This window comes from Falco peregrinus, chromosome 6, assembly GCF_023634155.1.
Source record: "Falco peregrinus isolate bFalPer1 chromosome 6, bFalPer1.pri, whole genome shotgun sequence".
Classification (NCBI taxonomy): Eukaryota; Metazoa; Chordata; class Aves; order Falconiformes; family Falconidae; genus Falco; species Falco peregrinus.
In genome coordinates, this window is record NC_073726.1 from 16,081,793 (window position 1) to 16,196,506 (window position 114,714).

The window sequence follows — 114,714 nt, forward strand, 5'->3', positions numbered from 1 at the left end:
CAACCTCCGTGTCAAAGGCCTGCTCTGTCCTGCCCGCGCTCCTCGCAAGGGCAGAATGAAGCTGGCTGACTTCTCGCAATAAAGTGTTTCTGTCTGCACGGCTAACCACGCGCCAGTCCACTTCAGTCTCCTGTGCAAGGCAAGGACGTCCGCGCCCGGCACCTGCCGAAGGAGGCGGGCTGCCACGTCGGGCACAAAGGGTCACTGCAAAGGGCTGAAGCTCTGCCCGCTCTGAGAGAAGCATGAGGACAGAGTGGAAGAAGGGAAGGCAGGTCATTGCAGGGCTCGGGGCCTTGGGGGTGGCACCTGGAAGCAGAGAATGCCTTAGGCCGGCTCCTGGTGGGAACCCCGGGTGCTTCTGGACGAGGCGCAAGCAAACTTGAAAGTGGACTCTCACGGCCAGCTGGGGGTCAGGGCAGATCCACGAGCTTGGGCCTTTGCTTATGCCGCGGAGTTCCTGGGCTTCCCCAGGCTGCTCTGCTTTCACAGCTGCGCCATGTTGCCAAGCCCAAGCCTACAGCTGCCGTGGCTGGAGGGAGCGCCAGTAGCTTTGAGCGGGGAGCAAAGCAGCTGCTGCTGCTTGGCTGTCCCCCGCTCCCTGGTCACCTACTGGCTGTAGTATCGGGGCTCCCGTATGACTGCCTGCAGGCTCTGCCTGGTCCTGTGCCAGGCTCTTCTTCAGGTTTGTGGCTGCACGGGTGACCTTGGCCCTGCTGCTTCCCACAGCATGCCCTCTGGCCGCTCCATCCCCTTGGGTTTCTCCACACAGGACCCCTGTTGCGGAGCCAGCAGACCCCCTTCTGCCCACAACTGACCACGCTCAGCCTGAGAGCTCCGCGGCGCCTTCGGCTTGGTGACACCTCTGACTATGGCAGTGCTGGGGGAGCAAGCTGTGTGTAGGGGATGTTACCAAGCCTGCTAGGAGTGCAGGGGAGTGGACCTTGCGCTCTGTGGTACGAGGTACGCCTGAGGCCTCTTGACAGAAAGCCGGACTTGTGCCGGGAGGGAGCATGCTCCAGCATCATCCGCAGAGCCATAAGTGTTCCTTTCACTGCATGATCGAGAGGAAGCAAAGGGCATGCCCTTGTTTCCAGAGATCCCAGTTCAGCCGGAGGCGTGCCCTGCAGCCATGGGTGGGAACAGAGCTGGGAGCTGCAGCACCATGGCTTGCCGGGGACCAAGCGCAGAGCAAGAGGAGGACGGTCCTACACAGCTTCAGAGGCAGGCCCTTCTGCAGCTCCCGCAGGGGGGGCGTGCCTAGGTGAGGGCACATGTAGGGGTCTGCACATGAGCAAGTTGACTTTGAAGGCTTAGTCGTGTACCTTTAAGACAGCCACAAAAACGTCAAGCATGTGAACAGCATGTGAAAACCCGGAACATAAAACCGCAGCATACCGGCACATGCAGCAACAGCAAATAGCAAGGAAGAAAAAGAAGACAGAAAGCCTACCAGCATGTGACACATGTACTATCTAAGATATATAAGCAATACTTAAAAACAAGGAAGAGCCATTTTGCCTGAACCCAGCCACGCAGATAGGGAGTTTTGGAGTCCCTACCGACTTGCGTCACCACAGGCATGCATGCTCAAGCACCTGCAAGTCCTTCCTGCCTCCAGGAGGTGGAGAGGTGGCCAGTGGCTGGCAGGCCTGGTCCTCTTGCAAGGTGGAGATGCTGGGGATGAGCAAGCACGTTGGCTGCAGCCACAGGCCATCCACATGCCTGAAAGGCTCTCTCTCCCCTCTTGCTTGTCACCTCGTCCAGCTTCAGGTTCACTAGTGAGTTGCGCACACACACAGGGCTCCCAGCAGCAGCTGGCCCGAGACACTGTGGCTTTCCAAGCACTGGCTGCCTGTGGCGTGTCTTGCCGTCGGCCTTTGCTAGCAGCCAGGCCTGGGGACCCACCGCGCAGCAGGTGCAGAGTGGTCCCACACAGGAAGGGCTTTGGGGTGGCTCTCCAAAAGAGGCCAGCGGGTTCTGTGGTGATCAGGCACAGGGCTCAGGCAAGCGAAGCAGCCAGCACTTTGCTTCTGTGTGACAGTCTCCTCGATCCCCCCTGCTCTCCAATTGCCATCCTTATACGTGCCCCTCACCTTCCCTGGCTCCTCCCTTTCTCAGCCCTGCTCTCCTCCCAGAAACGGGGCCAACCCCGCTTCTTTTGCCCCGCCATGCTCCCAGGTTTGCCCCATCTGTCAACACACGCGGTCTTTGGGTGCTCTTAGCTAGGTCACCTCGGACTTGCGTGCCATTACTGGACGGGCTTGCCTGGCTACTGCTGTCCCTGCCAGAGTCCTCTCCTCCAAGTCACCCCAAGCTCTTCCTTCAAGCAGCTGTGAAGCGTGGCCACCTCTGACGGCATTCCCCGCTAGCCACCTGCCAAACATGGTGCTGGAAGAGCAGAGTTTCCCCAGCACACAAGTTGTCTTCTCCAAGGCCGCCTTCTGCCTGCTCTCAGCAGACCCATGGGAGCCGGCAGCAGGTCCCTTTTCAAAACACAAAGCAGCCTTGAGCCCGCTTGCTTGGAGGCCCGGTTCTGGGGCCTAGGAAGCCGGGCTGCGCCTCAAGCGCCTTGAGAGCAGCTCTTCCGCTTTCAGGCAGAGCCTGCGTGGTCCTCCTCCTCGGGACCCGGTTGCTCCCTCCGCTCTGTGCCTTACGCCTCGCCACACAAGCCAGGATGGCAGCAGGGAGCTGCCGCACCTCTCACAAGCTTTGGGGCTGCCATCCTTCAAGCCACTGCCCTCTACCCTCCAGGGACCTAGCCCTGCTGCGCAACCGTAATGCACGTGCCTGGCTCCTGCTTTTCTCCTGCACTCCAGCAGGTGAGCAAGGCTCCGCCAGACAGCGGCAGAAGGCAGACGCACGAGACAAGGCTGATGCAGGATTTACCAAAGCCATGGACAACAATGGCACGTACGGCTGAGAGCAGGAGCATCCTTCTCTCTCGAGAATTTCACCTTGCTTGTCCTTGCCACAAGTGCCCTGCTCGGTGTGCCCCCAGAACCGCAATCGAGCTCATAGGCAGCAAGGACACGAAGCCTGCCAGAGGGCGTTGCTGTGGCTGACATAGCCAGCCAGGACTGTGCTGCGCCTGCGTTTCACTGTGCTTTGTGCAGCAAGGTTGACAGTGCTGGGGTACGCGTGGCTTATTTGGCTTGCCCAGCACTGTTGCCGGCCGCAGCCGTAAGAGAGATTGGCTCTTGGACACCCAGGCATGCGCGTGCTGCCTGTAGTAGCCCCGCTCTCTGGTGTCTCTTTATTGGGAAGGAGACGGTGGCACAGGGCTGCAGAGAGCAGGGCGGCAGGGAACTTCGCAAAGAGGCTGCGAGGCCATGCTCGCTTTTGTCCTGTGAGCTGTTAACAGGCAGAGCTGGGAGCCAGGCGCCGCTGCCTGCCACGGGGCCTGCCCACCCTGATGGCGCAGCGCAAGCAGGGCATTGCACGGGGCTCTGTCGGGGTGTGCGATCCCAGCTTCTGCCTCCACTCCTGCTTGGAACCCCTCCTATTGCCTCCCCTCCCCCTCCACCCCCACCCCCCCGACACCACCACGCCCAGCACCCGGAACCGGGCACTCTGTGACATCAGCCCCACGTCCAAGGGAACCCCAGGCAACGGGAATCCTGCGGGCAGTACGACGGCAGCCGTACTGGTGGCGACAAGCCCTCGTCCTTACAACTGCCACATGTCGCTGGCAGCGATGGATTTTCTGCATGTCCTCATTGTCCTGCTGGCCGTGTGCTGTCCTGTGCGCGGCACGTGGGACAGCTGTGGGTAAGTGGCCCCAGGCTCTGGGAGGGAGCTTGGGCAACCCTTGTGGGCTTCACTGGAGGGGGCCTGCTTGTCCCCCATGGCCACCCCACAGGTTCTTGAAGGCCGTCTGGGAGGCTCAGCTCCTTGCCAGCTCCTGGGCTGCCGGCACAACTGGTCCACGGGCTGAAGCAGAAAGCGGGGCGAGGGGAGCGGGCGCACGCCCCACGGGTTTCCTCGGCCCTTCTGGCCATGCCGTGTGGGGAGGGAAGACAGCTGGCCTTCAGCCGCAACGGCGCAAGCCATCCAGCAGCACAGTAAGGAGTTTCTGGTTACAGAGGGAGCTGCGGCCTTCGGCCCATGGCTTTGCACTACGGCATGTCGCGCGTCGTGGGTGGCACAGATGCCCAGCCAGGGGCCTGGCCCTGGATCGTCAGCATCCAGGCTCTCTTGGAAGGAGGCACGGCGCACATCTGCGGGGGCTCCCTCATCAGCCCACAGTGGGTCCTCACAGCAGCCCACTGCTTCATCGAGGTCAGGTAAGGAGGACCAGGGGTCGGGGCTAGCCCCACAACACTAGCAGGTGCCCTGAGCGCAGGAGCACGTGCTACTGCCATCCCGTTGCCCTGCAGTATACGCCCAGTGCCTGGGCACTCCGGAGCCCCGCCGAGAGGCTTGCGCAGGAGAAGGCTGGGCTCGCGTGCCACTGCTTGCCAGCAGCCTCCAGCTGGACACTGCTTGAGCCCAAGGCACGCCAGGGCAGTCGCAGCCTCCCTAGCGCTGCTTGCCTCTCTCCCTTGCCAAGCAGAAGGCAGGGCAAGTGCCAGGCTGCTGCAGCATGTGGCTGCGCTCCCTCTGAGCCCTCTCTCCATCTGCCTTGCAGGTACATCACCGCCTTGCGCGTGGTGCTCGGTGTCACCCAGCTGACTCAGCTGGGCCCTGAGGCTCAGGTGCGCAACGTCAGGCAGCTGCTGGTTCACCAGCACTACAGGAATGTCACGCAGAGGAACGACATTGCCTTGCTGGAACTGGACCAGCCTGTCCAGTGCAACAGCTACGTACAGCTTGCCTGTGTGCCTGACGCCTCGCTGAGAGTCTCAGAGCTGACAGCCTGCTACGTCAGTGGCTGGGGTGCCAGGAATGCAAGAGGTGAGTTGCCAAAACCTAGTGGCGGCGCGAGTGCAAGCTTGGCCAGCTTGGGGAGGCAGGTTGCGCTTCCTGATGGCAGAGGCGAAAGCCAGAGTCAGGCTGTGGGGACGTATGCCTCTTAAGGAGATGGGCCTGAGCCATTCCCCCAGAGCAAGGCAGAAAGGAAAGAGCGGTCCAACGCCTCTCCGCATGCAAAGCCAAGCCCCGGGATAAGCCTTCAGCCCGCCAGACAGGGGGAGGAGAACTGGCAGTGAGCTGCTGGGTGTTCATTCCTTTCTGTGCTCTTCACAGCTGGAGCATCGGCATACGCGCTGCAGGAGGCCCAGGTCCACCTCATCGATGCCAGGGTCTGTAACAGCAGCGGGTGGTACAGAGGGGCCATCCACACCCACAACATCTGTGCTGGCTACCCGCAGGGCGGCATCGACACCTGCCAGGTAGGAGTATGCTACAAGCCAAGCCCCGGCAGCACAGGCAGCCCCGCCACAACCGCCCAAACGTGTGCCGTCACTCACGGCCTTTTGCTGGCCACTCACACTCCCATGGCTGGGTCCCCACCGATGAGGGCCTTCCCCCGCCCTTCCCCACGGGAAGGCCCTTGCCCAGGGCCTGCCCGCCTTGTCCCAGAGGCCTGACACTCTGCCTGGAAGGCCCACCCGGTGCCCTTGGCAGCCCAGAGCTCCACCATCCCAAGCCTGACACAGCCGTCTGCCTACACCTGCAGCATCACCGTGCCGCAGTGAGAGCGAGCCCTGCCTTGCAAGCCCACCGCCCCCTGCCAGGCAAGCTTCTACAGAGCTTGCCTGGCCACTCCATACAGCTCTGGCAGGTGCTGTGAGAGAGAAGGAGCCCGCCACCGGGCTGACGCTGGCCACCCAACAACCCCTTCATCCTCTCTCCTGCGCTGCAGGGGGACAGCGGTGGGCCTCTCGTGTGCCAAGACAAGCGCGCGGACTACTTCTGGCTTGTTGGTGTGACCAGCTGGGGGACGGGCTGTGCGAGAGCAAGGAAGCCCGGCGTCTACACCTCCACCCAGCACTTCTACGACTGGATCCTGGCGCAGATGGGCCTGCGCCCAGCAGTAACGACTACTGCAAGGCCACAGCCGGTCTTCACCTACACCCCCGTCCAGAGGCCAAGGCCAAGGCCAAGGCCAACAGAAGCGGGCAGGTTTACACCCTGCCCGTTTCCAGTCCAGAAGCTGCTGGACTTCTTTACTCGGCTGCAGGAGCTCCTGCAGTACCTAAGGGGGAAACAGCTTGGAGCAGCACGATGAAGAGGGTCCAGGGCAGGCTGCAGCGCACCACCACCGCTTCCCGCTGGGGCAATGCCTGCTGAAGCAAAGGCAACCTCCGTGTCAAAGGCCTGCTCTGTCCTGCCCGCGCTCCTCGCAAGGGCAGAATGAAGCTGGCTGACTTCTCGCAATAAAGTGTTTCTGTCTGCACGGCTAACCACGCGCCAGTCCACTTCAGTCTCCTGTGCAAGGCAAGGACGTCCGCGCCCGGCACCTGCCGAAGGAGGCGGGCTGCCACGTCGGGCACAAAGGGTCACTGCAAAGGGCTGAAGCTCTGCCCGCTCTGAGAGAAGCATGAGGACAGAGTGGAAGAAGGGAAGGCAGGTCATTGCAGGGCTCGGGGCCTTGGGGGTGGCACCTGGAAGCAGAGAATGCCTTAGGCCGGCTCCTGGTGGGAACCCCGGGTGCTTCTGGACGAGGCGCAAGCAAACTTGAAAGTGGACTCTCACGGCCAGCTGGGGGTCAGGGCAGATCCACGAGCTTGGGCCTTTGCTTATGCCGCGGAGTTCCTGGGCTTCCCCAGGCTGCTCTGCTTTCACAGCTGCGCCATGTTGCCAAGCCCAAGCCTACAGCTGCCGTGGCTGGAGGGAGCGCCAGTAGCTTTGAGCGGGGAGCAAAGCAGCTGCTGCTGCTTGGCTGTCCCCCGCTCCCTGGTCACCTACTGGCTGTAGTATCGGGGCTCCCGTATGACTGCCTGCAGGCTCTGCCTGGTCCTGTGCCAGGCTCTTCTTCAGGTTTGTGGCTGCACGGGTGACCTTGGCCCTGCTGCTTCCCACAGCATGCCCTCTGGCCGCTCCATCCCCTTGGGTTTCTCCACACAGGACCCCTGTTGCGGAGCCAGCAGACCCCCTTCTGCCCACAACTGACCACGCTCAGCCTGAGAGCTCCGCGGCGCCTTCGGCTTGGTGACACCTCTGACTATGGCAGTGCTGGGGGAGCAAGCTGTGTGTAGGGGATGTTACCAAGCCTGCTGGGAGTGCAGGGGAGTGGACCTTGCGCTCTGTGGTACGAGGTACGCCTGAGGCCTCTTGACAGAAAGCCGGACTTGTGCCGGGAGGGAGCATGCTCCAGCATCATCCGCAGAGCCATAAGTGTTCCTTTCACTGCATGATCGAGAGGAAGCAAAGGGCATGCCCTTGTTTCCAGAGATCCCAGTTCAGCCGGAGGCGTGCCCTGCAGCCATGGGTGGGAACAGAGCTGGGAGCTGCAGCACCATGGCTTGCCGGGGACCAAGCGCAGAGCAAGAGGAGGACGGTCCTACACAGCTTCAGAGGCAGGCCCTTCTGCAGCTCCCGCAGGGGGGGCGTGCCTAGGTGAGGGCACATGTAGGGGTCTGCACATGAGCAAGTTGACTTTGAAGGCTTAGTCGTGTACCTTTAAGACAGCCACAAAAACGTCAAGCATGTGAACAGCATGTGAAAACCCGGAACATAAAACCGCAGCATACCGGCACATGCAGCAACAGCAAATAGCAAGGAAGAAAAAGAAGACAGAAAGCCTACCAGCATGTGACACATGTACTATCTAAGATATATAAGCAATACTTAAAAACAAGGAAGAGCCATTTTGCCTGAACCCAGCCACGCAGATAGGGAGTTTTGGAGTCCCTACCGACTTGCGTCACCACAGGCATGCATGCTCAAGCACCTGCAAGTCCTTCCTGCCTCCAGGAGGTGGAGAGGTGGCCAGTGGCTGGCAGGCCTGGTCCTCTTGCAAGGTGGAGATGCTGGGGATGAGCAAGCACGTTGGCTGCAGCCACAGGCCATCCACATGCCTGAAAGGCTCTCTCTCCCCTCTTGCTTGTCACCTCGTCCAGCTTCAGGTTCACTAGTGAGTTGCGCACACACACAGGGCTCCCAGCAGCAGCTGGCCCGAGACACTGTGGCTTTCCAAGCGCTGGCTGCCTGTGGCGTGTCTTGCCGTCGGCCTTTGCTAGCAGCCAGGCCTGGGGACCCACCGCGCAGCAGGTGCAGAGTGGTCCCACACAGGAAGGGCTTTGGGGTGGCTCTCCAAAAGAGGCCAGCGGGTTCTGTGGTGATCAGGCACAGGGCTCAGGCAAGCGAAGCAGCCAGCACTTTGCTTCTGTGTGACAGTCTCCTCGATCCCCCCTGCTCTCCAATTGCCATCCTTATACGTGCCCCTCACCTTCCCTGGCTCCTCCCTTTCTCAGCCCTGCTCTCCTCCCAGAAACGGGGCCAACCCCGCTTCTTTTGCCCCGCCATGCTCCCAGGTTTGCCCCATCTGTCAACACACGCGGTCTTTGGGTGCTCTTAGCTAGGTCACCTCGGACTTGCGTGCCATTACTGGACGGGCTTGCCTGGCTACTGCTGTCCCTGCCAGAGTCCTCTCCTCCAAGTCACCCCAAGCTCTTCCTTCAAGCAGCTGTGAAGCGTGGCCACCTCTGACGGCATTCCCCGCTAGCCACCTGCCAAACATGGTGCTGGAAGAGCAGAGTTTCCCCAGCACACAAGTTGTCTTCTCCAAGGCCGCCTTCTGCCTGCTCTCAGCAGACCCATGGGAGCCGGGAGCAGGTCCCTTTTCAAAACACAAAGCAGCCTTGAGCCCGCTTGCTTGGAGGCCCGGTTCTGGGGCCTAGGAAGCCGGGCTGCGCCTCAAGCGCCTTGAGAGCAGCTCTTCCGCTTTCAGGCAGAGCCTGCGTGGTCCTCCTCCTCGGGACCCGGTTGCTCCCTCCGCTCTGTGCCTTACGCCTCGCCACACAAGCCAGGATGGCAGCAGGGAGCTGCCGCACCTCTCACAAGCTTTGGGGCTGCCATCCTTCAAGCCACTGCCCTCTACCCTCCAGGGACCTAGCCCTGCTGCGCAACCGTAATGCACGTGCCTGGCTCCTGCTTTTCTCCTGCACTCCAGCAGGTGAGCAAGGCTCCGCCAGACAGCGGCAGAAGGCAGACGCACGAGACAAGGCTGATGCAGGATTTACCAAAGCCATGGACAACAATGGCACGTACGGCTGAGAGCAGGAGCATCCTTCTCTCTCGAGAATTTCACCTTGCTTGTCCTTGCCACAAGTGCCCTGCTCGGTGTGCCCCCAGAACCGCAATCGAGCTCATAGGCAGCAAGGACACGAAGCCTGCCAGAGGGCGTTGCTGTGGCTGACATAGCCAGCCAGGACTGTGCTGCGCCTGCGTTTCACTGTGCTTTGTGCAGCAAGGTTGACAGTGCTGGGGTACGCGTGGCTTATTTGGCTTGCCCAGCACTGTTGCCGGCCGCAGCCGTAAGAGAGATTGGCTCTTGGACACCCAGGCATGCGCGTGCTGCCTGTAGTAGCCCCGCTCTCTGGTGTCTCTTTATTGGGAAGGAGACGGTGGCACAGGGCTGCAGAGAGCAGGGCGGCAGGGAACTTCGCAAAGAGGCTGCGAGGCCATGCTCGCTTTTGTCCTGTGAGCTGTTAACAGGCAGAGCTGGGAGCCAGGCGCCGCTGCCTGCCACGGGGCCTGCCCACCCTGATGGCGCAGCGCAAGCAGGGCATTGCACGGGGCTCTGTCGGGGTGTGCGATCCCAGCTTCTGCCTCCACTCCTGCTTGGAACCCCTCCTATTGCCTCCCCTCCCCCTCCACCCCCACCCCCCCGACACCACCACGCCCAGCACCCGGAACCGGGCACTCTGTGACATCAGCCCCACGTCCAAGGGAACCCCAGGCAACGGGAATCCTGCGGGCAGTACGACGGCAGCCGTACTGGTGGCGACAAGCCCTCGTCCTTACAACTGCCACATGTCGCTGGCAGCGATGGATTTTCTGCATGTCCTCATTGTCCTGCTGGCCGTGTGCTGTCCTGTGCGCGGCACGTGGGACAGCTGTGGGTAAGTGGCCCCAGGCTCTGGGAGGGAGCTTGGGCAACCCTTGTGGGCTTCACTGGAGGGGGCCTGCTTGTCCCCCATGGCCACCCCACAGGTTCTTGAAGGCCGTCTGGGAGGCTCAGCTCCTTGCCAGCTCCCGGGCTGCCGGCACAACTGGTCCACGGGCTGAAGCAGAAAGCGGGGCGAGGGGAGCGGGCGCACGCCCCACGGGTTTCCTCGGCCCTTCTGGCCATGCCGTGTGGGGAGGGAAGACAGCTGGCCTTCAGCCGCAACGGCGCAAGCCATCCAGCAGCACAGTAAGGAGTTTCTGGTTACAGAGGGAGCTGCGGCCTTCGGCCCATGGCTTTGCACTACGGCATGTCGCGCGTCGTGGGTGGCACAGATGCCCAGCCAGGGGCCTGGCCCTGGATCGTCAGCATCCAGGCTCTCTTGGAAGGAGGCACGGCGCACATCTGCGGGGGCTCCCTCATCAGCCCACAGTGGGTCCTCACAGCAGCCCACTGCTTCATCGAGGTCAGGTAAGGAGGACCAGGGGTCGGGGCTAGCCCCACAACACTAGCAGGTGCCCTGAGCGCAGGAGCACGTGCTACTGCCATCCCGTTGCCCTGCAGTATACGCCCAGTGCCTGGGCACTCCGGAGCCCCGCCGAGAGGCTTGCGCAGGAGAAGGCTGGGCTCGCGTGCCACTGCTTGCCAGCAGCCTCCAGCTGGACACTGCTTGAGCCCAAGGCACGCCAGGGCAGTCGCAGCCTCCCTAGCGCTGCTTGCCTCTCTCCCTTGCCAAGCAGAAGGCAGGGCAAGTGCCAGGCTGCTGCAGCATGTGGCTGCGCTCCCTCTGAGCCCTCTCTCCATCTGCCTTGCAGGTACATCACCGCCTTGCGCGTGGTGCTCGGTGTCACCCAGCTGACTCAGCTGGGCCCTGAGGCTCAGGTGCGCAACGTCAGGCAGCTGCTGGTTCACCAGCACTACAGGAATGTCACGCAGAGGAACGACATTGCCTTGCTGGAACTGGACCAGCCTGTCCAGTGCAACAGCTACGTACAGCTTGCCTGTGTGCCTGACGCCTCGCTGAGAGTCTCAGAGCTGACAGCCTGCTACGTCAGTGGCTGGGGTGCCAGGAATGCAAGAGGTGAGTTGCCAAAACCTAGTGGCGGCGCGAGTGCAAGCTTGGCCAGCTTGGGGAGGCAGGTTGCGCTTCCTGATGGCAGAGGCGAAAGCCAGAGTCAGGCTGTGGGGACGTATGCCTCTTAAGGAGATGGGCCTGAGCCATTCCCCCAGAGCAAGGCAGAAAGGAAAGAGCGGTCCAACGCCTCTCCGCATGCAAAGCCAAGCCCCGGGATAAGCCTTCAGCCCGCCAGACAGGGGGAGGAGAACTGGCAGTGAGCTGCTGGGTGTTCATTCCTTTCTGTGCTCTTCACAGCTGGAGCATCGGCATACGCGCTGCAGGAGGCCCAGGTCCACCTCATCGATGCCAGGGTCTGTAACAGCAGTGGGTGGTACAGAGGGGCCATCCACACCCACAACATCTGTGCTGGCTACCCGCAGGGCGGCATCGACACCTGCCAGGTAGGAGTGTGCTACGAGCCAAGCCCCGGCAGCACAGGCAGCCCCGCCACAACCGCCCAAACGTGTGCCGTCACTCACGGCCTTTTGCTGGCCACTCACACTCCCATGGCTGGGTCCCCACCGATGAGGGCCTTCCCCCGCCCTTCCCCACGGGAAGGCCCTTGCCCAGGGCCTGCCCGCCTTGTCCCAGAGGCCTGACACTCTGCCTGGAAGGCCCACCCGGTGCCCTTGGCAGCCCAGAGCTCCACCATCCCAAGCCTGACACAGCCGTCTGCCTACACCTGCAGCATCACCGTGCCGCAGTGAGAGCGAGCCCTGCCTTGCAAGCCCACCGCCCCCTGCCAGGCAAGCTTCTACAGAGCTTGCCTGGCCACTCCATACAGCTCTGGCAGGTGCTGTGAGAGAGAAGGAGCCCGCCACCGGGCTGACGCTGGCCACCCAACAACCCCTTCATCCTCTCTCCTGCGCTGCAGGGGGACAGCGGTGGGCCTCTCGTGTGCCAAGACAAGCGCGCGGACTACTTCTGGCTTGTTGGTGTGACCAGCTGGGGGACGGGCTGTGCGAGAGCAAGGAAGCCCGGCGTCTACACCTCCACCCAGCACTTCTACGACTGGATCCTGGCGCAGATGGGCCTGCGCCCAGCAGTAACGACTACTGCAAGGCCACAGCCGGTCTTCACCTACACCCCCGTCCAGAGGCCAAGGCCAAGGCCAAGGCCAACAGAAGCGGGCAGGTTTACACCCTGCCCGTTTCCAGTCCAGAAGCTGCTGGACTTCTTTACTCGGCTGCAGGAGCTCCTGCAGTACCTAAGGGGGAAACAGCTTGGAGCAGCACGATGAAGAGGGTCCAGGGCAGGCTGCAGCGCACCACCACCGCTTCCCGCTGGGGCAATGCCTGCTGAAGCAAAGGCAACCTCCGTGTCAAAGGCCTGCTCTGTCCTGCCCGCGCTCCTCGCAAGGGCAGAATGAAGCTGGCTGACTTCTCGCAATAAAGTGTTTCTGTCTGCACGGCTAACCACGCGCCAGTCCACTTCAGTCTCCTGTGCAAGGCAAGGACGTCCGCGCCCGGCACCTGCCGAAGGAGGCGGGCTGCCACGTCGGGCACAAAGGGTCACTGCAAAGGGCTGAAGCTCTGCCCGCTCTGAGAGAAGCATGAGGACAGAGTGGAAGAAGGGAAGGCAGGTCATTGCAGGGCTCGGGGCCTTGGGGGTGGCACCTGGAAGCAGAGAATGCCTTAGGCCGGCTCCTGGTGGGAACCCCGGGTGCTTCTGGACGAGGCGCAAGCAAACTTGAAAGTGGACTCTCACGGCCAGCTGGGGGTCAGGGCAGATCCACGAGCTTGGGCCTTTGCTTATGCTGCGGAGTTCCTGGGCTTCCCCAGGCTGCTCTGCTTTCACAGCTGCGCCATGTTGCCAAGCCCAAGCCTACAGCTGCCGTGGCTGGAGGGAGCGCCAGTAGCTTTGAGCGGGGAGCAAAGCAGCTGCTGCTGCTTGGCTGTCCCCCGCTCCCTGGTCACCTACTGGCTGTAGTATCGGGGCTCCCGTATGACTGCCTGCAGGCTCTGCCTGGTCCTGTGCCAGGCTCTTCTTCAGGTTTGTGGCTGCACGGGTGACCTTGGCCCTGCTGCTTCCCACAGCATGCCCTCTGGCCGCTCCATCCCCTTGGGTTTCTCCACACAGGACCCCTGTTGCGGAGCCAGCAGACCCCCTTCTGCCCACAACTGACCACGCTCAGCCTGAGAGCTCCGCGGCGCCTTCGGCTTGGTGACACCTCTGACTATGGCAGTGCTGGGGGAGCAAGCTGTGTGTAGGGGATGTTACCAAGCCTGCTGGGAGTGCAGGGGAGTGGACCTTGCGCTCTGTGGTACGAGGTACGCCTGAGGCCTCTTGACAGAAAGCCGGACTTGTGCCGGGAGGGAGCATGCTCCAGCATCATCCGCAGAGCCATAAGTGTTCCTTTCACTGCATGATCGAGAGGAAGCAAAGGGCATGCCCTTGTTTCCAGAGATCCCAGTTCAGCCGGAGGCGTGCCCTGCAGCCATGGGTGGGAACAGAGCTGGGAGCTGCAGCACCATGGCTTGCCGGGGACCAAGCGCAGAGCAAGAGGAGGACGGTCCTACACAGCTTCAGAGGCAGGCCCTTCTGCAGCTCCCGCAGGGGGGGCGTGCCTAGGTGAGGGCACATGTAGGGGTCTGCACATGAGCAAGTTGACTTTGAAGGCTTAGTCGTGTACCTTTAAGACAGCCACAAAAACGTCAAGCATGTGAACAGCATGTGAAAACCCGGAACATAAAACCGCAGCATACCGGCACATGCAGCAACAGCAAATAGCAAGGAAGAAAAAGAAGACAGAAAGCCTACCAGCATGTGACACATGTACTATCTAAGATATATAAGCAATACTTAAAAACAAGGAAGAGCCATTTTGCCTGAACCCAGCCACGCAGATAGGGAGTTTTGGAGTCCCTACCGACTTGCGTCACCACAGGCATGCATGCTCAAGCACCTGCAAGTCCTTCCTGCCTCCAGGAGGTGGAGAGGTGGCCAGTGGCTGGCAGGCCTGGTCCTCTTGCAAGGTGGAGATGCTGGGGATGAGCAAGCACGTTGGCTGCAGCCACAGGCCATCCACATGCCTGAAAGGCTCTCTCTCCCCTCTTGCTTGTCACCTCGTCCAGCTTCAGGTTCACTAGTGAGTTGCGCACACACACAGGGCTCCCAGCAGCAGCTGGCCCGAGACACTGTGGCTTTCCAAGCGCTGGCTGCCTGTGGCGTGTCTTGCCGTCGGCCTTTGCTAGCAGCCAGGCCTGGGGACCCACCGCGCAGCAGGTGCAGAGTGGTCCCACACAGGAAGGGCTTTGGGGTGGCTCTCCAAAAGAGGCCAGCGGGTTCTGTGGTGATCAGGCACAGGGCTCAGGCAAGCGAAGCAGCCAGCACTTTGCTTCTGTGTGACAGTCTCCTCGATCCCCCCTGCTCTCCAATTGCCATCCTTATACGTGCCCCTCACCTTCCCTGGCTCCTCCCTTTCTCAGCCCTGCTCTCCTCCCAGAAACGGGGCCAACCCCGCTTCTTTTGCCCCGCCATGCTCCCAGGTTTGCCCCATCTGTCAACACACGCGGTCTTTGGGTGCTCTTAGCTAGGTCACCTCGGACTTGCGTGCCATTACTGGACGGGCTTGCCTGGCTACTGCTGTCCCTGCCAGAGTCCTCTCCTCCAAGTCACCCCAAGCTCTTCCTTCAAGCAGCTGTGAAGCGTGGCCACCTCTGACGGCATTCCCCGCTAGCCACCTGCCAAACATGGTGCTGGAAGAGCAGAGTTTCCCCAGCACACAAGTTGTCTTCTCCAAGGCCGCCTTCTGCCTGCTCTCAGCAGACCCATGGGAGCCGGCAGCAGGTCCCTTTTCAAAGCACAAAGCAGCCTTGAGCCCGCTTGCTTGGAGGCCCGGTTCTGGGGCCTAGGAAGCCGGGCTGCGCCTCAAGCGCCTTGAGAGCAGCTCTTCCGCTTTCAGGCAGAGCCTGCGTGGTCCTCCTCCTCGGGACCCGGTTGCTCCCTCCGCTCTGTGCCTTACGCCTCGCCACACAAGCCAGGATGGCAGCAGGGAGCTGCCGCACCTCTCACAAGCTTTGGGGCTGCCATCCTTCAAGCCACTGCCCTCTACCCTCCAGGGACCTAGCCCTGCTGCGCAACCGTAATGCACGTGCCTGGCTCCTGCTTTTCTCCTGCACTCCAGCAGGTGAGCAAGGCTCCGCCAGACAGCGGCAGAAGGCAGACGCACGAGACAAGGCTGATGCAGGATTTACCAAAGCCATGGACAACAATGGCACGTACGGCTGAGAGCAGGAGCATCCTTCTCTCTCGAGAATTTCACCTTGCTTGTCCTTGCCACAAGTGCCCTGCTCGGTGTGCCCCCAGAACCGCAATCGAGCTCATAGGCAGCAAGGACACGAAGCCTGCCAGAGGGCGTTGCTGTGGCTGACATAGCCAGCCAGGACTGTGCTGCGCCTGCGTTTCACTGTGCTTTGTGCAGCAAGGTTGACAGTGCTGGGGTACGCGTGGCTTATTTGGCTTGCCCAGCACTGTTGCCGGCCGCAGCCGTAAGAGAGATTGGCTCTTGGACACCCAGGCATGCGCGTGCTGCCTGTAGTAGCCCCGCTCTCTGGTGTCTCTTTATTGGGAAGGAGACGGTGGCACAGGGCTGCAGAGAGCAGGGCGGCAGGGAACTTCGCAAAGAGGCTGCGAGGCCATGCTCGCTTTTGTCCTGTGAGCTGTTAACAGGCAGAGCTGGGAGCCAGGCGCCGCTGCCTGCCACGGGGCCTGCCCACCCTGATGGCGCAGCGCAAGCAGGGCATTGCACGGGGCTCTGTCGGGGTGTGCGATCCCAGCTTCTGCCTCCACTCCTGCTTGGAACCCCTCCTATTGCCTCCCCTCCCCCCCCCACCCCCACCCGCCCGACACCACCACGCCCAGCACCCGGAACCGGGCACTCTGTGACATCAGCCCCACGTCCAAGGGAACCCCAGGCAACGGGAATCCTGCGGGCAGTACGACGGCGGCTGTACTGGTGGCGACAAGCCCTCGTCCTTGCAACTGCCACATGTCGCTGGCAGCGATGGATTTTCTGCATGTCCTCATTTTCCTGCTGGCCGTGTGCTGTCCTGTGCGCGGCACGTGGGACAGCTGTGGGTAAGTGGCCCCAGGCTCTGGGAGGGAGCTTGGGCAACCCTTGTGGGCTTCACTGGAGGGGGCCTGCTTGTCCCCCATGGCCACCCCACAGGTTCTTGAAGGCCGTCTGGGAGGCTCAGCTCCTTGCCAGCTCCCGGGCTGCCGGCACAACTGGTCCACGGGCTGAAGCAGAAAGCGGGGCGAGGGGAGCGGGCGCACGCCCCACGGGTTTCCTCGGCCCTTCTGGCCATGCCGTGTGGGGAGGGAAGACAGCTGGCCTTCAGCCGCAACGGCGCAAGCCATCCAGCAGCACAGTAAGGAGTTTCTGGTTACAGAGGGAGCTGCGGCCTTCGGCCCATGGCTTTGCACTACGGCATGTCGCGCGTCGTGGGTGGCACAGATGCCCAGCCAGGGGCCTGGCCCTGGATCGTCAGCATCCAGGCTCTCTTGGAAGGAGGCACGGCGCACATCTGCGGGGGCTCCCTCATCAGCCCACAGTGGGTCCTCACAGCAGCCCACTGCTTCATCGAGGTCAGGTAAGGAGGACCAGGGGTCGGGGCTAGCCCCACAACACTAGCAGGTGCCCTGAGCGCAGGAGCACGTGCTACTGCCATCCCGTTGCCCTGCAGTATACGCCCAGTGCCTGGGCACTCCGGAGCCCCGCCGAGAGGCTTGCGCAGGAGAAGGCTGGGCTCGCGTGCCACTGCTTGCCAGCAGCCTCCAGCTGGACACTGCTTGAGCCCAAGGCACGCCAGGGCAGTCGCAGCCTCCCTAGCGCTGCTTGCCTCTCTCCCTTGCCAAGCAGAAGGCAGGGCAAGTGCCAGGCTGCTGCAGCATGTGGCTGCGCTCCCTCTGAGCCCTCTCTCCATCTGCCTTGCAGGTACATCACCGCCTTGCGCGTGGTGCTCGGTGTCACCCAGCTGACTCAGCTGGGCCCTGAGGCTCAGGTGCGCAACGTCAGGCAGCTGCTGGTTCACCAGCACTACAGGAATGTCACGCAGAGGAACGACATTGCCTTGCTGGAACTGGACCAGCCTGTCCAGTGCAACAGCTACATACAGCTTGCTTGTGTGCCTGACGCCTCGCTGAGAGTCTCAGAGCTGACAGCCTGCTACGTCAGTGGCTGGGGTGCCAGGAATGCAAGAGGTGAGTTGCCAAAACCTAGTGGCGGCGCGAGTGCAAGCTTGGCCAGCTTGGGGAGGCAGGTTGCGCTTCCTGATGGCAGAGGCGAAAGCCAGAGTCAGGCTGTGGGGACGTATGCCTCTTAAGGAGATGGGCCTGAGCCATTCCCCCAGAGCAAGGCAGAAAGGAAAGAGCGGTCCAACGCCTCTCCGCATGCAAAGCCAAGCCCCGGGATAAGCCTTCAGCCCGCCAGACAGGGGGAGGAGAACTGGCAGTGAGCTGCTGGGTGTTCATTCCTTTCTGTGCTCTTCACAGCTGGAGCATCGGCATACGCGCTGCAGGAGGCCCAGGTCCACCTCATCGATGCCAGGGTCTGTAACAGCAGCGGGTGGTACAGAGGGGCCATCCACACCCACAACATCTGTGCTGGCTACCCGCAGGGCGGCATCGACACCTGCCAGGTAGGAGTATGCTACAAGCCAAGCCCCGGCAGCACAGGCAGCCCCGCCACAACCGCCCAAACGTGTGCCGTCACTCACGGCCTTTTGCTGGCCACTCACACTCCCATGGCTGGGTCCCCACCGATGAGGGCCTTCCCCCGCCCTTCCCCACGGGAAGGCCCTTGCCCAGGGCCTGCCCGCCTTGTCCCAGAGGCCTGACACTCTGCCTGGAAGGCCCACCCGGTGCCCTTGGCAGCCCAGAGCTCCACCATCCCAAGCCTGACACAGCCGTCTGCCTACACCTGCAGCATCACCGTGCCGCAGTGAGAGCGAGCCCTGCCTTGCAAGCCCACCGCCCCCTGCCAGGCAAGCTTCTACAGAGCTTGCCTGGCCACTCCATACAGCTCTGGCAGGTGCTGTGAGAGAGAAGGAGCCCGCCACCGGGCTGACGCTGGCCACCCAACAACCCCTTCATCCTCTCTCCTGCGCTGCAGGGGGACAGCGGTGGGCCTCTCGTGTGCCAAGACAAGCGCGCGGACTACTTCTGGCTTGTTGGTGTGACCAGCTGGGGGACGGGCTGTGCGAGAGCAAGGAAGCCCGGCGTCTACACCTCCACCCAGCACTTCTACGACTGGATCCTGGCGCAGATGGGCCTGCGCCCAGCAGTAACGACTACTGCAAGGCCACAGCCGGTCTTCACCTACACCCCCGTCCAGAGGCCAAGGCCAAGGCCAAGGCCAACAGAAGCGGGCAGGTTTACACCCTGCCCGTTTCCAGTCCAGAAGCTGCTGGACTTCTTTACTCGGCTGCAGGAGCTCCTGCAGTACCTAAGGGGGAAACAGCTTGGAGCAGCACGATGAAGAGGGTCCAGGGCAGGCTGCAGCGCACCACCACCGCTTCCCGCTGGGGCAATGCCTGCTGAAGCAAAGGCAACCTCCGTGTCAAAGGCCTGCTCTGTCCTGCCCGCGCTCCTCGCAAGGGCAGAATGAAGCTGGCTGACTTCTCGCAATAAAGTGTTTCTGTCTGCACGGCTAACCACGCGCCAGTCCACTTCAGTCTCCTGTGCAAGGCAAGGACGTCCGCGCCCGGCACCTGCCGAAGGAGGCGGGCTGCCACGTCGGGCACAAAGGGTCACTGCAAAGGGCTGAAGCTCTGCCCGCTCTGAGAGAAGCATGAGGACAGAGTGGAAGAAGGGAAGGCAGGTCATTGCAGGGCTCGGGGCCTTGGGGGTGGCACCTGGAAGCAGAGAATGCCTTAGGCCGGCTCCTGGTGGGAACCCCGGGTGCTTCTGGACGAGGCGCAAGCAAACTTGAAAGTGGACTCTCACGGCCAGCTGGGGGTCAGGGCAGATCCACGAGCTTGGGCCTTTGCTTATGCCGCGGAGTTCCTGGGCTTCCCCAGGCTGCTCTGCTTTCACAGCTGCGCCATGTTGCCAAGCCCAAGCCTACAGCTGCCGTGGCTGGAGGGAGCGCCAGTAGCTTTGAGCGGGGAGCAAAGCAGCTGCTGCTGCTTGGCTGTCCCCCGCTCCCTGGTCACCTACTGGCTGTAGTATCGGGGCTCCCGTATGACTGCCTGCAGGCTCTGCCTGGTCCTGTGCCAGGCTCTTCTTCAGGTTTGTGGCTGCACGGGTGACCTTGGCCCTGCTGCTTCCCACAGCATGCCCTCTGGCCGCTCCATCCCCTTGGGTTTCTCCACACAGGACCCCTGTTGCGGAGCCAGCAGACCCCCTTCTGCCCACAACTGACCACGCTCAGCCTGAGAGCTCCGCGGCGCCTTCGGCTTGGTGACACCTCTGACTATGGCAGTGCTGGGGGAGCAAGCTGTGTGTAGGGGATGTTACCAAGCCTGCTAGGAGTGCAGGGGAGTGGACCTTGCACTCTGTGGTACGAGGTACGCCTGAGGCCTCTTGACAGAAAGCCGGACTTGTGCCGGGAGGGAGCATGCTCCAGCATCATCCGCAGAGCCATAAGTGTTCCTTTCACTGCATGATCGAGAGGAAGCAAAGGGCATGCCCTTGTTTCCAGAGATCCCAGTTCAGCCGGAGGCGTGCCCTGCAGCCATGGGTGGGAACAGAGCTGGGAGCTGCAGCACCATGGCTTGCCGGGGACCAAGCGCAGAGCAAGAGGAGGACGGTCCTACACAGCTTCAGAGGCAGGCCCTTCTGCAGCTCCCGCAGGGGGGGCGTGCCTAGGTGAGGGCACATGTAGGGGTCTGCACATGAGCAAGTTGACTTTGAAGGCTTAGTCGTGTACCTTTAAGACAGCCACAAAAACGTCAAGCATGTGAACAGCATGTGAAAACCCGGAACATAAAACCGCAGCATACCGGCACATGCAGCAACAGCAAATAGCAAGGAAGAAAAAGAAGACAGAAAGCCTACCAGCATGTGACACATGTACTATCTAAGATATATAAGCAATACTTAAAAACAAGGAAGAGCCATTTTGCCTGAACCCAGCCACGCAGATAGGGAGTTTTGGAGTCCCTACCGACTTGCGTCACCACAGGCATGCATGCTCAAGCACCTGCAAGTCCTTCCTGCCTCCAGGAGGTGGAGAGGTGGCCAGTGGCTGGCAGGCCTGGTCCTCTTGCAAGGTGGAGATGCTGGGGATGAGCAAGCACGTTGGCTGCAGCCACAGGCCATCCACATGCCTGAAAGGCTCTCTCTCCCCTCTTGCTTGTCACCTCGTCCAGCTTCAGGTTCACTAGTGAGTTGCGCACACACACAGGGCTCCCAGCAGCAGCTGGCCCGAGACACTGTGGCTTTCCAAGCGCTGGCTGCCTGTGGCGTGTCTTGCCGTCGGCCTTTGCTAGCAGCCAGGCCTGGGGACCCACCGCGCAGCAGGTGCAGAGTGGTCCCACACAGGAAGGGCTTTGGGGTGGCTCTCCAAAAGAGGCCAGCGGGTTCTGTGGTGATCAGGCACAGGGCTCAGGCAAGCGAAGCAGCCAGCACTTTGCTTCTGTGTGACAGTCTCCTCGATCCCCCCTGCTCTCCAATTGCCATCCTTATACGTGCCCCTCACCTTCCCTGGCTCCTCCCTTTCTCAGCCCTGCTCTCCTCCCAGAAACGGGGCCAACCCCGCTTCTTTTGCCCCGCCATGCTCCCAGGTTTGCCCCATCTGTCAACACACGCGGTCTTTGGGTGCTCTTAGCTAGGTCACCTCGGACTTGCGTGCCATTACTGGACGGGCTTGCCTGGCTACTGCTGTCCCTGCCAGAGTCCTCTCCTCCAAGTCACCCCAAGCTCTTCCTTCAAGCAGCTGTGAAGCGTGGCCACCTCTGACGGCATTCCCCGCTAGCCACCTGCCAAACATGGTGCTGGAAGAGCAGAGTTTCCCCAGCACACAAGTTGTCTTCTCCAAGGCCGCCTTCTGCCTGCTCTCAGCAGACCCATGGGAGCCGGCAGCAGGTCCCTTTTCAAAGCACAAAGCAGCCTTGAGCCCGCTTGCTTGGAGGCCCGGTTCTGGGGCCTAGGAAGCCGGGCTGCGCCTCAAGCGCCTTGAGAGCAGCTCTTCCGCTTTCAGGCAGAGCCTGCGTGGTCCTCCTCCTCGGGACCCGGTTGCTCCCTCCGCTCTGTGCCTTACGCCTCGCCACACAAGCCAGGATGGCAGCAGGGAGCTGCCGCACCTCTCACAAGCTTTGGGGCTGCCATCCTTCAAGCCACTGCCCTCTACCCTCCAGGGACCTAGCCCTGCTGCGCAACCGTAATGCACGTGCCTGGCTCCTGCTTTTCTCCTGCACTCCAGCAGGTGAGCAAGGCTCCGCCAGACAGCGGCAGAAGGCAGACGCACGAGACAAGGCTGATGCAGGATTTACCAAAGCCATGGACAACAATGGCACGTACGGCTGAGAGCAGGAGCATCCTTCTCTCTCGAGAATTTCACCTTGCTTGTCCTTGCCACAAGTGCCCTGCTCGGTGTGCCCCCAGAACCGCAATCGAGCTCATAGGCAGCAAGGACACGAAGCCTGCCAGAGGGCGTTGCTGTGGCTGACATAGCCAGCCAGGACTGTGCTGCGCCTGCGTTTCACTGTGCTTTGTGCAGCAAGGTTGACAGTGCTGGGGTACGCGTGGCTTATTTGGCTTGCCCAGCACTGTTGCCGGCCGCAGCCGTAAGAGAGATTGGCTCTTGGACACCCAGGCATGCGCGTGCTGCCTGTAGTAGCCCCGCTCTCTGGTGTCTCTTTATTGGGAAGGAGACGGTGGCACAGGGCTGCAGAGAGCAGGGCGGCAGGGAACTTCGCAAAGAGGCTGCGAGGCCATGCTCGCTTTTGTCCTGTGAGCTGTTAACAGGCAGAGCTGGGAGCCAGGCGCCGCTGCCTGCCACGGGGCCTGCCCACCCTGATGGCGCAGCGCAAGCAGGGCATTGCACGGGGCTCTGTCGGGGTGTGCGATCCCAGCTTCTGCCTCCACTCCTGCTTGGAACCCCTCCTATTGCCTCCCCTCCCCCTCCACCCCCACCCCCCCGACACCACCACGCCCAGCACCCGGAACCGGGCACTCTGTGACATCAGCCCCACGTCCAAGGGAACCCCAGGCAACGGGAATCCTGCGGGCAGTACGACGGCAGCCGTACTGGTGGCGACAAGCCCTCGTCCTTACAACTGCCACATGTCGCTGGCAGCGATGGATTTTCTGCATGTCCTCATTGTCCTGCTGGCCGTGTGCTGTCCTGTGCGCGGCACGTGGGACAGCTGTGGGTAAGTGGCCCCAGGCTCTGGGAGGGAGCTTGGGCAACCCTTGTGGGCTTCACTGGAGGGGGCCTGCTTGTCCCCCATGGCCACCCCACAGGTTCTTGAAGGCCGTCTGGGAGGCTCAGCTCCTTGCCAGCTCCTGGGCTGCCGGCACAACTGGTCCACGGGCTGAAGCAGAAAGCGGGGCGAGGGGAGCGGGCGCACGCCCCACGGGTTTCCTCGGCCCTTCTGGCCATGCCGTGTGGGGAGGGAAGACAGCTGGCCTTCAGCCGCAACGGCGCAAGCCATCCAGCAGCACAGTAAGGAGTTTCTGGTTACAGAGGGAGCTGCGGCCTTCGGCCCATGGCTTTGCACTACGGCATGTCGCGCGTCGTGGGTGGCACAGATGCCCAGCCAGGGGCCTGGCCCTGGATCGTCAGCATCCAGGCTCTCTTGGAAGGAGGCACGGCGCACATCTGCGGGGGCTCCCTCATCAGCCCACAGTGGGTCCTCACAGCAGCCCACTGCTTCATCGAGGTCAGGTAAGGAGGACCAGGGGTCGGGGCTAGCCCCACAACACTAGCAGGTGCCCTGAGCGCAGGAGCATGTGCTACTGCCATCCCGTTGCCCTGCAGTATACGCCCAGTGCCTGGGCACTCCGGAGCCCCGCCGAGAGGCTTGCGCAGGAGAAGGCTGGGCTCGCGTGCCACTGCTTGCCAGCAGCCTCCAGCTGGACACTGCTTGAGCCCAAGGCACGCCAGGGCAGTCGCAGCCTCCCTAGCGCTGCTTGCCTCTCTCCCTTGCCAAGCAGAAGGCAGGGCAAGTGCCAGGCTGCTGCAGCATGTGGCTGCGCTCCCTCTGAGCCCTCTCTCCATCTGCCTTGCAGGTACATCACCGCCTTGCGCGTGGTGCTCGGTGTCACCCAGCTGACTCAGCTGGGCCCTGAGGCTCAGGTGCGCAACGTCAGGCAGCTGCTGGTTCACCAGCACTACAGGAATGTCACGCAGAGGAACAACATTGCCTTGCTGGAACTGGACCAGCCTGTCCAGTGCAACAGCTACGTACAGCTTGCCTGTGTGCCTGACGCCTCGCTGAGAGTCTCAGAGCTGACAGCCTGCTACGTCAGTGGCTGGGGTGCCAGGAATGCAAGAGGTGAGTTGCCAAAACCTAGTGGCGGCGCGAGTGCAAGCTTGGCCAGCTTGGGGAGGCAGGTTGCGCTTCCTGATGGCAGAGGCGAAAGCCAGAGTCAGGCTGTGGGGACGTATGCCTCTTAAGGAGATGGGCCTGAGCCATTCCCCCAGAGCAAGGCAGAAAGGAAAGAGCGGTCCAACGCCTCTCCGCATGCAAAGCCAAGCCCCGGGATAAGCCTTCAGCCCGCCAGACAGGGGGAGGAGAACTGGCAGTGAGCTGCTGGGTGTTCATTCCTTTCTGTGCTCTTCACAGCTGGAGCATCGGCATACGCGCTGCAGGAGGCCCAGGTCCACCTCATCGATGCCAGGGTCTGTAACAGCAGTGGGTGGTACAGAGGGGCCATCCACACCCACAACATCTGTGCTGGCTACCCGCAGGGCGGCATCGACACCTGCCAGGTAGGAGTGTGCTACGAGCCAAGCCCCGGCAGCACAGGCAGCCCCGCCACAACCGCCCAAACGTGTGCCGTCACTCACGGCCTTTTGCTGGCCACTCACACTCCCATGGCTGGGTCCCCACCGATGAGGGCCTTCCCCCGCCCTTCCCCACGGGAAGGCCCTTGCCCAGGGCCTGCCCGCCTTGTCCCAGAGGCCTGACACTCTGCCTGGAAGGCCCACCCGGTGCCCTTGGCAGCCCAGAGCTCCACCATCCCAAGCCTGACACAGCCGTCTGCCTACACCTGCAGCATCACCGTGCCGCAGTGAGAGCGAGCCCTGCCTTGCAAGCCCACCGCCCCCTGCCAGGCAAGCTTCTACAGAGCTTGCCTGGCCACTCCATACAGCTCTGGCAGGTGCTGTGAGAGAGAAGGAGCCCGCCACCGGGCTGACGCTGGCCACCCAACAACCCCTTCATCCTCTCTCCTGCGCTGCAGGGGGACAGCGGTGGGCCTCTCGTGTGCCAAGACAAGCGCGCGGACTACTTCTGGCTTGTTGGTGTGACCAGCTGGGGGACGGGCTGTGCGAGAGCAAGGAAGCCCGGCGTCTACACCTCCACCCAGCACTTCTACGACTGGATCCTGGCGCAGATGGGCCTGCGCCCAGCAGTAACGACTACTGCAAGGCCACAGCCGGTCTTCACCTACACCCCCGTCCAGAGGCCAAGGCCAAGGCCAAGGCCAACAGAAGCGGGCAGGTTTACACCCTGCCCGTTTCCAGTCCAGAAGCTGCTGGACTTCTTTACTCGGCTGCAGGAGCTCCTGCAGTACCTAAGGGGGAAACAGCTTGGAGCAGCACGATGAAGAGGGTCCAGGGCAGGCTGCAGCGCACCACCACCGCTTCCCGCTGGGGCAATGCCTGCTGAAGCAAAGGCAACCTCCGTGTCAAAGGCCTGCTCTGTCCTGCCCGCGCTCCTCGCAAGGGCAGAATGAAGCTGGCTGACTTCTCGCAATAAAGTGTTTCTGTCTGCACGGCTAACCACGCGCCAGTCCACTTCAGTCTCCTGTGCAAGGCAAGGACGTCCGCGCCCGGCACCTGCCGAAGGAGGCGGGCTGCCACGTCGGGCACAAAGGGTCACTGCAAAGGGCTGAAGCTCTGCCCGCTCTGAGAGAAGCATGAGGACAGAGTGGAAGAAGGGAAGGCAGGTCATTGCAGGGCTCGGGGCCTTGGGGGTGGCACCTGGAAGCAGAGAATGCCTTAGGCCGGCTCCTGGTGGGAACCCCGGGTGCTTCTGGACGAGGCGCAAGCAAACTTGAAAGTGGACTCTCACGGCCAGCTGGGGGTCAGGGCAGATCCACGAGCTTGGGCCTTTGCTTATGCCGCGGAGTTCCTGGGCTTCCCCAGGCTGCTCTGCTTTCACAGCTGCGCCATGTTGCCAAGCCCAAGCCTACAGCTGCCGTGGCTGGAGGGAGCGCCAGTAGCTTTGAGCGGGGAGCAAAGCAGCTGCTGCTGCTTGGCTGTCCCCCGCTCCCTGGTCACCTACTGGCTGTAGTATCGGGGCTCCCGTATGACTGCCTGCAGGCTCTGCCTGGTCCTGTGCCAGGCTCTTCTTCAGGTTTGTGGCTGCACGGGTGACCTTGGCCCTGCTGCTTCCCACAGCATGCCCTCTGGCCGCTCCATCCCCTTGGGTTTCTCCACACAGGACCCCTGTTGCGGAGCCAGCAGACCCCCTTCTGCCCACAACTGACCACGCTCAGCCTGAGAGCTCCGCGGCGCCTTCGGCTTGGTGACACCTCTGACTATGGCAGTGCTGGGGGAGCAAGCTGTGTGTAGGGGATGTTACCAAGCCTGCTGGGAGTGCAGGGGAGTGGACCTTGCGCTCTGTGGTACGAGGTACGCCTGAGGCCTCTTGACAGAAAGCCGGACTTGTGCCGGGAGGGAGCATGCTCCAGCATCATCCGCAGAGCCATAAGTGTTCCTTTCACTGCATGATCGAGAGGAAGCAAAGGGCATGCCCTTGTTTCCAGAGATCCCAGTTCAGCCGGAGGCGTGCCCTGCAGCCATGGGTGGGAACAGAGCTGGGAGCTGCAGCACCATGGCTTGCCGGGGACCAAGCGCAGAGCAAGAGGAGGACGGTCCTACACAGCTTCAGAGGCAGGCCCTTCTGCAGCTCCCGCAGGGGGGGCGTGCCTAGGTGAGGGCACATGTAGGGGTCTGCACATGAGCAAGTTGACTTTGAAGGCTTAGTCGTGTACCTTTAAGACAGCCACAAAAACGTCAAGCATGTGAACAGCATGTGAAAACCCGGAACATAAAACCGCAGCATACCGGCACATGCAGCAACAGCAAATAGCAAGGAAGAAAAAGAAGACAGAAAGCCTACCAGCATGTGACACATGTACTATCTAAGATATATAAGCAATACTTAAAAACAAGGAAGAGCCATTTTGCCTGAACCCAGCCACGCAGATAGGGAGTTTTGGAGTCCCTACCGACTTGCGTCACCACAGGCATGCATGCTCAAGCACCTGCAAGTCCTTCCTGCCTCCAGGAGGTGGAGAGGTGGCCAGTGGCTGGCAGGCCTGGTCCTCTTGCAAGGTGGAGATGCTGGGGATGAGCAAGCACGTTGGCTGCAGCCACAGGCCATCCACATGCCTGAAAGGCTCTCTCTCCCCTCTTGCTTGTCACCTCGTCCAGCTTCAGGTTCACTAGTGAGTTGCGCACACACACAGGGCTCCCAGCAGCAGCTGGCCCGAGACACTGTGGCTTTCCAAGCGCTGGCTGCCTGTGGCGTGTCTTGCCGTCGGCCTTTGCTAGCAGCCAGGCCTGGGGACCCACCGCGCAGCAGGTGCAGAGTGGTCCCACACAGGAAGGGCTTTGGGGTGGCTCTCCAAAAGAGGCCAGCGGGTTCTGTGGTGATCAGGCACAGGGCTCAGGCAAGCGAAGCAGCCAGCACTTTGCTTCTGTGTGACAGTCTCCTCGATCCCCCCTGCTCTCCAATTGCCATCCTTATACGTGCCCCTCACCTTCCCTGGCTCCTCCCTTTCTCAGCCCTGCTCTCCTCCCAGAAACGGGGCCAACCCCGCTTCTTTTGCCCCGCCATGCTCCCAGGTTTGCCCCATCTGTCAACACACGCGGTCTTTGGGTGCTCTTAGCTAGGTCACCTCGGACTTGCGTGCCATTACTGGACGGGCTTGCCTGGCTACTGCTGTCCCTGCCAGAGTCCTCTCCTCCAAGTCACCCCAAGCTCTTCCTTCAAGCAGCTGTGAAGCGTGGCCACCTCTGACGGCATTCCCCGCTAGCCACCTGCCAAACATGGTGCTGGAAGAGCAGAGTTTCCCCAGCACACAAGTTGTCTTCTCCAAGGCCGCCTTCTGCCTGCTCTCAGCAGACCCATGGGAGCCGGCAGCAGGTCCCTTTTCAAAACACAAAGCAGCCTTGAGCCCGCTTGCTTGGAGGCCCGGTTCTGGGGCCTAGGAAGCCGGGCTGCGCCTCAAGCGCCTTGAGAGCAGCTCTTCCGCTTTCAGGCAGAGCCTGCGTGGTCCTCCTCCTCGGGACCCGGTTGCTCCCTCCGCTCTGTGCCTTACGCCTCGCCACACAAGCCAGGATGGCAGCAGGGAGCTGCCGCACCTCTCACAAGCTTTGGGGCTGCCATCCTTCAAGCCACTGCCCTCTACCCTCCAGGGACCTAGCCCTGCTGCGCAACCGTAATGCACGTGCCTGGCTCCTGCTTTTCTCCTGCACTCCAGCAGGTGAGCAAGGCTCCGCCAGACAGCGGCAGAAGGCAGACGCACGAGACAAGGCTGATGCAGGATTTACCAAAGCCATGGACAACAATGGCACGTACGGCTGAGAGCAGGAGCATCCTTCTCTCTCGAGAATTTCACCTTGCTTGTCCTTGCCACAAGTGCCCTGCTCGGTGTGCCCCCAGAACGGCAATCGAGCTCATAGGCAGCAAGGACACGAAGCCTGCCAGAGGGCGTTGCTGTGGCTGACATAGCCAGCCAGGACTGTGCTGCGCCTGCGTTTCACTGTGCTTTGTGCAGCAAGGTTGACAGTGCTGGGGTACGCGTGGCTTATTTGGCTTGCCCAGCACTGTTGCCGGCCGCAGCCGTAAGAGAGATTGGCTCTTGGACACCCAGGCATGCGCGTGCTGCCTGTAGTAGCCCCGCTCTCTGGTGTCTCTTTATTGGGAAGGAGACGGTGGCACAGGGCTGCAGAGAGCAGGGCGGCAGGGAACTTCGCAAAGAGGCTGCGAGGCCATGCTCGCTTTTGTCCTGTGAGCTGTTAACAGGCAGAGCTGGGAGCCAGGCGCCGCTGCCTGCCACGGGGCCTGCCCACCCTGATGGCGCAGCGCAAGCAGGGCATTGCACGGGGCTCTGTCGGGGTGTGCGATCCCAGCTTCTGCCTCCACTCCTGCTTGGAACTCCTCCTATTGCCTCCCCTCCCCCTCCACCCCCACCCCCCCGACACCACCACACCCAGCACCCGGAACCGGGCACTCTGTGACATCAGCCCCACGTCCAAGGGAACCCCAGGCAACGGGAATCCTGCGGGCAGTACGACGGCGGCCGTACTGGTGGCGACAAGCCCTCGTCCTTGCAACTGCCACATGTCGCTGGCAGCGATGGATTTTCTGCATGTCCTCATTGTCCTGCTGGCCGTGTGCTGTCCTGTGCACGGCACGTGGGACAGCTGTGGGTAAGTGGCCCCAGGCTCTGGGAGGGAGCTTGGGCAACCCTTGTGGGCTTCACTGGAGGGGGCCTGCTTGTCCCCCATGGCCACCCCACAGGTTCTTGAAGGCCGTCTGGGAGGCTCAGCTCCTTGCCAGCTCCCGGGCTGCCGGCACAACTGGTCCACGGGCTGAAGCAGAAAGCGGGGCGAGGGGAGCGGGCGCACGCCCCACGGGTTTCCTCGGCCCTTCTGGCCATGCCGTGTGGGGAGGGAAGACAGCTGGCCTTCAGCCGCAACGGCGCAAGCCATCCAGCAGCACAGTAAGGAGTTTCTGGTTACAGAGGGAGCTGCGGCCTTCGGCCCATGGCTTTGCACTACGGCATGTCGCGCGTCGTGGGTGGCACAGATGCCCAGCCAGGGGCCTGGCCCTGGATCGTCAGCATCCAGGCTCTCTTGGAAGGAGGCACGGCGCACATCTGCGGGGGCTCCCTCATCAGCCCACAGTGGGTCCTCACAGCAGCCCACTGCTTCATCGAGGTCAGGTAAGGAGGACCAGGGGTCGGGGCTAGCCCCACAACACTAGCAGGTGCCCTGAGCGCAGGAGCACGTGCTACTGCCATCCCGTTGCCCTGCAGTATACGCCCAGTGCCTGGGCACTCCGGAGCCCCGCCGAGAGGCTTGCGCAGGAGAAGGCTGGGCTCGCGTGCCACTGCTTGCCAGCAGCCTCCAGCTGGACACTGCTTGAGCCCAAGGCACGCCAGGGCAGTCGCAGTCTCCCTAGCGCTGCTTGCCTCTCTCCCTTGCCAAGCAGAAGGCAGGGCAAGTGCCAGGCTGCTGCAGCACGTGGCTGCGCTCCCTCTGAGCCCTCTCTCCATCTGCCTTGCAGGTACATCACCGCCTTGCGCGTGGTGCTCGGTGTCACCCAGCTGACTCAGCTGGGCCCTGAGGCTCAGGTGCGCAACGTCAGGCAGCTGCTGGTTCACCAGCACTACAGGAATGTCACGCAGAGGAACGACATTGCCTTGCTGGAACTGGACCAGCCTGTCCAGTGCAACAGCTACGTACAGCTTGCCTGTGTGCCTGACGCCTCGCTGAGAGTTTCAGAGCTGACAGCCTGCTACGTCAGTGGCTGGGGTGCCAGGAATGCAAGAGGTGAGTTGCCAAAACCTAGTGGCGGCGCGAGTGCGAGCTTGGCCAGCTTGGGGAGGCAGGTTGCGCTTCCTGATGGCAGAGGCGAAAGCCAGAGTCAGGCTGTGGGGACGTATGCCTCTTAAGGAGATGGGCCTGAGTCATTCCCCCAGAGCAAGGCAGAAAGGAAAGAGCGGTCCAACGCCTCTCCGCATGCAAAGCCAAGCCCCGGGATAAGCCTTCAGCCCGCCAGACAGGGGGAGGAGAACTGGCAGTGAGCTGCTGGGTGTTCATTCCTTTCTGTGCTCTTCACAGCTGGAGCATCGGCATACGCGCTGCAGGAGGCCCAGGTCCACCTCATCGATGCCAGGGTCTGTAACAGCAGCGGGTGGTACAGAGGGGCCATCCACACCCACAACATCTGTGCTGGCTACCCGCAGGGCGGCATTGACACCTGCCAGGTAGGAGTGTGCTACGAGCCAAGCCCTGGCAGCACAGGCAGCCCCGCCACAACCGCCCAAACGTGTGCCGTCACTCACGGCCTTTTGCTGGCCACTCACACTCCCATGGCTGGGTCCCCACCGATGAGGGCCTTCCCCCGCCCTTCCCCACGGGAAGGCCCTTGCCCAGGGCCTGCCCGCCTTGTCCCAGAGGCCTGACACTCTGCCTGGAAGGCCCACCCGGTGCCCTTGGCAGCCCAGAGCTCCACCATCCCAAGCCTGACACAGCCGTCTGCCTACACCTGCAGCATCACCGTGCCGCAGTGAGAGCGAGCCCTGCCTTACAAGCCCACCGCCCCCTGCCAGGCAAGCTTCTACAGAGCTTGCCTGGCCACTCCATACAGCTCTGGCAGGTGCTGTGAGAGAGAAGGAGCCCGCCACCGGGCTGACGCTGGCCACCCAACAACCCCTTCATCCTCTCTCCTGCGCTGCAGGGGGACAGCGGTGGGCCTCTCGTGTGCCAAGACAAGCGCGCGGACTACTTCTGGCTTGTTGGTGTGACCAGCTGGGGGACGGGCTGTGCGAGAGCAAGGAAGCCCGGCGTCTACACCTCCACCCAGCACTTCTACGACTGGATCCTGGCGCAGATGGGCCTGCGCCTAGCAGTAACGACTACTGCAAGGCCACAGCCGGTCTTCACCTACACCCCCGTCCAGAGGCCAAGGCCAAGGCCAAGGCCAACAGAAGCGGGCAGGTTTACACCCTGCCCGTTTCCAGTCCAGAAGCTGCTGGACTTCTTTACTCGGCTGCAGGAGCTCCTGCAGTACCTAAGGGGGAAACAGCTTGGAGCAGCACGATGAAGAGGGTCCAGGGCAGGCTGCAGCGCACCACCACCGCTTCCCGCTGGGGCAATGCCTGCTGAAGCAAAGGCAACCTCCGTGTCAAAGGCCTGCTCTGTCCTGCCCGCGCTCCTCGCAAGGGCAGAATGAAGCTGGCTGACTTCTCGCAATAAAGTGTTTCTGTCTGCACGGCTAACCACGCGCCAGTCCACTTCAGTCTCCTGTGCAAGGCAAGGACGTCCGCGCCCGGCACCTGCCGAAGGAGGCGGGCTGCCACGTCGGGCACAAAGGGTCACTGCAAAGGGCTGAAGCTCTGCCCGCTCTGAGAGAAGCATGAGGACAGAGTGGAAGAAGGGAAGGCAGGTCATTGCAGGGCTCGGGGCCTTGGGGGTGGCACCTGGAAGCAGAGAATGCCTTAGGCCGGCTCCTGGTGGGAACCCCGGGTGCTTCTGGACGAGGCGCAAGCAAACTTGAAAGTGGACTCTCACGGCCAGCTGGGGGTCAGGGCAGATCCACGAGCTTGGGCCTTTGCTTATGCCGCGGAGTTCCTGGGCTTCCCCAGGCTGCTCTGCTTTCACAGCTGCGCCATGTTGCCAAGCCCAAGCCTACAGCTGCCGTGGCTGGAGGGAGCGCCAGTAGCTTTGAGCGGGGAGCAAAGCAGCTGCTGCTGCTTGGCTGTCCCCCGCTCCCTGGTCACCTACTGGCTGTAGTATCGGGGCTCCCGTATGACTGCCTGCAGGCTCTGCCTGGTCCTGTGCCAGGCTCTTCTTCAGGTTTGTGGCTGCACGGGTGACCTTGGCCCTGCTGCTTCCCACAGCATGCCCTCTGGCCGCTCCATCCCCTTGGGTTTCTCCACACAGGACCCCTGTTGCGGAGCCAGCAGACCCCCTTCTGCCCACAACTGACCACGCTCAGCCTGAGAGCTCCGCGGCGCCTTCGGCTTGGTGACACCTCTGACTATGGCAGTGCTGGGGGAGCAAGCTGTGTGTAGGGGATGTTACCAAGCCTGCTGGGAGTGCAGGGGAGTGGACCTTGCGCTCTGTGGTACGAGGTACGCCTGAGGCCTCTTGACAGAAAGCCGGACTTGTGCCGGGAGGGAGCATGCTCCAGCATCATCCGCAGAGCCATAAGTGTTCCTTTCACTGCATGATCGAGAGGAAGCAAAGGGCATGCCCTTGTTTCCAGAGATCCCAGTTCAGCCGGAGGCGTGCCCTGCAGCCATGGGTGGGAACAGAGCTGGGAGCTGCAGCACCATGGCTTGCCGGGGACCAAGCGCAGAGCAAGAGGAGGACGGTCCTACACAGCTTCAGAGGCAGGCCCTTCTGCAGCTCCCGCAGGGGGGGCGTGCCTAGGTGAGGGCACATGTAGGGGTCTGCACATGAGCAAGTTGACTTTGAAGGCTTAGTCGTGTACCTTTAAGACAGCCACAAAAACGTCAAGCATGTGAACAGCATGTGAAAACCCGGAACATAAAACCGCAGCATACCGGCACATGCAGCAACAGCAAATAGCAAGGAAGAAAAAGAAGACAGAAAGCCTACCAGCATGTGACACATGTACTATCTAAGATATATAAGCAATACTTAAAAACAAGGAAGAGCCATTTTGCCTGAACCCAGCCACGCAGATAGGGAGTTTTGGAGTCCCTACCGACTTGCGTCACCACAGGCATGCATGCTCAAGCACCTGCAAGTCCTTCCTGCCTCCAGGAGGTGGAGAGGTGGCCAGTGGCTGGCAGGCCTGGTCCTCTTGCAAGGTGGAGATGCTGGGGATGAGCAAGCACGTTGGCTGCAGCCACAGGCCATCCACATGCCTGAAAGGCTCTCTCTCCCCTCTTGCTTGTCACCTCGTCCAGCTTCAGGTTCACTAGTGAGTTGCGCACACACACAGGGCTCCCAGCAGCAGCTGGCCCGAGACACTGTGGCTTTCCAAGCGCTGGCTGCCTGTGGCGTGTCTTGCCGTCGGCCTTTGCTAGCAGCCAGGCCTGGGGACCCACCGCGCAGCAGGTGCAGAGTGGTCCCACACAGGAAGGGCTTTGGGGTGGCTCTCCAAAAGAGGCCAGCGGGTTCTGTGGTGATCAGGCACAGGGCTCAGGCAAGCGAAGCAGCCAGCACTTTGCTTCTGTGTGACAGTCTCCTCGATCCCCCCTGCTCTCCAATTGCCATCCTTATACGTGCCCCTCACCTTCCCTGGCTCCTCCCTTTCTCAGCCCTGCTCTCCTCCCAGAAACGGGGCCAACCCCGCTTCTTTTGCCCCGCCATGCTCCCAGGTTTGCCCCATCTGTCAACACACGCGGTCTTTGGGTGCTCTTAGCTAGGTCACCTCGGACTTGCGTGCCATTACTGGACGGGCTTGCCTGGCTACTGCTGTCCCTGCCAGAGTCCTCTCCTCCAAGTCACCCCAAGCTCTTCCTTCAAGCAGCTGTGAAGCGTGGCCACCTCTGACGGCATTCCCCGCTAGCCACCTGCCAAACATGGTGCTGGAAGAGCAGAGTTTCCCCAGCACACAAGTTGTCTTCTCCAAGGCCGCCTTCTGCCTGCTCTCAGCAGACCCATGGGAGCCGGCAGCAGGTCCCTTTTCAAAGCACAAAGCAGCCTTGAGCCCGCTTGCTTGGAGGCCCGGTTCTGGGGCCTAGGAAGCCGGGCTGCGCCTCAAGCGCCTTGAGAGCAGCTCTTCCGCTTTCAGGCAGAGCCTGCGTGGTCCTCCTCCTCGGGACCCGGTTGCTCCCTCCGCTCTGTGCCTTACGCCTCGCCACACAAGCCAGGATGGCAGCAGGGAGCTGCCGCACCTCTCACAAGCTTTGGGGCTGCCATCCTTCAAGCCACTGCCCTCTACCCTCCAGGGACCTAGCCCTGCTGCGCAACCGTAATGCACGTGCCTGGCTCCTGCTTTTCTCCTGCACTCCAGCAGGTGAGCAAGGCTCCGCCAGACAGCGGCAGAAGGCAGACGCACGAGACAAGGCTGATGCAGGATTTACCAAAGCCATGGACAACAATGGCACGTACGGCTGAGAGCAGGAGCATCCTTCTCTCTCGAGAATTTCACCTTGCTTGTCCTTGCCACAAGTGCCCTGCTCGGTGTGCCCCCAGAACGGCAATCGAGCTCATAGGCAGCAAGGACACGAAGCCTGCCAGAGGGCGTTGCTGTGGCTGACATAGCCAGCCAGGACTGTGCTGCGCCTGCGTTTCACTGTGCTTTGTGCAGCAAGGTTGACAGTGCTGGGGTACGCGTGGCTTATTTGGCTTGCCCAGCACTGTTGCCGGCCGCAGCCGTAAGAGAGATTGGCTCTTGGACACCCAGGCATGCGCGTGCTGCCTGTAGTAGCCCCGCTCTCTGGTGTCTCTTTATTGGGAAGGAGACGGTGGCACAGGGCTGCAGAGAGCAGGGCGGCAGGGAACTTCGCAAAGAGGCTGCGAGGCCATGCTCGCTTTTGTCCTGTGAGCTGTTAACAGGCAGAGCTGGGAGCCAGGCGCCGCTGCCTGCCACGGGGCCTGCCCACCCTGATGGCGCAGCGCAAGCAGGGCATTGCACGGGGCTCTGTCGGGGTGTGCGATCCCAGCTTCTGCCTCCACTCCTGCTTGGAACCCCTCCTATTGCCTCCCCTCCCCCCCCACCCCCACCCGCCCGACACCACCACGCCCAGCACCCGGAACCGGGCACTCTGTGACATCAGCCCCACGTCCAAGGGAACCCCAGGCAACGGGAATCCTGCGGGCAGTACGACGGCGGCTGTACTGGTGGCGACAAGCCCTCGTCCTTGCAACTGCCACATGTCGCTGGCAGCGATGGATTTTCTGCATGTCCTCATTTTCCTGCTGGCCGTGTGCTGTCCTGTGCGCGGCACGTGGGACAGCTGTGGGTAAGTGGCCCCAGGCTCTGGGAGGGAGCTTGGGCAACCCTTGTGGGCTTCACTGGAGGGGGCCTGCTTGTCCCCCATGGCCACCCCACAGGTTCTTGAAGGCCGTCTGGGAGGCTCAGCTCCTTGCCAGCTCCCGGGCTGCCGGCACAACTGGTCCACGGGCTGAAGCAGAAAGCGGGGCGAGGGGAGCGGGCGCACGCCCCACGGGTTTCCTCGGCCCTTCTGGCCATGCCGTGTGGGGAGGGAAGACAGCTGGCCTTCAGCCGCAACGGCGCAAGCCATCCAGCAGCACAGTAAGGAGTTTCTGGTTACAGAGGGAGCTGCGGCCTTCGGCCCATGGCTTTGCACTACGGCATGTCGCGCGTCGTGGGTGGCACAGATGCCCAGCCAGGGGCCTGGCCCTGGATCGTCAGCATCCAGGCTCTCTTGGAAGGAGGCACGGCGCACATCTGCGGGGGCTCCCTCATCAGCCCACAGTGGGTCCTCACAGCAGCCCACTGCTTCATCGAGGTCAGGTAAGGAGGACCAGGGGTCGGGGCTAGCCCCACAACACTAGCAGGTGCCCTGAGCGCAGGAGCACGTGCTACTGCCATCCCGTTGCCCTGCAGTATACGCCCAGTGCCTGGGCACTCCGGAGCCCCGCCGAGAGGCTTGCGCAGGAGAAGGCTGGGCTCGCGTGCCACTGCTTGCCAGCAGCCTCCAGCTGGACACTGCTTGAGCCCAAGGCACGCCAGGGCAGTCGCAGCCTCCCTAGCGCTGCTTGCCTCTCTCCCTTGCCAAGCAGAAGGCAGGGCAAGTGCCAGGCTGCTGCAGCATGTGGCTGCGCTCCCTCTGAGCCCTCTCTCCATCTGCCTTGCAGGTACATCACCGCCTTGCGCGTGGTGCTCGGTGTCACCCAGCTGACTCAGCTGGGCCCTGAGGCTCAGGTGCGCAACGTCAGGCAGCTGCTGGTTCACCAGCACTACAGGAATGTCACGCAGAGGAACGACATTGCCTTGCTGGAACTGGACCAGCCTGTCCAGTGCAACAGCTACATACAGCTTGCTTGTGTGCCTGACGCCTCGCTGAGAGTCTCAGAGCTGACAGCCTGCTACGTCAGTGGCTGGGGTGCCAGGAATGCAAGAGGTGAGTTGCCAAAACCTAGTGGCGGCGCGAGTGCAAGCTTGGCCAGCTTGGGGAGGCAGGTTGCGCTTCCTGATGGCAGAGGCGAAAGCCAGAGTCAGGCTGTGGGGACGTATGCCTCTTAAGGAGATGGGCCTGAGCCATTCCCCCAGAGCAAGGCAGAAAGGAAAGAGCGGTCCAACGCCTCTCCGCATGCAAAGCCAAGCCCCGGGATAAGCCTTCAGCCCGCCAGACAGGGGGAGGAGAACTGGCAGTGAGCTGCTGGGTGTTCATTCCTTTCTGTGCTCTTCACAGCTGGAGCATCGGCATACGCGCTGCAGGAGGCCCAGGTCCACCTCATCGATGCCAGGGTCTGTAACAGCAGCGGGTGGTACAGAGGGGCCATCCACACCCACAACATCTGTGCTGGCTACCCGCAGGGCGGCATCGACACCTGCCAGGTAGGAGTATGCTACAAGCCAAGCCCCGGCAGCACAGGCAGCCCCGCCACAACCGCCCAAACGTGTGCCGTCACTCACGGCCTTTTGCTGGCCACTCACACTCCCATGGCTGGGTCCCCACCGATGAGGGCCTTCCCCCGCCCTTCCCCACGGGAAGGCCCTTGCCCAGGGCCTGCCCGCCTTGTCCCAGAGGCCTGACACTCTGCCTGGAAGGCCCACCCGGTGCCCTTGGCAGCCCAGAGCTCCACCATCCCAAGCCTGACACAGCCGTCTGCCTACACCTGCAGCATCACCGTGCCGCAGTGAGAGCGAGCCCTGCCTTACAAGCCCACCGCCCCCTGCCAGGCAAGCTTCTACAGAGCTTGCCTGGCCACTCCATACAGCTCTGGCAGGTGCTGTGAGAGAGAAGGAGCCCGCCACCGGGCTGACGCTGGCCACCCAACAACCCCTTCATCCTCTCTCCTGCGCTGCAGGGGGACAGCGGTGGGCCTCTCGTGTGCCAAGACAAGCGCGCGGACTACTTCTGGCTTGTTGGTGTGACCAGCTGGGGGACGGGCTGTGCGAGAGCAAGGAAGCCCGGCGTCTACACCTCCACCCAGCACTTCTACGACTGGATCCTGGCGCAGATGGGCCTGCGCCTAGCAGTAACGACTACTGCAAGGCCACAGCCGGTCTTCACCTACACCCCCGTCCAGAGGCCAAGGCCAAGGCCAAGGCCAACAGAAGCGGGCAGGTTTACACCCTGCCCGTTTCCAGTCCAGAAGCTGCTGGACTTCTTTACTCGGCTGCAGGAGCTCCTGCAGTACCTAAGGGGGAAACAGCTTGGAGCAGCACGATGAAGAGGGTCCAGGGCAGGCTGCAGCGCACCACCACCGCTTCCCGCTGGGGCAATGCCTGCTGAAGCAAAGGCAACCTCCGTGTCAAAGGCCTGCTCTGTCCTGCCCGCGCTCCTCGCAAGGGCAGAATGAAGCTGGCTGACTTCTCGCAATAAAGTGTTTCTGTCTGCACGGCTAACCACGCGCCAGTCCACTTCAGTCTCCTGTGCAAGGCAAGGACGTCCGCGCCCGGCACCTGCCGAAGGAGGCGGGCTGCCACGTCGGGCACAAAGGGTCACTGCAAAGGGCTGAAGCTCTGCCCGCTCTGAGAGAAGCATGAGGACAGAGTGGAAGAAGGGAAGGCAGGTCATTGCAGGGCTCGGGGCCTTGGGGGTGGCACCTGGAAGCAGAGAATGCCTTAGGCCGGCTCCTGGTGGGAACCCCGGGTGCTTCTGGACGAGGCGCAAGCAAACTTGAAAGTGGACTCTCACGGCCAGCTGGGGGTCAGGGCAGATCCACGAGCTTGGGCCTTTGCTTATGCCGCGGAGTTCCTGGGCTTCCCCAGGCTGCTCTGCTTTCACAGCTGCGCCATGTTGCCAAGCCCAAGCCTACAGCTGCCGTGGCTGGAGGGAGCGCCAGTAGCTTTGAGCGGGGAGCAAAGCAGCTGCTGCTGCTTGGCTGTCCCCCGCTCCCTGGTCACCTACTGGCTGTAGTATCGGGGCTCCCGTATGACTGCCTGCAGGCTCTGCCTGGTCCTGTGCCAGGCTCTTCTTCAGGTTTGTGGCTGCACGGGTGACCTTGGCCCTGCTGCTTCCCACAGCATGCCCTCTGGCCGCTCCATCCCCTTGGGTTTCTCCACACAGGACCCCTGTTGCGGAGCCAGCAGACCCCCTTCTGCCCACAACTGACCACGCTCAGCCTGAGAGCTCCGCGGCGCCTTCGGCTTGGTGACACCTCTGACTATGGCAGTGCTGGGGGAGCAAGCTGTGTGTAGGGGATGTTACCAAGCCTGCTAGGAGTGCAGGGGAGTGGACCTTGCGCTCTGTGGTACGAGGTACGCCTGAGGCCTCTTGACAGAAAGCCGGACTTGTGCCGGGAGGGAGCATGCTCCAGCATCATCCGCAGAGCCATGTGTTCCTTTCACTGCATGATCGAGAGGAAGCAAAGGGCATGCCCTTGTTTCCAGAGATCCCAGTTCAGCCGGAGGCGTGCCCTGCAGCCATGGGTGGGAACAGAGCTGGGAGCTGCAGCACCATGGCTTGCCGGGGACCAAGCGCAGAGCAAGAGGAGGACGGTCCTACACAGCTTCAGAGGCAGGCCCTTCTGCAGCTCCCGCAGGGGGGGCGTGCCTAGGTGAGGGCACATGTAGGGGTCTGCACATGAGCAAGTTGACTTTGAAGGCTTAGTCGTGTACCTTTAAGACAGCCACAAAAACGTCAAGCATGTGAACAGCATGTGAAAACCCGGAACATAAAACCGCAGCATACCGGCACATGCAGCAACAGCAAATAGCAAGGAAGAAAAAGAAGACAGAAAGCCTACCAGCATGTGACACATGTACTATCTAAGATATATAAGCAATACTTAAAAACAAGGAAGAGCCATTTTGCCTGAACCCAGCCACGCAGATAGGGAGTTTTGGAGTCCCTACCGACTTGCGTCACCACAGGCATGCATGCTCAAGCACCTGCAAGTCCTTCCTGCCTCCAGGAGGTGGAGAGGTGGCCAGTGGCTGGCAGGCCTGGTCCTCTTGCAAGGTGGAGATGCTGGGGATGAGCAAGCACGTTGGCTGCAGCCACAGGCCATCCACATGCCTGAAAGGCTCTCTCTCCCCTCTTGCTTGTCACCTCGTCCAGCTTCAGGTTCACTAGTGAGTTGCGCACACACACAGGGCTCCCAGCAGCAGCTGGCCCGAGACACTGTGGCTTTCCAAGCGCTGGCTGCCTGTGGCGTGTCTTGCCGTCGGCCTTTGCTAGCAGCCAGGCCTGGGGACCCACCGCGCAGCAGGTGCAGAGTGGTCCCACACAGGAAGGGCTTTGGGGTGGCTCTCCAAAAGAGGCCAGCGGGTTCTGTGGTGATCAGGCACAGGGCTCAGGCAAGCGAAGCAGCCAGCACTTTGCTTCTGTGTGACAGTCTCCTCGATCCCCCCTGCTCTCCAATTGCCATCCTTATACGTGCCCCTCACCTTCCCTGGCTCCTCCCTTTCTCAGCCCTGCTCTCCTCCCAGAAACGGGGCCAACCCCGCTTCTTTTGCCCCGCCATGCTCCCAGGTTTGCCCCATCTGTCAACACACGCGGTCTTTGGGTGCTCTTAGCTAGGTCACCTCGGACTTGCGTGCCATTACTGGACGGGCTTGCCTGGCTACTGCTGTCCCTGCCAGAGTCCTCTCCTCCAAGTCACCCCAAGCTCTTCCTTCAAGCAGCTGTGAAGCGTGGCCACCTCTGACGGCATTCCCCGCTAGCCACCTGCCAAACATGGTGCTGGAAGAGCAGAGTTTCCCCAGCACACAAGTTGTCTTCTCCAAGGCCGCCTTCTGCCTGCTCTCAGCAGACCCATGGGAGCCGGGAGCAGGTCCCTTTTCAAAACACAAAGCAGCCTTGAGCCCGCTTGCTTGGAGGCCCGGTTCTGGGGCCTAGGAAGCCGGGCTGCGCCTCAAGCGCCTTGAGAGCAGCTCTTCCGCTTTCAGGCAGAGCCTGCGTGGTCCTCCTCCTCGGGACCCGGTTGCTCCCTCCGCTCTGTGCCTTACGCCTCGCCACACAAGCCAGGATGGCAGCAGGGAGCTGCCGCACCTCTCACAAGCTTTGGGGCTGCCATCCTTCAAGCCACTGCCCTCTACCCTCCAGGGACCTAGCCCTGCTGCGCAACCGTAATGCACGTGCCTGGCTCCTGCTTTTCTCCTGCACTCCAGCAGGTGAGCAAGGCTCCGCCAGACAGCGGCAGAAGGCAGACGCACGAGACAAGGCTGATGCAGGATTTACCAAAGCCATGGACAACAATGGCACGTACGGCTGAGAGCAGGAGCATCCTTCTCTCTCGAGAATTTCACCTTGCTTGTCCTTGCCACAAGTGCCCTGCTCGATGTGCCCCCAGAACGGCAATCGAGCTCATAGGCAGCAAGGACACGAAGCCTGCCAGAGGGCGTTGCTGTGGCTGACATAGCCAGCCAGGACTGTGCTGCGCCTGCGTTTCACTGTGCTTTGTGCAGCAAGGTTGACAGTGCTGGGGTACGCGTGGCTTATTTGGCTTGCCCAGCACTGTTGCCGGCCGCAGCCGTAAGAGAGATTGGCTCTTGGACACCCAGGCATGCGCGTGCTGCCTGTAGTAGCCCCGCTCTCTGGTGTCTCTTTATTGGGAAGGAGACGGTGGCACAGGGCTGCAGAGAGCAGGGCGGCAGGGAACTTCGCAAAGAGGCTGCGAGGCCATGCTCGCTTTTGTCCTGTGAGCTGTTAACAGGCAGAGCTGGGAGCCAGGCGCCGCTGCCTGCCACGGGGCCTGCCCACCCTGATGGCGCAGCGCAAGCAGGGCATTGCACGGGGCTCTGTCGGGGTGTGCGATCCCAGCTTCTGCCTCCACTCCTGCTTGGAACCCCTCCTATTGCCTCCCCTCCCCCTCCACCCCCACCCCCCGACACCACCACGCCCAGCACCCGGAACCGGGCACTCTGTGACATCAGCCCCACGTCCAAGGGAACCCCAGGCAACGGGAATCCTGCGGGCAGTACGACGGCAGCCGTACTGGTGGCGACAAGCCCTCGTCCTTACAACTGCCACATGTCGCTGGCAGCGATGGATTTTCTGCATGTCCTCATTGTCCTGCTGGCCGTGTGCTGTCCTGTGCGCGGCACGTGGGACAGCTGTGGGTAAGTGGCCCCAGGCTCTGGGAGGGAGCTTGGGCAACCCTTGTGGGCTTCACTGGAGGGGGCCTGCTTGTCCCCCATGGCCACCCCACAGGTTCTTGAAGGCCGTCTGGGAGGCTCAGCTCCTTGCCAGCTCCTGGGCTGCCGGCACAACTGGTCCACGGGCTGAAGCAGAAAGCGGGGCGAGGGGAGCGGGCGCACGCCCCACGGGTTTCCTCGGCCCTTCTGGCCATGCCGTGTGGGGAGGGAAGACAGCTGGCCTTCAGCCGCAACGGCGCAAGCCATCCAGCAGCACAGTAAGGAGTTTCTGGTTACAGAGGGAGCTGCGGCCTTCGGCCCATGGCTTTGCACTACGGCATGTCGCGCGTCGTGGGTGGCACAGATGCCCAGCCAGGGGCCTGGCCCTGGATCGTCAGCATCCAGGCTCTCTTGGAAGGAGGCACGGCGCACATCTGCGGGGGCTCCCTCATCAGCCCACAGTGGGTCCTCACAGCAGCCCACTGCTTCATCGAGGTCAGGTAAGGAGGACCAGGGGTCGGGGCTAGCCCCACAACACTAGCAGGTGCCCTGAGCGCAGGAGCACGTGCTACTGCCATCCCGTTGCCCTGCAGTATACGCCCAGTGCCTGGGCACTCCGGAGCCCCGCCGAGAGGCTTGCGCAGGAGAAGGCTGGGCTCGCGTGCCACTGCTTGCCAGCAGCCTCCAGCTGGACACTGCTTGAGCCCAAGGCACGCCAGGGCAGTCGCAGCCTCCCTAGCGCTGCTTGCCTCTCTCCCTTGCCAAGCAGAAGGCAGGGCAAGTGCCAGGCTGCTGCAGCATGTGGCTGCGCTCCCTCTGAGCCCTCTCTCCATCTGCCTTGCAGGTACATCACCGCCTTGCGCGTGGTGCTCGGTGTCACCCAGCTGACTCAGCTGGGCCCTGAGGCTCAGGTGCGCAACGTCAGGCAGCTGCTGGTTCACCAGCACTACAGGAATGTCACGCAGAGGAACGACATTGCCTTGCTGGAACTGGACCAGCCTGTCCAGTGCAACAGCTACGTACAGCTTGCCTGTGTGCCTGACGCCTCGCTGAGAGTCTCAGAGCTGACAGCCTGCTACGTCAGTGGCTGGGGTGCCAGGAATGCAAGAGGTGAGTTGCCAAAACCTAGTGGCGGCGCGAGTGCAAGCTTGGCCAGCTTGGGGAGGCAGGTTGCGCTTCCTGATGGCAGAGGCGAAAGCCAGAGTCAGGCTGTGGGGACGTATGCCTCTTAAGGAGATGGGCCTGAGCCATTCCCCCAGAGCAAGGCAGAAAGGAAAGAGCGGTCCAACGCCTCTCCGCATGCAAAGCCAAGCCCCGGGATAAGCCTTCAGCCCGCCAGACAGGGGGAGGAGAACTGGCAGTGAGCTGCTGGGTGTTCATTCCTTTCTGTGCTCTTCACAGCTGGAGCATCGGCATACGCGCTGCAGGAGGCCCAGGTCCACCTCATCGATGCCAGGGTCTGTAACAGCAGTGGGTGGTACAGAGGGGCCATCCACACCCACAACATCTGTGCTGGCTACCCGCAGGGCGGCATCGACACCTGCCAGGTAGGAGTGTGCTACGAGCCAAGCCCCGGCAGCACAGGCAGCCCCGCCACAACCGCCCAAACGTGTGCCGTCACTCACGGCCTTTTGCTGGCCACTCACACTCCCATGGCTGGGTCCCCACCGATGAGAGCCTTCCCCCGCCCTTCCCCACGGGAAGGCCCTTGCCCAGGGCCTGCCCGCCTTGTCCCAGAGGCCTGACACTCTGCCTGGAAGGCCCACCCGGTGCCCTTGGCAGCCCAGAGCTCCACCATCCCAAGCCTGACACAGCCGTCTGCCTACACCTGCAGCATCACCGTGCCGCAGTGAGAGCGAGCCCTGCCTTGCAAGCCCACCGCCCCCTGCCAGGCAAGCTTCTACAGAGCTTGCCTGGCCACTCCATACAGCTCTGGCAGGTGCTGTGAGAGAGAAGGAGCCCGCCACCGGGCTGACGCTGGCCACCCAACAACCCCTTCATCCTCTCTCCTGCGCTGCAGGGGGACAGCGGTGGGCCTCTCGTGTGCCAAGACAAGCGCGCGGACTACTTCTGGCTTGTTGGTGTGACCAGCTGGGGGACGGGCTGTGCGAGAGCAAGGAAGCCCGGCGTCTACACCTCCACCCAGCACTTCTACGACTGGATCCTGGCGCAGATGGGCCTGCGCCCAGCAGTAACGACTACTGCAAGGCCACAGCCGGTCTTCACCTACACCCCCGTCCAGAGGCCAAGGCCAAGGCCAAGGCCAACAGAAGCGGGCAGGTTTACACCCTGCCCGTTTCCAGTCCAGAAGCTGCTGGACTTCTTTACTCGGCTGCAGGAGCTCCTGCAGTACCTAAGGGGGAAACAGCTTGGAGCAGCACGATGAAGAGGGTCCAGGGCAGGCTGCAGCGCACCACCACCGCTTCCCGCTGGGGCAATGCCTGCTGAAGCAAAGGCAACCTCCGTGTCAAAGGCCTGCTCTGTCCTGCCCGCGCTCCTCGCAAGGGCAGAATGAAGCTGGCTGACTTCTCGCAATAAAGTGTTTCTGTCTGCACGGCTAACCACGCGCCAGTCCACTTCAGTCTCCTGTGCAAGGCAAGGACGTCCGCGCCCGGCACCTGCCGAAGGAGGCGGGCTGCCACGTCGGGCACAAAGGGTCACTGCAAAGGGCTGAAGCTCTGCCCGCTCTGAGAGAAGCATGAGGACAGAGTGGAAGAAGGGAAGGCAGGTCATTGCAGGGCTCGGGGCCTTGGGGGTGGCACCTGGAAGCAGAGAATGCCTTAGGCCGGCTCCTGGTGGGAACCCCGGGTGCTTCTGGACGAGGCGCAAGCAAACTTGAAAGTGGACTCTCACGGCCAGCTGGGGGTCAGGGCAGATCCACGAGCTTGGGCCTTTGCTTATGCCGCGGAGTTCCTGGGCTTCCCCAGGCTGCTCTGCTTTCACAGCTGCGCCATGTTGCCAAGCCCAAGCCTACAGCTGCCGTGGCTGGAGGGAGCGCCAGTAGCTTTGAGCGGGGAGCAAAGCAGCTGCTGCTGCTTGGCTGTCCCCCGCTCCCTGGTCACCTACTGGCTGTAGTATCGGGGCTCCCGTATGACTGCCTGCAGGCTCTGCCTGGTCCTGTGCCAGGCTCTTCTTCAGGTTTGTGGCTGCACGGGTGACCTTGGCCCTGCTGCTTCCCACAGCATGCCCTCTGGCCGCTCCATCCCCTTGGGTTTCTCCACACAGGACCCCTGTTGCGGAGCCAGCAGACCCCCTTCTGCCCACAACTGACCACGCTCAGCCTGAGAGCTCCGCGGCGCCTTCGGCTTGGTGACACCTCTGACTATGGCAGTGCTGGGGGAGCAAGCTGTGTGTAGGGGATGTTACCAAGCCTGCTGGGAGTGCAGGGGAGTGGACCTTGCGCTCTGTGGTACGAGGTACGCCTGAGGCCTCTTGACAGAAAGCCGGACTTGTGCCGGGAGGGAGCATGCTCCAGCATCATCCGCAGAGCCATAAGTGTTCCTTTCACTGCATGATCGAGAGGAAGCAAAGGGCATGCCCTTGTTTCCAGAGATCCCAGTTCAGCCGGAGGCGTGCCCTGCAGCCATGGGTGGGAACAGAGCTGGGAGCTGCAGCACCATGGCTTGCCGGGGACCAAGCGCAGAGCAAGAGGAGGACGGTCCTACACAGCTTCAGAGGCAGGCCCTTCTGCAGCTCCCGCAGGGGGGGCGTGCCTAGGTGAGGGCACGTGTAGGGGTCTGCACACGAGCAAGTTGACTTTGAAGGCTTAGTCGTGTACCTTTAAGACAGCCACAAAAACGTCAAGCATGTGAACAGCATGTGAAAACCCGGAACATAAAACCGCAGCATACCGGCACATGCAGCAACAGCAAATAGCAAGGAAGAAAAAGAAGACAGAAAGCCTACCAGCATGTGACACATGTACTATCTAAGATATATAAGCAATACTTAAAAACAAGGAAGAGCCATTTTGCCTGAACCCAGCCACGCAGATAGGGAGTTTTGGAGTCCCTACCGACTTGCGTCACCACAGGCATGCATGCTCAAGCACCTGCAAGTCCTTCCTGCCTCCAGGAGGTGGAGAGGTGGCCAGTGGCTGGCAGGCCTGGTCCTCTTGCAAGGTGGAGATGCTGGGGATGAGCAAGCACGTTGGCTGCAGCCACAGGCCATCCACATGCCTGAAAGGCTCTCTCTCCCCTCTTGCTTGTCACCTCGTCCAGCTTCAGGTTCACTAGTGAGTTGCGCACACACACAGGGCTCCCAGCAGCAGCTGGCCCGAGACACTGTGGCTTTCCAAGCGCTGGCTGCCTGTGGCGTGTCTTGCCGTCGGCCTTTGCTAGCAGCCAGGCCTGGGGACCCACCGCGCAGCAGGTGCAGAGTGGTCCCACACAGGAAGGGCTTTGGGGTGGCTCTCCAAAAGAGGCCAGCGGGTTCTGTGGTGATCAGGCACAGGGCTCAGGCAAGCGAAGCAGCCAGCACTTTGCTTCTGTGTGACAGTCTCCTCGATCCCCCCTGCTCTCCAATTGCCATCCTTATACGTGCCCCTCACCTTCCCCTGGCTCCTCCCTTTCTCAGCCCTGCTCTCCTCCCAGAAACGGGGCCAACCCCGCTTCTTTTGCCCCGCCATGCTCCCAGGTTTGCCCCATCTGTCAACACACGCGGTCTTTGGGTGCTCTTAGCTAGGTCACCTCGGACTTGCGTGCCATTACTGGACGGGCTTGCCTGGCTACTGCTGTCCCTGCCAGAGTCCTCTCCTCCAAGTCACCCCAAGCTCTTCCTTCAAGCAGCTGTGAAGCGTGGCCACCTCTGACGGCATTCCCGCTAGCCACCTGCCAAACATGGTGCAGGAAGAGCAGAGTTTCCCCAGCACACAAGTTGTCTTCTCCAAGGCCGCCTTCTGCCTGCTCTCAGCAGACCCATGGGAGCCGGCAGCAGGTCCCTTTTCAAAGCACAAAGCAGCCTTGAGCCCGCTTGCTTGGAGGCCCGGTTCTGGGGCCTAGGAAGCCGGGCTGCGCCTCAAGCGCCTTGAGAGCAGCTCTTCCGCTTTCAGGCAGAGCCTGCGTGGTCCTCCTCCTCGGGACCGGTTGCTCCCTCCGCTCTGTGCCTTACGCCTCGCCACACAAGCCAGGATGGCAGCAGGGAGCTGCCGCACCTCTCACAAGCTTTGGGGCTGCCATCCTTCAAGCCACTGCCCTCTACCCTCCAGGGACCTAGCCCTGCTGCGCAACCGTAATGCACGTGCCTGGCTCCTGCTTTTCTCCTGCACTCCAGCAGGTGAGCAAGGCTCCGCCAGACAGCGGCAGAAGCAGACGCACGAGACAAGGCTGATGCAGGATTTACCAAAGCCATGGACAACAATGGCACGTACGGCTGAGAGCAGGAGCATCCTTCTCTCTCGAGAATTTCACCTTGCTTGTCCTTGCCACAAGTGCCCCTGCTCGGTGTGCCCCCAGAACGGCAATCGAGCTCATAGGCAGCAAGGACACGAAGCCTGCCAGAGGGCGTTGCTGTGGCTGACATAGCCAGCCAGGACTGTGCTGCGCCTGCGTTTCACTGTGCTTTGTGCAAGCAAGGTTGACAGTGCTGGGGTACGCGTGGCTTATTTGGCTTGCCCAGCACTGTTGCCGGCTGCAGCCGTAAGAGAGATTGGCTCTTGGACACCCAGGCATGCGCGTGCTGCCTGTAGTAGCCCCGCTCTCTGGTGTCCTCTTTATTGGGAAGGAGACGGTGGCACAGGGCTGCAGAGAGCAGGGGCGGCAGGGGAACTTCGCAAAGAGGCTGCGAGGCCATGCTCGCTTTTGTCCTGTGAGCTGTTAACAGGCAGAGCTGGGAGCCAGGCGCCGCTGCCTGCCACGGGGCCTGCCCACCCTGATGGCGCCAGCGCAAGCAGGGCATTGCACGGGGCTCTGTCGGGGGTGTGCGATCCCAGCTTCTGCCTCCACTCCTGCTTGGAACCCCTCCTATTGCCTCCCCTTCCCCCCCACCCCCACCCGCCCGACACCACCACGCCCAGCACCCAGAACCGGGCACTCTGTGACATCAGCCCCACGTCCAAGGGAACCCCAGGCAACGGGAATCCTGCGGGCAGTACGACGGCGGCCGTACTGGTGGCGACAAGCCCTCGTCCTTGCAACTGCCACATGTCGCTGGCAGCGATGGATTTTCTGCATGTCCTCATTGTCCTGCTGGCCGTGTGCTGTCCTGTGCGCGGCACGTGGGACAGCTGTGGGTAAGTGGCCCCAGGCTCTGGGAGGGAGCTTGGGCAACCCTTGTGGGCTTCACTGGAGGGGGCCTGCTTGTCCCCCATGGCCACCCCACAGGTTCTTGAAGGCCGTCTGGGAGGCTCAGCTCCTTGCCAGCTCCCGGGCTGCCGGCGCAACTGGTCCACGGGCTGAAGCAGAAAGCGGGGCGAGGGGGAGCGGGCGCACGCCCCACGGGTTTCCTCGGCCCTTCTGGCCATGCCGTGTGGGGAGGGAAGACAGCTGGCCTTCAGCCGCAACGGCGCAAGCCATCCAGCAGCACAGTAAGGAGTTTCTGGTTACAGAGGGAGCTGCGGCCTTCGGCCCATGGCTTTGCACTACGGCATGTCGCGCGTCGTGGGTGGCACAGATGCCCAGCCAGGGGCCTGGCCCTGGATCGTCAGCATCCAGGCTCTCTTGGAAGGAGGCACGGCGCACATCTGCGGGGGCTCCCTCATCAGCCCACAGTGGGTCCTCACAGCAGCCCACTGCTTCATCGAGGTCAGGTAAGGAGGACCAGGGGTCGGGGCTAGCCCCACAACACTAGCAGGTGCCCTGAGCGCAGGAGCACGTGCTACTGCCATCCCGTTGCCCTGCAGTATACGCCCAGTGCCTGGGCACTCCGGAGCCCCGCCGAGAGGCTTGCGCAGGAGAAGGCTGGGCTCGCGTGCCACTGCTTGCCAGCAGCCTCCAGCTGGACACTGCTTGAGCCCAAGGCACGCCAGGGCAGTCGCAGCCTCCCTAGCGCTGCTTGCCTCTCTCCCTTGCCAAGCAGAAGGCAGGGCAAGTGCCAGGCTGCTGCAGCATGTGGCTGCGCTCCCTCTGAGCCCTCTCTCCATCTGCCTTGCAGGTACATCACCGCCTTGCGCGTGGTGCTCGGTGTCACCCAGCTGACTCAGCTGGGCCCTGAGGCTCAGGTGCGCAACGTCAGGCAGCTGCTGGTTCACCAGCACTACAGGAATGTCACGCAGAGGAACGACATTGCCTTGCTGGAACTGGACCAGCCTGTCCAGTGCAACAGCTACGTACAGCTTGCCTGTGTGCCTGACGCCTCGCTGAGAGTCTCAGAGCTGACAGCCTGCTATGTCAGTGGCTGGGGTGCCAGGAATGCAAGAGGTGAGTTGCCAAAACCTAGTGGCGGCGCGAGTGCAAGCTTGGCCAGCTTGGGGAGGCAGGTTGCGCTTCCTGATGGCAGAGGCGAAAGCCAGAGTCAGGCTGTGGGGACGTATGCCTCTTAAGGAGATGGGCCTGAGCCATTCCCCCAGAGCAAGGCAGAAAGGAAAGAGCGGTCCAACGCCTCTCCGCATGCAAAGCCAAGCCCCGGGATAAGCCTTCAGCCCGCCAGACAGGGGGAGGAGAACTGGCAGTGAGCTGCTGGGTGTTCATTCCTTTCTGTGCTCTTCACAGCTGGAGCATCGGCATACGCGCTGCAGGAGGCCCAGGTCCACCTCATCGATGCCAGGGTCTGTAACAGCAGCGGGTGGTACAGAGGGGCCATCCACACCCACAACATCTGTGCTGGCTACCCGCAGGGCGGCATCGACACCTGCCAGGTAGGAGTGTGCTACGAGCCAAGCCCCGGCAGCACAGGCAGCCCCGCCACAACCGCCCAAACGTGTGCCGTCACTCACGGCCTTTTGCTGGCCACTCACACTCCCATGGCTGGGTCCCCACCGATGAGGGCCTTCCCCCCGCCCTTCCCCACGGGAAGGCCCTTGCCCAGGGCCTGCCCGCCTTGTCCCAGAGGCCTGACACTCTGCCTGGAAGGCCCACAAGGCCCACCCGGTGCCCTTGGCAGCCCAGAGCTCCACCATCCCAAGCCTGACACAGCCGTCTGCCTACACCTGCAGCATCACCGTGCCGCAGTGAGAGCGAGCCCTGCCTTGCAAGCCCACCGCCCCCTGCCAGGCAAGCTTCTACAGAGCTTGCCTGGCCACTCCATACAGCTCTGGCAGGTGCTGTGAGAGAGAAGGAGCCCGCCACCGGGCTGACGCTGGCCACCCAACAACCCCTTCATCCTCTCTCCTGCGCTGCAGGGGGACAGCGGTGGGCCTCTCGTGTGCCAAGACAAGCGCGCGGACTACTTCTGGCTTGTTGGTGTGACCAGCTGGGGGACGGGCTGTGCGAGAGCAAGGAAGCCCGGCGTCTACACCTCCACCCAGCACTTCTACGACTGGATCCTGGCGCAGATGGGCCTGCGCCCAGCAGTAACGACTACTGCAAGGCCACAGCCAGTCTTCACCTACACCCCCGTCCAGAGGCCAAGGCCAAGGCCAAGGCCAACAGAAGCGGGCAGGTTTACACCCTGCCCGTTTCCAGTCCAGAAGCTGCTGGACTTCTTTACTCGGCTGCAGGAGCTCCTGCAGTACCTAAGGGGGAAACAGCTTGGAGCAGCACGATGAAGAGGGTCCAGGGCAGGCTGCAGCGCACCACCACCGCTTCCCGCTGGGGCAATGCCTGCTGAAGCAAAGGCAACCTCCGTGTCAAAGGCCTGCTCTGTCCTGCCCGCGCTCCTCGCAAGGGCAGAATGAAGCTGGCTGACTTCTCGCAATAAAGTGTTTCTGTCTGCACGGCTAACCACGCGCCAGTCCAGTTCAGTCTCCTGTGCAAGGCAAGGACTTCCGCGCCCGGCACCTGCCGAAGGAGGCGGGCTGCCACGTCGGGCACAAAGGGTCACTGCAAAGGGCTGAAGCTCTGCCCGCTCTGAGAGAAGCATGAGGACAGAGTGGAAGAAGGGAAGGCAGGTCATTGCAGGGCTCGGGGCCTTGGGGGTGGCACCTGGAAGCAGAGAATGCCTTAGGCCGGCTCCTGGTGGGAACCCCGGGTGCTTCTGGACGAGGCGCAAGCAAACTTGAAAGTGGACTCTCACGGCCAGCTGGGGGTCAGGGCAGATCCACGAGCTTGGGCCTTTGCTTATGCCGCGGAGTTCCTGGGCTTCCCCAGGCTGCTCTGCTTTCACAGCTGCGCCATGTTGCCAAGCCCAAGCCTACAGCTGCCGTGGCTGGAGGGAGCGCCAGTAGCTTTGAGCGGGGAGCAAAGCAGCTGCTGCTTGGCTGTCCCCCCTCCCCCCTCTTTGGCCGCCTTCTGGCTGTAGTATCGACCACGCTTGACGAGCAACTGGAGGCTCTGGGGGTACCAGACATCTATGGAGGAGTGCCACGGGGACTTGAGTGGAATGGTCGAGTCTAGGGGACCAGATCCCTGGTCCAGTCTGCTTTTATTGAGTGCTTGAGGCTCTGCAGAGCGGTCTGGGGTGCTATGAAGGCCGTAGTAGGTGGCCTGAGTGGACTAGAGAGAACCTAAGGCTGCCTCAGGGTAGCCAGGGTAAAGGGTGCCCAGTGCCAGGTGGCCTCCACAGCTATCAGGGACCTGGGAACAGGCACTGTCATGTGGGGAGGCAGGGAGCGTGGCATGGGCTTGTTGTGCTCATCATCTCCATGCCCCTTTTCAGTGCCTTGATGTTGCAGCTAGTCCAGGCACTTCCCCCCACCAGCACAGGGACCCTTGCACAGCACCCAGCTTAAGATCACTGGCACCGGCTGCCCAGAGAGGCCTCTGGAAACATTCCAACACCACCTGCACATGATTTTTTGCAACCTGTTCTAGCACAGCCTGCTTTTGCAGGGGATTGGGCTAGATAATCTCCAGAGGTTCCCTCCAACAATGACCATTGTGTGATTCTGTGACTTGTGGCACTTTGGCTGAGGAAGAAAAGGTCAGGATCCTCAGGCAACTCGACATCTGACTGCCTTCCCAGTGTCTGTCCAAGAAACCTGTCAGTCCTCACTAACAGAAGTTTGACCTCCACATGTGGGCTTGCAGATGTGCATGAGCACTGCAGGGCAACAGCCTTCTCTCTCTTCCCCATCCTCTACTGCAGGGCGAGTGCAGATGTTCTGCCAAGGGAGCACCAGTCTGCACAGGCCCTGCTGCTGTCACTGTTGTGCAGCGGCTCTTCTACCCTGGGCTCCCTCTACTGTGTCCCACACCACTGGCCTGGTGTGATGGCAGAGCCAATGGCACTACCCTGTTGATGCAGAAGGCTCGGACACGACTTATACGACCAATGTGATCAAGTTAGTGCCACTTTATTAAGGGATACACAGCAATTTATACTCTACAGATGCTATTAATAGACTCACACCAATTTATACCCCCAGCTAAAAATACACACTCTACGCAGGCTTTGTTATGTAAAAGGTGATAGGTTAAAACTACTCGTTCACACGCTTCCACCTCCCCTAGGATTGGTCCCAGTGTGGTGCCCACACATTGCTCCCCCCTTGTGTAGGCATCCTGGTTTTTTCTCATCTTTCTGTCCAACTCTCTTATCTCTCTGCGAATACACAGTTTCTTTGTTTCTCTTGGCCTTGCATATGTCCTTCACAACACCTGCAGCTTGTTACAGCTTTGGCCTGCTCGGCCTGCTATTACAACAAAGTTACTTGGTCTGGATTGCTCATAACATGTCCGTTGTCTTCCAGCCACTCCACATACCCGGTACTGCAACTTCCTGGTCCATCAGGGCAACCTGGGTGCCAGTGGGGAAGCTGGGAATTGCCCTTGGCCAGGGCCTCTCCCTGGAACTTCCAGAGGAGGAATTCCTTGTGGATGGCAGGGATGCCAAAGCATGAGGAGTTCCCCATTGGATGGCAGGAACAGGGCGTAGAGCACCATCCATGTGATGGGGCAGCCCTTCAGCCATGGTCACACAGAACCTCACCAAGGAGCTCATCTGCATCATCAACGGCACCCTCACAGTGACCAGGCAGTACCAAAAGTTTCTGCAAGTAATGATGGCCAAGTAGCGAGAGGCAGCCTGTGGTGGGACACACACCACACACACCACCTCCCTGCAGTTCCCTCCCTCCACGCTGCCAGGAAAGAGGAGCAGCTCTAGCCAGGGCTGCTGGAGCCCAGAGGGTGACCCCAGGGCCTTAGAGTGGAGCTGCTGAGGGCAGATGCGCACATGGAGAAGATGGCAGATGATGACAAAGACCAAGGGGAGGACACGTGGCTAAGCAGAAGCAGCCCTGTGCAGGTGGGTAGGAGTCCAGTGGTGGTGAGGAAGAGGAGCCCCATGACGCCAGACAGAATCAGCTCCATGGGCCTGGGCAGCACCACCCACATGGGGCCGGGCAGGAGCACCCCAGCAGAGCCCAGGCCTCAGCACTGTGTGCCCGTGGGAAGGGCATGTGGCCAGGTGTCCTCAGGACTGTGCTGGGCAGGACTGTGCCTGCAGGAGGGCTGCTCCCACCTGTGGGGCTGCCCAAAGGCTTGGTGGAGATGCGACTGCTGGCCCCACTGTGTCCATTTCTGCAAGCCCCCATGGTGGCAGCACTGCTCCCACAAGAGCAATGGGTTCCCCTGCCAGTGAGCAGCTGGCGGGGTGCAGGGCTGGGACCCTCCTGGGGTGCCCCCTCATCTGAAATGTTCAATCTTTTCTGCCTCCTGGTGCTAGAGCTCACCCATCCATCCTGCAGCTGGGGCTGCGTCATCCTCAGTGCCTGAACCCAGTGGGGATGGTCTGGCATTGGGCCCTGCTGGCACCCACAAAACGGGGGGTAGGAGTGTCTGGGACCACAGTGGGTGTGCTGGCATGTGGGGACCGAGTTGGGCTGGAGAAAGGGGCCAGCAGGGACCTCATCAGGTCCAACAAGTGCTGAGTCCAGCCCCTGGGAAGGAACAAGCCCAGGCCCCAGCACAGGTGAGGGCCACCTTGTTGGAAAGAAGCTTGGCAGAGAAGGTCTTGGTGGGCCCCTCAACCAGCTGCCTACTGGGAAGGGGATCTGGACCCCTTGCAAAGGGGGGATCCAGTATGTATTAAGACCCCACGGTGAATCCATACACCACAAATAGAAAGTCAGCTTATCACCGGGTTGACATATTCAAATGCCTAACAAATGGGGTATGGCCTTGGTCCCTTGAACGTTTCTTGTCCAAACCAGATAATAGAGTTGAAACATGGGAAATAAATCCCCTACCCCATCTGAATACTCCCCTGAGGCATGGTTTGTGAACAATTTGATGTGAGTCGTGAAATAGAACCACAGTATACCCCAGAAGTGCAAACCCTTATTCCAGGCACATGTCCTTGTTGGGGTTTTCTGGCACCAGGTTTTAAACCTGGAGATCACACATGTTATGCAAAAACTACCAATCCAGAAAACGCATCGAAATATGCAGTTTCGCTTACCCACAAAACAAAATGGAATTTTTTGTGGGAAGGAAAAAACCCAAACTACGACCCATCAGCACGCTCCACCAGTCAATATCTAGCCCCTCAGGGTCCTTTCTGGGCATGTTCAGATGGCAAGATGTACTTTGCACTAACTACTTCCTCAAAATTATTTACATATGCATAAGGCACTTGCCTATGTCACTTTGCTCCTGGGGGTCTTTGGAGACCGCTGGTGGTCAACAACTTGGTGAACTTCAGCTGAACTTTCCTGGGGCACCTGCACTCTACTTGTTCTTATAGGTCTTCATTTATTCTCTGTGCTATATGGTTTGGAAGGCAACGCTCTGTTACCCCACTTCCCTTGGCTACTGTTATAGCCCAGCTGCCTCAGAAGGCTAGCCACACCTTGGTGAGCTTATTCTATAGGTGGAGTTAATCATTACTTTAGCTGCAGCCTCTCATAGTGATGCTCTATAACTTAATCCTGTCAGCGAGGAGAGGCATCCAGCTCTGACACTGAAGGCAGCAGCCTCGAGTCACCAGGCTGCTCCCTACAGGAAGCAATCCTGACGGCCTGGATCTCGCCTCTGAGAGGCTGTATTTACAAATGAAGAGTTTTCCATCAAGGGAAACAAGGCTTGAGCACTCATACTCTGGCTGGTGACTCTCCCAGGCAGCTACATATTCCCAGTCCCTCAAGGGGACTGGGCTGCCTCCAGGGCTGCCCTGGGGCCTGGCACACCGGAGGCTGGGAGCTCCCTCCCGCACCCCAGGGCAGGCAGCAGACACTCCTGTGCCGGCCCAAGGGCCTCCCTCACCCCACGGCTGGCCACGGACCCCTCTCAGCTGGCCCCAGCCACAGCACAGGCTGTGCCTGCCTAGCCCAACATGGCTGCTGGGAGGCTGAGGGTGGTAAATGGCAGCTCCCAGCATGCCCTGGAAACAACATGGCTGCCCTGGAGTACCAGGCCTACAGCTCCTAGCATACACCAAAAAAAACACGGCCATGGGGCAGCCCCAGGCCTACAGCGCCCAGCATGCCCCGGGAAAAAATAGCCATGGGCTGCCCCAGGCCTACAGCTCCCAGCATGCCCTGGGAAACACCTGGCCATGGGGCAGCCCCAGGCCTACAGTTCCCAGCATGCCCTGGGAACAACCTGGCCATGAGGTAGCCCTGGGCCTACAGCTCCCAGCATGCCCTGGGAAAAATATGGCCATGGGCTGCCCCAGGCCTACAGCTGGCAGCATGCCCTGGGAACAACATGGCCCTGGAGCAGCCCCAGGCCTACAGCTCCCAGCATGCCCCGGGGCACACCTTCTTTCAGCAGCCTCCCCAGGCAAGAGAGGGGAAACACCAGCTGTCCCGAGCGGCAGGGGTCAACAAAAGCCACCCAAGTGAGTTGGTGGCCAAACTGGATGCCTAAAGGTCAGGGTTTGTCTCGGCAGGTAGATGAAATTCCTTGGCAGCAGACCTGTCAGAGCCCAGGTCCTTTGCTCCATGAGTCTCACACGCACAGTCCTGTAGCTGGGACAAATGACAAAGAAACCCTGCGCAACATGACGGTGCCAGCCACAGCTGTGCACAGGCAGCTTCCAGCCCTGGGCAGGTGTTTCCTCCTCTGGCTGTGCAGAGCGGGGAAGAAGTGGGAGCTGTGCCGGCAGCCAAACAGCCCTTCGCCAGCAGCACGTGGGGAAGCCCAGCAGCAGCCACCTGCTGGCTGCAGGGGAGGTGGTGGCTGCGTGGCCACCGTGTGTCCCCGTGTAGCCTCGTATCACAAAGGGGCAGTGATGCGGCACCTGCCCGGAACCTGGCCAGGGCTTGATATCCTGCACAGAGGGATGGCGAAAGCCAGTGGGGCTGAGCTGCCCTTCGGGAACACATGGCTCCTTCTTTGGCTCCTGGCGTGGCTACCTCCTTCCACGCATTTCTCCTTTCCTGCTGACCCCTCCTCAGCTTCCACCCTCTTTCAAAGGTAAGTTGGGTTTGACTTTTGGCACAGATCCTACAGGAGGTAGATTGGGGATAAAAGTGGAGGCTGCTCTCTTACTCCCAAGCTGTAGGCAGAGCTCTTCTATCCTTCAAGGCTGGCCATACAGGCACTATGGGTAGCGTTCCTCTTGGGTAATTCCTATCTCTTTGCCATCACCTAGGCTGGGGAAGTAGGGAGGTGGCAGCCCGAGGCGTCGAGCTCAGTGTAGCCTGACCCAAAGCCCACCTTGACTGATGGGTTAGGAAGGGAGACCAGAAACACAGCCCAGCAAAGGCAATCATTAAGGAGCGGACAAAAGCTGGTCACTCCTGCAGACAGGGTGGGCAAGTGTGGGCTGGAGAGCCAGAGGGCTCTGCTGCCAACAGTCGCTACAGGCAGTTAAAATGAACACTGGAACACTTTTGATGGCGATTTCTGGCCTCTGGGGTTTTTGGTGCTTGAATGATTTTCTTGAGCTCCGCTTCTTTCATTGCAACCAGGTGATGGGATTGGCATTGATCTTCTCTTTCTGGACCGTGGTGGACATCCATTGTCAGCCAAAGCTTCCCACTGTGCTGCTGAGAGGAGCAACGGCTGCAATGGGGAACAATTCCTGTGAGTAACAGTTTCACCGGCAGGCTTGGCCTTAGTGAATCCCCAAATGCAATGGGCATGGTTGGTGCTCCATCCCATATCTGGAGCTTTTCCTGAGAGCAGCCAGGCCTACCCAGGGTTTCTGTGCAACTGCTGCGAATGAAGAGATGGGACGCAGCTTGATGCAAGCAAATGTCAATTTATTGTACAGAAGCACAAGTTTATATACACTTTCAGAAGCTGCATGTTTTAAACAGATTGGTTCTTGAAGCTAAGCATTGCATACTAGGCAATCCCTGATTGGTGGTTAACTACCATCAATTAACAGCAAGGTGTTACCTTTCCTTGGCGCCATCCTTGGCGCCATCCGTCTCCCACTCCCCTGTGCTCTGTAAACATGTCTCATCATGTTAATTGTTGTCTAGACAAGCTCGAGCACATTCCCCTCAGCTAACAGGTTGCCACGCATGGTCCTAGTTTCCAGCCCGCTCCTGCATGCAACAAACCTGTTATTTCCCTGCAGTCGTTGTTGAGGGAATGGCTCCACCACAAAAGATCCTCTTTCCCCTGGAGAAGATTTGCATGGACTGGCAGCAAAGGCAGAGAGCTGGAGCAGGGCTCTACAACCTGGGCAATACGTGCTTCCTCAACTCTGTGCTGCGGTGCCTGACGTACACCCCGCCTCTTGCCAACTACCTGCTCTCTCGTGAGCACAGTGACTCCTGTGAGTACTTTTAGGAAGATCTCCTTGTCAGTCTGATGAGCACTTCCCAAGGACCCCCAGAACCTGCCACTGGATGTAGGAGAAAAGCATCCCTTCTTTCTCAGCCACTGCCAAGGTGGTGCTCTTGGAACACTCAAGCCTACAAGCCGCTTGTCCTATCGAGGTGTGTTTGCTGTCACAAAGACGTCTCTTTCTAGTGCTGCCTGTCTTTCCCTATTCCTACATATAACCTACATATTTGCTGGTTGCACAGAAAACTTCTGTCAGCGAGGCATCCCTCTCAAGAATGTTTTCTATGCACTGAGATGTCATGGGCTTGCTGGGCCATTGTCACCTGGGGACGACTAGGAGGCTGTTCTAGCAGAACTCCAAGGTCTCCATGAAGTTTCCCATCACAATGGCTATTTTAGTAACCTGACCAGCTTCCCTCCCTCCCTCTTCAGGTCGCCAGCAAGGCTTCTGCATGATGTGCATCATGGAAGTGCACGTTAACGATGCCTTGTCCACCTCAGCCTGTGCCATCCAGCCCAGGGCCGTCATCAATGCCCTCTCATGTAAGTCGTCTCAGGTGCTTTGACATGCTTTCCTCTGTTGGTAGAGGACTGAAGTACTACCTTCCTCTTGATTAGGAATAGGAGGGCATTTCACGCTTGGCGTGCAGGAAGACGCCCACGACTTCTTACGCTGTACTGTCACTGCCATGCAGAGAGCTTGTCTGGCTGGAAGCAGCGCGTAAGCACAAGCAAATGACCTTTCAATGCACAGTGTACCCCATCAAGGAAAGCCTATGCCCAGGGCTTTCAGGCACAGGAAAACTCTTGGAGGAGATAACTCTCTGCCTTACCATTTCTTTCCAGCTGGGACATCTCTTCTCAATATACTACCATCGACCATCAAATATTTGAGGCTTCCTGAGGTCCAGAGGTATGTTTCCACAACTGTTGCTCTCCTTACACTTGCCTGTGCCCTGCTGTCTGCCTGTGAGAGACACCTGAGCATGGGGCTGGCTCTAGTAGGGATGAAGGGCATAAACAGGCACGGTCAATCGACTTCCCCTGTTGCTGAGCATTTCCGTTTGCCTTCCAGTCATGTGCTGCAGCTGCAAAGCAGTTTCTGATTCCTACGAGGCCTTCCTGGATGTGCCTTTGGATATCAAAGTAAGAGGGTTTCTCACTGTGCTTCAAGACATCCCAAACTCCTTGTGGCTTCCCAGAATGCATGCAGTTGGCTTTGAAAAGTGCACTGTGTACACAGGAGAGCTGTGTGGGGGGGTGGAAGGTGGTATGGGTGATGTCCTCCTGCAGAGGCCATGGCAGTGGACTCCCTGTAGGTGCTGGCTTCAAGCTGGACAAGCACACATTATCCTCTCTGCACTTCTGAGGGACTCTCAGCCGCCTTCTCTTTGCTCTCCCTCAACACCCACCTGGCTCCTAGGCTGATGGCTCGTGTTGTTTTCATTCCTGATGACCCTGCACACCATCAGTAGCTGAACTGAGCGGTGGCACGGCAAGGTAGCTCTTGATAGTGCCGGCCAGTTAATCTCTGGGAAGGGAGGGAAGTGTTCAGCATCATATACCCTCTTTCCGCCTACCTCTGGCCAAGGTTTGCAGGGTCACAGTGGGTCTCCTCAGCGGCAGCTACCCGGGTCTCATGGGCAACTCCTCCTGAGTGTTTGGGCAAGGACATTTCCCCCAGCTCAGAGCTCTCCTTTCTCACCCCTCCAGGCAGCCTCATCTGTCGCCGCATCTCTGGAGGACTTTGTCAAACCCGAGAGGCTGGCTGGTGAAAACAGCTTTTGATGTAGCAGATAAGAGGATGACTAACACCAGATTAAGACTTGTGCCTGTGTGGAGATGCTGCGTGTCATTGAGCCTCAGGAGGTTCGATGCACAATCAGGAGGCACAGCTTCTCTTTCTTCCGGGCTAATGATTCTGAAGAGTCTTGAAATGGTGTGAGGACGTGTGAGACGGGAAAGGTTGTCTGGCCACCTTGGGGCAAGCTAGGGTGCTTGTCTCTCTGCTTGCTTTCAAGGTGTGGCAAGAAGGTTACCGCCCTCAAGAGGTTTACAATTGATCGCATGCCCAGGGCTCACACGCTGTGCCTGAAACGCTTTGATTTCTCCAGCAAGAAGATCGGCAAGGTGTGTACGCAATTGAGAGCCACTTTCTTTCTCGTCCCGGAGCAGATTTCCCAAAGCAGGATGCTCTGTCACAAGCTGTTCAGGTGGAGCTTTTGGTGTTCCCTTCTGGGGAGAGGAGAGCTCCCTTGGCAAGGCAAGCATATACTCTGCTGCAGCAGAGCTGCTCTGCCCAAGAACAGTTTCGTGCCACCCAAGGCGTTACCTGCTGCTTCAGGGACAAGCGAGTGTTGATGAGCTCCAGAGATGTGTTTCTACATGGCTGGGCCCCGGTCTTGGCAGGCTCTTTTACGTCATATGCCAGGATCCCTCCTTAGCCCTCTTGGTCTCTCCGCAGTTTGTGCAGTATCCCCAATACTTGGATCTCCGGCCATACATGTCTCAGGGAGCTGCAGAACCACCCCTCTACACCTTATACGCTGTCCTGGTGCACAGCGGTGGCAGCTCTCAGGCAGGACACTATTTCTGCTACACAAAGGTAAAGAGCCACTTCCTTCATCACAGCGACTATGTGTGCTGGGGAAGGAAAACTTTGGTGGCACTCTTTCTGGCAGCCAAGGTTCTGGGGGAGAAGGTCTCCTTACCAGCTGCATTGGATCTGTGTTGGTGGACTCTTGCTTCTGTAGTTATGCCTGTGTTGTTCAGGAGAAACCATGCAGTTCATCTCCACATGTCCTTGCCTTTCTTTGACAGGCCAGCAATGGACTCTGGTACCAGATGGATGAAACGCCTGTGGGTTGCTGTGACCGCAACACAGCTCTTGGGCAGCCAGCCTCCTTACTGTTTTATGTCAGGTAACAGCCAGGACTAACAGGTGTTCAGAACACGTTTCCTTTTCTGGGTTTTGCTATTTCTCTTCTGATCCTCCTGAGTCGTTCCGTCCCAGGAGGCAATTACTACCCACACCACTCAGGGCTGTCGAACGTGACCTACCTGCTGCCAGTCCTTCCCTTCCCTTGCTGGGCTTTAGGCTGCTTCCCCCATGTAAACTGCTACTTGTCTGCTCTCTGTAGCTGACTGATAGAGAGCAGAGTACCTAAAGGGGCCTACAGGGAAGATGGGGGGGGAGGACTCCTGGTCAGGGAGCGTAGTGATAGGGAGAGGGCCAGTAGTTTTCAACTTAAGGAATGTAAATTTAGATTTGATGTTAGGAAGAATTACTTTATGGCAAGGGTGGGGTGACAGTGGAAGAGGTTGCCCAGACAAGCTGTGGATGACCCCTCCCTGGAAGTGTTCCAGGCCAGCTTGGACAGGGCTTTGAGCAAGCCGGTCTAGTGGAAGGTGTCCCTGCCCATGGCAAGAGACATGACCTAAATGATCACCAAGGTCCCTTCCAACGCAAACTGTTCTGTGATTTTACGATTCCATGAAATGGAGGCCATAGCGGGTATGAAGAGGAGGTCTTGCTGTGACAGGGGCAGAGCTGGTGGGAGGACCCCAAGTGAAGTCCCCATTTGTAGTCTTGATATGTCTTCTCTCTGTCATACAAACGGCTCCAAGTCAATGAGTGATACCCAGTGGAGGTTGCAAGAGCAGCCCTAAGTGGACATCACTCTTTTTTCTTATTTTCCCCAGATGCTCTGATGGGAAAACTGGTCAACAGGCGTCAGTGTCACCAGCACCATCATATGCCGGCTCTTTCCTCGGTCAGCAGCAGGGCAGCAGGCATCAGGCAGACCCTGTGGGACCACGGGATCAGCCTGATTGGACTAAGGTAACTCTGGAGAGGTGGGTCAGGGCAACAGATGGACAGCGGATTTCTTTTTGGGGTCTTGGCATTGCTCTCCTTGCCCCCACACACCGCAGCTTTCTTCAGAGCCGCCGCTCTACTCCCTCTCAAAGCATTGCCCCTAGATCCAACCTACTTGTGTGCCTTTGGCCCCTCTTCCTTTGCAGCCCTCCAGGAGGGTCTCTGGGAGGTCTTTAGCTGTCGCCTCAGAGAGCTCTGGGGGTTTCCCACTGTTCCGTCCCTTCCAGGAGGAAAGGACAGGACCTTTTCACAGCTCTCTTGGCAGGACATGACGATGGGCATGGAGGACTCTGCAGAGGACAGAAGCTCCTGGCCACGCGGGCTCAGCATCACCTCCCATGTGGACATGCCCTTGCATCACTCCTGTGGCTGTAGGAGGCTGGAGTCCTGCACAAGAGCTGCATGCCCACACTGCCGTCCACCATTTGACCATGTGCTGCACACTGTGTGAGAAGACAGCCACCGAGAAGAGCACAGATTCAGCCCTTCTTCCCGCTGCCAGAGGAATGGTGCCAGGGAGAGGACCTGGAGCAGATCTCCGCAGCGCAGAAATGATCTCTGCAGCTGCTTCGTGGGAGCCACAGACTGCAAGTGCTCCACAGGGAGGAGGAGGAGAAGACCTAGTCCTCCAAGTTGTCACCACACTCCCAGGGATAACACAGCTCCAGGGCCCTCCAAATGCAGCTCCCAGTATACTCCTGCACCCAGGACTGCTCCCAGGGAGCAACCCCTGCCAATGCAGAGAGTGCGGAGCAGATCCCTGTGGCACCGCTATGATCTCCATAGGCAGTTCACAGGGTACCACCCCTCAGCAGCGGGGATGAGGAAAAGAGGAAATGAGGTGATTCTAAGGAGAGCAAACCCTGCTGTCCTCAGCACCACAGAGACAGAGGGCTGGACTGAGCGGCGCTGGCAGGAGAGGCCATTGCTGCCTGTGGTGTCTGCAGCCCCAGAGAGCCTGTGGTGCCAGTGAAGCTGACCTCCAGGAAGGACAAGGTGCTTTTGAAACTGTCCTTGCCTATGGACATCCTGTGATGCAGCAACACTGTCAAAATCTTTGCTCCATTCCCTGATAGTGTCATCAAAGGGATGACAAAAGGATGTGGAGGAGCACTGCCCAGGTCTGCTGGCTGGGGGGGCGGGGGGAGGGCAGGACTTGCTTCCCTGCAGCTGCTGGAACAAAAGCACGGACCATGGCTGAGGTTCCCTTGGGCTCTGTTTGACTTTGCTGCTCTGAATGGGGATGGTGTTCCTGTAATGCTCGTGCTGTGCCTGCTGGCGGCACGCGGTTGTGCTGGAGAGCCTTGGCATCTGAGGAAGCACCACAGGCTGCAGTTAACCTTGACATTGAGCAGCTGCCCTGGATAAGGTTAGGCATTGCAGGGGTGTCGGTGGGAAGCCTGCCACAAGGCTCAGTGGAGAACCAGCCAATAGAGCTGGTGGGGAAGAGAGGCTTGGCTCTCCCCATGGCGATGACTCCATATACTCAGAGGAATAGCTCCATAGGCTGCCCTGAACAGTAGAAGCAGGATCAAGCTTCATGGCCCTCAAAGTGGGCATCTGCTGTCACTTCAGGTGGCACAAGGAACGTCCCATCAGCCTCCAGAATGAGGGCTCCAACATTGTCATGTCCCTCTGAATTGCTCCAGCATGGCTTACAATGATGTGCAAATATCTTGGAGCACCTCTGGCACCTCAGACGACACCTGTGGTTTGCAGGGATACAGGAGAGTCCTCCCTTGGACTGTCTGGGTGCCCTGTCTCACAGTGGGACAAGATTATTGGACCTAACTCTGTCACTGATCAGAAAAAAGACATTGCTGGAAAGAAGTGTCCCTTCCCATCTGAGAGCAGTAACACCAGTGATGACTTCAGGCTGTTCCCCAGCAAGGTCCCCTGCAGCCCCAGGGACCCCTGGAGGGAGCCCAGAGGGGCAGAGCAAGGGCTGCCTTGGGCTGCTCCCTGCTGCTGAGCTGGGCTGGGCTCCTGCCATGGAGGGAGCTCATGGCAAATGGGCAGCGCTGCAGAGACACAGCTCTGCCCACTAGCAGCTCCTCTGCAAAGCGCAGCAGGGCTGAGGCACTGCCTGCAGGCACCCAGGGCAGACAAGGGAAGGGAGCGAGGTGTTACAGTCAGTCTGTGGTGGGAGGATAGGTGCAAGCTGACCAGGGCAGGAATCATCACAGCCTTTGACAGGGTAAGTCTCTGCAGGCAGGGCAATGCAGAGGAGGTCCTGGAAGTGTCTCCTAGACCTGGCACATGTCACAGCTGAGAGGACCTGTCAGGATGGCTCTCCTGCATTTTCTGGTGTGGAGCATGGAGCAGAAGACATGCTCCAGGGCAGGGCTTGCCTGCTGCACCATCGGAAGAACAGAGCATGGTGGATCCCTCCTCCCGGGGATGGCTGCAGGGCTGTGAAGGTGGGTGTGCAGCCGGGTGTTCCCACCGCTGTCTCTCCCAGCAGGGTCCCTGCAGCCCAGGGGGTTGTGTGCTGGGAAGGGACTCTGCCACCTGCCAGGGTCAGCTCTCAGCCTGCCGGGGGCTCCCCACAGAGACGCGGGGGTATGGAGCGACCCCCGGTAGGGCAGTGCCCTTCTGTTGTTGAGGGTGTGCTGCGCTGGCCAGGGCTGCTCACAGGTCTAGGTGACCCTGAGAACGTGTCTGGAGACTTCCCATCACTGCAAAGTGAACAGTAATTTTAAACTGCAGAATGAAACGTCCTGTTAAAAGCATCCTGGAAAAGGGATATTCAAAATATCAGAATGGATTTCTAATAGCAAATGGGCGATGCTCCGTCACATTGATCACTGTGGTGAGGGATGTGCAAGTGGGGAAATCCTCACCTACTGTTTGTTTAAAACAGGCGAGCAAATGAACTAAGCAGGAATCATCTGCCATGACGCAATCATCACCTTTGTGTCTGGAGCTAGAAACCCCTGCAGAGGGGAAACTGCCCCCCCAAAACCATTGAGAGTCCTCCTTTAGCTACACTCCTTTTGTCTCAGCACACAAAACTGCGCACAGCTGAAAATCCTTACTCTGAACAGGTTGGCAGGCTGTAGGCAGAGAAATGAATGCGAATTCCAGCTCTGCTCTTTCCATTTTCTGGCCAGGAAAACGATTAAAAGGGATTATTTATGAATACAAGCCAACTCTGACAAATTATTTCAAGTCATGCCTGATCGCCTGGCTCGGAGGTCTCGCTAGCTTCCCCTGGCCATGAGGATGCCAAGGAATGGGCATCCCACTCCCCTTCAAATGAACACAAAGGTTCTGCAAATCAAACGTCACTGATTCAGTGCAATTTAATTACTGTCAGCGTCAAGGAGAACAACTGGGGGTGGAGGGCAGGTTTTGGGGGTGTTGGGAATGGAGGCTTGGCAGGCTGTAATTTGCCTTCAGATGGGAACATCCAGTGACTATGGTGACATGTTGCAAAGATGGAGCATCACATCATGGGGATGGATGTATCCTCCCACCCTCTTGGATGGCCCCAGCCCTTGGGCTGCCCCCAACATGCAGCCCCCTCGCCCACTTGGAAAGCAGCTTTGTCATTGCTGATACTGCTCCCCCCTGCCATGTCACCTTCACTTGCTGCTGCAAAGAGCATCCTTCATCCTGCTGCCCTAATCCTGCTGCCCAAAAAGGACAGGGCGGGGGAGTCTTTGATCCCACCAGCTGCTCTGCTGAGGGGGCATCTCTTGTCCCTCACTGCTGTAGCTATTGTCCCAAATGGCCTCTGCTCGGGGAAAACTGAGCTGAGAAGAACAAGCACAGCTTTTTATTTTTTTCTTCTTTTTTTTTTTTTTTTTTTTCTTTTATTTATGCTGCGAGGCAGCCAGCCTCATCCAGGCCGGGAAGCTGTCAACATTTTAAAACAACGATCCTCTAACACCTTCCCTTTCACACACCCAGCCACCTACCTCCTGATTTTCTGGTGTCCCACACAGAACTGGCCAGGGATTTGGGGAGAGTGGTGGAGATGGAGCCCAGGTAGAGGAGGGAGAGGGTGAGGAGGAGGAAGTACACGGGGGTGTGGAGGTGGTGGTTGCACTCTGCAGCACTGATAATGAGGCCATTGTCCAGAAGAGCAGCCCATGAAGAGCCAGGAGTGCAGGAGCTGCAGCTCCCGTGCATCTACAATTTCCAGGAACTGGGTGATGGAGCTGCCGTTGGACATCTGCTGCCTCTGGGCATGGGGACCTCTCCCAGGAGAAAAAGTGACAAGTTATGGGGGACTTCTCCCAGCAAAACCAAAGCTGTTTCCCATCAACCATCCCCCCCCATCAGACAAAGAAACCCTTTTCTTTTTCTAGGAGACCTTCCTTGAGCTCTTAAAATGCAGAAAACTTAGAAATGGCTGTACTGGCTCAGACCAACTCCAGCAAGCCCCAGGTTCAGCCTCCAACAGAGCCAACACAAGACACTTAAACAAAAGCAGCAGAGCAAGACAAGCACCCTGCGATACTTTCCCAGCTTCCCTTCCTGAGCTGACCGGGATGTCCTTGAATTTAATATCCCCCAAAGGATTTATTTCACACGGTCTTGGGTTCTAGTTGTTCCTCAAGCCTGTGCAGACTTGCAGCATCCTCGCAGCACCATCACCCTCGGCAGCCACTCTTGGGACCTTGGAGATGACTGAAAAAGGGTCCAGACCTGGGGCTGTTGTAGCCAAAAATCTCAATAGCTTGGGCAGAAAAGGCTGGCTTAGATCCAAATTGGTTGAACGCTGCTCACAACGTGTTGGCCCCTGTTTGCCGTCAGCGTGCAGGAGACAAGCACAAAATCGTGATTTCTGAAAGTATCTGAGTATGTTCTGGCACAGTCGTGTCCCAGCTGGGAAGCTTGGTTGGGAGTTTGGGGGTTGTTTTTTCTTGTGCACGTAAATTTTGGTTTCGTTGAAGCTAGTGGGATTTTCTGCAGAGATTTCAGCCTGCCTTTCCCAGTGACAACAACTGGCTTGGAGCTGAAAGTTGGATGGAGCAGTTTCTTGGACATGAATGCAGACAGGACTGAAATAATTGTATAAATCCATCTTGGTTTGGTGGAAAACAAATGTCAGGAAAAGCAAGTAAATGCCTCCAAGAGGTATTAGACCAGCCCTGCCGTGGGGTAGCCTTGCAGCTCAGAACCAGACTCAGAAAGTCCATGTGGGTTTGAGGGAGAATAAAAATGGCATTTTTCTGTTCTTTTTTTTCTTTATTTCCACCAGGATAGAGACGGAACTTCAAATCAGGCCCTTCTTGATCATAATCCAGATGTTTCCTGGGATATTCCCAGATCAGGGATCATTTTCCACCCTTCAAAGCGTGGCCAAACCCTTCAAATGAGGGAATTGTGGCAAATCCTCTGTTGTCATAATTCACAATCTGTTACAATGCAGTAGCATTAATCCTTAGGAAACTGAAAAGTCATAAAACTTACTTGAGCCCCAGTATTTATAAACAAGGTAATAGGAGCGGTACCTTTCTTGGAGGTCAAAAGGAGGATTGCAGCACCAGAAGCTAAGCATTGAGCTTTACAAATGAGGATTTGAGACCTAAAAGAGGGGGTTGGACCCTACAAATAAGGGTTTGGACCCTCAAAACGATGGGCTGGAATCCTAAAAATGACACTTTAGACCCTGGAAGGGAGGGGAATCTCTAGGTTCTGATCTGAGCAGGCTTTGGTGCCCAGGAACTCCACAAAATGCCCTTCTTTTCCCATCCCAAGTGACCACTGTCGAGGCGGGGCCTGGAATCATGGACCTCATCAACTGTGGACATTTGGTGGATGTTTTACAGGGGCAGTCCATGGGCTAAGGGAAGAAAAGGAACAGAGGAGGAGGAGGAGGAGGAGGAGGAGGAGGAGGAGGAGGAAAATGAGAAACGGGATGCAGAAGAGGAGGAAGATTAAGAAGAGAACTTGGAAGAGGAGGAGGGGGAGGAAAATGGAGCAGAAGGAAAAGAGCAGGAAGACCAAAGCAGGGCAAGTAAGAAGTAGAGGAGGAGAAAAATAATTAAAAGGGGACAACCCCCCCCAGGAATAACAGGAAGAAAAGGGCAGCTAGCAGGAAAAAAAAGGAGGAGGAGGAAGAAACGCCCCCAGACTCCATTGTCAGCCCATCTGCCATCTGATCTCTGGTCCCAAGTGCTTGCTGGAGCCTGACTGTAAGGAGGGGAGCTCAGCCTCAACAGAGGTCACTCTAATCCTCCCTTTGTCCCTTTACTCTGCGCCTATGAAATTTCGCTGCCAGTGTTTGGCCCGCTTTTGGTGCTTGTCCTTTTGCTCTCAGTCGGCTACTCATGTGGTTAAAACTGCTTCATCAGCAGCAATGTCACAGCAGGCAAAAGGTTTGTGTCAGAGCAGGCAGCAGGTGACTGCTGACCATTTCACATTGGATGGTGAAGTCAGCAGCGGCGGCATCATTGTGATGTCACACCGGGTCTGTGACACAGGCCACGCAGGGGTACAAAAGGGGGCGTAGGGTGGTTGTTCCCACACTCTGGAGGAGCATCTCTGGGGTGAACACAGGGAAGAGCTTCCTACACGGCTGTTGCCACAAAGCAGTGACGCGCTAGCATAAGGCAAAACAAGATGGACTTCTGGGATGGGATGAAGCCCATCTTCATGATGCCCAGCATCACCCCCAGAGGTACAAGCACCCACAGCCACTACAGGAGTGTTGTCAGGACTGAGAGTTGTGGCGTTGTGGGGGTGGGACGCAGGCAGAGCCAGCAGACAGAGAGTGTGACCTGGTTTTCCTTTGCTTTCCAGAGCAAACAGCCATCTGGGACGCAGTGGCCAGCTACATCCAACAACAGCTCTTGCTACACAAGGTAGAGTGACACCCGCATCTTCCTCATCCCCCTAGAGAAGCTGGGGGGATCCCGTGGCCGTGGAGCTTGGGCTGCAGTTGCTCCTTCCCTCCTCAAAAAGCAGGGAACTCCCCACAAAATCCCCACTGAGAGACAAAACAGGGCTCGGGCAAGGGTGGTGTCACCTCTGCTAGGTAGTCTTCTACTGCAAGGCTGATCCGTTGTTGGAGAACCCTGGATGCCCTTGAGTGGCTTCTGCCCCCAAGTCCCGCTCTTTCCAAGGAGGAAAAGGAAGGAGAGGACTCGGCATCTCCTCCCCAAAGCTCTCCCCACTGTCCCAGCTGATGCCTCCAAAGAGCGGGAGGTGGCAGGGTCCGAGGTACCATCCCTGGGTGGAGCCATCCCCCAGCTCTTCCCTCTTCACCCTTCACGCCCTTCTTCTCTGCTCCAGGGGGTACGAATTCCCACCCTCGGCTCCTTTGATGTGGTCCCCGCACAGAAGCAGGTTGGGACAGAGATTGTCACTATCCAGAGGCCTGTGTTTCGCCTGTCCAGGACCCTCAGAGACATCCACAACCTCATGGACAACGAGGATGACCTGTCTGGTAGGACAACAACTGCATGGTGTGGGTGAAGATGGGAGTTATCACATCCCTTTGCGACAAGCAAACTGGCCCCTCTGCGAAGCTGGTCCGCAAACAGGACACGCGCAGTAAGAATCCCTCGGGGAGGGCTGCAGGGTGAGCGCCTTCATCCCTCTCGTGTGGTTTTTCCAGACAATAAGGTGTTGGCGCCTGTGAAATATGCCAAGGTGGCCACGGATGCCCACGTGTCCCGGTGCAAAGTGGAGGGATGCATCCTAGGCACCATGTCCCTCCTGTCTCACTGCCTGGCGAAGGGGAAGAGCATTGCACTTGTCCTGAGAGATGTTGGGGTGCTCCTCATTGAAGACAGGATGGTGCAAATGAGATTCTACTATGATTTCCTGGAAGAGATATCTGGGAAGACAAACCTCAGAATGGCTGCACTCATAGTGAGTGTTTTGGATTCCCTGTGGCTCCAGCGGCTCATGCCGCCCTGAACTCCTCCGTGATTGAGTGTCATGGTCACGTCGAGGATGTCCTGGCATCTCCGTGTTCCTCCATTGCAGTTTCCCCAGCTGCTGGACATGGTGGTGTCCCGGATGGTACCTGTTTCTTCCCTGACTCGCACCAGCCGTGTCATCATCTTTCCTGAGTGAGTCCTTTCCCCAAGTGACCACGGGGGTCCTGCTGTGGCTCTGCCCTGTTGTCATTCCTGCAAACGATGGGATGGAGGAAGGATTTGAGGACACCGGGACACCTTTCCTGGGCGACCCCATTTCCTGGGATGCTCCCTGGGCATGGGGAATGGATGATTTGGGGGGGGAAAAAACACCTTTTACAATGGTGCCAAGCTCTGGCTGGGAGCAGAGCAAAAAGGGCTGGTGGTGCCTTTGGTCATGCCACTGTCACCTCTTTGTCACCAGGTTTGAACTGGAGTTTGTGCCCAAATCTCAGTCCAGGCACCCTCTCAAGGTCTTGAGGCGTGCCCTTGGTGAGGACATGTGGAAGAAAGAAGAGGATTTGCCACCCATCAGGCAACACACAAAAGGTAAGGCAGTTCCCGGCTCTTTTCCGTAGCATGGGCAAGCGGCTTCCGGTAGGAAAATCCACAGCAATGATGGTCAAATGCTTGCACCAAAGCTTCGTGCCACATTGGCACGGCCTCTTCTCCCAAGCTTGGCTTTGGGAGTGGGCCAGGATGCTCGGATTCTTGGAAATGACCTAACATTCCCTCTCCAAAGGAGGCTTGCCTACATCACCCACCTCCCCTTTTTCCAAACCCCGGCACTACCAGTGCCTTCGCCGAGGAGCCCGGTGAGCGCTGGTTGCTGGGGAAAAGGAACTTGGTGCACGCTCAAGGCGTCAAGTTCTACCACCTGAGACTTTGTAGACCCTTCATGGCGGGCCACTGATCCAACGGGCACGCTGCCTCGACTCCACACATGCACTCATGCAGATATTTTCCCTTTTTGCTCAACCCTAGGATCCCCCAAGCAGAATCTCAGGCAGGATCTTGATAGATTAATTTATTACAGCCGGCATAACCCGTACCGCTTCAAGGAGGACTTGCGTTTCTTAGAAACGAGGGGAGGAATATTGCACGTAGTTTTGACTTGCTCGGGATTTATCAGAGCCTGTCCTTCTCTCGGTGTAAACCTCCTTCCAAGCCAGCCATAACTTGGTGGGAGATGCACGGTGTCTGCTAGTACAGCCTGTATGCAGACAGCTCCTAGGACACATCTTTAGTTTTACTGGCCAGCACCGAGTAATCCATGTCCCGAATGAGAGCAGATTTCCCTGCTAATTCTACACCTTTTATTTCCAAGAACCCTTGAAAAAATAGTAGGGGAATAAGCAAATCCCCAGAGCGATGGAGCACAGGTTAATCATCATCCTTTCCACGTGAAAGCAGACAGGGGTTCACCTGCTTTCCTCAAGCCTTATGCTGATAAAAGCAGCTGTCTCGAGGCCTCCTTTTGTCCAAGTAGGGAAAAATGTGGGTGTAAATCCAAAGATTTTAGCTTTCACAGCTTGCAGCCAAGGCTTCCCAGCTGCTAACGCCAAGTTATGCTAAGTGATTCACATCACTTTTGCTGGTATTGGGGAGGCAGTGGATAGAGCAGAACGGCTGCCTTGGATGTTTTGGGATGAGATGTGAGCACCGCTCCATGTCCCTGGGACTGGGAGCATCACGGTGATGCTCTTCTTGACGAGGTTTCTCCTTCCCATTTGCAGCGGGACTTCCTGAAGTGCCTTTGCCTGCTGATTCCAGCTCGGTTACTAACAAACAGGAGGAAGTCCACAATAAGGCGGCGATGAATAAGAGGACGAAGCGCCAGGCTAGGTGAGTCTGGGGGCTCAGGACTGAGCATCTGCATCGGGTTACTTGCCGACCCGGTGAGAGCCCCAGACCCTCACTGGGTTCATCACTGCCTGACAGCAGCACAGGGCAGTGCGATGGGGCTAGGGGAGCCCCCATTTCAAAGGGGGGGGGGGGGTGTCCTCCTCCCCTTCATGAGAGCACAGGTGTGGCCTGGGGACATGGGGACAGCTGTGTGTCAGCTGAGGGTGCCGGCTTGGGGAGGGCATTTCCCCTCCTGAGCTGCCGGAGGCTGCGCCAAGAGGCACATGGCTTGCAGGGCAGGATGTAGCCCCGAAGCCATCATGGCCTCGGGCAAAGTCCTTGTGTTCTGTCCTTCCAGGCAGCTGCCAGGGATCCCTGGGGCCGTGTCTGGAAAAAAGTTGCTGGTGAGCGGCCAATCCAAAGGCAAACCTGCAGCCAAAGGCCAAGCAGCAAAGCCGAACCAAACACAAGCAGCAAGACTGCAGAGGCACAAGCAAAGACAAGGAGAAAAAATATACCCTGTTGGAAGCAAATTCAACACTGAAACAAATTCATCAATGAGCCCGGAAGCCTGGATGCCCAAGGAGCTCACCTACAAGGTCATGACTCCGCTGCCAACAAGAGACGAGGCAGCACAATTACTACAATCAAGACCTGAAAGGTTCTGGTCGGTGCTGAAAGACCCACAGTATACAGTCTTAGCGGGATACAACTTCACAATTCCCCACGTGATGCCCTATATGTTTTAAGGGTCTGGGCTGACACAACACCACGCGTTTGAAGACCAGACTGGTGATCTCCAGGATGGAGCGATCAGGGTTTGGAGGTGCTCAGAGCACCCACCGAGGTGGCAGAAAGGTCTACATGCGGACAAAGAGCTTCCAGAACATGGCGGTACTGTTCGAGAAGAGCCTCTCTTCTTTTGCAGAAATCTCTCTGTCTTCAGGACGCAGGGAGCTGTGAAAAGAGACAAACAAAACGGCAAAGCTGTGAAATAGCACTGAGTTTTTTCATTGTTCGCAGCAACCGTTCACCTCTGTGATAAGAAAGGAGCAACAGACCTCAGTGCCCTTGGGGTGACCTTGCAAGCTGGAAAGCCCCTGGCTCACGGACAAGGGGGTGACGGTGCCCTGAAAAGGGCTGAGGAAAACGGTCACCTATTATTTTTTTTTTTACGCGTGGTCAAAGCTGCTTTTGAGCCCTTTGACCTTCGTGTCCCCAGTGAGCCCCTCACTTCCTCACCGCCACCCAGAGTCACTTGAATTTGGGGTGCTGCGGTTAAAATTTATTACATTGATTACTGCTTCTGAAAAAGCCTTTGTTTTTAATCAGGGCTCGCTTCACTTGGGAGCTCAGGGAGCTCAAGGACAACTAATGAGTAGGTGGGTTTTGTCCTGAGACCCCCAAACAAGCAAGATGTGAGCAGGAACATCCAGACAATACAGTGTGCAGCTGTGTCATGGCGGTAACTCTGTCGCGCCTGGCCAACGTCCTGGCATGTGTGAACTTTGCAGATCGTGACACAGCGCACACCTGCACTTTGCATAAAATTAAATGTTATACATATAGCAGGTGTGTAAACTATTTTTGTTTTTCACCGACTATAAAGGTGGGCATGCTGCGAGACGGGGCAGAACCCTCACATATGCGTAGATGCGCCTGCTAGGAATGTTTTAACCATTCCTGAGAGGCTCCTGGCACCAGCTGCAACGGGACTCCCAGCCAAAGGTGGGGGGGGGCGCGGCTGGACAATGTTTAGGCCGGAATCAGTGAAGGATCCTATTCTTAGTCTCGTTAACACTTTGCAGGACTGATTCGATGAGCGACCCCCGGTAGGGCAGTGCCCTTCTGTTGTTGAGGGTGTGCTGCGCTGGCCAGGGCTGCTCACAGGTCTAGGTGACCCTGAGAACGTGTCTGGAGACTTCCCATCACTGCAAAGTGAACAGTAATTTTAAACTGCAGAATGAAACGTCCTGTTAAAAGCATCCTGGAAAAGGGATATTCAAAATATCAGAATGGATTTCTAATAGAAAATGGGCGATGCTCCGTCACATTGATCACTGTGGTGAGGGATGTGCAAGTGGGGAAATCCTCACCTACTGTTTGTTTAAAACAGGCGAGCAAATGAACTAAGCAGGAATCATCTGCCATGACGCAATCATCACCTTTGTGTCTGGAGCTAGAAACCCCTGCAGAGGGGAAACTGCCCCCCCCAAACCATTGAGAGTCCTCCTTTAGCTACACTCCTTTTGTCTCAGCACACAAAACTGCGCACAGCTGAAAATCCTTACTCTGAACAGGTTGGCAGGCTGTAGGCAGAGAAATGAATGCGAATTCCAGCTCTGCTCTTTCCATTTTCTGGCCAGGAAAACGATTAAAAGGGATTATTTATGAATACAAGCCAACTCTGACAAATTATTTCAAGTCATGCCTGATCGCCTGGCTCGGAGGTCTCGCTAGCTTCCCCTGGCCATGAGGATGCCAAGGAATGGGCATCCCACTCCCCTTCAAATGAACACAAAGGTTCTGCAAATCAAACGTCACTGATTCAGTGCAATTTAATTACTGTCAGCGTCAAGGAGAACAACTGGGGGTGGAGGGCAGGTTTTGGGGGTGTTGGGAATGGAGGCTTGGCAGGCTGTAATTTGCCTTCAGATGGGAACATCCAGTGACTATGGTGACATGTTGCAAAGATGGAGCATCACATCATGGGGATGGATGTATCCTCCCACCCTCTTGGATGGCCCCAGCCCTTGGGCTGCCCCCAACATGCAGCCCCCTCGCCCACTTGGAAAGCAGCTTTGTCATTGCTGATACTGCTCCCCCCTGCCATGTCACCTTCACTTGCTGCTGCAAAGAGCATCCTTCATCCTGCTGCCCTAATCCTGCTGCCCAAAAAGGACAGGGCGGGGGAGTCTTTGATCCCACCAGCTGCTCTGCTGAGGGGGCATCTCTTGTCCCTCACTGCTGTAGCTATTGTCCCAAATGGCCTCTGCTCGGGGAAAACTGAGCTGAGAAGAACAAGCACAGCTTTTTATTTTTTTCTTCTTCTTTTTTTTTTTTTTTTCTTTTATTTATGCTGCGAGGCAGCCAGCCTCATCCAGGCCGGGAAGCTGTCAACATTTTAAAACAACGATCCTCTAACACCTTCCCTTTCACACACCCAGCCACCTACCTCCTGATTTTCTGGTGTCCCACACAGAACTGGCCAGGGATTTGGGGAGAGTGGTGGAGATGGAGCCCAGGTAGAGGAGGGAGAGGGTGAGGAGGAGGAAGTACATGGGGGTGTGGAGGTGGTGGTTGCACTCTGCAGCACTGATAATGAGGCCATTGTCCAGAAGAGCAGCCCATGAAGAGCCAGGAGTGCAGGAGCTGCAGCTCCCGTGCATCTACAATTTCCAGGAACTGGGTGATGGAGCTGCCGTTGGACATCTGCTGCCTCTGGGCATGGGGACCTCTCCCAGGAGAAAAAGTGACAAGTTATGGGGGACTTCTCCCAGCAAAACCAAAGCTGTTTCCCATCAACCATCCCCCCCATCAGACAAAGAAACCCTTTTCTTTTTCTAGGAGACCTTCCTTGAGCTCTTAAAATGCAGAAAACTTAGAAATGGCTGTACTGGCTCAGACCAACTCCAGCAAGCCCCAGGTTCAGCCTCCAACAGAGCCAACACAAGACACTTAAACAAAAGCAGCAGAGCAAGACAAGCACCCTGCGATACTTTCCCAGCTTCCCTTCCTGAGCTGACCGGGATGTCCTTGAATTTAATATCCCCCAAAGGATTTATTTCACACGGTCTTGGGTTCTAGTTGTTCCTCAAGCCTGTGCAGACTTGCAGCATCCTCGCAGCACCATCACCCTCGGCAGCCACTCTTGGGACCTTGGAGATGACTGAAAAAGGGTCCAGACCTGGGGCTGTTGTAGCCAAAAATCTCAATAGCTTGGGCAGAAAAGGCTGGCTTAGATCCAAATTGGTTGAACGCTGCTCACAACGTGTTGGCCCCTGTTTGCCGTCAGCGTGCAGGAGACAAGCACAAAATCGTGATTTCTGAAAGTATCTGAGTATGTTCTGGCACAGTCGTGTCCCAGCTGGGAAGCTTGGTTGGGAGTTTGGGGGTTGTTTTTTCTTGTGCACGTAAATTTTGGTTTCGTTGAAGCTAGTGGGATTTTCTGCAGAGATTTCAGCCTGCCTTTCCCAGTGACAACAACTGGCTTGGAGCTGAAAGTTGGATGGAGCAGTTTCTTGGACATGAATGCAGACAGGACTGAAATAATTTTATAAATCCATCTTGGTTTGGTGGAAAACAAATGTCAGGAAAAGCAAGTAAATGCCTCCAAGAGGTATTAGACCAGCCCTGCCGTGGGGTAGCCTTGCAGCTCAGAACCAGACTCAGAAAGTCCATGTGGGTTTGAGGGAGAATAAAAATGGCATTTTTCTGTTCTTTTTTTTCTTTATTTCCACCAGGATAGAGACGGAACTTCAAATCAGGCCCTTCTTGATCATAATCCAGATGTTTCCTGGGATATTCCCAGATCAGGGATCATTTTCCACCCTTCAAAGCGTGGCCAAACCCTTCAAATGAGGGAATTGTGGCAAATCCTCTGTTGTCATAATTCACAATCTGTTACAATGCAGTAGCATTAATCCTTAGGAAACTGAAAAGTCATAAAACTTACTTGAGCCCCAGTATTTATAAACAAGGTAATAGGAGCGGTACCTTTCTTGGAGGTCAAAAGGAGGATTGCAGCACCAGAAGCTAAGCATTGAGCTTTACAAATGAGGATTTGAGACCTAAAAGAGGGGGTTGGACCCTACAAATAAGGGTTTGGACCCTCAAAACGATGGGCTGGAATCCTAAAAATGACACTTTAGACCCTGGAAGGGAGGGGAATCTCTAGGTTCTGATCTGAGCAGGCTTTGGTGCCCAGGAACTCCACAAAATGCCCTTCTTTTCCCATCCCAAGTGACCACTGTCGAGGCGGGGCCTGGAATCATGGACCTCATCAACTGTGGACATTTGGTGGATGTTTTACAGGGGCAGTCCATGGGCTAAGGGAAGAAAAGGAACAGAGGAGGAGGAGGAGGAGGAGGAGGAGGAGGAGGAGGAGGAGGAAAATGAGAAACGGGATGCAGAAGAGGAGGAAGATTAAGAAGAGAACTTGGAAGAGGAGGAGGGGGAGGAAAATGGAGCAGAAGGAAAAGAGCAGGAAGACCAAAGCAGGGCAAGTAAGAAGTAGAGGAGGAGGAAAATAATTAAAAGGGGACAACCCCCCCCAGGAATAACAGGAAGAAAAGGGCAGCTAGCAGGAAAAAAAAGGAGGAGGAGGAAGAAACGCCCCCAGACTCCATTGTCAGCCCATCTGCCATCTGATCTCTGGTCCCAAGTGCTTGCTGGAGCCTGACTGTAAGGAGGGGAGCTCAGCCTCAACAGAGGTCACTCTAATCCTCCCTTTGTCCCTTTACTCTGCGCCTATGAAATTTCGCTGCCAGTGTTTGGCCCGCTTTTGGTGCTTGTCCTTTTGCTCTCAGTCGGCTACTCATGTGGTTAAAACTGCTTCATCAGCAGCAATGTCACAGCAGGCAAAAGGTTTGTGTCAGAGTAGGCAGCAGGTGACTGCTGACCATTTCACATTGGATGGTGAAGTCAGCAGCGGCGGCATCATTGTGATGTCACACCGGGTCTGTGACACAGGCCACGCAGGGGTACAAAAGGGGGCGTAGGGTGGTTGTTCCCACACTCTGGAGGAGCATCTCTGGGGTGAACACAGGGAAGAGCTTCCTACACGGCTGTTGCCACAAAGCAGTGACGCACTAGCATAAGGCAAAACAAGATGGACTTCTGGGATGGGATGAAGCCCATCTTCATGATGCCCAGCATCACCCCCAGAGGTACAAGCACCCACAGCCACTACAGGAGTGTTGTCAGGACTGAGAGTTGTGGCGTTGTGGGGGTGGGACGCAGGCAGAGCCAGCAGACAGAGAGTGTGACCTGGTTTTCCTTTGCTTTCCAGAGCAAACAGCCATCTGGGACGCAGTGGCCAGCTACATCCAACAACAGCTCTTGCTACACAAGGTAGAGTGACACCCGCATCTTCCTCATCCCCCTAGAGAAGCTGGGGGGATCCCGTGGCCGTGGAGCTTGGGCTGCAGTTGCTCCTTCCCTCCTCAAAAAGCAGGGAACTCCCCACAAAATCCCCACTGAGAGACAAAACAGGGCTCGGGCAAGGGTGGTGTCACCTCTGCTAGGTAGTCTTCTACTGCAAGGCTGATCCGTTGTTGGAGAACCCTGGATGCCCTTGAGTGGCTTCTGCCCCCAAGTCCCGCTTTTTCCAAGGAGGAAAAGGAAGGAGAGGACTCGGCATCTCCTCCCCAAAGCTCTCCCCACTGTCCCAGCTGATGCCTCCAAAGAGCGGGAGGTGGCAGGGTCCGAGGTACCATCCCTGGGTGGAGCCATCCCCCAGCTCTTCCCTCTTCACCCTTCACGCCCTTCTTCTCTGCTCCAGGGGGTACGAATTCCCACCCTCGGCTCCTTTGATGTGGTCCCCGCACAGAAGCAGGTTGGGACAGAGATTGTCACTATCCAGAGGCCTGTGTTTCGCCTGTCCAGGACCCTCAGAGACATCCACAACCTCATGGACAACGAGGATGACCTGTCTGGTAGGACAACAACTGCATGGTGTGGGTGAAGATGGGAGTTATCACATCCCTTTGCGACAAGCAAACTGGCCCCTCTGCGAAGCTGGTCCGCAAACAGGACACGCGCAGTAAGAATCCCTCGGGGAGGGCTGCAGGGTGAGCGCCTTCATCCCTCTCGTGTGGTTTTTCCAGACAATAAGGTGTTGGAGCCTGTGAAATATGCCAAGGTGGCCATGGATGCCCACGTGTCCCGGTGCAAAGTGGAGGGATGCATCCTAGGCACCATGTCCCTCCTGTCTCACTGCCTGGCGAAGGGGAAGAGCATTGCACTTGTCCTGAGAGATGTTGGGGTGCTCCTCATTGAAGACAGGATGGTGCAAATGAGATTCTACTATGATTTCCTGGAAGAGATATCTGGGAAGACAAACCTCAGAATGGCTGCGTTCATAGTGAGTGTTTTGGATTCCCTGTGGCTCCAGCGGCTCATGCCGCCCTGAACTCCTCCGTGATTGAGTGTCATGGTCACGTCGAGGATGTCCTGGCATCTCCGTGTTCCTCCATTGCAGTTTCCCCAGCTGCTGGACATGGTGGTGTCCCGGATGGTACCTGTTTCTTCCCTGACTCGCACCAGCCGTGTCATCATCTTTCCTGAGTGAGTCCTTTCCCCAAGTGACCACGGGGGTCCTGCTGTGGCTCTGCCCTGTTGTCATTCCTGCAAACGATGGGATGGAGGAAGGATTTGAGGACACCGGGACACCTTTCCTGGGCGACCCCATTTCCTGGGATGCTCCCTGGGCATGGGGAATGGATGATTTGGGGGGGGAAAAAACACCTTTTACAATGGTGCCAAGCTCTGGCTGGGAGCAGAGCAAAAAGGGCTGGTGGTGCCTTTGGTCATGCCACTGTCACCTCTTTGTCACCAGGTTTGAACTGGAGTTTGTGCCCAAATCTCAGTCCAGGCACCCTCTCAAGGTCTTGAGGCGTGCCCTTGGTGAGGACATGTGGAAGAAAGAAGAGGATTTGCCACCCATCAGGCAACACACAAAAGGTAAGGCAGTTCCCGGCTCTTTTCCGTAGCATGGGCAAGCGGCTTCCGGTAGGAAAATCCACAGCAATGATGGTCAAATGCTTGCACCAAAGCTTCGTGCCACATTGGCACGGCCTCTTCTCCCAAGCTTGGCTTTGGGAGTGGGCCAGGATGCTCGGATTCTTGGAAATGACCTAACATTCCCTCTCCAAAGGAGGCTTGCCTACATCACCCACCTCCCCTTTTTCCAAACCCCGGCACTACCAGTGCCTTCGCCGAGGAGCCCGGTGAGCGCTGGTTGCTGGGGAAAAGGAACTTGGTGCACGCTCAAGGCGTCAAGTTCTACCACCTGAGACTTTGTAGACCCTTCATGGCGGGCCACTGATCCAACGGGCACGCTGCCTCGACTCCACACATGCACTCATGCAGATATTTTCCCTTTTTGCTCAACCCTAGGATCCCCCAAGCAGAATCTCAGGCAGGATCTTGATAGATTAATTTATTACAGCCGGCATAACCCGTACCGCTTCAAGGAGGACTTGCGTTTCTTAGAAACGAGGGGAGGAATATTGCACGTAGTTTTGACTTGCTCGGGATTTATCAGAGCCTGTCCTTCTCTCGGTGTAAACCTCCTTCCAAGCCAGCCATAACTTGGTGGGAGATGCACGGTGTCTGCTAGTACAGCCTGTATGCAGACAGCTCCTAGGACACATCTTTAGTTTTACTGGCCAGCACCGAGTAATCCATGTCCCGAATGAGAGCAGATTTCCCTGCTAATTCTACACCTTTTATTTCCAAGAACCCTTGAAAAAATAGTAGGGGAATAAGCAAATCCCCAGAGCGATGGAGCACAGGTTAATCATCATCCTTTCCACGTGAAAGCAGACAGGGGTTCACCCGCTTTCCTCAAGCCTTATGCTGATAAAAGCAGCTGTCTCGAGGCCTCCTTTTGTCCAAGTAGGGAAAAATGTGGGTGTAAATCCAAAGATTTTAGCTTTCACAGCTTGCAGCCAAGGCTTCCCAGCTGCTAACGCCAAGTTATGCTAAGTGATTCACATCACTTTTGCTGGTATTGGGGAGGCAGTGGATAAAGCAGAACGGCTGCCTTGGATGTTTTGGGATGAGATGTGAGCACCGCTCCATGTCCCTGGGACTGGGAGCATCACGGTGATGCTCTTCTTGACGAGGTTTCTCCTTCCCATTTGCAGCGGGACTTCCTGAAGTGCCTTTGCCTGCTGATTCCAGCTCGGTTACTAACAAACAGGAGGAAGTCCACAATAAGGCGGCGATGAATAAGAGGACGAAGCGCCAGGCTAGGTGAGTCTGGGGGCTCAGGACTGAGCATCTGCATCGGGTTACTTGCCGACCCGGTGAGAGCCCCAGACCCTCACTGGGTTCATCACTGCCTGACAGCAGCACAGGGCAGTGCGATGGGGCTAGGGGAGCCCCCATTTCAAAGGGGGGGGGGGGTGTCCTCCTCCCCTTCATGAGAGCACAGGTGTGGCCTGGGGACATGGGGACAGCTGTGTGTCAGCTGAGGGTGCCGGCTTGGGGAGGGCATTTCCCCTCCTGAGCTGCCGGAGGCTGCGCCAAGAGGCACATGGCTTGCAGGGCAGGATGTAGCCCCGAAGCCATCATGGCCTCGGGCAAAGTCCTTGTGTTCTGTCCTTCCAGGCAGCTGCCAGGGATCCCTGGGGCCGTGTCTGGAAAAAAGTTGCTGGTGAGCGGCCAATCCAAAGGCAAACCTGCAGCCAAAGGCCAAGCAGCAAAGCCGAACCAAACACAAGCAGCAAGACTGCAGAGGCACAAGCAAAGACAAGGAGAAAAAATATACCCTGTTGGAAGCAAATTCAACACTGAAACAAATTCATCAATGAGCCCGGAAGCCTGGATGCCCAAGGAGCTCACCTACAAGGTCATGACTCCGCTGCCAACAAGAGACGAGGCAGCACAATTACTACAATCAAGACCTGAAAGGTTCTGGTCGGTGCTGAAAGACCCACAGTATACAGTCTTAGCGGGATACAACTTCACAATTCCCCACGTGATGCCCTATATGTTTTAAGGGTCTGGGCTGACACAACACCACGCGTTTGAAGACCAGACTGGTGATCTCCAGGATGGAGCGATCAGGGTTTGGAGGTGCTCAGAGCACCCACCGAGGTGGCAGAAAGGTCTACATGCGGACAAAGAGCTTCCAGAACATGGCGGTACTGTTCGAGAAGAGCCTCTCTTCTTTTGCAGAAATCTCTCTGTCTTCAGGACGCAGGGAGCTGTGAAAAGAGACAAACAAAACGGCAAAGCTGTGAAATAGCACTGAGTTTTTTCATTGTTCGCAGCAACTGTTCACCTCTGTGATAAGAAAGGAGCAACAGACCTCAGTGCCCTTGGGGTGACCTTGCAAGCTGGAAAGCCCCTGGCTCACGGACAAGGGGGTGACGGTGCCCTGAAAAGGGCTGAGGAAAACGGTCACCTATTATTTTTTTTTTTACGCGTGGTCAAAGCTGCTTTTGAGCCCTTTGACCTTCGTGTCCCCAGTGAGCCCCTCACTTCCTCACCGCCACCCAGAGTCACTTGAATTTGGGGTGCTGCGGTTAAAATTTATTACATTGATTACTGCTTCTGAAAAAGCCTTTGTTTTTAATCAGGGCTCGCTTCACTTGGGAGCTCAGGGAGCTCAAGGGCAACTAATGAGTAGGTGGGTTTTGTCCTGAGACCCCCAAACAAGCAAGATGTGAGCAGGAACATCCAGACAATACAGTGTGCAGCTGTGTCATGGCGGTAACTCTGTCGCGCCTGGCCAACGTCCTGGCATGTGTGAACTTTGCAGATCGTGACACAGCGCACACCTGCACTTTGCATAAAATTAAATGTTATACATATAGCAGGTGTGTAAACTATTTTTGTTTTTCACCGACTATAAAGGTGGGCATGCTGCGAGACGGGGCAGAACCCTCACATATGCGTAGATGCGCCTGCTAGGAATGTTTTAACCATTCCTGAGAGGCTCCTGGCACCAGCTGCAACGGGACTCCCAGCCAAAGGTGGGGGGGGGCGCGGCTGGACAATGTTTAGGCCGGAATCAGTGAAGGATCCTATTCTTAGTCTCGTTAACACTTTGCAGGACTGATTCGATGAGCGACCCCCGGTAGGGCAGTGCCCTTCTGTTGTTGAGGGTGTGCTGCGCTGGCCAGGGCTGCTCACAGGTCTAGGTGACCCTGAGAACGTGTCTGGAGACTTCCCATCACTGCAAAGTGAACAGTAATTTTAAACTGCAGAATGAAACGTCCTGTTAAAAGCATCCTGGAAAAGGGATATTCAAAATATCAGAATGGATTTCTAATAGCAAATGGGCGATGCTCCGTCACATTGATCACTGTGGTGAGGGATGTGCAAGTGGGGAAATCCTCACCTACTGTTTGTTTAAAACAGGCGAGCAAATGAACTAAGCAGGAATCATCTGCCATGACGCAATCATCACCTTTGTGTCTGGAGCTAGAAACCCCTGCAGAGGGGAAACTGCCCCCCCAAAACCATTGAGAGTCCTCCTTTAGCTACACTCCTTTTGTCTCAGCACACAAAACTGCGCACAGCTGAAAATCCTTACTCTGAACAGGTTGGCAGGCTGTAGGCAGAGAAATGAATGCGAATTCCAGCTCTGCTCTTTCCATTTTCTGGCCAGGAAAACGATTAAAAGGGATTATTTATGAATACAAGCCAATTCTGACAAATTATTTCAAGTCATGCCTGATCGCCTGGCTCGGAGGTCTCGCTAGCTTCCCCTGGCCATGAGGATGCCAAGGAATGGGCATCCCACTCCCCTTCAAATGAACACAAAGGTTCTGCAAATCAAACGTCACTGATTCAGTGCAATTTAATTACTGTCAGCGTCAAGGAGAACAACTGGGGGTGGAGGGCAGGTTTTGGGGGTGTTGGGAATGGAGGCTTGGCAGGCTGTAATTTGCCTTCAGATGGGAACATCCAGTGACTATGGTGACATGTTGCAAAGATGGAGCATCACATCATGGGGATGGATGTATCCTCCCACCCTCTTGGATGGCCCCAGCCCTTGGGCTGCCCCCAACATGCAGCCCCCTCGCCCACTTGGAAAGCAGCTTTGTCATTGCTGATACTGCTCCCCCCTGCCATGTCACCTTCACTTGCTGCTGCAAAGAGCATCCTTCATCCTGCTGCCCTAATCCTGCTGCCCAAAAAGGACAGGGCGGGGGAGTCTTTGATCCCACCAGCTGCTCTGCTGAGGGGGCATCTCTTGTCCCTCACTGCTGTAGCTATTGTCCCAAATGGCCTCTGCTCGGGGAAAACTGAGCTGAGAAGAACAAGCACAGCTTTTTATTTTTTTCTTCTTCTTTTTTTTTTTTTTTTCTTTTATTTATGCTGCGAGGCAGCCAGCCTCATCCAGGCCGGGAAGCTGTCAACATTTTAAAACAACGATCCTCTAACACCTTCCCTTTCACACACCCAGCCACCTACCTCCTGATTTTCTGGTGTCCCACACAGAACTGGCCAGGGATTTGGGGAGAGTGGTGGAGATGGAGCCCAGGTAGAGGAGGGAGAGGGTGAGGAGGAGGAAGTACACGGGGGTGTGGAGGTGGTGGTTGCACTCTGCAGCACTGATAATGAGGCCATTGTCCAGAAGAGCAGCCCATGAAGAGCCAGGAGTGCAGGAGCTGCAGCTCCCGTGCATCTACAATTTCCAGGAACTGGGTGATGGAGCTGCCGTTGGACATCTGCTGCCTCTGGGCATGGGGACCTCTCCCAGGAGAAAAAGTGACAAGTTATGGGGGACTTCTCCCAGCAAAACCAAAGCTGTTTCCCATCAACCATCCCCCCCCATCAGACAAAGAAACCCTTTTCTTTTTCTAGGAGACCTTCCTTGAGCTCTTAAAATGCAGAAAACTTAGAAATGGCTGTACTGGCTCAGACCAACTCCAGCAAGCCCCAGGTTCAGCCTCCAACAGAGCCAACACAAGACACTTAAACAAAAGCAGCAGAGCAAGACAAGCACCCTGCGATACTTTCCCAGCTTCCCTTCCTGAGCTGACCGGGATGTCCTTGAATTTAATATCCCCCAAAGGATTTATTTCACACGGTCTTGGGTTCTAGTTGTTCCTCAAGCCTGTGCAGACTTGCAGCATCCTCGCAGCACCATCACCCTCGGCAGCCACTCTTGGGACCTTGGAGATGACTGAAAAAGGGTCCAGACCTGGGGCTGTTGTAGCCAAAAATCTCAATAGCTTGGGCAGAAAAGGCTGGCTTAGATCCAAATTGGTTGAACGCTGCTCACAACGTGTTGGCCCCTGTTTGCCGTCAGCGTGCAGGAGACAAGCACAAAATCGTGATTTCTGAAAGTATCTGAGTATGTTCTGGCACAGTCGTGTCCCAGCTGGGAAGCTCGGTTGGGAGTTTGGGGGTTGTTTTTTCTTGTGCACGTAAATTTTGGTTTCGTTGAAGCTAGTGGGATTTTCTGCAGAGATTTCAGCCTGCCTTTCCCAGTGACAACAACTGGCTTGGAGCTGAAAGTTGGATGGAGCAGTTTCTTGGACATGAATGCAGACAGGACTGAAATAATTTTATAAATCCATCTTGGTTTGGTGGAAAACAAATGTCAGGAAAAGCAAGTAAATGCCTCCAAGAGGTATTAGACCAGCCCTGCCGTGGGGTAGCCTTGCAGCTCAGAACCAGACTCAGAAAGTCCATGTGGGTTTGAGGGAGAATAAAAATGGCATTTTTCTGTTCTTTTTTTTCTTTATTTCCACCAGGATAGAGACGGAACTTCAAATCAGGCCCTTCTTGATCATAATCCAGATGTTTCCTGGGATATTCCCAGATCAGGGATCATTTTCCACCCTTCAAAGCGTGGCCAAACCCTTCAAATGAGGGAATTGTGGCAAATCCTCTGTTGTCATAATTCACAATCTGTTACAATGCAGTAGCATTAATCCTTAGGAAACTGAAAAGTCATAAAACTTACTTGAGCCCCAGTATTTATAAACAAGGTAATAGGAGCGGTACCTTTCTTGGAGGTCAAAAGGAGGATTGCAGCACCAGAAGCTAAGCATTGAGCTTTACAAATGAGGATTTGAGACCTAAAAGAGGGGGTTGGACCCTACAAATAAGGGTTTGGACCCTCAAAACGATGGGCTGGAATCCTAAAAATGACACTTTAGACCCTGGAAGGGAGGGGAATCTCTAGGTTCTGATCTGAGCAGGCTTTGGTGCCCAGGAACTCCACAAAATGCCCTTCTTTTCCCATCCCAAGTGACCACTGTCGAGGCGGGGCCTGGAATCATGGACCTCATCAACTGTGGACATTTGGTGGATGTTTTACAGGGGCAGTCCATGGGCTAAGGGAAGAAAAGGAACAGAGGAGGAGGAGGAGGAGGAGGAGGAGGAGGAGGAGGAGGAAAATGAGAAACGGGATGCAGAAGAGGAGGAAGATTAAGAAGAGAACTTGGAAGAGGAGGAGGGGGAGGAAAATGGAGCAGAAGGAAAAGAGCAGGAAGACCAAAGCAGGGCAAGTAAGAAGTAGAGGAGGAGGAAAATAATTAAAAGGGGACAACCCCCCCCAGGAATAACAGGAAGAAAAGGGCAGCTAGCAGGAAAAAAAAGGAGGAGGAGGAAGAAACGCCCCCAGACTCCATTGTCAGCCCATCTGCCATCTGATCTCTGGTCCCAAGTGCTTGCTGGAGCCTGACTGTAAGGAGGGGAGCTCAGCCTCAACAGAGGTCACTCTAATCCTCCCTTTGTCCCTTTACTCTGCGCCTATGAAATTTCGCTGCCAGTGTTTGGCCCGCTTTTGGTGCTTGTCCTTTTGCTCTCAGTCGGCTACTCATGTGGTTAAAACTGCTTCATCAGCAGCAATGTCACAGCAGGCAAAAGGTTTGTGTCAGAGCAGGCAGCAGGTGACTGCTGACCATTTCACATTGGATGGTGAAGTCAGCAGCGGCGGCATCATTGTGATGTCACACCGGGTCTGTGACACAGGCCACGCAGGGGTACAAAAGGGGGCGTAGGGTGGTTGTTCCCACACTCTGGAGGAGCATCTCTGGGGTGAACACAGGGAAGAGCTTCCTACACGGCTGTTGCCACAAAGCAGTGACGCGCTAGCATAAGGCAAAACAAGATGGACTTCTGGGATGGGATGAAGCCCATCTTCATGATGCCCAGCATCACCCCCAGAGGTACAAGCACCCACAGCCACTACAGGAGTGTTGTCAGGACTGAGAGTTGTGGCGTTGTGGGGGTGGGACGCAGGCAGAGCCAGCAGACAGAGAGTGTGACCTGGTTTTCCTTTGCTTTCCAGAGCAAACAGCCATCTGGGACGCAGTGGCCAGCTACATCCAACAACAGCTCTTGCTACACAAGGTAGAGTGACACCCGCATCTTCCTCATCCCCCTAGAGAAGCTGGGGGGATCCCGTGGCCGTGGAGCTTGGGCTGCAGTTGCTCCTTCCCTCCTCAAAAAGCAGGGAACTCCCCACAAAATCCCCACTGAGAGACAAAACAGGGCTCGGGCAAGGGTGGTGTCACCTCTGCTAGGTAGTCTTCTACTGCAAGGCTGATCCGTTGTTGGAGAACCCTGGATGCCCTTGAGTGGCTTCTGCCCCCAAGTCCCGCTCTTTCCAAGGAGGAAAAGGAAGGAGAGGACTCGGCATCTCCTCCCCAAAGCTCTCCCCACTGTCCCAGCTGATGCCTCCAAAGAGCGGGAGGTGGCAGGGTCCGAGGTACCATCCCTGGGTGGAGCCATCCCCCAGCTCTTCCCTCTTCACCCTTCACGCCCTTCTTCTCTGCTCCAGGGGGTACGAATTCCCACCCTCGGCTCCTTTGATGTGGTCCCCGCACAGAAGCAGGTTGGGACAGAGATTGTCACTATCCAGAGGCCTGTGTTTCGCCTGTCCAGGACCCTCAGAGACATCCACAACCTCATGGACAACGAGGATGACCTGTCTGGTAGGACAACAACTGCATGGTGTGGGTGAAGATGGGAGTTATCACATCCCTTTGCGACAAGCAAACTGGCCCCTCTGCGAAGCTGGTCCGCAAACAGGACACGCGCAGTAAGAATCCCTCGGGGAGGGCTGCAGGGTGAGCGCCTTCATCCCTCTCGTGTGGTTTTTCCAGACAATAAGGTGTTGGAGCCTGTGAAATATGCCAAGGTGGCCATGGATGCCCACGTGTCCCGGTGCAAAGTGGAGGGATGCATCCTAGGCACCATGTCCCTCCTGTCTCACTGCCTGGCGAAGGGGAAGAGCATTGCACTTGTCCTGAGAGATGTTGGGGTGCTCCTCATTGAAGACAGGATGGTGCAAATGAGATTCTACTATGATTTCCTGGAAGAGATATCTGGGAAGACAAACCTCAGAATGGCTGCGTTCATAGTGAGTGTTTTGGATTCCCTGTGGCTCCAGCGGCTCATGCCGCCCTGAACTCCTCCGTGATTGAGTGTCATGGTCACGTCGAGGATGTCCTGGCATCTCCGTGTTCCTCCATTGCAGTTTCCCCAGCTGCTGGACATGGTGGTGTCCCGGATGGTACCTGTTTCTTCCCTGACTCGCACCAGCCGTGTCATCATCTTTCCTGAGTGAGTCCTTTCCCCAAGTGACCACGGGGGTCCTGCTGTGGCTCTGCCCTGTTGTCATTCCTGCAAACGATGGGATGGAGGAAGGATTTGAGGACACCGGGACACCTTTCCTGGGCGACCCCATTTCCTGGGATGCTCCCTGGGCATGGGGAATGGATGATTTGGGGGGGGAAAAAACACCTTTTACAATGGTGCCAAGCTCTGGCTGGGAGCAGAGCAAAAAGGGCTGGTGGTGCCTTTGGTCATGCCACTGTCACCTCTTTGTCACCAGGTTTGAACTGGAGTTTGTGCCCAAATCTCAGTCCAGGCACCCTCTCAAGGTCTTGAGGCGTGCCCTTGGTGAGGACATGTGGAAGAAAGAAGAGGATTTGCCACCCATCAGGCAACACACAAAAGGTAAGGCAGTTCCCGGCTCTTTTCCGTAGCATGGGCAAGCGGCTTCCGGTAGGAAAATCCACAGCAATGATGGTCAAATGCTTGCACCAAAGCTTCGTGCCACATTGGCACGGCCTCTTCTCCCAAGCTTGGCTTTGGGAGTGGGCCAGGATGCTCGGATTCTTGGAAATGACTTAACATTCCCTCTCCAAAAGAGGCTTGCCTACATCACCCACCTCCCCTTTTTCCAAACCCCGGCGCTACCAGTGCCTTCGCCGAGGAGCCCGGTGAGCGCTGGTTGCTGGGGAAAAGGAACTTGGTGCACGCTCAAGGCGTCAAGTTCTACCACCTGAGACTTTGTAGACCCTTCATGGCGGGCCACTGATCCAACGGGCACGCTGCCTCGACTCCACACATGCACTCATGCAGATATTTTCCCTTTTTGCTCAACCCTAGGATCCCCCAAGCAGAATCTCAGGCAGGATCTTGATAGATTAATTTATTACAGCCGGCATAACCCGTACCGCTTCAAGGAGGACTTGCGTTTCTTAGAAACGAGGGGAGGAATATTGCACGTAGTTTTGACTTGCTCGGGATTTATCAGAGCCTGTCCTTCTCTCGGTGTAAACCTCCTTCCAAGCCAGCCATAACTTGGTGGGAGATGCACGGTGTCTGCTAGTACAGCCTGTATGCAGACAGCTCCTAGGACACATCTTTAGTTTTACTGGCCAGCACCGAGTAATCCATGTCCCGAATGAGAGCAGATTTCCCTGCTAATTCTACACCTTTTATTTCCAAGAACCCTTGAAAAAATAGTAGGGGAATAAGCAAATCCCCAGAGCGATGGAGCACAGGTTAATCATCATCCTTTCCACGTGAAAGCAGACAGGGGTTCACCCGCTTTCCTCAAGCCTTATGCTGATAAAAGCAGCTGTCTCGAGGCCTCCTTTTGTCCAAGTAGGGAAAAATGTGGGTGTAAATCCAAAGATTTTAGCTTTCACAGCTTGCAGCCAAGGCTTCCCAGCTGCTAACGCCAAGTTATGCTAAGTGATTCACATCACTTTTGCTGGTATTGGGGAGGCAGTGGATAAAGCAGAACGGCTGCCTTGGATGTTTTGGGATGAGATGTGAGCACCGCTCCATGTCCCTGGGACTGGGAGCATCACGGTGATGCTCTTCTTGACGAGGTTTCTCCTTCCCATTTGCAGCGGGACTTCCTGAAGTGCCTTTGCCTGCTGATTCCAGCTCGGTTACTAACAAACAGGAGGAAGTCCACAATAAGGCGGCGATGAATAAGAGGACGAAGCGCCAGGCTAGGTGAGTCTGGGGGCTCAGGACTGAGCATCTGCATCGGGTTACTTGCCGACCCGGTGAGAGCCCCAGACCCTCACTGGGTTCATCACTGCCTGACAGCAGCACAGGGCAGTGCGATGGGGCTAGGGGAGCCCCCATTTCAAAGGGGGGGGGGGGTGTCCTCCTCCCCTTCATGAGAGCACAGGTGTGGCCTGGGGACATGGGGACAGCTGTGTGTCAGCTGAGGGTGCCGGCTTGGGGAGGGCATTTCCCCTCCTGAGCTGCCGGAGGCTGCGCCAAGAGGCACATGGCTTGCAGGGCAGGATGTAGCCCCGAAGCCATCATGGCCTCGGGCAAAGTCCTTGTGTTCTGTCCTTCCAGGCAGCTGCCAGGGATCCCTGGGGCCGTGTCTGGAAAAAAGTTGCTGGTGAGCGGCCAATCCAAAGGCAAACCTGCAGCCAAAGGCCAAGCAGCAAAGCCGAACCAAACACAAGCAGCAAGACTGCAGAGGCACAAGCAAAGACAAGGAGAAAAAATATACCCTGTTGGAAGCAAATTCAACACTGAAACAAATTCATCAATGAGCCCGGAAGCCTGGATGCCCAAGGAGCTCACCTACAAGGTCATGACTCCGCTGCCAACAAGAGACGAGGCAGCACAATTACTACAATCAAGACCTGAAAGGTTCTGGTCGGTGCTGAAAGACCCACAGTATACAGTCTTAGCGGGATACAACTTCACAATTCCCCACGTGATGCCCTATATGTTTTAAGGGTCTGGGCTGACACAACACCACGCGTTTGAAGACCAGACTGGTGATCTCCAGGATGGAGCGATCAGGGTTTGGAGGTGCTCAGAGCACCCACCGAGGTGGCAGAAAGGTCTACATGCGGACAAAGAGCTTCCAGAACATGGCGGTACTGTTCGAGAAGAGCCTCTCTTCTTTTGCAGAAATCTCTCTGTCTTCAGGACGCAGGGAGCTGTGAAAAGAGACAAACAAAACGGCAAAGCTGTGAAATAGCACTGAGTTTTTTCATTGTTCGCAGCAACCGTTCACCTCTGTGATAAGAAAGGAGCAACAGACCTCAGTGCCCTTGGGGTGACCTTGCAAGCTGGAAAGCCCCTGGCTCACGGACAAGGGGGTGACGGTGCCCTGAAAAGGGCTGAGGAAAACGGTCACCTATTATTTTTTTTTTTACGCGTGGTCAAAGCTGCTTTTGAGCCCTTTGACCTTCGTGTCCCCAGTGAGCCCCTCACTTCCTCACCGCCACCCAGAGTCACTTGAATTTGGGGTGCTGCGGTTAAAATTTATTACATTGATTACTGCTTCTGAAAAAGCCTTTGTTTTTAATCAGGGCTCGCTTCACTTGGGAGCTCAGGGAGCTCAAGGGCAACTAATGAGTAGGTGGGTTTTGTCCTGAGACCCCCAAACAAGCAAGATGTGAGCAGGAACATCCAGACAATACAGTGTGCAGCTGTGTCATGGCGGTAACTCTGTCGCGCCTGGCCAACGTCCTGGCATGTGTGAACTTTGCAGATCGTGACACAGCGCACACCTGCACTTTGCATAAAATTAAATGTTATACATATAGCAGGTGTGTAAACTATTTTTGTTTTTCACCGACTATAAAGGTGGGCATGCTGCGAGACGGGGCAGAACCCTCACATATGTGTAGATGCGCCTGCTAGGAATGTTTTAACCATTCCTGAGAGGCTCCTGGCACCAGCTGCAACGGGACTCCCAGCCAAAGGTGGGGGGGGGGGGCGCGGCTGGCCAATGTTTAGGCCGGAATCAGTGAAGGATCCTATTCTTAGTCTCGTTAACACTTTGCAGGACTGATTCGATGAGCGACCCCCGGTAGGGCAGTGCCCTTCTGTTGTTGAGGGTGTGCTGCGCTGGCCAGGGCTGCTCACAGGTCTAGGTGACCCTGAGAACGTGTCTGGAGACTTCCCATCACTGCAAAGTGAACAGTAATTTTAAACTGCAGAATGAAACGTCCTGTTAAAAGCATCCTGGAAAAGGGATATTCAAAATATCAGAATGGATTTCTAATAGAAAATGGGCGATGCTCCGTCACATTGATCACTGTGGTGAGGGATGTGCAAGTGGGGAAATCCTCACCTACTGTTTGTTTAAAACAGGCGAGCAAATGAACTAAGCAGGAATCATCTGCCATGACGCAATCATCACCTTTGTGTCTGGAGCTAGAAACCCCTGCAGAGGGGAAACTGCCCCCCCAAAACCATTGAGAGTCCTCCTTTAGCTACACTCCTTTTGTCTCAGCACACAAAACTGCGCACAGCTGAAAATCCTTACTCTGAACAGGTTGGCAGGCTGTAGGCAGAGAAATGAATGCGAATTCCAGCTCTGCTCTTTCCATTTTCTGGGCAGGAAAACGATTAAAAGGGATTATTTATGAATACAAGCCAACTCTGACAAATTATTTCAAGTCATGCCTGATCGCCTGGCTCGGAGGTCTCGCTAGCTTCCCCTGGCCATGAGGATGCCAAGGAATGGGCATCCCACTCCCCTTCAAATGAACACAAAGGTTCTGCAAATCAAACGTCACTGATTCAGTGCAATTTAATTACTGTCAGCGTCAAGGAGAACAACTGGGGGTGGAGGGCAGGTTTTGGGGGTGTTGGGAATGGAGGCTTGGCAGGCTGTAATTTGCCTTCAGATGGGAACATCCAGTGACTATGGTGACATGTTGCAAAGATGGAGCATCACATCATGGGGATGGATGTATCCTCCCACCCTCTTGGATGGCCCCAGCCCTTGGGCTGCCCCCAACATGCAGCCCCCTCGCCCACTTGGAAAGCAGCTTTGTCATTGCTGATACTGCTCCCCCCTGCCATGTCACCTTCACTTGCTGCTGCAAAGAGCATCCTTCATCCTGCTGCCCTAATCCTGCTGCCCAAAAAGGACAGGGCGGGGGAGTCTTTGATCCCACCAGCTGCTCTGCTGAGGGGGCATCTCTTGTCCCTCACTGCTGTAGCTATTGTCCCAAATGGCCTCTGCTCGGGGAAAACTGAGCTGAGAAGAACAAGCACAGCTTTTTTTTTTTTTCCTCTTTTTTTTTTTTTTTTTCTTTTATTTATGCTGCGAGGCAGCCAGCCTCATCCAGGCCGGGAAGCTGTCAACATTTTAAAACAACGATCCTCTAACACCTTCCCTTTCACACACCCAGCCACCTACCTCCTGATTTTCTGGTGTCCCACACAGAACTGGCCAGGGATTTGGGGAGAGTGGTGGAGATGGAGCCCAGGTAGAGGAGGGAGAGGGTGAGGAGGAGGAAGTACACGGGGGTGTGGAGGTGGTGGTTGCACTCTGCAGCACTGATAATGAGGCCATTGTCCAGAAGAGCAGCCCATGAAGAGCCAGGAGTGCAGGAGCTGCAGCTCCCGTGCATCTACAATTTCCAGGAACTGGGTGATGGAGCTGCCGTTGGACATCTGCTGCCTCTGGGCATGGGGACCTCTCCCAGGAGAAAAAGTGACAAGTTATGGGGGACTTCTCCCAGCAAAACCAAAGCTGTTTCCCATCAACCATCCCCCCCCATCAGACAAAGAAACCCTTTTCTTTTTCTAGGAGACCTTCCTTGAGCTCTTAAAATGCAGAAAACTTAGAAATGGCTGTACTGGCTCAGACCAACTCCAGCAAGCCCCAGGTTCAGCCTCCAACAGAGCCAACACAAGACACTTAAACAAAAGCAGCAGAGCAAGACAAGCACCCTGCGATACTTTCCCAGCTTCCCTTCCTGAGCTGACCGGGATGTCCTTGAATTTAATATCCCCCAAAGGATTTATTTCACACGGTCTTGGGTTCTAGTTGTTCCTCAAGCCTGTGCAGACTTGCAGCATCCTCGCAGCACCATCACCCTCGGCAGCCACTCTTGGGACCTTGGAGATGACTGAAAAAGGGTCCAGACCTGGGGCTGTTGTAGCCAAAAATCTCAATAGCTTGGGCAGAAAAGGCTGGCTTAGATCCAAATTGGTTGAACGCTGCTCACAACGTGTTGGCCCCTGTTTGCCGTCAGCGTGCAGGAGACAAGCACAAAATCGTGATTTCTGAAAGTATCTGAGTATGTTCTGGCACAGTCGTGTCCCAGCTGGGAAGCTCGGTTGGGAGTTTGGGGGTTGTTTTTTCTTGTGCACGTAAATTTTGGTTTCGTTGAAGCTAGTGGGATTTTCTGCAGAGATTTCAGCCTGCCTTTCCCAGTGACAACAACTGGCTTGGAGCTGAAAGTTGGATGGAGCAGTTTCTTGGACATGAATGCAGACAGGACTGAAATAATTTTATAAATCCATCTTGGTTTGGTGGAAAACAAATGTCAGGAAAAGCAAGTAAATGCCTCCAAGAGGTATTAGACCAGCCCTGCCGTGGGGTAGCCTTGCAGCTCAGAACCAGACTCAGAAAGTCCATGTGGGTTTGAGGGAGAATAAAAATGGCATTTTTCTGTTCTTTTTTTTCTTTATTTCCACCAGGATAGAGACGGAACTTCAAATCAGGCCCTTCTTGATCATAATCCAGATGTTTCCTGGGATATTCCCAGATCAGGGATCATTTTCCACCCTTCAAAGCGTGGCCAAACCCTTCAAATGAGGGAATTGTGGCAAATCCTCTGTTGTCATAATTCACAATCTGTTACAATGCAGTAGCATTAATCCTTAGGAAACTGAAAAGTCATAAAACTTACTTGAGCCCCAGTATTTATAAACAAGGTAATAGGAGCGGTACCTTTCTTGGAGGTCAAAAGGAGGATTGCAGCACCAGAAGCTAAGCATTGAGCTTTACAAATGAGGATTTGAGACCTAAAAGAGGGGGTTGGACCCTACAAATAAGGGTTTGGACCCTCAAAACGATGGGCTGGAATCCTAAAAATGACACTTTAGACCCTGGAAGGGAGGGGAATCTCTAGGTTCTGATCTGAGCAGGCTTTGGTGCCCAGGAACTCCACAAAATGCCCTTCTTTTCCCATCCTAAGTGACCACTGTCGAGGCGGGGCCTGGAATCATGGACCTCATCAACTGTGGACATTTGGTGGATGTTTTACAGGGGCAGTCCATGGGCTAAGGGAAGAAAAGGAACAGAGGAGGAGGAGGAGGAGGAGGAGGAGGAGGAGGAAAATGAGAAACGGGATGCAGAAGAGGAGGAAGATTAAGAAGAGAACTTGGAAGAGGAGGAGGGGGAGGAAAATGGAGCAGAAGGAAAAGAGCAGGAAGACCAAAGCAGGGCAAGTAAGAAGTAGAGGAGGAGGAAAATAATTAAAAGGGGACAACCCCCCCCGGAATAACAGGAAGAAAAGGGCAGCTAGCAGGAAAAAAAAGGAGGAGGAGGAAGAAACGCCCCCAGACTCCATTGTCAGCCCATCTGCCATCTGATCTCTGGTCCCAAGTGCTTGCTGGAGCCTGACTGTAAGGAGGGGAGCTCAGCCTCAACAGAGGTCACTCTAATCCTCCCTTTGTCCCTTTACTCTGCGCCTATGAAATTTCGCTGCCAGTGTTTGGCCCGCTTTTGGTGCTTGTCCTTTTGCTCTCAGTCGGCTACTCATGTGGTTAAAACTGCTTCATCAGCAGCAATGTCACAGCAGGCAAAAGGTTTGTGTCAGAGTAGGCAGCAGGTGACTGCTGACCATTTCACATTGGATGGTGAAGTCAGCAGCGGCGGCATCATTGTGATGTCACACCGGGTCTGTGACACAGGCCACGCAGGGGTACAAAAGGGGGCGTAGGGTGGTTGTTCCCACACTCTGGAGGAGCATCTCTGGGGTGAACACAGGGAAGAGCTTCCTACACGGCTGTTGCCACAAAGCAGTGACGCACTAGCATAAGGCAAAACAAGATGGACTTCTGGGATGGGATGAAGCCCATCTTCATGATGCCCAGCATCACCCCCAGAGGTACAAGCACCCACAGCCACTACAGGAGTGTTGTCAGGACTGAGAGTTGTGGCGTTGTGGGGGTGGGACGCAGGCAGAGCCAGCAGACAGAGAGTGTGACCTGGTTTTCCTTTGCTTTCCAGAGCAAACAGCCATCTGGGACGCAGTGGCCAGCTACATCCAACAACAGCTCTTGCTACACAAGGTAGAGTGACACCCGCATCTTCCTCATCCCCCTAGAGAAGCTGGGGGGATCCCGTGGCCGTGGAGCTTGGGCTGCAGTTGCTCCTTCCCTCCTCAAAAAGCAGGGAACTCCCCACAAAATCCCCACTGAGAGACAAAACAGGGCTCGGGCAAGGGTGGTGTCACCTCTGCTAGGTAGTCTTCTACTGCAAGGCTGATCCGTTGTTGGAGAACCCTGGATGCCCTTGAGTGGCTTCTGCCCCCAAGTCCCGCTCTTTCCAAGGAGGAAAAGGAAGGAGAGGACTCGGCATCTCCTCCCCAAAGCTCTCCCCACTGTCCCAGCTGATGCCTCCAAAGAGCGGGAGGTGGCAGGGTCCGAGGTACCATCCCTGGGTGGAGCCATCCCCCAGCTCTTCCCTCTTCACCCTTCACGCCCTTCTTCTCTGCTCCAGGGGGTACGAATTCCCACCCTCGGCTCCTTTGATGTGGTCCCCGCACAGAAGCAGGTTGGGACAGAGATTGTCACTATCCAGAGGCCTGTGTTTCGCCTGTCCAGGACCCTCAGAGACATCCACAACCTCATGGACAACGAGGATGACCTGTCTGGTAGGACAACAACTGCATGGTGTGGGTGAAGATGGGAGTTATCACATCCCTTTGCGACAAGCAAACTGGCCCCTCTGCGAAGCTGGTCCGCAAACAGGACACGCGCAGTAAGAATCCCTCGGGGAGGGCTGCAGGGTGAGCGCCTTCATCCCTCTCGTGTGGTTTTTCCAGACAATAAGGTGTTGGAGCCTGTGAAATATGCCAAGGTGGCCATGGATGCCCACGTGTCCCGGTGCAAAGTGGAGGGATGCATCCTAGGCACCATGTCCCTCCTGTCTCACTGCCTGGCGAAGGGGAAGAGCATTGCACTTGTCCTGAGAGATGTTGGGGTGCTCCTCATTGAAGACAGGATGGTGCAAATGAGATTCTACTATGATTTCCTGGAAGAGATATCTGGGAAGACAAACCTCAGAATGGCTGCGTTCATAGTGAGTGTTTTGGATTCCCTGTGGCTCCAGCGGCTCATGCCGCCCTGAACTCCTCCGTGATTGAGTGTCATGGTCACGTCGAAGATGTCCTGGCATCTCCGTGTTCCTCCATTGCAGTTTCCCCAGCTGCTGGACATGGTGGTGTCCCGGATGGTACCTGTTTCTTCCCTGACTCGCACCAGCCGTGTCATCATCTTTCCTGAGTGAGTCCTTTCCCCAAGTGACCACGGGGGTCCTGCTGTGGCTCTGCCCTGTTGTCATTCCTGCAAACGATGGGATGGAGGAAGGATTTGAGGACACTGGGACACCTTTCCTGGGCGACCCCATTTCCTGGGATGCTCCCTGGGCATGGGGAATGGATGATTTGGGGGGGGAAAAAACACCTTTTACAATGGTGCCAAGCTCTGGCTGGGAGCAGAGCAAAAAGGGCTGGTGGTGCCTTTGGTCATGCCACTGTCACCTCTTTGTCACCAGGTTTGAACTGGAGTTTGTGCCCAAATCTCAGTCCAGGCACCCTCTCAAGGTCTTGAGGCGTGCCCTTGGTGAGGACATGTGGAAGAAAGAAGAGGATTTGCCACCCATCAGGCAACACACAAAAGGTAAGGCAGTTCCCGGCTCTTTTCCGTAGCATGGGCAAGCGGCTTCCGGTAGGAAAATCCACAGCAATGATGGTCAAATGCTTGCACCAAAGCTTCGTGCCACATTGGCACGGCCTCTTCTCCCAAGCTTGGCTTTGGGAGTGGGCCAGGATGCTCGGATTCTTGGAAATGACCTAACATTCCCTCTCCAAAAGAGGCTTGCCTACATCACCCACCTCCCCTTTTTCCAAACCCCGGCACTACCAGTGCCTTCGCCGAGGAGCCCGGTGAGCGCTGGTTGCTGGGGAAAAGGAACTTGGTGCACGCTCAAGGCGTCAAGTTCTACCACCTGAGACTTTGTAGACCCTTCATGGCGGGCCACTGATCCAACGGGCACGCTGCCTCGACTCCACACATGCACTCATGCAGATATTTTCCCTTTTGCTCAACCCTAGGATCCCCCAAGCAGAATCTCAGGCAGGATCTTGATAGATTAATTTATTACAGCCGGCATAACCCGTACCGCTTCAAGGAGGACTTGCGTTTCTTAGAAACGACGGGAGGAATATTGCATGTAGTTTTGACTTGCTCGGGATTTATCAGAGCCTGTCCTTCTCTCGGTGTAAACCTCCTTCCAAGCCAGCCATAACTTGGTGGGAGATGCACGGTGTCTGCTAGTACAGCCTGTAAGCAGACAGCTCCTAGGACACATCTTTAGTTTTACTGGCCAGCACCGAGTAATCCATGTCCCGAATGAGAGCAGATTTCCCTGCTAATTCTACACCTTTTATTTCCAAGAACCCTTGAAAAAATAGTAGGGGAATAAGCAAATCCCCAGAGCGATGGAGCACAGGTTAATCATCATCCTTTCCACGTGAAAGCAGACAGGGGTTCACCTGCTTTCCTCAAGCCTTATGCTGATAAAAGCAGCTGTCTCGAGGCCTCCTTTTGTCCAAGTAGGGAAAAATGTGGGTGTAAATCCAAAGATTTTAGCTTTCACAGCTTGCAGCCAAGGCTTCCCAGCTGCTAACGCCAAGTTATGCTAAGTGATTCACATCACTTTTGCTGGTATTGGGGAGGCAGTGGATAGAGCAGAACGGCTGCCTTGGATGTTTTGGGATGAGATGTGAGCACCGCTCCATGTCCCTGGGACTGGGAGCATCACGGTGATGCTCTTCTTGACGAGGTTTCTCCTTCCCATTTGCAGCGGGACTTCCTGAAGTGCCTTTGCCTGCTGATTCCAGCTCGGTTACTAACAAACAGGAGGAAGTCCACAATAAGGCGGCGATGAATAAGAGGACGAAGCACCAGGCTAGGTGAGTCTGGGGGCTCAGGACTGAGCATCTGCATCGGGTTACTTGCCGACCCGGTGAGAGCCCCAGACCCTCACTGGGTTCATCACTGCCTGACAGCAGCACAGGGCAGTGCGATGGGGCTAGGGGAGCCCCCATTTCAAAGGGGGGGGGGGTGTCCTCCTCCCCTTCATGAGAGCACAGGTGTGGCCTGGGGACATGGGGACAGCTGTGTGTCAGCTGAGGGTGCCGGCTTGGGGAGGGCATTTCCCCTCCTGAGCTGCCGGAGGCTGCGCCAAGAGGCACATGGCTTGCAGGGCAGGATGTAGCCCCGAAGCCATCATGGCCTCGGGCAAAGTCCTTGTGTTATGTCCTTCCAGGCAGCTGCCAGGGATCCCCGGGGCCGTGTCTGCAAAAAAGTTGCTGGTGAGCGGCCAATCCAAAGGCAAACCTGCAGCCAAAGGCCAAGCAGCAAAGCCGAACCAAACACAAGCAGCAAGACTGCAGAGGCACAAGCAAAGACAAGGAGAAAAAATATACCCTGTTGGAAGCAAATTCAACACTGAAACAAATTCATCAATGAGCCCGGAAGCCTGGATGCCCAAGGAGCTCACCTACAAGGTCATGACTCCGCTGCCAACAAGAGACGAGGCAGCACAATTACTACAATCAAGACCTGAAAGGTTCTGGTCGGTGCTGAAAGACCCACAGTATACAGTCTTAGCGGGATACAACTTCACAATTCCCCACGTGATGCCCTATATGTTTTAAGGGTCTGGGCTGACACAACACCACGCGTTTGAAGACCAGACTGGTGATCTCCAGGATGGAGCGATCAGGGTTTGGAGGTGCTCAGAGCACCCACCGAGGTGGCAGAAAGGTCTACATGCGGACAAAGAGCTTCCAGAACATGGCGGTACTGTTCGAGAAGAGCCTCTCTTCTTTTGCAGAAATCTCTCCGTCTTCAGGATGCAGGGAGCTGTGAAAAGAGACAAACAAAACGGCAAAGCTGTGAAATAGCACTGAGTTTTTTCATTGTTCGCAACAACCGTTCACCTCTGTGATAAGAAAGGAGCAACAGACCTCAGTGCCCTTGGGGTGACCTTGCAAGCTGGAAAGCCCCTGGCTCACGGACAAGGGGGTGACGGTGCCCTGAAAAGGGCTGAGGAAAACGGTCACCTATTTTTTTTTTTTTTACGCGTGGTCAAAGCTGCTTTTGAGCTCTTTGACCTTCGTGTCCCCAGTGAGCCCCTCACTTCCCCACCGCCACCCAGAGTCACTTGAATTTGGGGTGCTGCGGTTAAAATTTATTACATTGATTACTGCTTCTGAAAAAGCCTTTGTTTTTAATCAGGGCTCGCTTCACTTGGGAGCTCAGGGAGCTCAAGGGCAACTAATGAGTAGGTGGGTTTTGTCCTGAGACCCCCAAACAAGCAAGATGTGAGCAGGAACATCCAGACAATACAGTGTGCAGCTGTGTCATGGCGGTAACTCTGCCGCGCCTGGCCAACGTCCTGGCATGTGTGAACTTTGCAGATCGTGACACAGCGCACACCTGCACTTGGCATAAAATTAAACGTTATACATACAGCAGGTGTGTAAACTATTTTTGTTTTTCACCGACTATAAAGGTGGGCATGCTGCGAGACGGGGCAGAACCCTCACATATGGGTAGACGCGCTGCACAGGAATTTTTTCACCATTCCTGAGAGACTCCTGGCACCAGCTGCAACGGGACTCCCAGCCAAAGGTGTGGGGGGGGCTGGCCAATGTTTAGGCCGGAATCAGTGAAGGATCCTATTCTTAGTCTCGTTAACACTTTGCAGGACTGATTCGATGCTTTGCTGCTCTTGCTCTTTGATCACATCGTGCATAATAAATAGTACTGTTTCCTTCTATCACATTGCCTGATATTTCCCCTTTTTATATTGTAATATAATAGGAATATAATAAAATAACCTGCATTTATTCTTACATTGGATTTGGAATTCATTTTGGCTGAGTATTCAGTCCGTCGGAAAAAGGGCAAGATGTGGGCCCAGGGGTTCTGCCTGCGCAGGGGTACGGGTCTCCTCGCATCTGTGTTGTGGAGGGTGGACGGTGAGTGCTGCAGTGAGCAGAGCCGAGGCTGTGCCCTCGTTGGGCCAGATGAGCCAAGAGCTTCGGGAACTGGCCCAGCACCCTCCTGCTCCCCAAGCCCATCACCCTGATCCTCCTGCAAGAGCTTGAGGCGGCCCCAGCATGGTACGGCTCGGGGGGGTGATGACAGACCTCCCCCGTGGACAGCATCAAGGATCTCCTGTTTATTGCTGGAGTACAGCACAGGGATAAAGATGGAGTCAGAGCGCAATCGGCCGGGTCACCATGGCAGCAAATGCAGGAATTTCCCAGTACTGGGCTGTTCTGCACACCGGGACATGCAGGCACGAGGGGGGCAGCAGGCAGGGAGCTGGGCACGTGACTCGCTGACCGTAAAAACGAGGGGACGGACCATGAGAGAGTCTTTTGCCTCGACAAAGATTTGAACCCTAAAAACAAAGCTTTGGGCCCTAGAAGAGGGGTTACACCCGTAACAATGGGGGTTTGAGCACCCAAGCGGCTTTGTGCCCTACAGGTGAGGGTTTCAAGGCTAAAAATGAAACTCTGGGCCCTAAAAGAGGCTTTGGTAACAAAAAGAGAGGGGGTTTGGCCCAGCATGTGAGCCTTTGGCCCACATTAAAATAAAGAGTGCGCAAAGTCAGCATGCGTGCTGGGCACGACTTATCCCCCGTGCATCCAGGGCTGGAAATAAAGACCGCCTGCTTTTGAACACTCAAAACCCGAGTATTAAAGAGATTTATCTCTGATTTTTTGGTATCAAACAGGTTATTTCTCCCCCTGGGCACGCCGCGTCACCTCCAGCAGCCATGGCGGCCCTTGTGCTCAGGTGGTTGTGGCGGGAGAGGCGTCCCTGCAGCGCTCCTGTCATTTTGTCACTTGTATTTATCGCTGCGGTTCATTTGGGGCCCTTTGCTGCTGGTTTGGAGCAGCTTTGCTTCAGGGAGCGCAACTTCCTGAGGACTGAGGGGCGCGGCCGGGTGCTTGGAGGACTTCCGGCCCATCGAGGGTGCGCTCCGGACGACTGAGGGGAGCTTCCGGTGCGCTGGAGGACTTCCGGCCCATCGAGGGTGCGCTCCGGACGACTGAGGGGAGCTTCCGGTGCGCTGGAGGACTTCCGGCGCATAGAGCGGCACGCCCGCTGTCGCGGGGGGCGCCGGTGTCGCCCGTGGCCGCTGCGGCAGCCGGCCTCGGCCTCGCTCCGTGCCCGAGAGGCCGCTGGGGGTGACAAGATCCCCCGGGAACCTCCCCCCCCTCCGGGCGGGGCCGGGCCGGGCAGCGGGGCCGGGCCGGGCAGCGGGGCCGTGGCAGGCGGCGGCGGGGAGGCCCTGGGGCTGTTACTGGCGGTCGGGAGCGGAGGGGAGGAGGGGGGGCAGGAGGAGGAGGAGGAGGAGGAGGCGGCAGCGGCGGCGACGACGCTCTGAGCGGGACCGAGGCCAAAGGTAGGTGGGTGCGCCCCCTCCTCTTCTCTTAATGCCCTTCTTTCTTTTTCTTCTTCCTTTTGCGCTTTCTTTCTGCATTTCGATTTTTTTGTGTGTGTCTTTAGCTTCTCTTTTTCTTTATTTTTCTTTCGCTTTTTTTTTTTACTTTTCGCCTCAGTTCCATGGCCTTCCTCTCTTCCCTATGTAGATGTGTGGGTGCACATAGGTACCGGTTTATATCTGCGTTTCCCTGATGAGTGCGGTGGCGTGTCCTTGGAAAAGGAAGGACGGGAGGGAGGGAGGCCGGCGCCCAGGGAAGGCCGATCCTCACTCATCGTCATTATTTCGCTGTTTATTCATGTCTCGTCTGGGCTGCAGCCTTCGGTCAAACACTGTGGCTGGTAAACGTGCCGGGGACGTTAATGACCCCCAATAAGCATCTAAACGTTGATAAAAATTCGATTAAACTGCAGCGTATGCTGATGTAATTTGCATCGGCTTTACTCTCGCTCCCCTTGGAAGTAATTCGTGCTTGTTTGGGGGTTTATTTCCATCCCCCCCAAACATGTGCATTTAAATTGGGCTGGTCACGACGTTCTCTTCGCTTTCTAATTTTATTTTCAATCTCAATCTTAATATTATTAACTCTGGTTGAGAACCGTTGCCGCCATTTTCTTAATATTTGACTGTGTCCGTTATTGAATTACTCAGTTTTATTTCTTTTTATTTAAAAATCTAAAGCTTCGATTAATATCTGGGTTACAAGCAGGAGCTGCAGTGAACTTAGAGCTGCGTTAGAATTGTAGTTATTAAGCACACCGACTTCACTTCCCAAATCTTTATTTTCATTTTAAAATCTAAAACTTTCTTATTTTTCTTGGAAAATTATTTACTTCAGGAGCAAATAATCACCTTGTACTTTCCTTGGGAGTCATTAACACCCGCAGTTATATATAACATAGCGGCTGTATTTCGAATTAGACTCTCCGCTAGTTTTCTGTCTTGAAAAAAGGATTGCTAATTTTTTGGAATTTATCTAGAATTCCAAATGCTAATTAAGGACTAATTACTGTCCTCACCGTCCCTGTCCCCCCCCAGTTTGTTGAGTCATGGCAACAATGAAATTTTGTTGTGACTCATCCCTAAATTTCCTTTGTTGGTTCGTACCCTTGGTGTTGTAATCGTCGCTTTACCACTGAGTGGGATTAACTAATGCCTGTGATTTGTTTTTTTTAATACTAACTAGAGTTGTTTCTCTATCGATGTTAATCCTGATTAGCCCTTTATTATTTATGTTTTGCCACTGGTGATTTTATAACCTAAAATAATGTAAAATAATATAAATCGTGAGGAGTCGCTGCCTGTAAAGTTTTGTGTGGTGCCTTGAGTCTGGCTACTGCTTACCCCTAAAGACTCCTCTGTTATTTAAGTGTATATCCTAGGCGTGTTAAAGTGAATAACAAAGAGTAAAAATTAAGATTTACAGTATGTATCTCTTCTCTATTATATAGATAAATAAAGAGCAGGGACGTCGGAATTCCCAGGAAAAATGCAGTGTGCCCAGAGGTCGGAAAAGCACCCCAGCGCGTCTCGTTCTCTACAGGATTTCGCACTTTGACCATGCCAGCCTGTGTTTTTTATTTTCTGGGAATCCAAATTCCCCGAGGAAGGAAGGAACGAAGGATTGTGGGTGCAGCAGGTAAGACGGCAGCACCAAACAGACGTGGAGCCAGCTACCAGAGACACCGACGCGCTCCTTCGCTGCAGTGTCGCACCCACAACCTCTCCAGGTCCGTAATTAAACTTAATTTGGCTGCGTGGAACACAAACCTGTTTTTTAAAGAGGTAAATAATTTAGGATTCTACAAAATGACGAGGGAAGGTGGTTTGTTAAATGTGGTACCACCAAAAATTTTCTGTCTGAAAAAGAAAATGCGCTGCTGTTGCTGGTTGCATCCATCAGGACCGTGCGTGCCACGGGGTAGGTTCAATCCCATAAAAGTCCTTCTCTGCTTTATTCCCAGCCGCGGGGCGAGTTATTCCCTGGAAATCACCCCTGGCAGATCCCAGGCACCGTGGTTTCTCCCTGCAGCCCCCATAACAGATAATAAATGTGTCCCGAAGGGTGGAAAGTGCGACGGGGGGTGAAAAAATTACTAAAAAAATAAAAAAGACGCGTGGCAGCCGCATCAAGCGCTGTGACTCACACCCTAGCGGAGAAACAAAGTGGCTTGGGGGGAGGTTGGGGTGCTCGGGGCAGAGTGCAGCCCCCCCGCCTTGGGGAATCTGGAGAAGGTTTGGGGCAGCTGCAGAGCAAAAAGAGTCCTGGGAGAGGAGGGTGTCATGGGGGAGCATGCAGGGAGCCCCCGGGTGCCGGCAGCCCCTTGCTGTGGGCGCTGTGCTGGAGGGAGGTGGCCAGGGGCGGCCATGGTGCTGTGGGATGAGGGGTGTGAGGTGCTTGGATCTTGGCAGGGGGGTCCTGGGGTGGGGTGGGGTAAGGAGGTAGGGGGGACAGCCCATTCCTGTGCCACCCACCCATCCGGGTGGGCCTGGGGGACCCTTGGGGTAGGCACAGACACCACCTTGTGCCTTGATGGGTGGAGGCCCCCCCTCCATGGAGGGTGCTGAGGCTGGGGGGTCGTTGGGCTGCTGTGTGTGTGTGTGCGCTCCCCCCCAGCCCCCTGCTGGCCCCGTTAGGCTTTAGGGGTAACACGTTGCCTGTCACCTGCCTTGCGCTGCCAGCAGACCCCAGCTCCGCTGGCTAGTGCCCCCTGCCCCCCCCCCCCCCCCCCCCCCCCCAGCAATTTCTCTCCCCAGGGGACAAAGGGTCCCTGCATGGACCCTGGCACCTGTGGCCCCGCAGCAGAAGCAAGCCAAGGAGACGCTGCGGCAGGTACCAGGATGGGAGTGGGCTCCACACTCATCCCCGCGAGCTGGGGGGATTGGCACCCACCTCCCCTCCTGAGCACCATGTCCCCCAGCAGGTGACGGGCGGGAGGTTGAGGATCAGGAGCATGAGCCGGGGCACAGTAGTGGCACCAATGCCTGTGAGATGTGCGGCAAGAGCTTCCGGCTCCGCTCCAACCTGCTGACCCACTGCTGTGGCCACCAGGGCCAGCGGCCCTATGCCTGCCCTGAGTGCGGGTGCCGCTTCGGGCAGAGCTCCCACCTCCTCACCCACCAACGGCTTCACACCGGTGAGCGGTCCTACCCCTGCCGCGACTGCGGCCGCAGCTTCAATGTCAACTCGGACCTGGTGAAGCACCGGCGGATGCACACAAGTGAGCGGCCGTACCTGTGCCCTGAGTGTGGGCGGCATTTTGGCAGCAGCTCCAACCTCACCCGCCACCAGCGCCTTCACACCGGCAAGCGCCCTTACCACTGCCCCGACTGCAGCGAGAGTTTTCGGGACTGTTCAGCACTCACCATCCACCGGCGTGCTCACATGGGCGAGCGGCCCTACCCCTGCCCAGCATGCGGCAAAGCCTTTGCCAACAGCTCGCTGCTGGCCAAGCACCAACGCACCCACTGTGCCGACAAATCCTTCGCTTGCCCCGACTGCGGGAAGAGCTTTTCCACCAATTCCTACCTCCTCCGGCCCCGGCGGACACACTTAGCAGAGAAACCGTATCGCTGCGGGGAGTGTGGGCGGGGGTACAGCCAGCTCACCCACCTCAGCACCCACCAGTGGGTGCACAGTGGCGAGCGGCCCTACAGCTGCCGCGAGTGCAGCAAGAGCTTCACCACCAGCTCAGCGCTCACCAAACACAAGCGTATCCACACTGGCGAGCGCCCCTACATCTGCCCCGACTGCGGCAAGAGCTTCAGCCAGAGCTCCAACGTCATCACCCACTGGCAGCTGCAGCACGGCAAGTCCCTCTGATGCCCCGTGCCCTGCCACCCCCTTCGCCCCTACTACCACCAGCCCCCTCCCCAGTGTTTCTCTTAATTAAATCTGCGGCAGAGGCCACCAAAGTGCCTGGAGTTGGCAGGGGTGTCACCCCCCAGGGGCTTTGCTGAGTGGTGGTTGTACCCCCCAGCCCCCCCCCCCCCGTCAGCCCCCTCCCCACCATTTTTTTAAAATAAAATCTGCAGCAGAGACCACCGGTATGCCTGGAGTTGGGGTGTGATGCGGGGTGAAGCATTGCCCCTGGGGCCTTTGCTGAGCAGTGGCTATGGCCCACCATCCCCCCCCCCCAGCCAGGCACTGTGGTGAGGGGGGTGGCAGCCATCATTCTGTGGGCGGGACACACAGGAACGAGGCAGGGGGGTCATCCCAAAAAGTGGCTGTTGCACAACGCAGGTATGAATTTGGGGGATGTGCGGCTCCTTTGAACTGGCAGGGACACTGGCGGGGTGTGCTGGGGTCCCCTGGTTGCCCCAGAGAGTGCACCCAGCACCCCCGGTGTTCCTGGAGGCCTGGGCCCCACACAGGATGGGAGGTGGGCTAGCAGGGTGCCCCCCATGCCAGATAAATCCCTGAGGATGTGGAGCTGGCGCTGTCTGTAGCCAGTGGGACTCCCACTGAAAGGGGAAGGGGAGAACAGGGTGCTCCCCTCTCACTGTCACCCCGAGGGGGCTGGGACTGGCCCAGCAAGGGGGGAGACAGGGATGGGGACAGGCTGGGGTACTGGGACGGGAGTGGGATGCAGGAGGGACCAGGAGACTGGGATGGTATGGAGGTGGTGAGGGTGCTAGGGGTGGGACTGGGATGGGGGTGCAGGACGGGACAGAGATAGGTTGGGAACTGGGGTGGAACTGGGACCAGGATGGGACTGGAATGCAGGAGGGGACTAGCATGAGACTGGGACTGGGATGGGTGTGCAGGAGCTGATGGGACTGGAACCAGAATGGAAATGCAGGAGGGGACTGGGATGGGGGTGCTGTGCGGGGCAGTACTGGGATGGCACTGTTAGGCAGGAGGGACTGGGAGACTGCGATAGGATAGGGGTGCTGCAGGGGACAGGGCTGGGGCGGGGGTGGAGGAGGAACCAGGAAGGGACTGGGATGCAGCAGGGGCCAGGGGTGGGGCAGGGATGGCATTGGGACCAGCAAGGGGGTGCAGGAGGGGAAAGGGATGGGACTAGGACTGGGATGGGGATGCAGAAGGGGACAGGGAGTGGGATGGGGCTGCAGGAGTGGGTGGGGATGGCACAGGGATGGGGATGGCGGTGGCACTGGGAGCAGGACTGGGATGCAGGACGAGACTGGGATGGGATTGGGACTGGGATTGGGGTGCAGGGACTGGCCGGGAATGGCACTGGGACTGCGATGTGGTTGCAGGGGGGGGATTGGGATGCAGGAGGAATGGGGATGGGGCAGGGATGGGATTGGGACCAGGATGGGAGTGCAGGAGGGGACAGGGATGGGGTGGGGATGCAGGAGGGGTGGGGATGGGATGAGGACCAGGATGCAGGAGAAGATGGGGATGGGATGGGGATGCAGGAGGGAACAGTGATGGGTTGGGGGCAGGGGGAGGGGTGTGCAACAGGAATGAGACTGGGATGTAGGAGGGTACTGGGATGAGACTGGGACTGGGATGGAGGGGTGGTAGGGGACAGGGATGGGACAGGGTGAGTATGACGGACAGGGATGAGACTGGGATGCAGGAGGGGACCAGGGTGAGACTGGGACTTGGATGGGGATGCAGAGGGGATGGGCCTGGGCTGGGGGTGCAGAGGGGGATCAGGATGGTAGTGGGACAGGACTGGGGGTGCAGGGGGAGACAGGAATGGATTGGGACTTGGATGGGGGTGTCGGGGGGCACACAGATGGTACCGGGACCAGGAGGGGGGTGCGGGGGGGGGACTGGGTTGGCTCTGGGAGGGGCTGCAAGGAAGATCTGGGGGGGGCCTGCAGAAGAGCCAGGGAGGCTTTGACAATGGACGGCAAAGGTGCTTCCTTGTGTAGTTGCTTTCCCCATCTTCCCTTATCCCCTCCCCATCCTTCCCCTCTGTGAGGCTGTCTGTGGTGTGCCTGCTCTGATGAAAAGTGCTCCCACGCCAGACCGAGAGCAAAGGAAAAGGGGCAGGAAGAGAGGTGTCGCAGTCCTTAGTTTGCAGGTTTAATGTATCGTCACTGTTCAGAAAACACAAGCGTGTATGTGGGTCAGGAGCCCCTGCAGATATTTATTATTAATAGCCTTTTTATTATTAATAGCCATTTCTCTAAATACAGGACTTCATGCAGCGGGTTCACACAGTGCTAAGCTCCTGGTAAACGGAATCGCTTTTATGCATACTGCAGACTGGAGGTAGCAAGTGCCAGGCGAGAGATGAAGGTGATGCCTGTCATACCAGAAGTGTAATGTATCACCTTCACGTATGTGTAGCCTTAGTATAATTATGAGATTGTAACCCAGAAGTTGCTTTATTAGTATAATTATGAGCTTGTGATTGAGAAGACCTCATGTTGTAAAGGATGAGATTTATGATCCAACTTGCAAGGAATATCTAGGATGAGAGAAAGAACTGATTGAATGTCATGGACACCTAGCAGCTTTTGCCAAGAAACTTTGTAAAAGGACCAGGTTGATCAGGTCATGAAGTGTTCAGGAGCCAGCAAGGACTTGGTGGTTGCAAAAGCAGCCCTCCGACTCAAATCAGAAGAAAACTATGCATGTAAAAAAGAAGGAGGGACTAATGTAAGTGGATTCTGGGAAATAATCAAATATGTATGGGATTTTGGGGAAAGGTAGTGCATATTTATGATTATACAGAATGTAAGGGACATGTATGTCAGGGCAAGGTGAGCATGTTAGAAGGAGAGATCCCCCATGCTCCCGGCACCATAATAAGAGAATGCCTGCTTTCTAAACTTCAGAACAAGTCTTGGAAAGTTCACTCGACCAATCTTTGCGTAACAAAGATGGACATGAAAGCAAGTGACGCACACGCAGTGGTGATCCCAGCCACAAGCATGCTGTTTAATGACCTGGGAGAAGGCTGCAGTGACTCTCTCAGAAGTCAAGGTTTTCAGTGCTGCTTCTGTATTTGATACCCAAGGGATGGTTTCCCTCGGCAAGCGTTTCTGTGCAGGCATGTGCACGGACCACAGGTGTGTCTCTGTGCCGTAAGTGGGACTGATGGCAGCTTTTCATTTCGTTCCGACTCAAAAGTAAACAAAGATTGTACCTGCAAAAGAATTTGAGCAGCTGTCTTGGTTTCCCAGAGCGAGCATACAAGCGCTGCGGAGCACTTTCCAGAGAGGTGCTGGTAACCCTCTGTGAATGCAGTGAGATGGTCACCTGCCACCACAGCCCATTCGCATGAATTTCAGACCTGTGCCATTTGGGGAATGAGGCCATCTGAACCGCATTGAGTAGATGGTGGAAATATCACTCTTAAAGGGATGCACCTCCTTCAGTAGCTGCATCCCAGATCTGTCGTTGAGTCCCTAGAGGCCCTAGGCCCCAGAAGGGGGGGATCCCTCCTCTGAACTGAGGTCCAAAGGGATTCACTGCTGGATCAGGCACGGGCTTAGCAGGAACCTGCACTGTCCTTCTGCATTCTCTGTCCCTGAGCCATGCTGAGGATTTACCTTTCTCTGATTCTTGGCAGTGGCAGTGCGGTCCAACCCTGGGGAAGCCCACCATGCTGGGTTATACAATTTTTTTTGGAAAGGATCCAGGTACTGAGCAGTCTTGCAGGGGGCCACAAGTGGGAGGCAAGTCCTGAAACCTGGAGGCATCAGGCGGTGCCCATGCTGGAGAAAAGGCAGAGGGGCAGGGCCTGACTTCATCCCCTTGGGTTGTGGGTGCTGAGCTGGGCAGGGGGAGACGTGGGTGGCACTCCCTGATGCAGAGGTGGCTTTTGCCTGTGTTGCTCAAAGGAGCAATTGGTCACACTGCTGCACTCCCCCACACGCTGTCCATCTGGTTTCATGAGGCCTGGTCAGTGGGACAACTTGTCCCATAGACTCAGAGAGGTTCCCCGCAGCAGCACTAGAGAGCCTCAGAGAGTGGAGGAAGTGGCTGAAAGTGGCAAAGGTGCAACAAAATTGTGCCAGCTTGCATGGAGGGATCACGTGTACAAATCCTGCCAAGTGAATAGTAACAGGCGACATCATGGTCAAAGCCAATAGTTTATGCCAATTGTAAATATGAATACGTGAGTAGTCTCGTGGTTGCTTCTAAGGACTCGGGAGCTGTAACACGGGGTCGTACTCATGCTCCCAGCCAAGAAGAGCCTTTATTGATGGCAGTAAAAAGGGTTTATAACTAGAGTGTGCTTCTGCTGCTTTCTTTCCAGTATGCACACATGACACCTCTGAAGTCCTAACTGCGCAGCAGAGAGCCTGGGAGCTCAGAGATCCCTCCTTCTGCTCTGCCCTTTGGCACTAGGGGTGAAATTACCCTCATCACAGGTGTAGTTTTGGTTTTCTTTACAGCCTAAAGCACCACGTGAGGCAGGAGATCTGCCAGGACACTTCCGGAGGGATCCCACTCCTCTGGACCAAAAGCTTAGTGTTGCGAGGAATCTCAGGAGGCATGGCATCCAATAGCTCCCTTTGTTCAGGGAACTGGTCAAATGACCTGTCTCCATTTCTGTAATGGTGCCTTAGATGCCTGGCTCATGTGCGCGCACTGCGGATGCTGAAATTCCTTGAGCGACCTGGTCTGATGTCAGAGCTGACCTTGCTTTGAGACATAGGTTGCACTAGGGACCTCAGTTCCAGCCCGAATTGTCCTATGAGGCTATGAGTTCCATACCATCTGTTTAGAGAAATAGGTACAGATTTAGACATCCTCACCTCCCGCTGAATCCCTTTTCCTCAGCAGGAAGCTTGCAGGAGCTTGCAACCACAGCTCCTGGCAGTGGCTGAAAGGCACTGGCTGGGCGTCTCTAGCTGAGTCTCCTGCCCAGAAGGAAACCATTGCCAGCCCCAGGATCACGTTGGCTGCAACATTCCACTGTGCGAGCTGAAGGCCCCCACAGATGGGAATCGTGGACCCCCTCTGAGGGTCCAGCAGCTTTCTAGGGTGTCTTGGGAGAAGTTCTTCACACAGGTGCCACGTAGGCCAACCAAGGCGATGGTCACCTGAGGCTGGTTCCTCGCAAAAGAGGGAGTGCTGATGAGGGATGTAAGAACCGTTGTCAGCCTTGGCTGTAGTGACCATGAAAGAGTGGGTGAAGATTTTTGCCTCTTAGGGCCCTTATGGTGGGAACATCCCATGGACAGCAGCACTCAAGGGCACCAGACCACAGCATGGCTGGTCTTTCAGGCCTAAGGCCCCCTCCACCTTCTCCTGAGGCACCTGGAGTGACCCTTGGAGGAGCTGTACATGTCTGTAGTGGGGACATTAACAGTGGCACCTGCAAGGAAGGCAGAGCAGATGACTGCAAGAGGCCACAGCCTAGGAGGACATGGTGCTCAAACACAATTTCTGATGCCACCAGGCAGCTGCGTGTCTGTCAGTCCTGTCCTCATCGCCATGCTGGTGGGGGTGCCCAGCTGCGCAGGGCAGTGACGGCACCCGTGTGCCTGGCAACTCCTTCTCTCGCAGTGTCGCAGGGAGAAGGTGTGCGGGTGCTGGGAGAGAGCAGGCACTTTTGTGAATGACAGCAAAGGGAAGGGCGAGCAATGACAGAAAAGGCAGGAATATGGTTACACCAGTAATTCAAAGTCCCTAGAACTTGTGGTAGTTCCAGCGTACTGGATGGATTGTGCCCAGATGCTTTCTGTTCCAGTGTCTCTGGTGGAACAGAGGCAGCTTCTCTAACCCACCAGACTGCTCGGAATCTGACTTCTTATGCTGGCCCTTGGCACTTTGATTCTGGGACTTGCCGTCCCAACTTGGTTAGTGTTGCCCAAATGGTTTTCATTGTCTCTCTAATGCTTTCTGGCTCTTCTGCCCTGCTGAGGATGCCATCATTGCACCGATACACTGTGATGTCAGGTGGAATGGGCATCTGTGAGCGATAGCAGGGCAGTGGCTGTATCCTTGCAGGAGCCTATTGAGAGCGTATTGAGTCCCGCTCCAGGCAAAGGCAAACTAGGCTTTATCTTGTACATGGAGCAGAATCACGAGCGATAAATCCCTAACACCTTGAGGAGCCATACAAGTCAAGGAGGCCCCCTGTGTTTGTGTCACCTGTTGGGCCTTGTTGGGCACTGCTGCAGTCAAAGGGGGTTAGCACTGAATTTGCAGTTATCAAGAGTTAGGTGCCATTGCCCGTAAGGCTTTGTGACCGGCCAAAGCAGAAAACTGTGTGGAGAGTGGGCTCGAGTGGTCATACCTCTCATTTCTAAGCGTGCCACCACCCCATCCGTAGCGGAGTTTGCTGCTGCCGGCAAGGGGCATTGTTTTACGTTGGTAACTGGAGAGCGAGGAAGAAGTATGGATGGTTGTAACAGACCAATTAGTTTCACTGGTCCATTTTTCTCCCACATCCTCCCAGAAATTACGTGGAGGTCCCCATTGTCTTCCTCATCTCCCATCCCCAGAGCGGCAAAACTCCACACAGTCCTGTCAGACGTCTCCCAATGCTGACCATATGGCAGGTCAAATCCCAAAATGTTAACTCTCAGATGCTCCAATGGGCACTACCGTGTGGGTCATTGGTTTTCCCTGCCTGTGTAGCCATAACTTCATTTTTGCCACTAAGCTTCCCTTACTCCCTTTGTGCTGGGATATCTTACTTTGCAGCAGCCAGGTTGTATATGTAATGCCTCGGTTGTTTCAGCAGTGATTACGGACATTTGGTCACCTCTATCCATGAAAAAGTACACACAAATGGTTTTAGGTCCAATTGGAACACTGAGAAGGGGTTCGGGGCCTTTCTCAGAGCGCCGCACGTTGCATAGTTATGTGTCATGCACAGGTTTGGTTACTGGTTTCTCGCTTCTAATGCAAATACGTATGCATCTGCAATAGCACTACTAAATTATTTTATGAACTACACATGCTCCCCTAGTGGGGGTTTGTCCTCTTTCGGGTGGAGCTATTTGAGTCAGAGGTCGCCATCTCCCACTGCCACAATTACCTTTGTCCTACTTAAACTCATTTTCTGTTGGTGTCAGTGGATCCCAAGACCTTATCAGCTTGTGTTCTCTTGTGGCCAGAGCTTTCCTCCTTGGAAGGCTTCTTCCTGCATGACTTAGCTAACGGCGCTCTTTTCACTACCTGGTCTTTGTTTCTCACCCCTGCCAAGGCTGCCTCCCTTGACGAGAAGTCCCTTCATTTGTAACTTACAAAGAACCAGGCTGCACTTAGAGAGCAGCCCCGCAGCAGAAAGGGCCACCAACGAGCTGCCCCTGGCACCAGCAGCCTGAGCACGGCAGAGCTGGGACCCTCTGCGTTCCTGGGCCCTGTGTCCTGTGCAGCAGCTTTCCTCCTAATGTCTCCAGCGAGGACATCCCAGCATTCATGGTGGCTCCTCAACCCACTCCGCTCCCTGAGTGGCACCAAGGGACCTTCCCTCCCTCCCACACAAGGTCACCCCACTCACCACACATTGCAGCACAGCCCAAGGCAGATAAAAGGCAGCCATTCTCTCCTCTGCCTGGCCCTCTGTCAGCCTCTGCAGGCTCCTGGTGCTCCGTGTCCTCGACTTGGTGAGAGAGGAGAGGAAGAAGGTGAGCAGTGATGCCTCTGCTGCTTGGCTGGGGGAGCAGTGCTTGGGGACAGAGCCCGGAGCAGAGAGACACTCACGGCGTGGCGGCTCAGCTCCTTCTCCAGGAGCTTGACTGATGGGACACAGGTCACCTGGGACATGGCACCACAACTCACCCAAAAGCGGCAACACAGGAGCTGATGGTCCAGGTGAGGTTGATGGAGGTCCTGTTGTTGCCATTGCCTTCGTCCTCCTCTTCTTGTTCCTCCTGCGCTGCCTCCATCCCGCTGCTCAGCACCCACAGCTGGTCCAGCGCCAGACGGAGCTGTGGGCGCAGGCTGGTGCCATGCCTGCAGAGAGCAGAGGCGGGCACTGAGCTGGAGGGGGGCTCCTTGGGCTGGGTCCCCGCGCACAGAGCCCTGTCCCCCGTCTTCCCTTGGGACAGACATTGGTGCCTCCAGTACCAAGGTGGAAGGCCAGGAGGCCATCCCTGACATCAGGGTCCCCTGTAGAGACATGCCGAATCTGGTGGGGACAGAAGTGGCAGAGGTGGTGGTGGGGGTGACACAAAGGGGGGTAGAAGGGACCCCCCCTGGTGGGACACTGGGGAACCCACCCAAGGAAACTGAGGGCATCACTAGGGACACAGAAACCCTGCAGGGACACCACTGGGACATTAGGAACCTCTCAAGGACACTACTGGGACACAGGTGCCCTCCTCAGGGACCCCCAGGAATCCCCCTGGGGACACCATAGGAACATTAGGGACCCTCCATGGGAAAAACTGGTGACACCAGGACCCCCCACCACGGACACCATTGGGACATTAGGGACACCAGGAACCACCCAAAGGCACCGCTAGGACATTAATAACCCTACTAGGGACACCAAGACTCACCCCAAGGACACTATAGGCACATTAGGGACCCTCTCCGGGGATGCCAGGATTCCCCCAGGGACACATTGGCAACACCAGGACACCCCTGGGGACACCACCGGGACACCCTCAAGGATGCAGACACCCCCTCCCATGGAACCCCCTGGGACATTAGAGACCCCCTGGAGACAGCAGGACCCCCCCCAACCACTCCAGGTCCAAGACCCCCGCAGGAACACCCCCAGCAGATGACACTCGCTTCTCACGCAACAGTTGCTCTCGACAGAGCCACCCTGCAGCAGGACCGTGCTCAGATCTGTACTGTCAAGGAAACATTTCTCAAAAGCCAGCTCCACCACTCCAAAACAGGCGGAACTCCTCCACACATGACCCCCCCTGAGCCGTGCTCCACCCCACACGTGTGGGTCAGATCTGTACGTCTGTGTGGGTTATAGAATGTATAACAGAGGCAGGATACTTTTCCAGCAGCCTCCTTGGCAGCCGTATCTGCTCATTGATTTCCTAATTCTGAAGTGGTTTTACCTCCTTGATGTGCTTTGCGATGCAGAGCCGCGACCACCGCTGGGTTCTGACTGTGCTACAATAACTCCGGGGTGTGAGGTGCATCTTTGATCACAGTTCCTCGAGCAGATCACAGTCCTCTGTCTTTCCCAGTAGCTCCCTGGGCATGAACCACTCCAAAGGCAGACAGACTTTGAGTCTGTCCATATGTTGGCTCGTTTCCCTTCGCTTGGGGCCAGTGCCCTCGTAAGGGTGATCAGTTTGGCTTCCCAAGCAAAGACCTCTGCGGGTAAAGCTTGGGACCCTGTTACCCATATGGTAGTTACAGCATATCCAGATAATTGTTCTCCCTCTTGAACGTAGCTGCTCCAGCATAAAGCTCCTGACTGTCACTGTCCAGGTGAATGCAGAAAAAGGCATCTTTTTTACCTAAAACTATAAACCATCTCTGTTCCCCTGGAAGGGCTGTTAATTATGTGTACGCATTGGCTACTACAGGATAAATATGTTATTTGATTTATTGCTCTAAAAAGCTGCACTGACTGGAAATCTTCACCCCTGCCCTTTTTCACTGGCAAAATGGGGGTGCTGGATTTCAATGAGCACTCCACCAACAACTTGTACTTCAAGAATTTCTGAAGTATTGGTACGTAAGGGATTGCATCGGTGAGACCCACTATTGCCACAGCAGATATGTTGTCTCAACATTGCTATGGCAGGAAACTCATGCCAACACCACAGCGAATAATCTGTCTATACATTGTTAAGGCAGGAAGGTAACACCACTGCCACAGAAGAGATTTATC

General features: G+C 57.0%; 13 protein-coding genes across 35 annotated transcripts in view; all 13 read left to right on the plus strand.

The window, feature by feature from the left end:
- Nucleotides 1-805, plus strand: part of LOC129784778 (acrosin-like) — a 3,287-nt gene extending 2,482 nt beyond the window's left edge. Inside the window, exon 4 of the mRNA XM_055808717.1 lies at nt 1-805. This exon is cut by the window's left edge and continues 436 nt beyond it. The gene's annotated coding sequence lies outside the window, so the exon portion shown is untranslated.
- A 3,123-nt stretch (nt 806-3,928) lies between these two features.
- Nucleotides 3,929-7,044, plus strand: LOC129784770 (acrosin-like). Its single transcript, XM_055808697.1, has 4 exons — nt 3,929-4,283; nt 4,628-4,893; nt 5,185-5,330; nt 5,804-7,044. The coding sequence occupies exons 1-4, from the start codon at nt 4,105-4,107 to the stop codon at nt 6,167-6,169; spliced, it is 957 nt and encodes a 318-aa protein (XP_055664672.1). The 5' UTR covers nt 3,929-4,104; the 3' UTR covers nt 6,170-7,044.
- Nucleotides 7,045-9,996: 2,952 nt separating this feature from the next.
- LOC129784779 (acrosin-like) lies at nt 9,997-12,836 on the plus strand. The gene is made up of 4 exons (XM_055808718.1): nt 9,997-10,522; nt 10,867-11,150; nt 11,430-11,569; nt 12,043-12,836. The coding sequence occupies exons 1-4, from the start codon at nt 10,344-10,346 to the stop codon at nt 12,406-12,408; spliced, it is 969 nt and encodes a 322-aa protein (XP_055664693.1). The 5' UTR covers nt 9,997-10,343; the 3' UTR covers nt 12,409-12,836.
- Nucleotides 12,837-16,238: 3,402 nt separating this feature from the next.
- Nucleotides 16,239-19,523, plus strand: LOC129784771 (acrosin-like). Its single transcript, XM_055808698.1, has 4 exons — nt 16,239-16,762; nt 17,107-17,372; nt 17,664-17,809; nt 18,283-19,523. The coding sequence occupies exons 1-4, from the start codon at nt 16,584-16,586 to the stop codon at nt 18,646-18,648; spliced, it is 957 nt and encodes a 318-aa protein (XP_055664673.1). The 5' UTR covers nt 16,239-16,583; the 3' UTR covers nt 18,649-19,523.
- A 3,123-nt stretch (nt 19,524-22,646) lies between these two features.
- On the plus strand, nt 22,647-25,762 carry LOC129784773 (acrosin-like). Its single transcript, XM_055808700.1, has 4 exons — nt 22,647-23,001; nt 23,346-23,629; nt 23,909-24,048; nt 24,522-25,762. Exons 1-4 carry the CDS (start codon nt 22,823-22,825, stop codon nt 24,885-24,887), a joined length of 969 nt encoding a protein of 322 aa, XP_055664675.1. The 5' UTR covers nt 22,647-22,822; the 3' UTR covers nt 24,888-25,762.
- Nucleotides 25,763-28,528: 2,766 nt separating this feature from the next.
- Nucleotides 28,529-32,001, plus strand: LOC129784774 (acrosin-like). The gene is made up of 4 exons (XM_055808701.1): nt 28,529-29,240; nt 29,585-29,868; nt 30,148-30,287; nt 30,761-32,001. Exons 1-4 carry the CDS (start codon nt 29,062-29,064, stop codon nt 31,124-31,126), a joined length of 969 nt encoding a protein of 322 aa, XP_055664676.1. The 5' UTR covers nt 28,529-29,061; the 3' UTR covers nt 31,127-32,001.
- A 2,954-nt stretch (nt 32,002-34,955) lies between these two features.
- Nucleotides 34,956-38,240, plus strand: LOC129784772 (acrosin-like). Its single transcript, XM_055808699.1, has 4 exons — nt 34,956-35,479; nt 35,824-36,089; nt 36,381-36,526; nt 37,000-38,240. Exons 1-4 carry the CDS (start codon nt 35,301-35,303, stop codon nt 37,363-37,365), a joined length of 957 nt encoding a protein of 318 aa, XP_055664674.1. The 5' UTR covers nt 34,956-35,300; the 3' UTR covers nt 37,366-38,240.
- Nucleotides 38,241-41,360: 3,120 nt separating this feature from the next.
- LOC129784781 (acrosin-like) lies at nt 41,361-44,476 on the plus strand. Its single transcript, XM_055808722.1, has 4 exons — nt 41,361-41,715; nt 42,060-42,343; nt 42,623-42,762; nt 43,236-44,476. The coding sequence occupies exons 1-4, from the start codon at nt 41,537-41,539 to the stop codon at nt 43,599-43,601; spliced, it is 969 nt and encodes a 322-aa protein (XP_055664697.1). The 5' UTR covers nt 41,361-41,536; the 3' UTR covers nt 43,602-44,476.
- A 3,173-nt stretch (nt 44,477-47,649) lies between these two features.
- On the plus strand, nt 47,650-50,460 carry LOC129784780 (acrosin-like). The gene is made up of 4 exons (XM_055808719.1): nt 47,650-47,960; nt 48,305-48,588; nt 48,868-49,007; nt 49,491-50,460. Exons 1-4 carry the CDS (start codon nt 47,782-47,784, stop codon nt 49,854-49,856), a joined length of 969 nt encoding a protein of 322 aa, XP_055664694.1. The 5' UTR covers nt 47,650-47,781; the 3' UTR covers nt 49,857-50,460.
- Nucleotides 50,461-66,893: 16,433 nt separating this feature from the next.
- On the plus strand, nt 66,894-71,820 carry LOC114010628 (coiled-coil domain-containing protein 81-like). Of its 4 annotated transcripts, XM_055808689.1 has the most exons (9): nt 66,894-67,445; nt 67,568-67,629; nt 67,803-67,987; nt 68,060-68,213; nt 68,385-68,641; nt 68,759-68,844; nt 69,116-69,240; nt 70,428-70,536; nt 70,895-71,820. In XM_055808689.1, exons 3-9 carry the CDS (start codon nt 67,847-67,849, stop codon nt 71,283-71,285), a joined length of 1,263 nt encoding a protein of 420 aa, XP_055664664.1. In that variant the 5' UTR covers nt 66,894-67,445; nt 67,568-67,629; nt 67,803-67,846; the 3' UTR covers nt 71,286-71,820. The 4 variants fall into 4 exon arrangements, with proteins under 4 accessions (XP_055664664.1, XP_055664663.1, XP_055664665.1 ...); XM_055808688.1 differs by having other exon boundaries at nt 66,894-67,629; XM_055808690.1 differs by having other exon boundaries at nt 66,894-67,629; nt 67,807-67,987.
- A 4,394-nt stretch (nt 71,821-76,214) lies between these two features.
- Nucleotides 76,215-80,798, plus strand: LOC129784767 (coiled-coil domain-containing protein 81-like). 4 transcript variants are annotated; one of them, XM_055808680.1, is made up of 9 exons: nt 76,357-76,424; nt 76,547-76,608; nt 76,782-76,966; nt 77,039-77,192; nt 77,364-77,620; nt 77,738-77,823; nt 78,095-78,219; nt 79,407-79,515; nt 79,873-80,798. In XM_055808680.1, the coding sequence occupies exons 3-9, from the start codon at nt 76,826-76,828 to the stop codon at nt 80,261-80,263; spliced, it is 1,263 nt and encodes a 420-aa protein (XP_055664655.1). In that variant the 5' UTR covers nt 76,357-76,424; nt 76,547-76,608; nt 76,782-76,825; the 3' UTR covers nt 80,264-80,798. The 4 variants fall into 4 exon arrangements, with proteins under 4 accessions (XP_055664657.1, XP_055664655.1, XP_055664654.1 ...); XM_055808682.1 differs by lacking the exon at nt 76,782-76,966 and having other exon boundaries at nt 76,215-76,424; XM_055808679.1 differs by lacking the exon at nt 76,357-76,424 and having other exon boundaries at nt 76,437-76,608.
- A 4,048-nt stretch (nt 80,799-84,846) lies between these two features.
- Nucleotides 84,847-92,931, plus strand: LOC129784768 (coiled-coil domain-containing protein 81-like). Of its 4 annotated transcripts, XM_055808684.1 has the most exons (9): nt 84,848-85,400; nt 85,523-85,584; nt 85,758-85,942; nt 86,015-86,168; nt 86,340-86,596; nt 86,714-86,799; nt 87,071-87,195; nt 88,383-88,491; nt 88,849-92,931. In XM_055808684.1, the coding sequence occupies exons 3-9, from the start codon at nt 85,802-85,804 to the stop codon at nt 89,237-89,239; spliced, it is 1,263 nt and encodes a 420-aa protein (XP_055664659.1). In that variant the 5' UTR covers nt 84,848-85,400; nt 85,523-85,584; nt 85,758-85,801; the 3' UTR covers nt 89,240-92,931. The 4 variants fall into 4 exon arrangements, with proteins under 4 accessions (XP_055664660.1, XP_055664659.1, XP_055664658.1 ...); XM_055808685.1 differs by having other exon boundaries at nt 84,847-85,584; nt 85,762-85,942; XM_055808683.1 differs by having other exon boundaries at nt 84,848-85,584.
- A 1,223-nt stretch (nt 92,932-94,154) lies between these two features.
- On the plus strand, nt 94,155-105,060 carry LOC114010627 (zinc finger protein 501-like). Of its 14 annotated transcripts, none has more exons than XM_055808673.1 (10): nt 94,296-94,370; nt 94,493-94,554; nt 94,728-94,912; nt 94,985-95,138; nt 95,310-95,566; nt 95,684-95,769; nt 96,041-96,165; nt 97,352-97,460; nt 97,817-100,975; nt 102,466-103,143. In XM_055808673.1, the coding sequence occupies exons 3-9, from the start codon at nt 94,772-94,774 to the stop codon at nt 98,205-98,207; spliced, it is 1,263 nt and encodes a 420-aa protein (XP_055664648.1). In that variant the 5' UTR covers nt 94,296-94,370; nt 94,493-94,554; nt 94,728-94,771; the 3' UTR covers nt 98,208-100,975; nt 102,466-103,143. The 14 variants fall into 14 exon arrangements, with proteins under 14 accessions (XP_055664652.1, XP_055664648.1, XP_055664651.1 ...); XM_055808676.1 differs by lacking the exon at nt 94,296-94,370 and having other exon boundaries at nt 94,378-94,554; nt 102,466-102,744; nt 102,979-103,143; XM_055808677.1 differs by lacking the exon at nt 94,728-94,912 and having other exon boundaries at nt 94,155-94,370.
- Nucleotides 105,061-114,714: the final 9,654 nt, after the last annotated feature.

Bases quoted from the DNA above. Each gene is read 5' to 3' on its own strand.
- LOC129784770 (XM_055808697.1), top strand. From the start codon at position 4,105: ATGGCTTTGCACTACGGCATGTCGCGCGTCGTGGGTGGCACAGATGCC. The intron at 4,894-5,184 runs GTGAGTTGCCAA...TGCTCTTCACAG, and splicing joins GGGTGCCAGGAATGCAAGAG to CTGGAGCATCGGCATACGCG. The intron at 5,331-5,803 runs GTAGGAGTATGC...CCTGCGCTGCAG, and splicing joins GCGGCATCGACACCTGCCAG to GGGGACAGCGGTGGGCCTCT.
- LOC129784779 (XM_055808718.1), top strand. From the start codon at position 10,344: ATGGCTTTGCACTACGGCATGTCGCGCGTCGTGGGTGGCACAGATGCC. The intron at 10,523-10,866 runs GTAAGGAGGACC...TCTGCCTTGCAG, and splicing joins CACTGCTTCATCGAGGTCAG to GTACATCACCGCCTTGCGCG. The intron at 11,151-11,429 runs GTGGCGGCGCGA...TCACAGCTGGAG, and splicing joins AGGTGAGTTGCCAAAACCTA to CATCGGCATACGCGCTGCAG.
- LOC129784771 (XM_055808698.1), top strand. From the start codon at position 16,584: ATGGCTTTGCACTACGGCATGTCGCGCGTCGTGGGTGGCACAGATGCC. The intron at 16,763-17,106 runs GTAAGGAGGACC...TCTGCCTTGCAG, and splicing joins CACTGCTTCATCGAGGTCAG to GTACATCACCGCCTTGCGCG. The intron at 17,373-17,663 runs GTGAGTTGCCAA...TGCTCTTCACAG, and splicing joins GGGTGCCAGGAATGCAAGAG to CTGGAGCATCGGCATACGCG.
- LOC129784773 (XM_055808700.1), top strand. From the start codon at position 22,823: ATGGCTTTGCACTACGGCATGTCGCGCGTCGTGGGTGGCACAGATGCC. The intron at 23,002-23,345 runs GTAAGGAGGACC...TCTGCCTTGCAG, and splicing joins CACTGCTTCATCGAGGTCAG to GTACATCACCGCCTTGCGCG. The intron at 24,049-24,521 runs GTAGGAGTGTGC...CCTGCGCTGCAG, and splicing joins GCGGCATCGACACCTGCCAG to GGGGACAGCGGTGGGCCTCT.
- LOC129784774 (XM_055808701.1), top strand. From the start codon at position 29,062: ATGGCTTTGCACTACGGCATGTCGCGCGTCGTGGGTGGCACAGATGCC. The intron at 29,241-29,584 runs GTAAGGAGGACC...TCTGCCTTGCAG, and splicing joins CACTGCTTCATCGAGGTCAG to GTACATCACCGCCTTGCGCG. The intron at 30,288-30,760 runs GTAGGAGTGTGC...CCTGCGCTGCAG, and splicing joins GCGGCATTGACACCTGCCAG to GGGGACAGCGGTGGGCCTCT.
- LOC129784772 (XM_055808699.1), top strand. From the start codon at position 35,301: ATGGCTTTGCACTACGGCATGTCGCGCGTCGTGGGTGGCACAGATGCC. The intron at 36,090-36,380 runs GTGAGTTGCCAA...TGCTCTTCACAG, and splicing joins GGGTGCCAGGAATGCAAGAG to CTGGAGCATCGGCATACGCG. The intron at 36,527-36,999 runs GTAGGAGTATGC...CCTGCGCTGCAG, and splicing joins GCGGCATCGACACCTGCCAG to GGGGACAGCGGTGGGCCTCT.
- LOC129784781 (XM_055808722.1), top strand. From the start codon at position 41,537: ATGGCTTTGCACTACGGCATGTCGCGCGTCGTGGGTGGCACAGATGCC. The intron at 41,716-42,059 runs GTAAGGAGGACC...TCTGCCTTGCAG, and splicing joins CACTGCTTCATCGAGGTCAG to GTACATCACCGCCTTGCGCG. The intron at 42,763-43,235 runs GTAGGAGTGTGC...CCTGCGCTGCAG, and splicing joins GCGGCATCGACACCTGCCAG to GGGGACAGCGGTGGGCCTCT.
- LOC129784780 (XM_055808719.1), top strand. From the start codon at position 47,782: ATGGCTTTGCACTACGGCATGTCGCGCGTCGTGGGTGGCACAGATGCC. The intron at 47,961-48,304 runs GTAAGGAGGACC...TCTGCCTTGCAG, and splicing joins CACTGCTTCATCGAGGTCAG to GTACATCACCGCCTTGCGCG. The intron at 49,008-49,490 runs GTAGGAGTGTGC...CCTGCGCTGCAG, and splicing joins GCGGCATCGACACCTGCCAG to GGGGACAGCGGTGGGCCTCT.
- LOC114010628 (XM_055808688.1), top strand. From the start codon at position 67,847: ATGCCCTTGAGTGGCTTCTGCCCCCAAGTCCCGCTCTTTCCAAGGAGG. The intron at 67,988-68,059 runs GTACCATCCCTG...TCTCTGCTCCAG, and splicing joins GGGAGGTGGCAGGGTCCGAG to GGGGTACGAATTCCCACCCT. The intron at 70,537-70,894 runs GTGAGTCTGGGG...CTGTCCTTCCAG, and splicing joins AGGACGAAGCGCCAGGCTAG to GCAGCTGCCAGGGATCCCTG.
- LOC129784767 (XM_055808680.1), top strand. From the start codon at position 76,826: ATGCCCTTGAGTGGCTTCTGCCCCCAAGTCCCGCTTTTTCCAAGGAGG. The intron at 78,220-79,406 runs GTAAGGCAGTTC...TCCCATTTGCAG, and splicing joins CATCAGGCAACACACAAAAG to CGGGACTTCCTGAAGTGCCT. The intron at 79,516-79,872 runs GTGAGTCTGGGG...CTGTCCTTCCAG, and splicing joins AGGACGAAGCGCCAGGCTAG to GCAGCTGCCAGGGATCCCTG.
- LOC129784768 (XM_055808685.1), top strand. From the start codon at position 85,802: ATGCCCTTGAGTGGCTTCTGCCCCCAAGTCCCGCTCTTTCCAAGGAGG. The intron at 85,943-86,014 runs GTACCATCCCTG...TCTCTGCTCCAG, and splicing joins GGGAGGTGGCAGGGTCCGAG to GGGGTACGAATTCCCACCCT. The intron at 88,492-88,848 runs GTGAGTCTGGGG...CTGTCCTTCCAG, and splicing joins AGGACGAAGCGCCAGGCTAG to GCAGCTGCCAGGGATCCCTG.
- LOC114010627 (XM_055808673.1), top strand. From the start codon at position 94,772: ATGCCCTTGAGTGGCTTCTGCCCCCAAGTCCCGCTCTTTCCAAGGAGG. The intron at 95,139-95,309 runs GTAGGACAACAA...TGGTTTTTCCAG, and splicing joins CAACGAGGATGACCTGTCTG to ACAATAAGGTGTTGGAGCCT. The intron at 95,770-96,040 runs GTGAGTCCTTTC...CTTTGTCACCAG, and splicing joins CGTGTCATCATCTTTCCTGA to GTTTGAACTGGAGTTTGTGC.